Source organism: Anopheles nili, chromosome 3 (assembly GCF_943737925.1).
Source record: "Anopheles nili chromosome 3, idAnoNiliSN_F5_01, whole genome shotgun sequence".
In the NCBI taxonomy this organism is placed as follows: Eukaryota; Metazoa; Arthropoda; class Insecta; order Diptera; family Culicidae; genus Anopheles; species Anopheles nili.
This window is the reverse complement of record NC_071292.1, coordinates 31,905,449-32,046,844: the sequence shown is the minus strand read 5'-3', so window position 1 is coordinate 32,046,844 and position 141,396 is coordinate 31,905,449. Positions and strand designations below refer to the sequence as shown.

Below are 141,396 nucleotides of genomic sequence, written 5' to 3'. Positions count from 1 at the left end.
AAAAAAGAGGTGGTAACAGGTATAGCTGTTTCACATATGCTAGGGAAAAAAAAGATATTGATTGTAATTGAAGATTGATTCTGAACAATGTTATCGTCATTGATTAGCATAGAAAAAATAATATCTTAAAACAACATCGGCTTGAATGAAGTAAATCAAATAGGTTATTGTGTGACAATAGACAACTCGTTGCCAGGATGTTGAAATGAAATTTATTCGTACATTCGTTCCGCTTCTTGAGCACCATTTCGATATGTATGGTATATGAATAAATGGTAAAGTACAATAAAATGTCTAATAATCGCATTTTAACAGCCTCAATTTTCATCATCAATTACCAACTTTTTTTGTTGCATATTGAGCTGTGGTACAATCAATCTTTTATCTATTTCTGCATCTGCTACTGGATGACCCTCAGTACAAAGTTAACCAGGTGCAGTTGAATGCATTATAATAAAGCTCAACGCATGAGCAATATCGTTTAGTGTCTGCCGTACTGTTTGCCTATCGCATTACACTAACTAAAAAATCTCTTCGTGTGTTTAAACATAGTTTTCTTTGAACAATGCGAGTATTTCAGTACGAGTTACAACAATTGCATATTTATACAGACAAATAGTGTTAATCATTTTCCACTCTCTAGTGTTTATTGGCTGCTTCTTCAGGTGCTGCCCGTAACCTTTGGATTTCGTTTTCGCTGCTCAAAAGTAATGTGCATGCTTGACAATTGGAATCCCAAGAAGGACAACACCTATATGTTAAAATATTTACCGTACAAAAATTCAAAGCTGGTTCTATCTAAGCTGGAAACGTTGTCGTTTAATCTCAGTTTATTGAAAAACAGCGTTGATAGGTCTATGTTAAACTTCGTTATAATTAGCGGCTCATGTTTACGGCGCGTTCTGCTGCCAGCTAACGTACATTTAGTGGCATTACACGTGCAACAAACACGCCTCAATGAAATAGTGTTTGAAGTTGGCAACACCCATCTGGAGGATCTGTTCATATTTTACAGCAATCTAACGATGATTCCGCACGGTATAAGTCATCTAACAAAACTAAGAAAGGCAGTGATAATCGAATCACACCTGGAAACGGTCGATTTGAGCTTATTCGGTATGCTACAGCATTTGGAGTGGTTAGATCTAAGAAAAAACAGGATCAAACACCTCAGCCTAACATCACCGTCGGTATCCGATTTTCCACAATTAAAGCAAATCTTTTTCGTTAGCAACTACTTGAAAACCATCAACGGGGATTTTTTCAACAGGATGGCGTTGTTGGAAGTGTTGGATTTAGAGAAAAACATGATTGAACGTTTTCATGGGCCTTTGATTTCTTCCGCTATGATCTCAATCAATCTTGACAATAATCGTTTATCCAGCCTGGACTGTTGCGGTTGGAATTTAAGCTCAATTGCTGTCTTAGAAATACGAGGCAACATGTTGAAGCACCTGCCGAGCTGCATAGAAAAGGCAATGCCGAAGCTTAGCCAGTTACATATATCATCAAACGCATTGTCAGCGGACTCGCTGTGGAATAGAATTGCTGCCTTCAAGCATTTGTACCGCCTTTCAATCGACAACAACAATCTTTCGCACGTGGTTTTCGATAATATAACAGTTACGTTTCAAATGCTGAATATAGCAGGTAATATGATACGCCAGTTGAGCATCCCACATACAACAGGAGAGCTTACCATCAATGCGGAATGCAATCAAATCGAGCAGTTTGATCCTCAAAACCTGTCCAGGAACGTTAGTTCACTGGAAATGCGCTGCAATCCATTAGATTGTAGCTTCAGTAAAACGACGGTCAACGAGTCGATTGATGTAAAGTGTAGGAAAATGGAAGATAAATGCATTGCTTACGAAACATGTTCGAAAAATAAATCTACTCCTATTATTTTTTCTTACTTACTTTGCATTTGAATATACCTGATATGAAAGAAACATTTACGGTAGGAAACAATGGTTGACTATAAAATCAGGATTAAAGCTGATGAAGAAAAACTGTGAAATTTAGAAAAAGTAGCGTCCATAGCACGAGAATGATTCTGTTCATATCGAACTAACTTTAATTCGATCAGTCGTTATTGAGTTCTTGGTTTCAGTAGCAATAATGTCAAAAGCACCTATTTCAGATTGCGCTTTTCGATCGTTTGCTTGCAAAAGTATATACACTTGTTGGAAACCTACCCATTTCCGTTTTCTATTTTTTTTAATTATTTCATTAGCACCCAAAATCCATCCATTGCATATATTCTAAACACTCGTCGCTTATCTTTATAGATTTGAATTTTAAACTGTACAATTATAATACACATTTTTGTTCAATTTCGTCTTCCAAGTCTTGTATTTGTTTTTGTTTTCATTGTAACATTATTCCCCCTGAACATTGATAACAAACCTTGATGGCAAGCGTGAAACATGAAATAAAAACGAAATAAAATAGTTTCTCAAATGAAACATGGAGTAACAAGAAGGATTATTAAGATATGTTGTAAGTGAATAAGGGACAAGCTGAATATTTGAAGGATGTCTATTGGGTGACCTGGACGGTGAAAATTAGGTAAGTATATCACAAGGACAAAGGAGGAATCACATTCCCTGGAGTGGATAAAGACTGGTTAGCAGTTACTAGCGCCTGATAAGTAACTTAGTAGTAAAAAATAGTTAGGAGTGAATTACCCTCATTTTCATATTCTACGCTAATGAAGCTCATACTTCAGCACGGTGGTGAATAAATCTGTCCAATTTATAATTTTCACTTTACTCTCCTCTCTTACATGCCATTCAAACCTCGGTACCAAGAGTAAATTCAATGCTGCATTGCAGATCCAAGATTCACGACCAAACGGACGCCTTCAATTAAGGAGCGTTTACTACACCCACGGTCATATCCCATTCCCACAGCCACCACGGATCCACACAAACTCACGGATGTCCATCCGTAACAATTAGTGGAATTAAATTTCATCCCCCTCTTGAAGCCATCGTCGTAAGCGATACGACGCATCGGCTGCAGCACCTGATCCACGTAATCGACCGTACGGATTGGCCGCACACAACACAACCGAGATGACCGCAGCTCGTATTGAATTATAAATTTCAATCGCACCACCGATGGGAAACGCATCCGCGTGCTCCTTCGGGACGCAACGGAATCGCACGGAGCTGTGAAAATATCGCTCATTAACATTGCACATTGCGGCGACGGATCGATGCCGTTACAATGCATTGACTGCGCGCGGGCTTTAAGTTTCAGTAGCCCTCCCCAATTACGGATGTTGCAGGGGACTTTTACTGATTGATGGTATATGAGCCCCCTGGAAAAGAGGAATTTAAGAAGAGCAAACGAACATAAATTAGCTCCACTGTTGGAGTGGAAAATTTGCGACAAATTTCGGTGAAGATTTGTCACCCATTTTAAAGCATTCGACATTGCCCCACGTGGCGTTCTGTTGCGTTCTAACCAATCGAGAACATCTTGTCAAAACCCGGGTTTCCGGAAGGGGCGTCAACATCGGTACACGCTCAACAGGATAATCGATCGGGCCCCTTTAACCGGGGCCGCATTATATCGCATTAATTGAAGCCATTAATTACGCTCTCTGTCCGCCCGCTTGCCCTTTCCCGTGCTCGTGGCGGGTTTTCGGCACTCGAGTGAGCCTAATCGGAAACCGGGAACTACGATAATTATTTGAGGTTATGTGAGGCGCAATAATACTACAATTGTGACCACAACTGCAGCACCGGTTATGGGATTGATACTCGTGGTATTTGGAAAACCAGGGTTTTCCAGCGCGGCACTTCAATTAGGATTCGATTGCGAATCACGCAAATGTAATGGCGGTTGTCGTGTTCGAATGGGAACGTCACGGCGCGTCTGTCAGCTCGATGCTGAGATAAACACAAATGCGAGCAGATTGAGCAGTGACCTGACCGAATGGAGGGAGGGGTTGGTAGATCGCAACCAATTATCAGACCTTGTCAGGACATCGGTGGTCATCCAAGATGCATACGCGACTGCTGAAACCTCCATATTGTGAGCTGCCAAATGAACGTGTGTTAGTGTTTTTCGCAGTCCTAATCTTACTTCCATTTTCTTTTAGAGCACTTACGGTCATTTTGTGCGAGGGATTGCTATGGTAATTCCGCAATCTATAGATAAACCTGGCACCTTCAGTGTCTTATGAATAATGAACCAAACATGTCGCTAAAATGGGGTCAACTCCAACCATCCGGTGGTGGCTTCCGACGGCACGTACGGCTGCTTTCAACCTCCCCAAATAGCGCCATCGACCGAAGGCCCATCAAAGCTACGAAAGGAGCAACCAAAAAAAAATATGAGAGAAATCTCGACCACCGGTTTGAATATTCATGATGTGATTGCAACAATTATTACCATTTATTCGAAACGTGAAGAAAATTTCCGATGCTCTAGTTCGCCGCACGCCACACCACAAATGTGCCACATCCTGCATGCCGGTACCGCGAGGTCTTTCCTTCCATTCCACGGGCTTCCGCAGCATCACAAAAATCGATCCCCAAACCCATTAGGTGCTGGCGGAAAAGCGCTGGGCCAATCAACGACGGCTTTAAATTTGCCCCGACCCGAGTGTGGTGCCACATGATGGGCGACTGGTGGTCATTTTCGTTTATGGCACGGAACAAACAATCAATGGCCACCGGTTTCCGACCCCCGCGGGACGAATGAGGTGAGTGAATTAAAGTGAATGTTCTGCAAATTACGGTTTCGCCGGCGTACGCGCACTGATTACGATTCCGATCGGGTTCCGGTCGCACGTGCTCACCTGTGTGTGATGCTGTTCTGTGGGGGGAAAGCTGAAGGAAAACTCTCTCACGGGTGTAGCGGGGTGTGGAAAATCGACCTGCCGGGTCGAATGAAGACATATTCCAAACGAGAACGAGGATCCAGCATCACGCACGTGCACACGTTTGTTTGGTTGTTTACCTACGCTTCATTCGCTTTTTTGACATTTGACGTTTGTTTTTGTGCCTTTTGGTTTGGTGCCGGACCACGACATGGCCTACCTCGATTATCGCCCATCGTCAATATTGTTTGAACCGATTACGTCCGTTGGTCAGCTGTAATAAATTTATTACCCTCAAAAACGCACACTTTCCTCCCTCCAGGCCATCTCGCGCTATAATTGTATCAACCTATTTTAATAACGACCCGTGGGATGAAAAACAAACCACCTGGAAATGGAGCGAGGCCAGTGGGAATATCTTTCTCACAAAACCACACGCCCACTCACCACGGCCAGTCAATGCGAACGACGAGTGCTTTTCCATCGGCGGAAGGCAAATTCACCGCTGGTGTGCGCGAGCGCGAAACAAAATGCCATTTTAAGTGCTTATGACATCGTTGACTGTCGTCGTTAAATTCTTGATGTAGTTGACGATGACTCTCGCTGCTCGGTGGCTGTAAAGATGAGTTCCCTTAGTTCGCTGGCTCAACCCAACACCCACCGGGGCATGGTGACGTCATCCCGCCTTTCGAGGCAAGCAACACTTCACCAAGCACTAGTTGCACCTAGGTCCTCGGTCTCTGGGGAGATTTCTCGCATCTCCGCTTCACCATCGTCCTACGAAAAGGCCACCACTGCTCCGCGGGATGATTCTACCACGGACTGGGGAGCATTTATTGCATGCACTAGGCAACCCAAACACGACAGCACTGCAGCACTGCGAGGCTGCGAGAGCCACCCGTCAAGGAATAACACCGCACTTGACAGGCATCCTTCGGCCAGGCTCGAGTGTCTGCCTCGGGGTGGCAAAGATTGCCAGCCCGGCGCCGAGGCCGTGTAACGACACTTGATGTGTGACCGACGTGTCATATATCGTTAGAGGTTTTATTTTATCCACCCGTTCGAGCCGTGGCAGCTGAACCGTGCCGCCGTTGGGGACGATGTGTTAAGGCGTGTAAGTAACAGGTAGAGAGCGAGATACCGCCCTTAAGGGACCGCACCGGTGAAGGAGTGGTCCGAATTGTGTCATTCACATAATTAGGCCGGTCGTACGGTGTTTGCATAATACCGTGCTTGTAACGGGCAAGTCAAGGATGTTACATCGGGCTGACAGAAACATGATTGCTTCACAGAACCACGCGTGGAGAGCGTTACACCGTGGAAAAGAACAGCTAATAAGGAGCCACTGAAAGATGTCATCTTTTAGAAAAGAATATCATTTCTGCATAAACTACTGCTTGCAAGTTTTGTACCAAAATGTAAATGAATTCTATTACCTTAGTTAGACAGGGGTTTAAAATGTGTTATTCTGGGAAAATGAGATGAAATGTAATTTGTAAAATGTCTACTGCATTCTGTACGTTTCCACTGAAACTAATCTAATGGATAAAGATCGTTAGTAGATTGTCACTTATCCGATGGTCCAATGGTAATAACTCCATCGTTACTACATCGTTACAGCTTTACACTCACAAAATTCCATCCCATTCTGCATTACAAAAGTAAATAGTGCCGGACCAAAACGGTACCGATACACCGCTCTTAGCGTACGAGATTACTTAAGGACACATTTTCCTAATGAAATATAAATATCGAGCGACCCTCAGTTCGTTCGGTGAAATATCTCCCTCATCGAATCTCTCAGCCATGTGTGACTCGTCGAAGTAACGTCTAGCCAGTCCGTCTCCTTCGGTTCTATGTCGCTCATCGTCACCGACGTCCTTTTCTACCTGGGAAAAGGATCCTCCAAGGCACTACCTAGCTCACTGTTTGCGTGGACAAACATCGGTTCCGAACTTGCCTGCCAGCCGGGTGCAAGTTCTCCTTCGAACCCGATGACTTCCGAAAGCCAATTTGATTGGCACCATCAAGTGGCGCACAATTTAATTAATTAAAATATTCCTACCACGCGAGCGGTGATGGCACGCTCATACGCTCATCTCAAGGGTTCACCGGGATCAAGTGGCCTCGCAAACTTCATTCACCGAGGGCTCGAGAGATTTCATCGTCCGTCTTCTTGGGTGGTTACTTCGAAAGGTGCGATCTGTTTGGGCCCCAAAATGGGCCAACATAATTTAACTTTTCCGTGAAGGATCACACACTATCGGAACGGTAATGCCGAGGAAGCTGTTTGCTATAAGCATGCACAATGATAAATGGCTTTTCTCGGTAGCTTAGTTTCCGTGCCGAAATTCAATCCTGCTTTACGCTTACATTCGACCGAAATAATGCAGCCCATTATTAATCCATTATTATCCGACAACGGCTCTAAGTGCATGGGAACGGTGTCTCGCTCGTTTAACCTGATTATTTTATTTAACCCTCCAAAAACCTGGCCCATTTTGTCGCAGACTCACAGCGTGTGCTTCGCTTCGAAGCTCACATCAATTGTAGTGCAAACAAACGTTCGCTCAGCTCAAGATTCAAGCGTTCGTCACACTCGGAAAAAGCGGATTTAGTCAATCAGTCCGTACCGTTTCCGGTTTTAACCACGCCAGTAACGGCTGGTGGATTGATAAATGCACTCTATTCCTGCCAGTCCGAGCGTGAGACGGCAATAGGTATGTGGGAAAATTCAATTACCAACCCGGTGGTGGTCGGTGAGCGAGTTCCGAAGTGTAACGGCTATCCGACTCGGCATAAGGGCCACCGTATTATTCCACCTTTTGCAACGTGAAACGAAACAACAACGATCGGCTTATGGGGGCACGTGGGTGGTGGTCGAGTTAACCCCCAAATGGTGGAAATTAGAGTACACGGATGCTGAGGGAAAACAAACGAGAGCGGAAGCGAGCTGGCAGGATGTTTCATAATCGGTAGCGTGACGCGTGGAGACGCAAAGCTCGAATGGCAATCAATGATTTTCACACCCAACTCGGTGGTTGGCCATTGAAAATCATCCACCAGAAGCAATCGGAACGGCCGGTTGTGCCGGTGAGGGATTGCTTTCTCTGCAAATTAATTAAATCCCATAGCTGCTACCGTTGGTTAGTAGCATTGTTGCCACACCGAGCTTCCGAAGCGCTTCGGTGGAAATGGAAATGATTGATTTAACGCACCTAAATGATGGTAAATGTGGTATTTACTTAGTGTGCTTATTGCTTTATTCTCTCTCTATCGCCAACCAATTAATGTGTGCTATTGTGTTATCTCCCTTTGTCGATAGGTCAACATTTGCGACGATCAAAAAAACGATTTAACAAAACAGAACAAAAAAGCTTCGCGAACGGAATCAGCCACCTTTTAGTCGTAAAACCAGCTTTAGCAACCTTGGCATCGCTATGCTGCCGAATGGTAGCTAGGGAATTTTCCCTTAGCAACGCACCATCTGTCAGAGTGGAAAATCCATCCAAGTACACCTCGTCGATTAAACGGAATCCCTCTAACACGTTCGCGTATCCACGCGTACGATTAATACGTCTCCCTGTCGTTGCGTTGAACCAAATTTGTTTGCGCAACGAATGACCCATCGCAAACGCAATTAACACACGTGGTCCCCTTTCGACACGTCGCTGCAGAACGTCATCCATCAGCGATGCAAGTGCAACCGGAATGGCTCAGCAAGGAACAGCAACAGCAATAACGTAACACCCAGAAAAAAAAGACAACTAACCTCGTCCAGGCGCCATCCATATGCGTGTGAGCACAAACCCTCTCGCCATACTCAATTATTGAAGCTGTAATGAAATTCATGTGCCCTCGGTCATCGCATCGGCGGGATCGAACGCATTCGACTAGTGCGAACGGACAGCCGTGTTTTCCGCCACATTTTCCCGGCCCTGGGTCGAGGAACACGACCACATCCGCGCCATGGTGTGATTTTGCGAAACGAGACCACATTCGTTATTTCGCACACCACCACCGTGGAGCGTTGGTCGTGGATCCGGTCCACAGTGGTCCAGCGGTTAGACTCCGATGCCAGTGCCGGTGCTGAGCTTTTGACCGGGAAAAGCCAAAACTCAACCGACACACAATTAACACCCTCGTGCTGGTGCTCGTCCGGTGGCGTCTAGCCGATCGGTCGAGAGCATTTGTCGTTTGGTATCATTTTGTGGTTCTCTGGTGGATAAAATGTACCATCGTGTGCCATCGCCAGCGCTAAGCCACCAGCCTCGTGTGCCGTGCCGTGAAAAGCCGTGGTTGCATCGTTGCGTTGAAACCGGTCCTGCTGCGTATGGTGGGTGCTCCGTGTTGTGGTGATGTGGAAAAATTTCCGAATCCATTATTGCGCCAGCTCCGGGTTTCGGTGAGTGAAGTGATCTTGCCAGTTGCCTCGACCGAACCTAGTGGAACCAGCGAACGTACGGTGGGCAGCCAAATTGAAAGTGACCATCAGGCCACCGACCGGGACCGGGGTTCTGATGTGTATCCTGCTCGCGGTACGATGCGCCCTCGCCGACGGGACCGGTTGAAATATTTAAATATTAATGCAAATCAGCGGATGAGACGTTGCCCGACCACGACTAACCGTACGAACGATGGCGGGAAGTGATAGTCTCTGGCCACTGGCGATTGGTGGGAAGCATTCACCAAATCCAGCCTCTGACGCTGACGCTGACGTTTCACGTCCGTCCGACGGAAATAATAGGTGATGGTGATGCCGACCTTGGAGTGGCCAGGACTGCGGGTTGGATAAAACCGGCAAACCCACTTCCGAACAATAAGGGTCGATTCGCTGACGGCCAGTTAGCTGGGTTTTACGTTCTGCCCCCGAGGGAACACCTTCATCAAGTGTGCTCGAAAATCATATGCTCTCATGCTAATTAACTTTCAAACGAGCCGTACATAAAGAACGAACAAGCGGCAGTTTCGTGTATTCGGGAAAAATGGATTCAAATGGTGCTTAAAAAAAAGAGAGACCTACTCGATGGGGGTGGAATCAGAGCATTTGTCGTTGAGAGGAGTTGTTTTATGTTTGTACAGATCATCATCGTCGGTGAGGGTTATTATTTGCCCGCGTAGCTCAATGCTGGATTAATTATCGAATTGAGCGGCAATGGACGGATAGAATCAGCTGCTTTGTCTTGGAGGAGTTTTTCGCATAATGAATTGATAGCGGCATGGATAGGGTTAAACGTAAACAATTTTTATTTCATTTCAATGTGTTCTTGTTTTTTTTTTTCGATCACAACTTTCAATGATTTTTGAAATGCATGCACAATTGATAAATTAATAAATTAAAAATGTCTGACCGTCGGATGAGAAAAAATGAATCGAACGAAGCCAACACGAGTACCACTCTTGAAATTTACGGTGCACTGTTTTTATCTTAGGTATCTCTTTATCTGGACAGTCGATGAAATTCATATGCTACCAATACCTTATATTTATTTCGTTACAAAAGTGTAGCTCAGAAATACACCCAGATGTTTTAATGATAATTAATTTCCTGGTGGCTACGTAAAAAAACATCGTCAGATATCATTTGATTCCACTTTAACGATAACCGTTACAAGGGATGTTAATACTTTCGGTTCAAAATATTCGATTCGAATTATTCTGAAATAGCAGGACTTTTATATTTTGTATACAAAAACTTATATGAACATTTGTATATAAAATTGTTTTTTTATTAAACCACTAACACAGAATAACTTTTTGGTGAAATAATGAAATTATTTGACTAATTGTCGGGTATTGATTTGAAGAATAACAAAAAATCATAATACTATATTATTTTCTCTTTTCTTTATAAAAATAGTAAAAGAAAATTTATTTAACTGATCCTCGCATCCTTATTATATTCACATTCCGTAAAGTTTGATTTATACATTAATGTTACTGTTCCCGGAAGATTATCTTACTGAAAAAACACGCTGCTTTTTAGGAAGCTTAATCTTATGGAAAAAAATAAATGTGAATCTGCCGTAAGGTCAAGCCTGTTTTCAGTGACATTACCAAGCAAAAATCCCTTTGATATGCATAGTTACTCATATACGAAATAAATCTCTTATGCAACGAAAATCAAGCGTGATACTTTATGTACAATTTGTAATCCCATATCACGTTAACAATAAATACATCTGTAAAGCTGAATGAATTCCTCAACCCAGCCGAATTTCAACTCCAAAAACACACGCAAAAGTGAACATTCCCGAAGCGATGTACGGAATGAACCACCGGAAGCAACACTTTACGCGAAATTCTCTTATGACTCACATCGGCACTCCACGTGACTCACCGGCGAAAAGCAGCAACAACAAAAAATCCCCAGCATCCACCAAAACCCCACCGAGGGCGCATTCATTACCACTTTTGCGGCTTTCGGTCGATCCCACATGGGGCTTTCAACGTGGTTCGTCTTTGAGCCATCCCTTACGCACCACGACTGTCGTGGTGTGGGTGGTGTTTACCTTTAATCAATTGACTTGCCGATGAATAATTAGACATGAATAATTAATGACGGAACGGCAACAAACGGAAGCCGGAGCACTCGTTTCCTTCCGGCATGCCAACGCCACCACCGCCGGTATCCTTACAGCATCCTTACTGACGTGACGTATCCTGTTCCCTTCGAACGGCCCTGACGAGGCTCGACATCGTGTGGGAGCATTTATCAACGGTGCGCCGGAATGAGGGTAGAATGAGCTATGGAAAAAACGATGCAAACGGAGGAAAAATTAGTTCATCAACACCGTCCCTGGGAGCCGCATTTGTTTCCCCGAAGCAGGAGCAAAAAACACACCGTGCCATTGCGTGAACAAAAGCGTGAAAAGCTTCCTCTCTTTGCTCGGCATTTAATGAAACCAACTGGGGGAGAGGTTTTTATATTTGAACTATGCTCACCAAGCAAGCACACCAATCAATTCATTTCTAATTATTTACACTCGACGTTTGCACAGTGACTTCATACCCGGTGGTTTCGGAGTTAATCGCTTTTATTGTTTCGATATTTATTGCAATATCCAAATGACACAATACAAGCCTGTTTTTTTTGTTTAATTTTATTTCCACTCTCCACGTGTGACGTCGTTTCCATGGCAACGCGAACCCGTCAACGCACAGCGTAGCCATCGCAGCAGGGATTACGGGATTGAAGTAATCGAAACCTGCACCATTTTACAGCGCACAAAAAGGGGGTTGAAACGGACCCAATGCCGGTGCAATGGTGAACGATCCTGTCAATGGCACACGGGAACAAACCCTCGCCCTTCCAGGAAAAAGGCAATAAATGTCATGTCGGGACGCACGTTGACAAACTGCACCAGCGGAGCGTTGATTGAAATGTTCCGGCGTGGTATCCTGGCACGAGCGAAGCCATAGGAAAGCTGGCACAGTGGCTCACTATACACGTGGCTGGAAGAGTGGGTGTCAAAAATGTTACCGATGCGATATTGCTCAATTTCACTAGCTGAATGAGGGTTCTCAAAAAACGCATGAAGCTCTTGACAGGAATGGAAGGAAAAATTGACAAGGAAAAATAGAGAAGCTTTTGGAACACAAATTATAGTGCTTGTTGACATCGTTTGACTGAGCTTTTTTTTTTTGGTACAAAACAAATCATATAAAGTCGTTTCCATCGACGGAAGAACAAATTACACCAATTAGTTTCACGCACCGCTAGGACTAGTGTGCCGCCAAGCTAGAGCCTCGCCAAGACGAATAAAAGGCGACCAAGGAAAAAGGGCAAAGAAAAACGACCCACAAAAGAGGTCTTGCTGGTTTTGAACCCACCGTCAGACGTGCCGTTTTCCCTCACGACGCGATACGCCTATCGGTGTGTATCGTCATTAAACGGCACATAATCTCTCATCAGGAAGTCCCGGGCATGCGTGCCGGAAAAAAGGGGGTTCGTAACACGGGCAGGAAAAGAGCAAAACGCAAAACCCCTTTTTCGGCTCGAGTGGCTCATAAATTTAAACCCCCCCTCCTTTTTGGCGGGAAGCAAACTAACCTACGGCCCTACCTAGGGAGATCGTTTAAGCAGCGGAGGTTTTAAGCACTGCGCTGATTAGCATCTCGGAAGTAAGGCGGAAAAGGTACGCACAGGAACAAGCGTTCCACTCTCGCCCACTCGACAAAAAGAGAAGAAAAAAAAGCCGGAAGTGACTTATCAGTGGCGGGAAAACAATTAATCCCGATTGTCCACGGCCCTCCCGGGGGGCAATTATGTTGAGAGTTTATTTAAATAATCACCCCATCATGCTGCAGCCCTCGAGGCACAACAACCCGCGGCACAGTGCGCTTGTTTTCCTTATTAAAATGGCCCCATTATAATATCACCGAATCGCGTCCAATAACGGACGGCCAGCTGCCGACGGATGGCGCTGCTAATGAAGTGAATAAATACGGCCGCCGTTACAGAAGAGAGTGAGCTTTTCCCACAAGCGCCATCCCTCTAAAGGCCACCGGGATAGGTGAGCTATTTATAATCGAAACGCCGTGGCCCACCGTCACGATCGAGTGGAAACGATTCCTGGTGATGCCGCCTGTGGTTGGCCATCCGACGCCATGACCGCCGGCGTCTGTCGGGGGCCGGCAGAATGAGAAATTAATTTGCTGAACCGTTTACTTTGATCACTCGCCACACGCGTGCAGAAGCGAGGTGAACCTGCACGGGTGGAATAGTATTTTCATAATCATTTTGTGCCATTTTGCTCGTTGCTGCGTCAACGTTCGAGCGACAACCTTCTGAGCTTCCACCACCGACCACACCGATTGGCCCCGGCAGAAGCCCGAAACGAGGTTAAGATGTCGAAGATACGCCCGGTGAACAAAGTGGAACCCTTGCCATCCGGCTTTTCCGGTTCAGCTTCTACGCCACGCCGGCAACGGCGCTTTGATCTTTGTTCCGTCGCTTCGGTTGCAAAAGTCGATTGGCCGGTCGGTCAGGATGAGCTCATGGCTTGCTGCGACCAACAAGAGCAGGGCAAATCTTGACCCCAAGCAATTAGTGTCCCTTTTTCAATGATTTTAGATCATGGAAAATAATTACACCAACCCGTTCGGGGCAACAATCGAAGCGACGTACCGGCATAAACCTCCCGGTGGTCGTTTACTCCATCGAATGGCATGGCGAAAGCAAACTCGCTAAACTCCTCAACGGCAACTCATAAACAACTACACCGGGAGGTGACTTCATCTTAGTGGCGTCCTGTCACCAGACGCACTGCTGGGTGTGATGCAACTGTGGTAAGCGTTGGAGCTGAAAAGCCACAGTTGCACCACAATCAGTGTGACTTCTTACGTCAGCATGCCCCGGTGGCAATGTCGGGATCGCCAGAAGTCCTGCGGAGATGCGTCTTCGAGATGCTTCCCACGAGACGCCTGCATGTGTGTGAGTGTTTGGAGCATAACTTTTCATTCAGCGCCCCTGCAGACGCATAAATCACGCAACGCCTCGCAACCGGCGCATTTCTCGTGCCCGCCGAAGGGTATCGGACCGTTCGGCCGCCGTAGACAAGCATCCTTAAAAGCACTAATCACTGGAGCTCCGTACGATCGTCGTACGAAGTCGCACAGTCGCAAAACGGTCACATTGTGGTGGCGCTCGAAGGCGCCCTGCTGGTGTCATCCTCCCACGAGAATAGCCATTTCCGGGATGCCACCCGCAAAACCACCCCAAAACACGGGTACAAATGCAATCAAAGCACCCGTACCCAGAACCGAATGACCGATGCAATGAAATATGGGTTGCTTCCATTTACATGTTCAATTCATTAAAATTATTATCCCGCCCCCAAACGTGTCCCGCGGGGGGTGGGGGGGAGGACGTGTGCGAGGGCGTGCAGCGTCACAATGTTTATTTATTGGTTTCGTTGTGTTTTCCCGAACCCCGGAGTTTTCCCGCACCCTCGTCGGTCGGACTTCCGGAACACGTGTAGCACAGAAGAAAGCACATTGTTTCAGGCGCCCTCACGACACGATTCGATGCGATTTCCCGGTACGAGTTTTCCCTTTGGCCTTTTTCGATGGTGGGAGAACGATGGCGTTGCGACACCAACCGCCATTATTGTAACACTTTCCCACAGACCCCCGGTACGGTGTGGCAGATTGCGCCCCGGTCCCGGGTCCGTGGAAAGCCCACACACATGGGCCGGGAAAATGAGTTAAATGACTTTCCACGGCCAACCGGTTTTCACCGCTCTCTCTCTCTCTCGGTCGCATTATGAGTGCACCCGTGCAGGGATCGATCGAGGGTTGGCATTTGCAAAATTTCCCGTGCCATTGCCCCGAGGGTGACTTCCGGTGGGGGCCGACACCCATAAGCGGTTTCAATCATACACACCACGATTTGCTTGCGTGCTTTCGCCCGTGCTCGCCCTTTTGCAGGCTTCGGATGCAATTATTCCATTCAAATCTTATTACGAGTGAGTTGCGATTACCCGACGAACCACGGAAGTGCTTCTGCGTTCCGGAAAATATCGAACAACAGCAGCATTACGAGCACGATATGGCATTTGGTGAGACGCGATCGAATGCGGCCTCTCTTGATGTGGGAGTGAGAGTGGGCGCTTTTGAGGATGCAAATCATAATTTACGCTTAAGAACCCACCAGACATCCCCCAAACTTCCGGTGCGCATTCCACGCCGTCTGGCACGCGCCTCGACGCAATTCCCGGAATCGCACCGACGTGTGAAAAGTAATGTGTCATAAATTCATTTCAACGCCCGTCCAGCATTCTCGTTTCCCGGGAAAAGCGGTGCGCTCATCAACGCGATGAGCCTTCGGCTGTACGCTCAATTATCCAAACCGTTGGAAAGTCCGGAACCGTCCACCAGAATGGAACGGAAGCCTTCCCTGGACGTGAGCCATCCAAGCCGAAAGCCATCCACATTGTCGGGGTTTTGCTGGCACCCAGGGTGGGAATTGAAATAATTCATTTAAATGTAGATTTTCTTAATAGCTCACCCGGAAAGCGAGCCGAGAAGATGGGGCGTTTTTTTTTTTAAGAATGTCCGAGCCGAGGCAAACTAAAGCTGGGGTTTTTTTTCGTTGTGTGTGTGCCTCTAATGCGTGAAAACTGCGGAAAAACAGCGTCAAAACCCTGATGCGATCAAATGCAAAATGGAAAATATTAATTGCAAATTCAAGGAAATGATGCATTATGTTAATTGAGCGCACTCTCATTTGTTATGGGCGATAAATCTTTGGATGGACTGACAAAAAAACAAAACGGGAGTTTCCAGAACTATTCCCTCTGTTGCGCTACATTAAGTGGATGATAAAGTAATAAGGAAATCTCAACTGGGGGTATTAGCCTTTTCTCTAAAACTATTCTCATTCATTCGGTTCTTATCGACATATCCATATCCGTATGTTTATCATAAAATTTCCCACAAGAAACATATTCCGGTGGTCGTTTTTTACGGAACTAAAACAACCGGCTAGTTCCGTTTAATTCGGCTCACATATGCATCGTTAACGCACGCCTGGACGAGATGGAAGGGCATCCGGTTCGATGCGGACAAAAAACCCACCCATCCCACTTGGGACCAACCACTTATCGTCCTTCGCGTCGTGAGACCTTTCCGGTGGCGGCGAAACGTCCACCAACCGCACGGCCAAGGTAACGGGGCGAAAAAACATATACGACCAACCAACCAACCAACCAAGCAAAAAAACGGGGTGAAATCCTCCCTTGTGAGCCCAAAAACTCGACTCCAGTGTCCGTCACCGCATGGTGGCCACAGCGGCCGTCGACGCTTTGCAGCAGATAATTTAATTTATTACTTGGAATGCAGCTCATTCATTACTTCGGGCTCGGCAGGAACGTGCCCGCTTGGGGCGTTTTCATCCTTCCCGGTTCGTGTGCTCGAGTCGTTTCCTTTTTTTCTTCTTGCTTCATTCTCTTGGCTTTATTTTCGTCGACCGTTTCGTCCCGTACAACGCGAAAACACGGACCTCCCCGTCCGAGGGATGTTGGCTGCGAGTTATCAACGAGGAAAAGCGCTGTCCATCGCACGAAGCACGCTTCCCGGGTGCCCGGTAGCCGGTTTTCGGCCCATTTTCACCCAAGAACTCCGCACCATTTTATCTCGAGCATCCTTCGAGAAGCGAACGCGCACTACCATAAACACCACCCAGACGCCCTGGCCGGTTGTCGGGTGAGACCGTGAACTTTAAACTTGACCGTTTGTGCGATTATCAGCCGGTTTCGCTGGGGCCACCCCCGGGGGAGGATGGCAGTGAAACCATGAGCCCGGAGGATGGTAATTAATGGCGCCGCCTGTGCTCGGGCCAGGGCACCGAACAGCGTGGCTAATTTTTGCTTTGAAACAAGCTGCTGCTGCTTCACTTCACAGCCCGGCTGGGGGGGCTCACAATTTGCCACATCTCACGGGAGCAAATCGGTGGCGGCGACGATGGCGTGATTTTGGCCGAGACTCGTCTGGCGAGATTGGCCGTTTGCTGTTCTGTTCTCCTCTGTTTTTTTTTTTTTGCGCTTTGCTTTGCTTTCACCCACCCAAAGTGCTGGCAGCAACCCGTCAGCACCGCCGGCACTGATAAACTTTGTTGGGTAATTATTTTACACTGGCCGTGCTTTTCCGGTGGCGGTTGGCTTCGGCTGCAAAGTGCATTATTGTTCGGTTTTATTTTGTAGCTTCCCTTGCGCGTGTTTTTATCGTTCAGAAATGCGTTCAGCGGTAACGTTGTATCGAGCGGCACACAAATGCCACCGTGGGAAAGATAATTTCTGAACGACGCTCGTTCGCTTCCTGGGTGAAAAGCGCGGGAAAAGCGGCTCTTTTGACAGCCGTGAACATGGAAGCGGTGCGACCCCCGCAAAGACGGTGCGATTGCGATGATTAGCTGGCGAAGGCGATGAAAGCATCTTTTAGCACGATGGCACAGAGGGCATTTAGAATGTTACGAACACGAATGTGATCGATTTATTTGAGAAACCACTTTGTAAAAACCTAAGAGAGTGTACTTTTTGCAACGTAAAATTACGTCATTTTTTTTGCTTTTTAAAAGAAAGTCTTAACAAAGCAGGCCTTGAAAACGCAACGGTTGCTACGCCACTTGAGAAAAAGAACAAGGCAACGTTACTCTAAGAAACATGAAGTAGTAACTACTAAAGTCAATTTGTGGTGTATTACTTTTTTATTTCTGGTGTCTTGTGTTTCTTGTCTTAAACGCCGACTGGATAAGAAAAAGGCCGCCGGTACGCCGCGCTCTTTATTTTATACTCATATCTTATCACTAATACTAATTACTATTTATCTAATAGTACTAATACTAATTGCTATACTAATACTAATACTGCTATACTAATAATGCTAATACTAGAAATACTAATAATGCTACAAACTTGTTTACGCTTGAATCTAATGATAATAGAATTTAAAAGTGACCTTTGTTCAAAAATACATATTTAATAAAATTATCAACATTTCGTTCGAGTTATATGTACAAAGCTTCAATTTTTTCAAATTTGTCGCAATTTTAAAAGCTGTTTGACAACCTTTCCTTGCTTCAGGAAAGCGAATTCATACCCAAAAATACTTCAAAAATATGTCGCATGCTTTAAACCGTGCACAAGAATAGCTTAAAGTTCATTTCAGTAAACTGACATGTTTATGCCCAACCGTGAACTAGCATAACTTAGCATCTTCACGTTTTTCTTTTCCATCAGAACCACTAACAAACATTTTCACAGCAAAGAGCAAAAAGGTTTGTAAACTTTTAATAAAGACGAATGCGCCCAACTCAACACAAACTTGTGCGCCAAGCTGAGGATGGGTTCATACATCTCCCAAGCACACGTCTTATTATTGTTACGTTGCCCGACCATCGCCGATACGCCAAAGGGAAACCACTCGGCGCCATAAAATACCATCTATCAATAATCTTCACTGCAAATTGAATGCTTTATGCCGAAACCGCGCCCCTAAGCAGATTTTCACGAGCCACCAGGCGTCTCCATCGGCTCCATCGTGCTGGTCCGGTTCCGGTTTTCCGTCAGGAATCGGGCCCCCGTCCGTTTCGCTTGTTGTAAAAATAACTGAAATGCCTTCAACACGGTTCTTTGACCTTCACCCTCGAGGAGCACGCAAAAGATGCAAAAGTTTCCCCCGCCCCCGAGCAACCGGTGGATGAAAGAAGTGGCAAAACTGGCCCCAATGCTGGTGCCGCTGGACCGGGCAAGATAAAGCAGCCGCCCAACTGAGCGCTTCCGAAAAGCGAACCAAACCGACACAAGCACACTTCGAGCGAGCTGCACGAGTGAAGAAAAGCTCTTTTACGCAGCCTCCTCCCCGCATAACACGACCACGCCACCGAAACCGGCACTGTCATTGGTGCAAATGTGAATATATGTTAGCAATTTGCGTCGAAATATATCATCAAGTGTGGCATGCGCTATAAATCATTCTGGGAAAGCAAGTTTTGCAGCAACTCCCGTCGGTCCCGTGGTCGGTCGGGTGCTGTTTCATTTGTTTGTTTGATTTGCCATTTGCCGTTGTCAGCCTGCTCTAAAGTTACACTGCCTAAAAGGATGCAGCACGGGACGGAAAAAAAAGAAACATCTAGACAACTGTGAAGAATCGAGGAAAAGTTTGCAGCTGAAAATTTATAATCTTTTGTTGATGTGCCCATTGTGTTGGTTTCAAAACTAAAATATACATTGTAACAAGAATGTCGAAAGAGGCATACAATGAGTCATACGTTGTTTGGTAAATTTAAATAGAAATAAATTAAACGCACCATCACACTTATACCAATATTTAAATCAGCAACGGTCGTCTCTGGCACTGTAACGTGATGTAAAAATGCTCGAAACTTTGCTGTACAAAAATACAAACCGTAAACAAAACAAACTAAAAAAAACAGAAACAAACGACCCGCTCTGAATTAGCACTCAACTTTGGCCGGGTCGTGCCATAAATTATCGTGCAATTTTTGAGAACACCGTGTCACACATTCACCCGACGGTTGGTTCTGTCACGTTGGCTTTGTGGTGGTTGCCGCTCTCGAGGTTGCTGCGAGCGGAAAAAAAGCAACGTTGAATGGAGCGTTCGTTGTATGCGGTTTATTTTTTTTTCGCCTTGTTTTGTGTCTCCATTTTTTGTTACGGGTGCATTTTTTCACGTGTGTTTCTCGCTTCGCGTGGTCGCGTTTTCGCTACCAGCGTGTGGATGTGCTTAAGCGTGTGCTTTCCATTTTACCACCGTCGTTTTGTATTCGTTTTTTTTTTCGCCCACCACACTCTGCCAGCATCGTGGTTGAATTTTACACAGTTTGTCGAGCAAATAATTCAACCCATTTGACACACATAATTAGACCGAACCCACACACCAACGCCGCGTTGAGGAAGCCTCTTTTTTTGACAGCTGGCACTCGCTCGCGTTTCCAGCGCCTGCTTGGATCGGTAATATGTTCCGGTTCATTTGACGTATATGAAAGCGGGTTGGCAAAAGTTCGGCATCGAATGCGCCGAATGAATGAATGGCAGACCAATTAGTTTAACGAAAATGCAAAACGCACAAAAAAAAAAAACAAACCAAACAAACAAGCACACACCCACGCTCAGGAAGGCGGTTCGCGCGTCCTGATCGATTGCTGTTTGGGAAGCAGTTTTATGTCAACGGTGTAATTAATCACGTGGATCGGATCGGTCAAGTGATCGCCGGTGATGGGCATTTTCCATGGCGCTTGCTTTTGTGCTTATCAACTTTTAATTAATACCATCCCCCATCGCGGACGCGCCCAAAAACTGCAACGAAAAAACAAAACCCACAGCAGTGGTGGAGCAAACGAGAAGCAGCGACTACCGCCACTCGAGCTGGCCGCTTTCCACGACTTAAGGGTCGATAAATTGACCCCGCGTATTACACGGTGTCGCTTGAATAATGCACGCTAATCATGATACAATCACACCACCAATAATAAACTTGTCAAAATTGCACCAACCGCCAGGGGTGGCTGATAAACTGACAGCGACCACCGCGACGAAGAACAGCCGGATCGAGATAAGCGATCCTTTCGTCCACGGCACCAGTCTGTTTCCGTGTGCCCGACGCGGAGGTCATTATCGGACGGGCTCTTCACGCCTAACGAGCGTTTAGTGCTTCGTTGATTGCAATAATTAAACCTAATCTATCCACACGATCACACCCTACGCTAATGCGCTAATGGAAGGGTTGTGGTGGTGTGAAGGTTGTTTTTTTTTCGCTCCCTCATCCTTTTCGTGTCCTGCGGGTGCTGGTGTCCCACTACCACCCGAACAGGCATGATTGAAAATGAAGCGCCAGAATGCGAGGCATTCAAAGGCTCCCTATCCGCACCCACGCACGTGGAAATAAAATGTACGCATCGGAAAAGCTCGCGGTGAGCGAAGGACACCCGCGCCCCGATCCTGATGGAGCCAGTGCGGTGTGCGTAAATCAATCAATTAAACCATCAACGTGATAGGTTCACCGTCACCGTTCCAACTAGCCACCGTCGCGGTCGTGGCTTGATGGAAAACAGATCATTAACGGTGTGGATTTTCCCCATTCCCATTCGCTTGCCCACGGTGGTGACCCCGAATCTGAACGCTCACGGCTGCTCATTATCGCATTATCGCAACGCAAAATACCGCACGCAACCGCAATACGCAACCACGGGCTCAGGGCAAAGCGAGCGGCTCAGGGTTCAGGGAAAATGGCCCCGAAGGAAAGCGCACTATGCCACGGCAGCACCACAGCATAGATTTATGCGCTCGAACACGATTAATCCAGGACGCTTCCGTAGGTGGTCGCCGGTCATCCGGAATGCACTCCAACGGATCCACAGGATCCGCTGTAATAGCAGTCGTATGCGCGTTCTGTTTCACACTCACCTGGGCTGATTTACACCACCAACCCCCGGGGAGGGGCCATCATCCGTGTTTGGGTGCCGATTCTCACCCGCACACACACACACACCGATTGGCGTGATAAATAATCCTTCCTTCCTGCGTTTCCGATCGGAGCTCGGAGCACCATAGAAGCCGGTACACGAAACGATACGGGCCCCGAGGAATCAGCATTAGCAGCGATGAAGGGAGGTTTTGTGCTGAATGCAGTGGCCATAAGTATCGTGGTGTTGTTTGTTGCCCGCCGGTCTGGTCTGGTCAAGCCGCACAAGCCGAGTCGGAAACAGGATAGCGACGCTTTTGCTGACTTTAACGGTGTAATTTTGGTGCCGAGAATAGATTGTGAATTACGCATGTAAATCAAGCCGCTGCAACAAAGGTGGCAAAATTGGCGACAACGATACACGCACAAATGGCGTACAAATGGGTGGGATCCGATTCAGATTGACCATCCACGGGGGATTCCCTACGGGGCTAGTTAAATCGTTCATTTTGTTTGACGTTCCCGTTGGCCGAAAGGGGGTTTCGGAGTACATTATTAGGCTGCAATTATTTCTCTTGTGCTGAGTTTGGAATATATTGCATTGATGACTGTAATATAAACAACATAATGGTAACACTGAGCAAATGGTGTAAAAAAAATGAAATAAAATTGAAGCCTGTAACTGCTTATACTTTAATGAGAAACTGTAAAAATGTTCGCTACATCTATGGAGTGTTACCATTACATGATAGAGTCTTTCTATTTGGTATGGTTTTTCTATCGGACATTCTAATGATTGACTTTTAGCCTGCCAACCAATAGGGGAATAAATAACAAAGGAAATAAAATCCAGCGTTCCAATGAAAATAACAATCTAAACTGAATACTCCAATTCTGAAATCGTACACTGAATAATGAACACCAGTTTAATTTGAATTCAAAGAACCCTAGCAGGAAGCCTCATACATACAGCTATGGTTAAATATGGTTATGCGATGTGACGATATGAACAATTCATCCAATATGTTAGTTCGATTCGCAGCAGAAGCATTCATGAACTATTTTGAATAGGTTTTCAATAATTCCAATTATATATACCAACAAAGCGAACGATCTTTTTTATTGCTTTGATTGTGAAAGCTACTGGGCGCCTCCATCGAGTTCATTTAACACGCATGATATATATTCTGCTTCAAAAATAGCTTTTTAACGACACAAAAAAAACTCATGCAGACAATAAAGTCCCGTAGCCTCAACAGTAACACAAAATATACGGATGCTTCTATACTTTTTATTTCGAATCGAATCAAGCACCATTTTTGTGGGTGTGTGTGTTTGTGTGTGTGTGTGTCTTGCTCTCGTATAGCACAAAAAAAAATAAGGCTGTGGAACTAATTTCGCTCCTGGCAACAATGTTAGCTTGCCTTGTTTTCCTTTCATGCATTCGCAAAACTCAATTCAACAACAAGCAGACGTAAAACATGCAGCTGAACATTGGCATCATTACCACGGTTCCAGGCGTGGGCCGGTTGCCGTAAAATAAGCTGTCTCCAGCCTGCTTCTGACCGTGCCACATGCCGGCGAGTTCGACGTCCGGCTAGGTACCTTGTTCGCCGGCGATGTAATCAATTTATCTGGTGAACTGTAAATACCGCTCCACCGTACAATCACTCCAAACCCGGGAAACCCCGGGCTCGTTTCTTCACGATCGAAGACCAAACAAGTGCGCATCCCAGTGTGTGTCTGTGTCCGGTGGAGACAATTTTGGTCTGGGTTTTTTTATTTCACCACTAGACGAGCAATCGCACCGCTCCGGGAACCAACCGATCGATTTCGATTGTCAATCAAGACGTTCCACGGTGAAACCTGCGGCCAAAAAAGAGTGCATTCAGTTCTCTCCACCGATGGACATGCGCTGCAATTGAAGATATATTTTTATAAGCTCTATTTAATTTTCCTCGATCATAAAGCCGTACACTTGTGGGGTGTTTTTTTCTCCATCCTGTTTCTAAAAATATCCATAACATTCACCACCGGTCGCCAGCGCACGTTCGCTTTCTGGGCCAAGGTAAGGGCAACTGCTGAGGTTTAATATCAATTTCGAGATTGCAAACCACCGGCGAATGAAGCTTGCCGGAAAAGCACACTCACAAACGAAGCAAATTATTACAAAAAAACCAAAAGCATCGACTTTCAAGCTTTTTTCGTTCTTGACAGAATTTGTGAGTGTTTTTTTTTTTTTGCTTTCCCATTTATAAAATGGTATTTTCCGTCCTGCTTGGAAGGCTGGAGAAGCGTAACGAATCCTTCTTTGTCACCATGTACCATTATCGGTCGCACACTAAACGAACGTAATATTAATGATTAATTTGTGGCATCGCACGCACCCACGGGCTGCTACGATCGCACCGTAACGATGGCAACGCCGCAGCGAAGCCATGCTGCCATTGCATATGTGAAGCGCCCCCCAGGCAGACAATGCCGAAACAACGAAGCCCAAAAAGCCCAAACGTGCGGAGTTTTGATTGATTTGGTTGCCAACCCGCGCGACATTACCGACACCAAACACGTCCCCGGTGAAGCAAACCGCGACCGGTTGACATCGGTTGTGGTTGGGGTTCTGGCATACAACAAAAAAAACAGCACAAGAAAACGCCCTGCGATCGCATCTTGCGCATTCGGCGCACGGTTCACAACCGGAACTGGAGCCACCGAGGACGCTAATTTGATGACGTTTTGATTTTTTGCAGCTCTCATGACGTCGCTCTACCGCCATGTGTGCGAAGCCAGGACGATGCGGTTAACGGGGGCGTGTGGGGTGGACACACACAAACACACACACACACACACACACACACAAGTACACCAGAAAAAAACTCATCACACTAATGGGTTACTTGACGGTGGGTGGTGTACGGAAATTAATTCGAAACAATCAGCGAGCAGCCCGTGGATGGAAGCGGTGTACGATTTATGCCGCAATTGATTGGATGTGTTTTATGATCGATATTAACATATTTGTGTGGCATTTGATCGGGTTATTCACATTCTTGGCTCCAGTTGTGGGTTTGTTTCGTTTGCGAAAATTTATCGGCATCATTTTATCAAGTATAGAAAAATGCTATCCCTTAACTTTTCTACCAAATAACTTCTTTTTGCGACGTTCAAAAATATAGTCGGCAATTTTTAAAGGTTTTAAAAATATTATAGAAGTATATCGCTTCAGATCAACTACGATCAATAAATGCATTAAAATGTGTTTAATACACAATTGTTTTTTGTGACTAAGGAGATTCTCGACAGAAAATAATTAGTTTAAGTGCTACAATACCGGTTCAATACTATTTATAAATTGTTTCAATTAAATTTCACCATAAGAACCTTACAAACAGCAACTCGATTAAACTTCGAACATCATTATTATTATTTACTAGCTGATAAACCCGATTTCATTCGGGTCGACGTAGTTTGAGGAAAAATAAAGGGGCATTTTTACGTATGCTTGGGTAATTCAATTTTTGAAGTGCATTTTATTTTTTTCTTATTTAGTTGTATTCATTCTATAAACGTTATTCTCAACCGCGTACACCCGGGATAAGGTGCCCTTTCACGGTTCGGAGAAGGAAATGTCTTCCAACCAATGTGAATTGCAGTTTACTTTAAGTTTAGACTTAAGATAATAGTTATAAGCAATACGGCCTGGCCGTCATTAATGAATAAAAAAAAATAAACGTTATTCCTAGCTTCGTCTTTGAAGGTTTTCTATTTCAATCAATTCATCTCTCGCTGGTCCTCTAGGCATATCCCTTCCAATTGGTTGTACCTGGCTTTTTCAAAATATCGTTAACTGTTTTATAACAAATCTAGCCTTTTAACCATCTTAGCTATGAAGAAAAGGATTTTTTTCAAGAAAAGGATTTTTTTTATAAAATCCTTTCTTCTCTTGTTGTTTCACAACTTCCATTTAGCTTCATAATCTTTCGCTTTTTGCACGTCATCAAATTAGTAAAACATATTTTTTATGCCTTGTGTTTTCCTCTTTAATTCTTTCGGAAATACTTTTTTATACAGTATCATTTGTCTTGGATCCGTCACATAAATTTATTTACATAGCAATAAGGAAATGTAGCATGTTGTTCCATCCTGAGCATGTATGACGTTTAAAATCTTTCTACTTTTCTAACACTTATTCTTATTTTGTCACTGAAGCTACCTGGAAACAGTTTTCCATTTTCCTTTATATTTGATCTGTATTGCTGTTCTCTTTCAAAACTTCATTTCATGTTTGTAAGCATTACGCTCTGAAATCGATATTTAAATTTATTACACCAACCACATTTCCAACGCTACTCAACACAATTAAAAACTGAATCTTACTGAATAACGGCATAGCGCTATGTGTTGCAAAATATTGTACACTTTTAAATGTAAACATGCATGAGAAGAAAATGAGTTCACTTTCTAAGCTCAGTTTAGTGTCTAAATAAATTTTTGAAGAGAGAAAAGTTGCAGGAAACTGGACTGTTTGTTGACGACTTTACATTTCTGTTAATTTCTTTTATTCTGATAATGGAAATTCCTTTCCCGACCATAATGTAAAAGTCACTTGTAAAAAAGAATAAACAAAAAACCATTTTTATCATTGAGCGATATTTGAACATAACAATAAATTAGATTTCCATCCACCCATTTCCGCATAGCAGAATATAATATTTTATAACTTGTTGTATAGACTGTGTTAAGGCGTACATGAAAAGTTGTTGTTAAATTTGACGATATTTGTTACTTTGGGCATTTTTTTTTGTATGACAGCCCCCCTTTGTTCTTCATTGAAGAGGCTGAAATTTTGCCGGGGTTGATTTAAACTAATATAACATCTATGTACCAAATTTCAGCCAAATCGGGCGTCATTTATAATTTTAAGCGGATAATATTCATTTTTTATAGGGGGAGATTGTATGGGAGCCACCCTTTATTCCTCATTGAGATGGCTCAAATTTCGCGAGTATAACTGTTTAGTAATGCAACGTTTATGCTTCAAGTTTCAGCAAAATCGGGCTACGACTATAATTTTAAGCGAATAATAATCACTTTTTGGAAGGGGGGGTTGTATGGGAGCCCCCCTTTGTTCTTCATTGAGGAGGCTGAAATTTTGCCAGTATTCGTTTAAAGTAATGAAACATTGTACCAAATTTCAGCTTAATCGGGCATCATTTGTATTTTTAAATGAATATTCGCGAATTGGGGTTGTATGGGAGCCCCCCTTTTGGGGGCCCTAAAAAAAAAATCAAACGCCTAAATCCGAGACCATTATGCACCTATGTACCAAGTTTGGTGCAAATCGGTTCAGTGGAAACCCCATTGAAGCGCGCGCATAGGCGCATATATATATATATATATATATATATATATATATATATATATATATATATATATATATATATATATATATATATATATATATATATATATATATATATATATATATATATATATATATATATATATATATATATATATATATATATATATATATATATATATATATATATATATATATATATATATATATATATATATACAAACATTCATTTTTATTATTATTTATTTAGGAACGGCCAGACCGTATTAAGAAAAACTTCGAATACCAGTAACAAAACTCTGTCATTCGAATTTTTCACATGAGAAAAAATGTAATCAAATCATTCATATTTTTTTTTACATGGCACATGAGAAAAATTGCAATCATGAGAAATCGAAATCAATTGAATAATACCATTTGCTTCACCCCTCAACATAAAGCATTCCAACATAGGATATATTTCTATTCGATTTGATTCCAGAATTTCTCCTCCAATGCGCTAGCTGGCAAGTATTTCTTGTAAATGCCAACATTTCTTCCGTAGATTGCCACTCCCCAAAGGTTGATCCAATTTTCGTTTGTAAATCCGTGTTGCCAGTAGTTGCATTATCCTGGATAGCACCCGAAAAATAAACACTCCCCAAACTAATCCTCGGCTCCGGGCAAAACACAGACCAACCTGTCACGGATGCAAACAAATTTCCCAGCACCACGACGCTTCCATTAGCAACCGAAACCACCCAGTACCATATACCCAACAAGTGCCTCGAATCCTCCCCTGGCGAAAATGCGCCTCTCTCGCAGGTCGCGTTTGCTCGTGCAAGTGTAATCATGCTTCATGGAAGGAATAAATTAAGTTCTAAGCATCTTTCACGCGCCTTTTCTGCCGGAGAACATAAGATCCGCAACAACCGCTCATTGTTGGATGGTGATCATCAGCAACACCCATTGCAAGGCGTTCATATTTTGCTTTCTGGTTTCGTTTCACACCATGCCGACCACGAAGACGCGTGCTTTCGTCGCAATCCGCACGCGCGCACCACAACAGCAACTATAAAAACCTCACGACGAATTTGCAGTTCATTAAAAATGGTGTTTACCGAAGGTCCTGCGCGTCGCCGGGTGCTTACAAAATGGAGCCGCGAATCGTTCGCGCCACAGCCTCCGTGGTCTCTCTTCTTCAAAAGCTGACCCAAATTGTCTATCCTCTTTAATACCTCGATGCGTGGGTTGGAAGGAGGATTCGTGTTTGGCGCCCACAATAATGGGCGCCCCGAGTTGATGCAAATGAATGAAAATCGGACCGCAGATCTCGACCGATCCTTTCGACGCGTACTTTTCCACGACCAGACCATGCCGTGATGGCGCAAATGTTGCGGTTACCGTCGTCTACTGGAAAACATAATTCTCAACCCCTTGTCCGCCTCTCCCTCGCTCTGTCTCCTTCCACCAATCGAGGGTACTCTATTGCCACCCCCAAAGACCAGTTTTCCCTCGTGTCTGTTTTGAGGCGAACAGTTATCCTGCCGCCATGCGACCGCACGCGAGCACGGATATGTTGAGGTTTTTGGTGCTACCGACAGCACGCTAGTAGCCCCTTCACAGCATCGTATGCTAATGACGCTCCGTGTCTCGAGTTATGGTGATACTATCGTCCTTCTCAGCCTCCCCGAGTGTTGGGGGGAGGTCATTATTATCATCCCCCCAACCTAAGCCATCCGAAAGGGTGCGAAAAATCGCCACACCAAACCGACGCGTCCCGGATGTGGTCGATCGAGTCTTAGTGAAGGTGACCAACCGCATCTTCCCTGCTGGCCGGTGTGTGTGGGTGTGGGTGTGTGTGTGTATGCGGTTAATTCCTGCAGCGTGTCTCCGCTAATGGCGACCGATTATTTCGACCGCACGGTTGCCATTTTCCGGCATCGCGGTGTAGCGAGTCCCCCAAAAATCCCCGTTTCGTGGATCCCTTTTCCGGTTTACCGTACGGCCTGTTGCGGTTGTAGTGGTGAATATCTCCACCCACGCGATCTTTCGTCCCATCTTCTTCCATCCGCCTTCCTCTTGACCCCAGCGAATGGGTTCTTTAGATTCCTTTCTCGAAACTGGAGGTTGCTTCTCAGACGGTGAGGGTGGCAATTTGTTTCAACATTCCCGTGACTCCTGGGGAGTGTTCCCGAAACGTGAGTTGGTGGTACAACCCCGAGAAGCAATTTTCCAAACCCAGCATGCTCATGATAATGCCTGGCCGCAGTAATGAAGACATTAGTTGGAGATGTTTAGATGGTGAATGCCTTCTAAGCAAAACTCGGGGGAACCTAAGGCGCGGATGGATTTTGTTGGCGAAAATGGTGCAATGTTGTTGGACAATTCCACAAACAAATTGACTCTTCCGGAAATGGAACAAAAGCTTAATGTTTCTGAATAAAAGTTAAGCACAGGAATTTTAGTTATTAAAATTGTAGTACTTTCTATTGCGCTTTCCGTAGGCATTTGGAAAAAAAAACTATGCAAAAATCATGAAAGTGACCATTCTATTCCACTGAAGATAAGATCGACACGTTGTCAAGGTAACATGCAATGATCTCTTAATGGAAAAAATAATCAAAGCAACCGTTGTGCAGCACCTTAAGCCATGCAACAAGCCTAACACCATAATACAAATTTTCATTACGGCCTTACAAATGAATCCATGGTGTGTAAGTTTCAACCATTTCCGCAACGCTACATTGATATGGTGTCAATAATATCCTGCCCGTAGTACCAAAAGTAGTTCGCAGCTTAAACAACGTCATTTCCATATTGCCGTGACCCCCTTCACGTGCCATCTGAGCATCTTCTTTCACCGCCAAGCCCGTAGCGAGGTGTTATTTCCGTTCCGGTTCCGACCGGTGGCATCTCCAACCACTCGGAAGAAGGAACACCAGCATCGAGCACGTGTCGTCTTGCCACGAAAGGCGAGCGACGAACGAGATCATTTCCACTTACTGCCAACCGACCGACCAAGCCCTCAGGCCGCATTCCCCTAAAGGCTCGTTTCGGCCAGCACGCCAAAAAACACGCCAAGAAAACCCTTTACCACGGCCGTAGGGACACGTTTCGACCCGGGCACGTTCGCGACAATCGTGGCCCTCCCCGTGGAACTTTTATTATTATGAGCTAAACGGTAGAAATAAGAGGGAAATTACCTGCGGAAAATGAGTTCTGATTGAATTGCTGCTTTCGAGCATTCTCGTGCTCCGTGTCACGACCCGCCTCGATTCGGGCCGCAGGAAAGCTTTCCGGCCACAGGACGATCCGTGGTCGAGGTGTGTGCTATTTAAAGCACCCGATGTCCTTGTGATAGGGATGTGGGTGAGCGAGAAATCGGTGAGTTGACGAAAATTTCGCACTCCAGAAATCATTCCAGACGCACCGTGGAAAAGCTTCTGTGACGGCTGATGACGGGGAATGCCATAATGGGAAAGGATGATTGAAAATTATTTCCGCTTGTTTGTCCCCGCGTAGCGACACGACCACCGCCTCCAATAATTGCGGCAAAGATGAGTACATTATGCTTCCATTGTGCCGCGTTTGCTCGCTCGGTGTATAAAGGGGGATTTTCTGGGGTGTTTTTGTGTAGCGGAATTGTTTTTTGATGATAATCCTTCGCGAATCAAACCAAGAGCTACCGAAAGCAGGATTTTGTTGGTTATTTTTTGCGGAAGGAGTTCACGAGTGAAGTAAGCTAAATATCCCAAGCTCAAACTAAGGCCAAACCAATTGCAACAACTTGAACAAGAAAAGGATATCTTTTAAGCTTTGGGTTATGTTTTTATGCTCTCTCTTATCCTTATTTAGAAATATGATGAGTGTTTCGACAGTTGAAGAGACCATAAAAATTGAGTTCAAATAATGGACACAAATTTTTAGGCTTGCCTGTACGATTGTATAAATTAATAAATGATATGTAACAGAGAGATGCGTCTAACCATCGTAAAAAGTATATTCCATCCATCTAGCTTCGGAAAGGCATCATTTCCCATTATGGTGAACGCTCGCCCTCCAGCATAATCATCCCCATCGCGTCGTGTTGAATTCAGCTAATAAAAGTTAACAAGACCACACATTCGCGATGCATACAGGCACAATAAAATTCCGCAACCCACAAGCACGGTGGGTGTGAGGTGGGAAATGAGCCAAAAAAAGAAAGAAAAAAAATAGATCCGTTGGAATTAGGACGTAAAAGTGAATAAATCAATTCACGACTCCCACCAAACGACCGCCCACCTATACACCCACACACCGGAAGCGTGGTCGCCGGTGATGGGGACGCGTCGGGGCGTCGGAGGGCCAGCAGGAGAGGTCCTGCGTCATCTATACAACGCAAGGATTCGCGATCCGCAACGCGCATAGTTACATCCTTTTGCCGTTCGATTTGGTCGCAACGCAAGAGCAGGAAAGCGAACCATAAAAGCTGCTCCTGCAATGTGCACGAGTGGTTCGAGGCTCGAGTTTGAATTTGTCTGCTTTTTTGCGTCCGCCCTAGCCGTTCTACCAGCGGTGCACATGGAAAAGAAAAAGATAAAACACAGCTGCAACGCTTCTTCGGGAGAAATAAAAGCAGCAAAAAAAAAGCACGCTAGCAAGGGGAAAAATGTAGACTACAGGGAAACGGAAAAAAAATGGCGACTAGCAGTGCAGGTAACGGGGAGTAAAATCAATAGGAAGCTATAAATTAAATTAAACAGACAGACAGTCCGACAGCCAAGCAGGCGAACCGAACAGCGAATGGAAAACGTTCCACGAGAGGCGTAGCAGGCGTTGCCGGTGCATTTAATTCATTTTTCTATGTCGTATATTTGTTTATCTCCTTCCGTTTGTACTTTATACAAATAAAAGAAAATTCTTTTCTACCATCTTTTTTCTTCTTCTCTCTCTCTCTCTCTCTCTCTCTTTCTTTCATTTTATCACATTGGAGGAAGTTCTTTTCAATTACAATTTATCGTCACTCTTTTTTGAATGGAAGTTTTTTATTAATATTATTTATATGTTTAGTAAAAAAATATTGAATGAAAATTATTACGCCGTCAACCTGTGAACATTTTGTAAGGAATGGCCAAATGTGGGCTATTAATGCTTCGTGTCGTGTTTTCTTTCGTACCTCTCCGATATGACTCGTTAAGGAAGCAAACTCAACAATATTTTACTTGTTTCCGTTTTATTCCATTTGGCGCTCATAGAAAAAGCATCATTTTACACCAACCGCTAGATGTGACATCAATGAAGAACATTCTTCATACCGACCGTCGAAGGTATGATGATGAAAAATAATTATTAAAACCCCCTTTTACGCCAACAAAAGCAACGGTTCTATTCATTCTGTGAGAAAGAAATGCCGCTTCAACAGCAGTGGGTGTTCGTTTATTTTTTGCGACAGTTTTACAGTAAAAGAAAATCACAACTACAGTGCTTTTTAGTCAACATACTTGAAATCCCTTTCAGCCTTGTTTTATTGATAAATTCATTAAACAATATGATATGATGAGAATATTCGCCTTTAAAAACTCGCTTTCAACCATTTTTTCACTCAAAATGTACAACAAATGCCAGAACATAGAAACATAGAAATCGTTATTGTTTCTAACGTAAACTGATATTGTTCAGTTGACGTATTGTGCCACATTCATTGAAAATTCGTTGGACAATATCTCTTTGTGAAGATGTTATATTTTTAAAACAGCATTCGCTTCAGTAGTAACATAATCTTTATTAATAGAATGAATGTTTCTTTGGTAGTCTTGTTCAAAAGTGTCCTCTTCCAGCAGGCAAATGAATTTAGAATTTACTCGACTGCGATATGGTTGTCCTTAATTTGGCCCAAAATTTGGCACTCACAACCCGGCGAAATGAGCGTAATTTCAAAGATCGAAAACGATCCTTCTCCCTTACATTCGGTTCATCTTTCCACCACATTTCCACAAGTCGTCCAACCAACCCAGGGCAACTTTCAATGGCTTTTTCTGCAACGTTTCCTAGCTCGGGAAAGCCAAATCCCATGCCCAACGGTGTGCGCACATGCCACACGATGACACATTGCGCGCTGCCATTGAAAATTGAAAGAAATGAGAATTTAATGCTACGAGAAGCGAGCAAAACCCACCCACACTCCAAGCCGCCAGCTCACCACCGCTGTGCTATCCAATTTCGGTCCCATTCAGTCGCTTTTCTCGCTGCCAGGTGTACCATTCGGATTCATGGCATTTTCTCTTAGCCTGGCACCCGCCACCGGGGATAGGTTGCACGAGCCAAAACGAACGGCATACGCTTATAATCACATTTTTCTTCGATTCACTTGCCCCCATTGGTGCCGTGGGCGGATGTTGAAGCTATTCTACGCCCATTATCAGCACACACACACACATACACACAACGGTGCACCTCGATAGCTCGATTAACCGTGGAAACTAAAAAGTAAAACATGCCAGAAGTATCGCTGTTCTGTACACCTCCACCCGGACGATTTTCCTTTTTGTGCGCTGCTGCTGCATCGCATGCCGAATGAAGTGTCCTTTGCTTCATGGAAACGTTTGCAACCGTGGGAGTTTATTAAATTCCTAGGGAGTTTTGTTCTCCTCTGCGCTTTGGCCAATTACTGCACGAGGCGGATACGGAATCTGCTAAGCATCTTGTAGTCACGAGCCCAACAAAGCTTGAACAGAAAATTGAAATTGATTAAAATGCTAGCAACATTGGAACCATTCGCACAACATCAGCTCATTTTTCGGCACCCAACTATCCTGAGGTCTCTTTATTAGTGGTATCAGTATATGCAACAATTTGCATCTGCATTACGAATACAAAACTATAGTCCTAGACTGATTGCTCTCACAAAAAAAGGATAGTTGAATTTCGTGTAAAGTGCTTCGCAGTCGACGTTCACTTCCTTTGTATCGATGTTCTCTTCACGCACTTTCTGAACGCGTTTTGTATTGTTTGAAGCGCTTTCCAAATACCAGCTGCATTGTTTCGTTTTAAGTTAAAATAATTCCTTCTATGCTGTGTTTCTGAACTACTACATCAAGCGGTACCACGTTTCTAACGTCAAAGCTACCCGCGATCCACATCTACAGATTATTTGGTGTCAATGGAGATTGCGTGCTGGGGTGGCATTTTCGTGCAGTAAGTGTGTGCTAGGCGGATTGGAATACACGGTGAACAATTAGGTGCAGTGCCGAAGGGTGTATGAAAGTTCGTTCATTCTTTTTCTTCCGAGTGTCACACATCCTGTGGAACGTGTCCACTCTCTACCAGCCTCGGGATGGGAATGGGGAGGGAATGTGAAGAGGTGCACGGACAGTATGTGCTCATGGCACAAACACACAAAAACTCACACTGACTCACACAATTAGCTATGCTACGTAAACTACCCTCTTTTGCTACTCTATTCTCACAAACACTCGATCTCTCGGTCACCCGATCGCGTGCCTTTTCGTCCTAGATCTAAACAACAACAGCAACAACATCAACAACAAATCAAGACTAAAATATCACGGCTGATACTACACGGATCCACACACACGTGCGACTTGATACACGCGAATGATCGTTGTGCAGTTTGATGGGGATGCAGGACATCAGCTTGGTGCAATTAATGATTCTAACGCTCACATGTCAATTGCTTTTTGCTAGTCTTTAATGGTATCCGCCCCTTTGGGGCTTGTTGCGACTATAACCTACTGCTTTCACTACGTTCGTTTAGTAACTATCGACAGCTACGGAATTGCGGTGGTCGGTGCATTGTTAAGTGTTAGTAATGTGTACGATAATTGCTGCTAGCCTTTAGATGGTGTTACCGATGTGTGATCTCTTCCTGCTGGATCTGTTTTCCCTATCGATCTTATACGCTGATACCGTCGTTTCTATAGAAAAAAGGCACATGTTGGATATAGTTACGGTTTTGGAAAAGCGTTGGGGCGATTCCTTTAAAATCTTCCTTTCAGGCAACGGTAGAAACAAAATCGCTTCCTTGTTACCTTCCTCTATCCGTTTCGGCTCTCTTCGCTTACAGTTAAGACTACATTTTCTTTTTTTTTGTAAACATACCAAAAATGTACCCCTTTATAAGTGACCCTAGATTGGCAGGGGGATTTCCTTTGTTTGCATATTTAAAAAAATAGTTCTGTCTTTCGAATGCTTGCTATTCCGGCGGGCCGTCGTATATGTGCGGTTTTCGAATCTCGCTCATAAACATGAACGCAGTATTCAGTTTCACCGATTCCTGATGTGCGCTATCGTTTCCCTGATACGGTTGGATTTGTCTAGCATTAACAAGAATTGGGGGACGTGTGCTATCGTTGTTGAATTATTGAGACAAGTATTTTATGCTTTCTTTACTACATGTTTCTGCTGCGGCTTCAAACTAACTTGCTTAAAATCATCCAACCTTCCTTCTACGTTATCATTCCTTCTGTTTGAGGAATTTGAAATTGATTCGCTTGCTTCGTTGGCAGCACATCTTAGGTGATCTCTTTTCAACTGCATCTCAGCTGGTCCGGTTTGTAAAAGTTTTCCTGATTACATCCTCGATGTTCGTCATAAGATTCCAATTTGGTGGAACTATTTCAGCACAGAAAATTACTTTCTGCTCTTCTCTTCGATTGATTGTTGCGCGGCTGCTCTCCTCTGGGTTTACTGGTGTTGGCTCTTCGCGTTTTCGCGACTCGTCAAGATGTTGTAAGCGCAGCCTAACGCCCATGATATTTCATGCCCGTCGATTTTTTTGTACAACTAAAACGGCAAAATACTGTTGGGTCATTTGTTTCAAATCAAAACCTACCGGAACATACCTTCAGCGGTGTCTTGGCCTTTAACCCGTAGCCTTCTTCGAGCAGAGTCGAAATAAACACTAGATCAACGCACATAAACGGTTGATCTGCGTTTGCTTCGGCACACACCTCGCGGGATTTGCTGACAAAATCGCCGACTGTCGTTTCCCCACCCTGCATCGGATCTGGAATGAAGCGATATGACCAAATAAGCATCAATTTGACGGCACCAAAACATTCGCAGACTTACCAACAAGCCCCGTTTCGATGGCACGATCAAAGAAGTAGCTAAAGGCGGAAATTTCGTGCTGCTTCAGAGTAACCGGCTTCGGTTTAAGTGTCGGCATAAGCTTTTGCTTAACAACCGACGCGCACAGCTCGTAATCTACGACGGGGTTTTCAGCCGTGGCCTTCGGATTGTCCTTGCCGGTGATGTAGTACTGGCCCGTACCGTACCGGAACAGCTTGTCGTGTATGATCGGATTGACACACTCGCTCACCAGCTTCGTTTCGTTCTCGGCAGCCTTGTGCGTGAATACGGCATGCCGTACCGCGTGCAGTCCAGCACCGAGATAGCTATTGGTGAACACCTCGACGTACGAGTTGAACGTTGGGACGCGATGCATGAACCCCTTGTAAAGCGGGGTTTGCGATACATCCCTCGGTGCGAATGTCACCTGCGTGCTGCCGCCACCCAAATCAAGCGCAGCCACCGTGTTCCGGCCGTTCAGCTTACCCAGCAAGAAGTTCACCGTAAACCAGGAAAAGATACCCTCATCCGTGCCGTCCATTATCTCCACAGCTTTCTCGTTCACCAGGAAACCGGACGATTTGAACAGCTCGCGACACGCGACCAACAGTGCTTCTGCCTGATCCGGCTTCAGTAGCCGCAAGCCGGCAGTTGCCTTTAACACCAGTGGGGTTTGGGATCGCTTCTCTTTTGGCACGACGTTCCTAGCCTGATCCAACAGCTTGTCAATGCTAGCTGCTCCATCCGCGGGTCTTTCGGCGAACGCTGACAGTCCCGGTTTCGACTGTTGAAACAACTCATAGTCTAACACGAGCCGACCATCAAGGTAGCCATGGTGAAACTCGAACGCCAACACCCGGCTGCCGGTTGAACCGGCATCGATCACGACGGCATAGATTTTTTCATGGTAACCAAGCTTCCCGGCGATACCGTCGATGATCGGATGAAACGAATCGGTGTACGCACCGAGCAGGAATATAAGCATCGAGGCACATATAACGAGGCAGATGAACGAAAATCGTAGATTACTTCCAGTCGGCGATCCCTTCGACCCACTGGGGCCCTTTCGGCGCGATCCGGCAGGAGGTTGTGTGCGTTCCGATGAGTCTTGCTGTTGTAGCTGCAAAGGTTGTTGAAGCGAGAAAAAAAAACATTAGCCGTAACGTTCATTTGCGAACAAACACCATCGCGCAAAAAGGGCTAGAAGCTTGAGCGTAAACTTCTCCAATAAAACTTGCAACTCATGTAATTGACGAAGTTGCCTAATCATCGCGTTTGTCGCGTCATCATTGATATGGCGATCATAGCAGTGGCAAAGACAACGTCGCGTCTCAAATAATCACTCCAAATAGCTTCCTACTGGTGCCTGTGTAAATATTTGCAGACCATCCCTTACCAGTTCGTATTCGAAGCCCATCTTCTCGTGGCTGGTGATCGGACAGCAAAGTGGGGTTTATCTTATCTAAAATTCAACAAAAAATATAACCCCCTATTGTCCGCTTGCTGCATTGTTTTTCTTTGCATCCAGTAGACAACACCCAATCCGTCGAATGCATACAATTGACCACCGTCGAACGCGTCAGCCTGTTGCAGCATCCAACTGGTGTTGTTTCCGCTTCCCAGCAATGGCGATGTGGTGGAAAATTTACGTAAAACCACTCCACCACCCAATCGACCGCGGCAACACCATTGAGGTAATAAAAATGCGTCTACTTTCGCTGCCACTAGCCGGTTAAAACTGTCGAGCACTCGACCGCGAATGGATGTTTATTACAACCAAAAATAGGACGTTGAGGAAAAATGTTTCCCCGGAAAACTCTCTCAATACGCGTGCGAAGCTTACATTACGACTACTCAGCGTTTTGACGTTTCCTCACTATGTAACCGAGTTTTGAACCGAGCAATCGCAGTTCTTTCGAGAGCAAAAAAAAACCTGCACCACTGTCAAACGAGGATATGCACTCTTACCTTCCGGGTTCGCAAATTTTGATTCGCCGTCGGCATTTTGATTACAGTTTCTGGCCGGTAAAAGAGCTAAAACAACAAGACACAAACGGCAACGAGTTAAGGCAGCCCCCGCCTGAAGTGTACGACGAACCAAACGAAAACGAGACGACGGTTCTCTCTCGGCGCTAAGGGCTCTTGGAAAAACAGCCCGTTCGACAGTGTGTGCTACAGTTTTAGCCACCGACTGTCAACGGGGAAAAAATCGGCTATATTCTTATCGAGCCATTCAGCTAGCAAGAGTAGCAGCAACGTTAGAAGAGTAATATATAGAAACGCATTATATGTTTTTCATGACATTGAATCGAATATTTGCTCAGTTTGTAGGCAATTTATTGGTATTTAATGCGTACTTTTGAACATGTGCGAATGCTTTGGCTAACAGTAGCACTTTGACAACCAGATTTGAACGGTTTTGATTCGACAGGCACGCTCTCTGTTTACAGTACGGTAACGACAGTTCCACTACTTAGCCACTCCTCTAAGTTTTTGCATCGCTGCCAGCTGTCATCGCAGAAGGCATTAGAAAAAGGCACAAAAAGTTTCCACTTTGCTAGCGCATAGATGCAAAACCAATTTCCTCGAAAACGTTGAACGAGCCGCATCCCAAACTGTGAAAAAATCGCGCTCCAATCCGTACCGATCGAAGTGCAGCGAAACCGCATCCGATTGCCTCTTTCAAACAGCAAGTGCTGCAGCAGCAAAGTGCCCGTAAGAAGAAAAAGTGCGCCGGTTCTAGCGGTTTCTTAATCGCTTGGCACCAAATCCGTGAATCAAACGCGGCCCCGACGACGATTGGCGTTGCTTATCAACTTGAAGTAATCATTCATAAAAGCCGTCGCCCTACAGCCAGGCGGGTTCATTCCATCGTGCGTTCGGTAAACGGTTGTGCTTCAGCAAGACCACGTCCCCGGGGAAGCGACTGATTAGCGCCAGTGTCCGCGAGAAATCCGCCCAAATTTTTGTGCGTGTAATACGATTGTGTCCATCGTACGAGCATGGAAAATAGAACCGAGAACGGGCACGGAAATTCCGGGAAGGAAATCCGCGTCTGGTGCGACGGATGGTAAGTTAATTGGATTTGTTCGATTACCGCAACAACGACGAGTCTCCTGCTGACTGCTAGCTGATGCAATGGTTGCTGCGATTGGACGAAAAAAAAACGTTCGGAAAATCGTTTCCCACAACACACCGTTGTTTGGGGTTTCCCTGTGACCTTAGGACGAAGTGTACTTGAGGCTGACCGAGGGCCGTAGTCCAAAAATAGAATTATTTCTCATAAATCGCTGGTTGGCGCTAGGTGGTGTTAGTTGCACTTACGCTGGGTATCGGCTAATTTAGAAACGCCCTTTTTTTTGCTGGCCAACCATAATTCCCAAATAGAGTGCACTTTCGGTAGATTTATTTAAAGGAGAAAAAAAGCCCATCTGTTTGTAAAGTGACCTCATTCGTGCTGGTGTGTTTTTTTTCCTTCCCTTCACCTTGACACAAGGCGGTCTGCCTCCATTTGGCCAGATCGGTGTGCTCCGGTACTCTGTGTGTGTGTGTTTGTGTGTGTGCATGTGCTGTGTACCTTTCGCAACCGCGTCGAGAACTTCGTTGCAATGGGTTCAACACGGAACCGCAGTGTGCATTGATGCAATCACCGTACAAAGGCTCGAGAACCGGGGTCATTCAGTTAGCTCGTCACTGGCTGCTGCAGGTTGCTTGCACATTCCCATGGATATAGACCACTCAGTTCCGTTTTGTACACAACTTTGTTCTACAAATTAGCCCTCGAAAGCGGTGACTGGGCTGAGGTTTTCTTGCCAATCATTCCTCGCAGCATATCTCCGCCAGGAGCCAGGTTCTCTTTGTTCAGGAAAAGAAAATTTACCAACGGTCTTAATCAGTCACTGGTCGCTGCTTTAAATAACTCATACGCTACAACCAGTGCGCCAGTGCACGAAGAAAGCGGAAACTCGCCGCAATCAGCTACAGTTTCGAATCGGCAACGCGCCGCCGGTACGCCGAGTGGAAAAGCGTGCAGCAAACCGTTAAATTGGAGCAACCGTGTAACAACACACGTCGGTTATCAACAATGCATTGCGGCGGTTACTGGACTTTCGGACCCTGCACGACTTTGGAACGTCGTTTCCTGGGTTCGAATGAATATGGGCGAGTCCACAATCTAACGGGTTCGAATGTGAAGCCCTACACGGTTAGGTGAATGAACCTCTCTGCTCTAGCAAGCAGTTCGAGGGCTCGCAATCAAGCCAGTCAGCGGCAGTAACCCTTTGGGGCAACCACCGGCGCCAATCGAAAGCATGCGCATGAACAATTTCGGCATCGCGGGAACCTTCTGTCAACCGTGGACGCACGGTTGCTGGATTGAAGAGCAACGCAGACATCCAAACGGGATGCACTAATCAAAACATTACACGCGCGATCGTATGATTCACGCCATACGCCTATCAGCGTCGAGCTGCGCTCTCGCGTGGTAACGTCATCGACGAAATACGCGCGCGCGCACGTGTGTGCTCTAACGTCCGAGGGAAACGTGCGAAGTGCGCAAGACTCGGAGCGCGAACAATCATCGCGTAGGGAAGATGCGTTCATCCAAAAGCATCCATAGGCAAGCCACGAGCACGTGTACTGACAGATGAAGGAGCGAAAAAAAAGAGAAGAAAAAAATTCGCTCACCAACAACACCGCAATTGCATTTCTTGTATATGCGTATGCCCGCTTTTCTGCGTTTCGTCGTGCCGGCGAATAACGCGGGAATGGAAGGAATGCACGCGCGCACACCCTGGTAGAGAGGAAGGAAGCGAGGATAACAGGTTTTTTTTTCGGGCCCCTTGCGCGAGCCGCCATCACGTTGCGAGCGTGTCAGTGCCGCATGCAGTACTTTTTGCTCGCGTGCCCTTGATTTTCAGCATTCGCGCGTCTGTTTTAACAGATGACGCCAGACGAATGCGTTAGTTGCGAAAATCGTGAGAAGTAGCTGAAGGTAGCGGTTGGGAGCCGGAAAAGTCCGCCGATCTAAATCCACGCTACCTAGTAATACAGAGCATTACTAGGATAAAACCGGTTGCGGATACGCTAGGTCAAGGTCACCGTTTGTTTACGGACCTTGACTTCGCCCGCAGAAGCGTGTAACCTTCGTAAGCAAGGGTGGTTAAAGAACCAATCGTATTCGTGGAATAAACTAAGTCTGTCTCCATGTACCTGCAGCGTGGAAATGAAATCTTTTAATTTACACAAGATTCTTCCTTCGAGACATCGAAAAGCGCAGTACATTGACAACTAGCAGAACATTTGCTATCGTTCATCGAGCCCGTGGAACCGTAAATTACTTATAAATTAAACTTCCTCTCAGTTGATTGAACTAAATGACTGCAATCTCGCATTGAGAGCTTGCTTAGAAAAGATTTACAATTGCGTCGCCAATCAATACGCGCGGGACATCTAGACGACCGACAGAGGCTCTATAGCCTTCAATGTGTGTTGTAGAGACACGCGCTCCGGTCCCAGTGGTTACTGGTTTTTCATTGCGTCGCGTCGTAACGCTAATTAGAATCGAGCAGTATTGTAAGATAAGATAAACTGGTCCTAGCGGGGGATGTGGTTACTCATCACCCTTACACCTTACGCTATCTGTAGTACCGGTGATGTGCTAATGTTTACTTCCGGATGTTCTCCGATTGGTGTCTGATCGTTTACTCATCGCAGACAATCATACTATCGATAAGACGATAAGCAAAATGGTTGAGTGGAGGGAGAATGTTCAAATTAGGCTTGTTGTGTATCAAAACGAAATGTGGCATGCATTGGAACAATGGCATATATTATGTACCTTGACTAATATATCCATCCAATATCTATTCTTGAGCGAATTATATACGTTCGTTCTCTAATTGTGATTACAATCATTGTTTCTCCATCTGGTCAATGTTCTACAAAAGAAGGTTTGTGATATTTATTAAAAACAATTATTGTATGTTAGATGGGAATCTCTTATATTTATCTCTAACGTCACAAACGCAATTTAACTAAATGTAAACATATTGAGCTTAATAAAGGTTACTGTCCCAGAGTGATAAAACCGTTATCTTCCAGAGGCTATTCAATAACGTCCTAATTTAATAATTGCTATCGAAGGACAGAATGTCTCGTTCTGAACGTTGCGAACACATGGGCAAATTGACCTTGTCGCCGTTTATTTTACGTGAAAGTGATGGAATACGTGATCCGTGTTACATCGGTGTCATTTTTACAGCCTTTCCATTTCCCAAGCCCACCGTTTCGTGGCCATTACTTAATTTCTTTGACATTGTTCGTTAAGCCTGACACGTTTCAGACCATTTCTAGCCTCGACGGCTGGCAATTAGCAAATAACGTCTGCCTAACGACACTGCCTAGCCGATACGGTACCGTTCTTTTCAGCTATTTCTAGTCGCATGTGTCCCCAGGCCGTCATATTGGCGTTGGTGCTTGTTCTATTTTTCTGATTCTTTCGTTCCTGCAATACTTGACTGCGGTCTGCAAAATAGCATTACCACGTGTGTTTGTGAAGAAAGATTAAACGAACATATTGAACGAAAATACGACAATTGTCTGCATAATAATGGCTTTTTTATGTTATCTATGCAACAATATATACATTTTTATGACATATGTACAGTGGTATATATCTTATACGTAATATTCTAATGACTACATCTTTCTTTTACAGCTACGATATGGTCCACTTCGGTCATGCGAATTCTCTGCGTCAGGCGAAGGCCCTTGGTCAAAAACTAATAGTTGGAATACATAACGATGAAGACATAACGAAAAACAAAGGCCCACCAGTATTTACTCAGGAAGAACGGTATGCATTAACATTCCTTCCTTTGTTTGTTGTTTTTATTCAGCTAAAAAGCGTTGTAGTTTTGTGTTGAGCTGTTCGCTAGAGATTAATATAAGAGTCAACCGGTGTAAAGCAAATAACTATCAATTTTTTGTTAAACGAGGTAGTGTCCTTCCGTAGGATCATTCAAAATAAAATTATGATTTGATTCGGTTTTGACCTCCGAAACTGGACCACGCGACGGCGATTGCGACAATAAGGGCCTCTGTTAATGCTAGGGAGAGAGGGCCTAACTTTATCTAATCCGATTCGTTCGATTACGCAAGTGTCACGCCACTCGTCTTATCCCTCACACCGGGTCAGTGCCGTACGCCGATGACGTGCGCAATTCTTCATCCCCCTTTTCAAACCGCCAACGTTTATCAAGCTTTTCCAGGCAGTATGTTTTAAAAATAATAAATGTAAATGAGAGCGACAGAGCAAGCCAGCAAATCATTAAATGTCTTAGAGATTCTTTTTTTTTCGTACAGACGACCTTCTGACGTTACACCCCAAGGCTCCGATAATCATTTCAAGACAGTAGATTACACTTACGGAAGTTGCTATGAGTGAATTAACCAGCACAAACTTTGGATGAGCGTTGGGCAGTTATTTTGCTATTTGCTGCTATTGTTACCAACTGTCTTTTACATTAAGCTCACTTCTTGGCTCGAGTACAAATGGTACAAAATTAATGTTAGCTGAAATTGCCAAACTTGGCTTCTAAACGTGGCCCTCAAGGCGCTGATGTTGCTGAGCAATGGTGAGCGTCGTACGCGTCCTCACCGGCAATTCAGGTCGCGCATTGGTACTCGATTGCAGGAGTTCATTGAAAGGCCGTCATGAAAGCGAACTTTGGAACGCAATCGAACGACTATGGCTTGCCTGCTGGAGGCATTTCAGATCGCAAAAACTCCCTCTGGCATGCCGCAAACGTTGTACACTGAGATAGCGAGAGAACTGACGTGGACAGGCGGCATGAAGCGATTCTCGCGTACAATTTTATGTCCGTCAGGCTTTTTTTTTCTTTCCTCTCCCAGACAGGAATTTGCTTCAGAGAGCAGCAACTGGGGAGGTTGAGCAGGGCCATTTCTTATCAGGGGCAACACGGTAAAGTATCGCATAGTAGCTATGCTATCAAGAGTTGCCGCCTGTTCCGGAGTATTGTACCCGTTGATGCAAAAAAAAAGCAAAATTAAAACTACTCCAATGGAGTGCGCATTTCGCAGATTGTTTGTTGATTTAATTGTCTAATGTTCGATAAAAGATGCATGTGCATTTTAGGTGATCTATAATATTGAGCTTTATGTTCAATGACAAATGTTTATTATGCTCCAAAATTACTAACTTTCTTATTAAACTATAGGATCATGTATAATGTATACACAATAGTAAAAAAATTATATCTCCTGGGCGATATTATTTCAAAAATGCAATATGGATAGGTTTTTTTTCTGTTTCATTCAAATGCTGGGTGTGAAACATCTGTCTTTCTGAAATCATATTGAAACTAATTCGATAAGTTGTTAAACTCGCAGCAAAAAACACATACTATCTTTTTGGAGAACAGTGAAAATAATAACTATAGATTTGTATGTTCAATAGTCGTATTGGGTGTTTTATACTCCTACTAACAGTTATATACCTTTAATCGCCGTAGATACAAAATGGTTCGTGGTATAAAATGGGTTGATGAAGTCGTCGAGGATGCACCCTACGTGACAACACTGGAAACTCTGGATAAATATGACTGCGATTTTTGCGTGCATGGAGGTAAGTGTTTGGAAGAATATGCATGGTATTTGCTACGAAAAAAGGGTATTGGAAATCCGGCAGAGAACCAGATTGAACAATACAAATGAACCTGAACAAACGCATGCTGTTTTTTTCATAGAGGTCTGGGTAGGTTGCCGTAGCGATAGTTGCTCGGCTGACCTAACGTCGCTATCATCAACCCCAATCTTGGGTGGTGTGATGTTGTCGGACCAGCCTGTACGTTATCAGCTCGAGCACGCCGATAGACACAAAACACCGTTTCTAGCGGATCCGGGATCACATCCTTGCAAGACTGTCCGCTTTTTAAAAATCTGCGTAGAGTGCTCGATTGAACGTATCGATTTCAATTGATGAGCGCAAAATGACCCATGAGGGTAGTCACTTCCGAATGAGTCCAGTGCGAGCGTTCAAAATAGCACTGACCTTTAATCAGTAGAGGATTGTTTACTACGGGCTGTTCCACAATTATAACATGATGCTATTTTGACCGCATCAGTTGATTGATTGATTTGCAATAAGTGAACTCTGGACAACGAGGAATATCAATCGAGTATGGATTTTCTACGGTTGATGCATGATATTGGCACACAGTACTGACAAGTTTTTTTTCAATAGCAGTGACTCACTTTCATTGCTCTGTTGAAACAGTGCCTTTCATAAGTTAAAGCGCATTGGGTTATACAAAGCATGCTTGAGATGCTGAACAGAAATGTAACCGTGTGTTTCTTTGTTTGCAGATGATATCACCTTGACAGCTGATGGAGTGGATACCTACCATCTGGTAAAAAAAGCGCTACGATACAAGTATGTAACGAGCATTCCAATGCAGCTGTGCGCTATAGCACTACTAAACCCATGTTTTAAACACATTTTCACAGGGAAGTATCGAGGACGGCCGGCGTCTCTACGACGGATCTTGTCGGAAGAATGCTTCTTCTGACGAAAAACCATTTCAAGCAAGGTGATAAGGAATATGAGGTTGAGAAAGCTGGTAAATATTCATCTCCACATACTCGATCGAGAGCTTGTTTGTTTCGCTGCCGTGTGATCTTTATCCCTTTGCTGCTCTGTATCTTTAGTTAAAAGTATTTGCCGATCCGCTACACATTCTATTTGCATTTTATGTATCCGATGCAAGTCTCAGCTTACGGAGGCTTTCGGTTTTTGTCAACCTAACCATGGGCCTCTTTACTCGTTCTCCGTCGTGTGAGAGCCTATAGCATGGATTGTGCTTTACTTATTGATCAATCCTTGTTGGTTTTTCTTTTCTAACGTCTTCTACTTTGATTCGTTCGTTTCTTCATTTCATAATCATTAATATTTCCGTAAATAATGCCATTCTAACCGATCCTAACTCCCAAGCCTCACTTATGCATGTGCTTTATTTACCCTTCTGTTCTGTTTCTCCAAAATCCCACGTCTATCTCACTGCCTTGTAATGTAGAAGCTATCGATGAATTGCTGGAGAGGTATAATAAAGAAAAATTCGTAACCACAGGCTCGTCGCAGCTCGGCCAAGACCACACGGCCCGTAGCCCATGGACTGGCTGCTCTCAGTTCCTGCCGACGACCCAAAAAATCATACAATTCAGCGATGGCAAGGCACCGAAGCCGACGGACAAGATCGTGTACGTAGCCGGTGCATTCGATCTCTTCCACGTTGGGCATCTCGACTTTTTGGAAAAAGCCAAAGAACATGGCGACTACCTGATTGTGGGGCTACACACGGATCCAATAGTCAATCAGTACAAGGGAGGCAACTATCCAATCATGAACCTGCACGAACGAGTGCTCAGTGTGCTGGCCTGCAAGTATGTCAACGAGGTGGTTATCGGTGCGCCCTACTCGGTGACGGCCGATTTAATGGAACACTTCAACGTGGGACTGGTATGCCATGGGCAGACTCATATAGCGCTGGATGTCGGCAATATCGATCCATACGCGATTCCCAAACAGATGGGCAAGTTCGTGCTCATCGATTCAGGTAAGCGCCACTGGACTGCTGCTGGAAAAGCTCAATTCTGGATCTAATCATACTGCTTGATTTGTCAATTGTAGGAAACACCATTACAACGGAAGATATTGTAGAAAGAATCATCAGGCATCGGCTGGAGTTTGAGCAGCGCAACAAAAAGAAAGAGAAGAAGGAGATTGAGGTGTACGAGGCTATGCAGAAAGTTAAGCTTGCTCAAAAATCCGGTTGACCCGTAGATGGTGACGATGAATAGGGAGTATCTAGAGTTCAAATTTCAAGTCTACATTTATTTTAAACACCATCTCAGCGCGCCCTGTTCCGTGGGCGGCAATAAGCAGTTTGTATTGGTGACTTGTAGCGGAAAGTGATTTCCACAGTCGCCTTGGTTTTACCTATATTTAAACGCCGATAGTTAGGCATCATTCCTGTTAATTTGTTTGATTTTAGTTTAATGAGAAGATTGTACGAACGAGTCAGAGATGAGAAATGGCACACACACACACAGTTTTTGCCTCAAGCAGGCGCGTCAAAATACTTAACAGCCTCGGTTTGAGTCGTTTTATGTCAATTTTAATTCAGATTCCGTTTGTTATCGAACAAGATTTCTGTTAGCTATTTATCGTTTTTAACATGTATGTAAACACACGTCGTTTGTTTTATTTTCACTGTAGTAAACCTGTAATACACTGCATTGGCTATATGCGCTTTAGCACAAAGCACAAATAGCACAAAAACTAGTGTGAAGTGCGATGTGCCTAATGCCGGGGAATGGTGGAAAAGAATCTCAGTTTTCGCCACTAGCGGCGTCAATGTACAAGAAAAGTAAGCGTTTTAGTAGCAAAAACACGGGTTCGTTTTGTAGAAGATGTTTTCTTTTTAACTGAATTGATTGTGTAATGTCTTTTTCCTGTGTGTGGTGTAGTATGTGTGAAGTTTGTAGCGAGATATAAGTCAGTGCAATCAATTAGCAGGACCCACTGGCTCGTGCTGCAATCGTGCGAGGATAGTAAATTATTGGTTGATTAAAATGTTTTTGTGTGTGCACTGAAGCGAGTGCAGTAAAATAATAAAGCTAAACCCTTGGCCAAAGGTTTTATAGGGAACCGATAAGAGCTGCAACGACTATTTAATGGAAAAAAATACTTATCAAGCCAATTTTCCGCAATTGTCCTACCAATGAAATTTTCCTTGCAAATGCTGCATCGTGAGCGCAAAGTGGCGTAACACTTTTTGCGGATAGGATGTGAAATGCATTGGAAGGTATTTTGAAGTCGCTTTAAATAAATCAAAATCATATTATTGTATATACCGCTTCGTAAATAGGTTGCACGCATCAAGCGGCAAATGAGATCTCATGAATGAGATTGTTTTTTGGATGGTAGTGCTGTAAAAGGTGCGCCGAGAACTGAGACGAGACGATGGAGCTTGGATTTTTTGTTTATGTTAAATCCTTCAGCTTAAAACAAAACAGCAACTTAGCGCTCAGAAATAAAATCAAATTGAATTGTGCTATCCATACTTTTGAACACACTCCAGCGAAGCAAACCAAATATACCCACATTGTAACTGAAACTTAACCCAATAGTAATTACTAGCTGCGTGCTTCGTTATATCCGAAAAAGGTGCTTTTTTGCGATCAACGTATATTACGCAACCAGTAGATGCTCGGGAATTGTTGCTGATAAAAAAGTTACTAAAAAACATTCACCTCAATGCGTCAATCATGACATGCGTCGTACGGTAGTCAGCATGGTTAGGTGAAAAGAGAAAGAGAGTGTAAAAATGGGGTGGTATAATAAAATCATTACATGAGGCGTAATTTTGCTAGCTGTTCACGCTGACGAGCACGAAACCAACGCAAGCGGTACGGGCGAGTACTTGCAGTTTGCTTGCATTGCAAATTGTGCGGATGGACAATTTAGTGGATCATTACACTGTGGTGCCCGTCCGTGATTGCTATGGGGGTGAAAAAAAAACTGCATCCATCCAGCGATAAGGTATCCATTCTGTTCTCCGCTGCGCCACTGACGTTGTTTGTGGTGGTTGTTCTATTGGTTTTGTCCGTCCAAGTAGAATCCAATTTTCAACTTTCTCAATCATACTTTGCGATGGGAGATGTAAAATGTAGAGAGGGTCGGCGTTTGCTTATTTCTGGATATGGTATTGTTAAAATAGTTTTTCTACTGAAGCGCGCATTAAATACGGACGTATTAAATGATCGTTTGTCGAGTAGGTGGTTTCCGCGCTATCTGAGCATTTTTTTTAGATTCTGTTCTAAACAATCGATGTGGCAACTCATCCATCCATCGGACTCGGACACACTTCAGCCGGAATGGGTGTCACCGTGATCAATTATAACTGGAACGACCTTCAGCACCAACGCCACCGTCGATCAATATGGATCATCTAAAAACTCCCATACCTGCGGAGGGCATTTTATCTGCAATACACGATCTCACCCACCCGGGAGGAAACGCGAACGCGCTGAGCACATCGAATTACGCGAAAATGCGAATCTGCGGAAAATCTGCTGATGGGATCTCGCGGGCGCACACCCTTTACACACATGCGCGAGCGCGCTGTTTAGATGTCGTTCGAAATCATGTTGAATAGCTGCGACAACGGTGGCTGGGATCGCGCCATTATGATAATACGCCGGTCGAGTAAATGGGAGCCCTTTCTGCGAGCCCATTACGAAGCACGAGCTTCTCCTGTCGCTGCCCGCCGTTGGCTGTGACATCCTATAAGTTAACCCTTGAAGTGCTGTAGTGTGGCACGATCAAGCGAGAAGATATGGCCGGGTTTTTTCACGGAGCTGTGAATTATGTACCATCGCAATGCTGCATCGTTTTATCAGCCAGCTTTTCCGCAATTTCATATCGATAGAATGTTTTTAAAGCATACGTCATTTCGAAGGTTGAAGATGATGAGATCTTTTGCAGCAATTTAGAGCATCGTTTCGATCAGATCGAAAGCAAAGGTATTCACGCGCTAACATTTACGCATGTAAAACAACACAAGGTTCTTTGGGCCACCTGTGCGCGGAAGGGTTTGCGTGTCAACGAGCCGTTGAATTGATGCTGGAAAATGAGAGTGAAAATTCGCATCCCCCTCCCGGTGGGACTGGGGCGAGGCGCCGTTACGGTTGTCACGGGAACTGACCGTTCGTGGACGTGGGGCCACGCAAATGAGCACCCTCTGCGTGGGTCACCGAATAAAGCGCACGCGTTAGTTGGGTTGTGGGCTCGTGACAGAACGAACGTGCTCGAGGGGACTTAATATCGGACCAACTTTTAGTTCGTGGTGTGCGCGAGTACTCGATCGTCGTTTGCCGGAAAATCGCATGCAGAGCCGGAAAAATGCGTTACACCGACCAAATGAATGTGCTGCTGTGTTGTTCCGTGATGTTCACGTGGCTTAGTGATGGTAATTGACATGAAGAGATAATTCCACTTCCTTCCATCGAAGACCCGAGCGTATTAAGCTTTAGTACTTATTTCAATATTCGTTACTTTGTGAATCAGATTCCGTTTCAATTAGCCGCGCAGGACAACTAGATGGGCTCAAATATGTCAATCTAAGCCAAGCACACTGACGAGAGCTCAAACAAACGGAGAGTGTATTTTATTTACTCGTAATTGGTTGTGAAAAATACAAATTCCCATTGTAGTGCACCTGGAGGTTACTGATCGTTTAATTCAATTTTAATTCGATGCGAGCGAATTTGAACCTTTCTCGCGTTTTCATTCTTTCCATCTCTTTCAGTCGCTTTAGTATCGGTCTTTACGGTAATGGACAAAACAAGGACTTTTAGGCTGAAACAAATCCCCTACCTTCCCACTTTCAGCTCATTCCATCGTGGAAAGCGAAGCGCCAAGCAGCAAACCTGTCGCCCGATCACCAGATTCGCTCGCTTACGACGACGCAGCTACGTTCCGAGAATCACCTACGGTTGGAACTACGGCCGCCCTAAAGGAATCGAAGGCACTGTACCGCGTCAGCTGCCCGGGTCTGAGCGAATGCGTGCCGTTGGCCGAATGTCCGGAGCTGCTGCTCGAGATTTCCCGCCAGTGCTACCGGGGTGACTTTTCGCTCTCATGTGGCGTCAACGAGTACGAACCCCATGTCTGCTGTCCACGCGTAACGGCTCCGACCTTCAACGACCAGCGCCAAACGGCCGCTTGTGGGAAAAGCATCGTTCAGGGTGACTTTTACAACGGGCTCGGTGCGTTCCCGTTCGTGGCACGAATTGGGTTTAAAAGTACGTACCATGCGGCGGGAGACAACAAAACCCCACCACCAGAGGGCGCTGTATGGGGTGTTTTTTGTTCTAAAAAACCACCGCCTGACAGTCGTTAGCTTAATGACTGAAAAAAAGAACTTTCGTTGCTTCTTTCGCTTGCTTGCAGACACAAAAACGGGCACGTTCATCTATCCCTGTTCCGGGTCCATCATCGCACGCCAGATCGTCCTCACATCGGCTCACTGCGCCCTGGCCAAAGCCGACAGCCACCGTCTGTGAGTAAAGTGAAACCATTCCACCCATCGATGGAGACGCACGGTTACGGAGTAGTTGTAGCTGGGCATGAAAAAAAAAATGCACCATTTTTCACCATCTAGTGAGCACTGGCCTGGGTTGCTCGTGTCATCGTGACAGCTCGGGCTTTTTTTTTTGTTTGCCCCTCGTTCGATCGTACACACAATGGGATGGATGGTTTTGATTGCGGAAAAAAATGGCGCGTTTTGGCGGCCCAACCGTTCCGTATTGTTCACCGTGAAAGCAGTGGGGTTCTGCCTTTTTTTGTGGCTGGTTCCGTTTCCTTAATATCCATATCCCCGGTTCTGCTGCATGCATACGTTGGCCGCCCTTTTTGTGCAGCACTTTCTCCCGTGCGTAGGGGAAAAGTGTTTGCGCCGTTTTGCCCATTTGCAAACCAATGATGGTTATATCCTGTGCGGGCGAAACGCCACATTATGTGGGCGGAATGGTTATTTTGTATGGTTTTTTTTTGCAGCCATCTGCTTGTTTTGCGATGGTTGCATGAAATTAATGCATGGGATGGGAAAAACAAAACGAACTAATCAAAAAGTGGTTCGGTTGCATTTTTTCTTGTTTTTAAGTAGCATCATTTTGATGCATTTATAATTTTCATTTCCATCCGTGGACTGATGGTAGACAATTAATCAAACCATGGCAGGAATTTTCCAGACCACAATTCATTCCAGCAATGCCCTTTTAATAGCATTTAAAAGCCTCATTTTATTACCCTTTTGTTATCATTGCTGCATAATGTTCTAAACGTTTCCGTGACCTTACACTTGGCTCGTTTCGTTTAATGCATGCAGTTGTACTTCCCATTGCTTATTAACAAACCCTTGAAACCCAAAAGAAACGCCTGCATAAGAAAACAGCCACCGATCGTTCAGAACATTGAGATACATTTTCACCTGTTTTTCTCTTCGGTGCGTTTTTTTGTTGTTGACAAAGTATTAATGCCCCTTCAATCACTGCGCTAGAGCGTAACAGCTATTTTCTAGCTGCTTTACATAATACCCCACCCGCGTGGGCTCGCATTACCGCCGGTTGTCGTCAACGCCCGGCGTCGTTCAATGTCAATATTTCGGGAAATCCACCGTCCGATCCATCCATTACGGGCGGCCATTTCTTGCATAATGACATGTTGACGAGCGTACGACGAGCCTATCCATTAATCCGTGTGGCGGAAACAATTTTCCCCCAGCCCACAGTACACGCTGGTTTCCCATACCACCCGTCGATGCTGGTTCGATTCGACTCCCTTGCCCCTTTTTTTTTACTCAGTTCCTTTCGCTGACCTCCGGAGCCCAACAGCCCGGAGTTACAACCCGCGTTACGTTTCATTTGCAATTCAACCCACGCCACACAAAGCCGCTAATAATAAGAACCATGCTACGTGGGTTTTTCCACACTCCCACCCACAGGTCAGCCGTTCGTGTGGGGGATTACGATACACGCACCGATCCGGATTGCGGAAGTACCGGATTCTGTGCACCGGTCGCGATCAACCACGCCGTCAGCCAGATCATCGTCCATCCGGACTACATCGAGGGTCAGTACCACCATGACATTGCGCTGCTGATACTTCGCTCGCCCATCAACTACACGGGTAAGTTGGGGGAGGGGGGGGGAGGGGGAGTGTGGCCACGGTCGGTCTTTTTCATTACCACGCGTTCGTGGTTCGTGGGAAATTAATGCACACCCGGCATGTGCACTGACCGTGAAAATGGGCCGGTTTCGAACACTGCCGGACTGGCGGATCGTCGCAGTCACTCATAGCATCTCTCTCTCTCTCTCTCTCTCTCACTCTCATTTTCCAGTGGCCTCGCAACCGATATGTCTGCATGGCCGCAAGCAGGATCTAACCGTGGGCCGTCGGGTACAGATCATCGGTTGGGGTAAGCTCTCAACCGCTGGGTCTAAATCACCCGAACTCCAAAGTCTGGAGGTCCCGCTGACGTCCTGGGACAAGTGTGTCCGAGCGTACGCTTCCACCGGTGCACTGCAATCACCGCAATCGATCGATGGTGAGTGGATGTGTGCTGGTGGTGAGGGTCGAGATGCATGCCACGGATTTGGAGGTGCACCACTGATCATACGCGATCAGGGTCGGTATGCGCAGATTGGCATTATGTCGTTTGGGGCCGAGACTTGTGGGGCACTAAACATGCCCAGTGTGTACACCTCGATCGCACACTACGCGCCGTGGATTGAGGCAAACTCACCGAAGGCGTTCGTGTGATGGAAACGCCACGCATCGTACCTGTATATAGCTGGTTTTGGCCTGGGAATTCGCACACCGTTGCCTACAGGGCCAGGATTTTGTTTGTTACCGCTGTTTTGTTACGTTTATGTTCCTGCGTGAGGCTAGCCGGATTCACAATAAAGTAAGGAACCGTGTTTGAGTGTAGTCGCTTTGTTTTTGAGGCTTTGTTTCTCTTTCGGAGCTTTCTTGGGTCATGCTCTGGATAGCATATCACATATCCCCATGGTTTTAGCTGTAAAGGTGAGTAAAGTGGCTCTTACAAAAGTATGTTCGAAATGTGCAAATATCCCAGTCGGTCAAAAATGAGTTGCATTGCGTTCCGATTATTATTTACGTGCTTCGTTTTGGTTTCCAGTCAATTAGGAATGTTTTGTAACCACTTACAGGAGAAACAGCTGAATCGATAAAGTGCAACCGTTTATTGAACAGCTTTACAACTTAACACCTTTATTGCGGATGGTTTACGATAGCGACTGAATTAACTCCAACATTGTGTTAACTGTACAATTTCATTCAAACGCTTAATTATGCCGATATGATGGAAAAAAGCTGGTACACAATCGTAAGCGATTGCTTCAAAACCAATCCTCTCGACGATGTTTTCTCTTTGATTTCTTCCTTATCATAAGATAGTGACCTTTTTCCTCGCCAACAAGCCCTTGTAACGGTCTCTGCTACAGGTTAATGCATCACTTCCCTTGTTCGCGCCAAAAGAAAGTTAGCGATGCTAGCGTCATCTAGTGGCCAGTCCGTTAACTATTATTTAAATTATGCTGTTTTGTTGATCGAATCGGTGTACTAGAAAAGTTGCTTCTTTTTGATTGTTTATCATGTGCAATCAACTGAATAAAACTATCAATATGGTGTATTTAGAAAATGAGCACAATACGCGAAGGGCATCATTGAGGGTTGGTTCTATTTTAGATAGACAGCTAGAACATTTGTATGTAATATACTGTAACGGATTCGTTTGTTACGAAAAGCGTCTTCCTCTGCATGCTAAACATAGTGAAACTAATCACGCCAATTATTGTTTCCATACATTGACAAAAATAATTAAAAGAGTGCCTAGCAAATCGATTAACTTTAGGTACAGAAGCACATACAATAAGCACTTGAGTATGTGGATAATTTTTTACGGTGCTTCCACTTTGCAGCATGAAAGGGTTTCGTTTTTTGATATTCTAGTCACTTTGTTGCACGCCTATTTTGGCATAGTGAGAATTACAGTTAAAGCATTGAATTACAGTTGATATCGCGAGATTTGTTGGAATGTGTAACAGTACAAGCTGTAATATATTGAGCTGTAAGGCAAAGGTTTTATCGAACACAATGCATATCCACAAAAGTACTACGAAGGATCTTCTTTTTTTTTATTACCAACAATCTGTCTAAATTAGACAATTTGACGTACTCGTGTTGGATGTAAGTATCAACGATTACATTGCAAAGTGGTACAGAATCGCTTTTTAATAATCTAATACTTTATATAAGAGACTGCAAATGGCATGGTTATTTTCGTTCCACCGGCAATCTATCGCACCTAAGCTCATTAAGCAAATATTAAGCAACTTTAGCTAGACAGTGACCTAATTTTGTGATACATTACAGCTATGCAGTCAGTTTGGTGTGTATTATAACTGACTTAATAAAAAAACGATTGATCCACCTAACGCATGTTTGTTTAGCATAAATTTTCTGCTGCTTCAAATGCTGCCATCAATTGCAGCATTCCAATTCAAGTGTGTATATCCAGTGTGTTACATTTGCAACTGGAATCCCAGCGAAGAAGGTGCCTTTATGATGAACCACATACCATCAACAATCTGCCAGTTGAACGTAGAGAAGCTGAATGCCTCCTCGCTCGATGTCGGTCTGCTCTACGGCAGAAAAACGTCCGTGACTCGCATCAATATCGAAAGATCTGCGGTTCGCAGTGTGTTTTTGCCGTCATTTACACGTGTGATAAGCTTAACGCTGGAACGAACAAAACTCAGTAAAATAACATTCGAGCTGAATAATATCCACCTGGAGAGTCTGTCCATTACCAAGAGCAGATTGACGACCGTTCCGAGCACCATACGCCATTTGACGAAACTTAAGATTCTGACGATATCAGAATCACGTTTGCAAACCGTCGATTTAAGCTCCTTCGGGTTTTTTCAGCATCTGCAGACGATGCATCTCAACACCAATTTTATCAAGCATCTAACTGCACCATCGGGACAACAGTTTCCAAGTCTTACATCGTTTAACGCTCAACGCAACCACCTAAAATCCATTCATATGGGCATATTTAACAGCATGAAGCAATTGGAAAAGCTGGATTTACAACGCAACGAGCTCGAGAACGTCGAAGGACCTATCGTATCTTGCAAGTTAAAACAAATTCTGCTCTCCTTAAACCGTTTAACGGATGTAAATTGTTGTAGCTGGAATCGAAGCTCGTTAACACACTTCAATTTAGTATTCAACAGTTTAAAACGGTTACCGAGTTGCATTGAACATACCGTGCCGGGTTTAAGCCATCTATCATTGGACTCAAATGAGCTCACAGATGACGATTTTTGGAACAGAACAGCATTGATGAAGAGCCTCTCTTTTCTGTCAGTTCATAATAATAGTTTTTCGAATGTGGACTTGAGCAGCTTTATCGTCCCGTTTGGTTCGCTTAATTTGTATAGAAACAAGATACGCCACTTGAGCATTCCCTTTACGATGGGTGATCTTAGCATTAACGCTGGATGTAATTATATCGAGAAGCTTGATCCTGCAAGAATGTCGCCGAACATAAGCACAATACAAATGTACTGCAATCCAATCGATTGTAGCTATAAAAATACATCCTTGCGCGAGATAGTCGTGGTACATGCTAACGTGGAACGCAAAAAATGCGAAAAATCATGCAAATAGTACCAGTCAGTTGCTTTCGGGTTTGTTGTGCGGAATTATCTGTTACAATTACAACGCATTAACAACACATTAGATCTACTGCACAGCAAAGAACTGGTTTAAAAATAAACACATTCGCACTTGAGGCGTTTCGACTCTTACTCAATCATTGGACAATGGACCTGATATAGGGTTACAAATTATATTAAGGTTTCAAATTACGTGTTGCAAACACCAATAAAACGCCAGAAAATTAGCCCACAAAACTATGGATTGTTTATGGAGTACAACTTTTTGAGTAGTATACGATCACATTACGGAATGATATGAAATCGCTTTTTAATGGCCAAAAAATGTCCATAACACGCTTACTTTTGGAGACATTGAAATCGCAAATTTTGTGCAATTTGAAACTATTTAAGAGACTGCAACAAAACGCCATTTTGGTTCTAAAGAACGAATCATTCCTACCATAACTATGCGCTCGGTTTGGTGTGTAAATGTGCTACTGGCCGGGTGAAATAGATACAATTCTAACTGCTAACTTGCATTTCTGTCTAGTGTTCATTTTCTGCTCCTGCAGGTGTTGCCATCGATCGTGGGATTTCAGTTCAAGTGCTTGTACGCAGCGTGTTTCATTCACAACTGGAACCCAACCAAAGAGGGTACCTTTTTATTGCAGCACGTACCAGCAACAATCGGCATGTTGAAATTACTACAGTTACAGGTTTCCTCGATCGATGTTGGTCTGTTCTACAGCAAAACATCATTACTAACGTACATCAACATCGAAAGCTCTGCAGTTCGCAGTGTATTTTTGCCGTCATTTGCACGTGCACAAAGCTTAAGGTTTGAGCGAACAAAACTCAGCGAAATAACGTTTGAGGTGAATAATACCTCCCTGGAGAGCCTATTCATTATCAACAGCTTGTTAACGACCATTCCGAGCACCATTGGCCACCTGACGCAGCTTGGAATTCTCGTGATATCAGAATCGCGTTTGCAAATCGTCGATTTAAGCTCCTTCGGCACGCTGCAGCACTTGCATGTTTTACAGCTACACACTAACATGATCGAGCGTCTCGATCTAACTGAATCGTTGAGACAAAAGTTTCCAAGCCTGAAAACGCTTAACATTCAACACAATCAACTAAAAGCCATTAACATGGACGTATTTAACGGAATGAAGGAGTTGACCCGATTAGATTTACACAGCAACGAGCTCGAGATCGTCGAAGGATTACTTATGCTACCCAAATTGTCAGAAATTCACATATCTTTTAATCGTTTAGCGCATGTAGACTGTTGCGGCTGGAATCTAAGCTCGCTAATAGACTTAAATTTAGTGCACAACAGATTAAAACGGCTACCAACGTGCATTGAAGATGCAATGCCCGTTTTAAGTCATCTATCATTAGACTCAAATGAGCTCACAGAGGACGATTTTTGGAACAGAATAGCATCCATGAAAAGCCTAAGCTCTCTTTCAGCCGCTACCAATAATTTTTCGAATGTGAACTTAAGCGACTTTATCGTCCCGTTTGGTTCGCTCGATTTGCAGAGTAACAAGATACGCTACATGAGCATTCCCTTCACGATGGGTGATCTTAGGATTAACGCTGGATGTAATTACATAGAGGAAGTTGATCCTGCAGGAATGTCGCCGAACATAAGCACATTACAAATGTACTGCAATCCTACGGATTGTAGCTATCAAAAAACGTCATTGAACGAAACAATCGCCGTTACCTGTACCACAATGAAGACGGACCGAAGCATCTGCAGTAGATATTGCGCGAATTAGCAGTACGATGAGATTGCCCTCTTTTATAGTCGACTTGTGGTGTTAGACAGCAACTTTTATATGTTACTAAAACGGTACCAGTTCCAGTATACCGGAAAAAAACGTGGTGTGATAAGGATGCAGTTGTTCTCCATGCTGCACATATTACCATTTAACCACAGCGTTCTTTACAAACACATTCGTGTCTCTGATGAAAAATTAATAGATTGTTCATTGTTTGCTGTTAAACTAAGGTGCTAGGTTCAAGCTGCTCCCCGTAGATACACTGCACAAGCAAAATACTACATTTAAATGCTCTAACAGACGATGGCTTTTAGAACAAAATGCCGATGCTTAGAAGACTAACATATTCGAGACTTTCTAACAGCAGTCTATCGTATGTGAGCCTTGAAAATGCTCCAGTCCCATTAACTACGTCTAATAGTATTAAGATTTGCTAATAGTTTCAGCATTTGCGACTATCTATGTGATGAGTTAAATAAGCTAGACCTGGTGAACAAATAAATGGCACACTCAAACACTTTGAAGAAACTCAGTAATTGATATTGTGCTAGCTTTAACGAAGTAAGTTGCGTTGATGCCTTTAATACCAATTTAAATGTGTTAAACACTGATAGAACATTTACTCCATGGAAAGTATATGGTTTAGTAAAGATGCAATCATCTAACTATTTAGAAAATTAATGAAAGTGTCGGCTATTTTTCTAACGAAAGGATAATGGAGTGTAAATAGCGCTAAGCAAAGGTTCTCATGTGAAAAGCAAAGAGAAAAAAGGGATCACGGCTACATTATACAATCAAATTAAATCACTTTTTAATGGGCTAATTATTTTATGTGCACGTGTACCTTTACATAGTGCCTCGAGCTGTGAAATTGCACAAATGATACACTCTAGAAGTGAGGTAACAAAGGAACAATAAAATGCAATTTTCGATCAGTTCATAATCTATCCTTGCGTTTGCGGAATAGAACAGCTCACAAGTGTGTAGTTCTGAGCAACATATTGCAACCATGTTACGCTCAGTTTGGTGTGTGTTGTAAAACAAACAGTACTACGAGATTGGATACATTTCTAACGCGTGCTTTTTTAGTGCCCATTTTCTGCTCCTTCAGGTGTTTCGCTCAATCGTGGGATTTCAATTCAAGTGTGCATACACAATCTGTGCCATCCATAACTGGAATCCCAGCGAAGAAGGAACCTTTGTGCTGCAGCACGTACCAACAACGGCCAGCTCTGTGAAGCTTGTGAGCTTAAACGTATCTTCGTTCGACATTGGAATGTTACATGAAAAACTACCGTTCCCCATCGTGGTCAGCATTGAGAGGTGTGCAGTTCAGAGCATTTATTTGCCCTCATTTGTGCGCACTACTTCCTTGATGCTGGAGCGAACGCAAATCAGTGAAATAACATTCGAGCCGAATAACACCCATCTGGAGAGCCTGACCATCAGTGCGAGCTGGTTGACGAGTGTTCCGACCACCATAGGCCATCTGCAAGCGGTAACAATCGTGAAGATAACCGATTCACCTTTGGAAACCATCGATTTAAGTGTCTTTGGAACGCCGCCACGTCTAGAGCAGTTGCATTTAAATAGAAACAGGATCAAACGCCTCGAGCTAACGCATCGCCCGGGACACTATTTTCTAAACCTACGAGAGCTCAATTTCCAACAGAATGGGTTGCAATCTGTAAGCATAGATATGTTCAACAGCATGAAGTCATTGAACCGGTTGGATTTATCACGCAACATGTTGAAACACCTACAAGGTTCGTTCGTATCTGCCTCCTTGCAAAGTGTGAAATTTTCGCGCAACCATTTAGCGCACCTCAACTGCTGCAGGTGGAATTTAGCTTCGCTGACGAATTTCGAAATCGCGTTCAACAACCTGAAACAGTTACCGGCTTGCATGGGGGACGCGATGCCGAACCTTGGCTTTCTGTTATTAGCTTCAAACTGCTTGTTAGATGATGATGGCTTTTGGCCCAATATCACCCACATGAAACAGCTTCGTTCGCTCACGGTCACCAACAACAGTCTGTCGAGTGTGGTTCTAACGAACTTTACGGTTTCACTGAATTCACTGGAAATAACTAATAACAAGTTGCGCCATTTGTGCATACCACATGCAACGGGTGCGCTTGCTATCAACGCTGGATGCAATAATATCGAGCAGTTCGATCCACAAAGCATGTCTCCGAATGTAAGCTCCGTGCTAATGCACTGTAACCCGATCGATTGTAGCTATGGACGTGCATCAATCAATGAATCCGCTGTGGTAAAGTGTGTCAATATGACACAAACTAACTATTGCGCATCGTTTTGCAGAAATTGACACCAAAATGTAATTTTGTATTTTAGTTCAAGTTCTAATGCAATAGCTACACGTTACGCAGAATCTACCACACTGCTTTGTATGAAGCTTTGATCCAAAGATTGGTTGAGGATTGATTCGGATGAACGATATTTATGTACTTTTCCCTTTAAGCATCGTTCTTGCTGGTCTCTTAGTTCACCTTCTCTTAAACTTTTCCAATGATTTCTCTAAAAACTGAAAACGACACTGTTTAAATTTTCCTAGCATTTTATTTGTATTTCTATTAAAATAGAAAGATTTAATAAGCGAATAGAACATCTTCTAGTATACAAATCATTCTAGTAGTCATCAGGTATTATGAATTCATTCTGAATCCTGAGGTTTTGGAAAAATGCAATTGTTTATATTTATTGCTAGGACGGCCATCATTTTTAAAATATACTAATACCGATGACTGTAGTTTGGGATTGACTTCTATAACATCCTAGCTAAAGGTTTTACGATCCCTGTCAGGATGAGTTTGGCCAATTTTTTTCATTTTTCTGAGATATTACCAGTCTTTCAGATGTCAGGAAAAAAATGTCTTTGATGGCACCTCAATTGATTGATCGCAATTATTGCTTAACAGTTTGGAATTGCGTAGATACATGTGCGATTCTTTGTTACTATATCAGTGCTTTGGAAAATATAAAATCTTAAAAAAGTTAAAAACCTGGCATGTTTGAGTTTGAGGCCATCATTTTTAAAATATACTAATACCGGTGACTGTAGTCTAGGACTGATTTCTATAACATCCTAGCTAAAGGTGTTACGATCGCTGTCAGGATGAGTTTGGCCAATTTTTTTCCACTTTTCTGATATATTGCCAGTCTTTTCGTTTGAATTTACGAAGACCGTTGACAGCTGATATGCTTACACTAATCACGTCAGGAAAAAGAAAATGTCTTTGATGGCACCTCAATTGATTGATCGCAATTATTGCTTAACAGTTTGGCATTGCGTAGATACATGTGCGATTCTTTGTTACTATATCAGTGCTTTGGAAAATATAAAATCTTAAAAAAGTTAAAAAAAACCTGGCATGTTTGAGTTTACTATCTTTGGCTACCTCTTAAAACTTCTTCCTTACTCAATTAGCGCTTTACTCTCCACAAAACTTACGCAAGGAACTTTTGAAAAAAGGAACAAATTATGCTAACACAGTAAACAGTATCATGTTCGCTCATATGATTATTTGAATAGTCTTAAAATTATTCTTGCATTATTTTCGCTGTATTCTAAACGGATTAGACAAATATCTTTAAAATGCTCTTGGAACGCAAGAAATTGGCATGTATGAATAAAAGCGATATCAACAATCGATATTTGTTTTAAATTCGTCAGCACCAATGAAGCTGGTAAACGAGAGAGCTGATAATGTGAAGGGAAGAAGGGAATGTGTAAATTAGAAGATCGGAAAGAGCTTGTTGAATTACTCAGTTCAATTCCGGCACTAAACAGTTTCAAACAATGCAGCTTGAACAGCCGGCCATATGGCGAGACAACAAGTTAAATTCTTATAACCAACTGAATCTTATCTAAAATAATTTCCTTTTACTTAACTCGATCAGCGCTCGACCGCGAGCGGTTCCGGTTTCTCCGGGAGCAGGCCAAGACCGCCAAGCGGTTGTAGCGCCTGATAACTAACTAACTTAACTCGATCATCAAATGACCCACAACGAAGCAAAAAACCAGCTCTCCGAGTCCAAAAAGTATCTCAGGAAGTAAATGTGGAATGATGCTGTACACCATTGTCAATCGATATTGTTGGACATCCATTACACGCTTAAACGGCTTCGTTACTTTAGTTCATTGGGCCTGCTGCCGGATCTCACTTCAACGGACAGGTGACAAACCCGTCGTCCAGGTTAACCTGATTGCCGTCGTTGACGGCAAGCGGAACCCTATCGTCTGGCTTCGATTGGCGTTGTCGGCGACGGTACACTGCATATGCTGCGCCCCCTGCGACACCCGCTAAGAGCAAGATCACACCGAACGCGATCAACCCATTGCGCAGAGCCACTCTGCCTGCATCCGGTTGCACCACCGGAAGTGGTTCGAGAACACGCAATAACATCCACTCGGTAAACGGGCCCGGCCCAGCCAAGGAAATGGCTTTCGCGCGCACCATGTAATCACCCGGACCGAGGCGATGAACCGTGTACCGGAAGTTCCGGCGTTCGTGCTCGAGCCGCGTGAAACACTCACGGTACCATTTGGCGCTGGTTCCATTCAGGGATTCGATCTCGACACGATAAGCGACCGTGAGAGCGTTCACCTCGATCGGTTCGGGGAACTGCAGCATGATCCGATCAACGGCCGTTGCTTCGACAACGTTTGCCGCCTCGTCGGTGGTGTCATTGCCGTCGATGGTGGCTCGGGTAAGTTTACGAACGCTGTCACTCGTAGCGTTCGTCGGTCCCACGAGAAAACTCACGTTCAATCGATCGCCGAACGTTGAGGGATCTGTGCGATCCGTGTACAAACTGTACGAGCTGCAATAAAGGACATCACTCACGCCGCAAGCGAACAGCTGAAAGATGTACCGCGTGTAGGGCTTCAACCCGGTCACCGTGTACTCAAAGTTGTCCGTCTTAAACCCACTGTAGAAGATACGGTTGACAAACTCCACTTCTTCCTCGTCATCCTCCGCGGTGTACCGACGGAAGCGGTTCGCAGGTCCCGAACCGGCACCTTCATCGAACGATTTCAGCAGCTGAAGCATCGTCCTCTCGAACTCACCCGAAGACGGTGGTGTGGTCAATCGTTCCGACACCAACCGTTTCTTCCGTCCACCGATACGACCACCGTCCTCCATCGTGGTGTACTCGTTCAAAAACTCATCCGGCGCGGTCACCTCCTCGTTTTGCCCATCGTCTTCGTCCATTTCTTCTTCCTCCTCGAGCATTTCCAGCTCGCAGCAGGACTCCCTCGTGCAGGTGCCATCGAACTCGTCCGAAGCATCGCTCGAATGCGCCTGCGGTGTTTCGTGCGGATGAACGCAATAGTTCCGGCGGTCCAGCTCGGCTGGATCGTCCGGTTGTATGAACACGTCCACGTGGTACTGTGTGACCATCTCCTGCTCGGAGGCCAGTATCTGCCACGCCATCGTGATCGCGGTGTCGTTCTTCCGTGCCGTTCGCACACGCAGCGGAGGCGTCGGTCGGTCCATGGCCGTTTTAAAGTAGTACATCTCCGACAGTCCCACTATGTCGCTGGCGTGGTTGAAGGTTTCGTTGTAGTACGCCTTCACGTAGCACCCGTACCGGGTGAACGGCTTCAAGCGGGTCAAATTGTACGCGTACCAGCTGCCCTGCGTGACGATGTTCTCCAGTGACACGAAGCGTGACTTCCAGCCGAACTTGGAGCACGTGTCGCGATCCTCGTACGGCGATTTGTCCACCGTCGTGCGTATGAAGTAGATCTGGTATCCCTGCAACCGATGCTGCGTGCTGACCTTGTGCTTTGTCCAGTAAACCGTCGCATTGTGGCTCGACAACACCTCGACCCGGGCGGGAAAATGCTGCACGTGGCACGCCTGCATGTACCCGTTCGAGCCCCAATCGATCGTATCACTGGTGTTGTCATACTCCGCAATTCGCCGCAGCAGCTTGATGTGCGAGTTGCACAGCAGCTCGTTGTTGCGGAAGTACATCCCGCGTGACAGCAACCGCAGCGAGGTCTTGTGCTCAAAGTTCCACAACCGCTGCAGGTTGCTGTTTTCGTACACCATCAGCGAGAAGTTGGCGTCGTCGGCCGTGTACAGCCCGTGGATGATCTCCAGGCTGGCGAGGAACTCGAGCGACGAGATGTAGTTCGATCGGAACACCTTCAGCACACCCATGATCTCCTCGATGTCGCCCAGCCCGTTTCGCAGCTCTTCGAGCAGGTTCGGGTGATCTTCCTTCAGGCGGATGTGCAACGTGCCGTTGATGATGGTGCAGCCACGGATGCGATCCGCATCCGATAGATACATGATCTCCGTACCGTCGCACACCTTCGGACAGCGGTTGTGGCACGGGTAGCACTGAGGCGAGCTAAAATCGGCCAGCTGCAGATCAACATTCGTGCTACTGAAGCCTGGTGGGCATTCCAGCACGCACTCGTTCATGTACAACAATCCGTTGCGCCTGAGACATTCGTCCTTCGTGATGCAGCGTTTCGTGTGGCGAAATAGCAGCCTAAAAACAAACAAGCCATTGGAGGGAGCGTTGGTTGGACACCTTGTGTAACATATTTACTTATCAACGGTACATTCTTCCACACACAGTTTGCCTTCCTTCCAGCCACGGCAAACGAGACAATCGCTAGCCTTTGTTCCGGTGCATCCACCGATGCATTGGGTATGGCATTTTATCTTCCCTGAAAGAGAGAGAGAGAGAGAGAGAGAGAGAGAGAGAGAGAGAGCGTAATACATCGTTTGAAAGACGTGCAGCAAAAAAAGAGAGAATTAGTTACCATTAAAGTTGGTGCCTTTGTAAAACTTTTGGCAACTCTGGCTTCCCCAGCAGTACTTCGGCACACAGCCACGGCACACCTCCGACTTGTTGCAGACCGTCTTCGGTGGTTCGAAGGAGTTCAGATTTTTCGTCCCATTCCCGAGCCCGCTGATCGTGGCCCAATCGATCTGGGTAGTGTGCGATGGATGAGACAACAGTGAGGTTATGTAATTGACCCTCTGAGGGGGACGTTTCCTTCTTACCGTATCGAGATGGCACAGCAGTGGACAGTGCAGCGAATAGACGAAACCACGCTGAATCGCCACCAGATTCTTCAATCCAACCTACCGGTTCGCGACACACGCATGTGTGAGAGAATGAAAGAATGGAAAAAGGTGTGGAGGAGAAAGAAGGATACGAATACGCGAACCTACCTCGATCATGTTGCTCATGTAGTAAAATACCAACGCATAGTTTCCGATCAGCTGCTGGCCCCGGATGACCATTAGATTGGGGAAAAGATCGCGCAGTGAGACGAGATGTATCACGCGAAAAAAGAGCATATAACCGGTCACCTCTCTGCAGGGTGGAAAACAAATTGGGAAGAAAAATAGCACCATCAAATCCCCACCGTAAGGGGTGTGTAAATTTTCTTTTCGTTTTCTTCAATTTGATGCATCGCATTGATTCGGTGTACAACGTTGAGTTTATTAGTTATTGCGCTATATTTAGTTTTTTTTTCTCTGAAAGATGACCCTCACTTTAGCCTTTTATCCTGTGTTGTCCCCCACACTTATGCTTTGAAGTTTTGTTCTAACGGCGCGACCGGGGGAACACAACTCCTAATCGCATTCTATTTCCACAAAACAAACCCCCTTACAAAACGCCTCCACGAGAAAAGACCCAATACATGTACTTCTCCTTACGTTACATATGCTTCTTCTTAATGGTACTAATTTTTGTGTTCGCATTACATTCTCGATTGATTCGGCTAAACGTTTTTATATGGTGCATTGTACCGGGCAACTTTGTGCCTTGCTAACTATCTTGGAATATGGGGTTGTATGTATCACATTTATCACTTAAAACCGATAAACACAACTATAGTTACAGATAGGTTACATTGTATACTGAGTAGTCCTTACCGAGAGAAAACGAGAAAGAGAGAGAGAGAGTCAGATACGTTACAGATTCGCCCCCAGGGAAAGGGATATTTTGAACGCGATGAATGCAGATTCAGCTGGTAAAAACTACGTACTAAAAACTATGAAAAATCTCTCCACGTGTGGGAATTTCAAAGTTTGCCTTCGATACACTCTATATACACACACCTCGTCTTGTTTAATCTCCTAATCTGAACAAACAAAAACAACAAACTAGAAGAGCTAATTCGACAATTACTCGACGACCGTTGAGCCGCGTTTGTGGAGATTTTTTTTTTGTTTTGACATTGTCATGTGTTGTTTTCGTTTGCGAAACTACGCGCACGCGTGTTTTAATTGATTCCATTCCCCACCACCAGAGGGCGCTACGATCGAGCATCATTGATCAATGGTTGAAAAGGGCATAAGCCTGCCGAAGTGAATGAAAGTAATTACGGCGGTCGTATGCTGTACGCATACCTGGTGTGATTGTTACGCGATATGTTCATGATTTCTAACGCGTCAATTAAAAAAGGTTAACCCAGATTTGTCACGCGGTTGGTGATTCATTCTCGACGAAATGAAACAAAGAACTCGCGTGACGCCTAGATCGCCATTCTCTCCGATAATGGAAGTGTGTTACGCAAAGTCGGCACACCTCGTGGCGTTCTCCCTAAATCACCCCCGAAAAGAATTGGCCTACCTTAGGTTTTTGAACTTGTACTTCGCGAACTCGGAGCTGGGAACGTGTTCGATCAAAACCATCTGAAAGAAGCCACTTATCACGGTGCAGTTTTCGATCTGCCTCAACCGATCCAACCTGTTCCGAATGTCGACGTTCGTGCAGCGCGGATCGATGTCGTCATTTTCACCATAATTCAAGCCACTACCGTTGTTACCGACTACCGGCAGCAATCCGCCGGTATGTTCTGCCGTTACCGGTGGCGGCACTGGATCAGCACGCTTATCGATCAAATGATGTGGCGCCACTTTCAACTCTCCGTCGGCCGAATGCAGCCAAAACGCGGCAGTCACGAGCAACACCCAGCATGCACCCAGGCTCCGAAATCTGGCCATAGCGTATACGGAATGGATTTTTTTTTTTTGCTCTCCCCCAATGTCACTGAGCGGCACGTAAAAAAAGGGGTTGCGCTTTGGTTGACGACCGAAAAGAAACTGATTGTTGCAAACCGAGAAATGGCTAGAACACGCTCAACGAAGGGCTCACCGGGCGCAGCCAGCACAAGATGCGAATAAAGAGCACACACGTTCGATTTGGTGTGTATGTTAGTGCGTGTTTTTATTTTTGTGTTGTTTCTCTAAACCGTATAACCGCGGCACACTCTCAAGGTGCACCGTCCGTGCAGGGAACCTCGACCGAGTCGATCAACAATTATGTCTAATTGAATTATTAGCTCCTGACACTGCGGGACACGTACACGGCGAGGGCACGGGTTTGATTGTGCGTGCGTGTGTGCGCTCTCGCAACCCAAAAGGTACTGAACGATCGGAGAAGATCAAATGAAGCGGTTTTACCTCATCGATAAAAAAAATACCTCCACATACACACACACACACAAGTTGTCGTTTTAGTACGTGCGATAGGCTTGGACGCGATTTCCGATGCTCATTCAAATGAGAATAAGCTTTGAGCGTAAAGTTTGCAGGCGCTTGAGAAGAGAATACACTTCAGAGACGTCACCGTCCCGGCTGCAACGTGCGCTATCAATTGGAACAGTTTTTCACCTCCGGGGGAGAATTTCGATCGACACACGTCCTACCAGCAGCTTGTCGGGAAATACACTCGCAACCTCCTTACGAACCTTGGACGGAGCTAAGCTCTCAGCACATCCTCTTCTTTCGATCGTGCACCATATCTCATTCATCGATTATGTTACTTTCTGTGGTCAACCACACATGCGCGAGAAATTTACACCGCAAAACTAACGCCCGAAGGTTTGGCAACGACTTCAGATTTTCAGACTTGGCGCTCACGTCTCGCTATCTAGCTCCTAACTACGTCCGGTCTCTGGCTTCTGTCCGGTGACTGCGGCTTCTCGTCGACGCGAACAGCATTTGCTGGGAGAGTGGGTTTGTGTTTTTCAAAACCGTGGACCGCGCGACCGCGATATGTGACTGTGGAACGGCTGCGTCGACGAGGAGAACGGTCCGTACGGTCCCGAACGCACTGTAGTGTCCAAAAGGGCAAAAAGAAATTCATCAATCGGAATTGTGAGGAAGTTAGTCGGGTGTATGGGTGAAGTTCCCTTTGCTTTAGGTGTTGGGGGGAAAAATTGTCTCATTTGTTGCGACTAGCCCCGTGTGAAAACTTGAACCACTACGCGCGCTCTTACCAATCTAGCAGTTTTCCACCCTGGTCAAACGAGGCGGCCATCTAAAGCTTAAAATAGTGTGAAATTTCCATTTTCCGAGCGATCGCAATTCTACCTCTACAAACACACCTAAATAAACCTTCACCGAGAGCCACCTACAGGGAGTTTGTTATGCGCTGTTGTTACAAAGGTAAGCTAGCTTTCTGCTCGTTATCCTTCCGACGATCGCGGTTGATCGCGAAAGAGACAGGAAGCTCAAAGAAACGTTACATAATGCCTTAAATTGATAGCAAACTAAACTTTAGAGCAAAAACAAAATACCTTACCAACTACGGGGGCCACAAACCGGGAAATTGCTGGGAGCAAGAGAGAAAACACGAAAGAAAAGCCAACCGTGAGAAAACCGTCGAAGTGGAAGGACACATTTTTGCGTACGTGTTTTGAATGTGTCGCTTTCCCGATCTGTGACCACCCCCGATTCGCGTACGTCATTTACACCCGCGAAAGCCGCGAAAGATTCGTTCGTTATGTTACCGTTTTGATTGCGTTTCATGATTCTTTGGTTCTGCGCCGCATACGCGGCATTCCGAGACGTTTGAGTTGAGTTGCGTGAGGGTTTCGCGTTTCTAACTACGCACCTTATCACACCTATGTCATGTATCCTTTACTATTAGCCACTACACGCACACTAGGAGGAGGGTTTCTATGCTAGGAGAAGGACCAAACACCACCACAACAGTCAGCACAGCAGCCCCCCGGGCAGAATAAGGGGAGATGAGTTTTGTGGTAGCATCAAGGCGCGCGCGCCTTTTTGGTTTCATTCGTATCGTATCGTATCGTCTCGTGTTTTGTTTCGAGTTTCGAGCACCAGAGGGCGTGCTTTTGTCCTTGCGTCACCATCTGCAGTGGGTAAGTCTACGATGTTATCACGGTGGCGGCTGCCGTGCGTTAGCCTTTCGAGAGGAGCGGAGCTAGTTGCAGAAGCTTGCTGAATCGAAAATGATGATGATCTGCCGCAACAAGCAGCAAGCAGTGACGGTCCCCAAACAGACAAGGGTGTTTTTTTTTTGGCCGCTCCCCTTATCGTATTCACACACACATACACACGCACCCAGGGGACACATACGACTTCGCCACATACACACGCCACTTATGTGGATGGGGATTTTCATTTAAGACGGATATGCATGGATGTGTGTGCAGCAGGTGTATGAGCGAACCGTTGCCTTACCACCTGCTGTCTGTTTGTTTTACATCACTACAAAAGCGAAACGTTAGAAACAAAAAAAAGGAGAAGAAGAAAAAGAAAGAAGGACAGACTTCCGGTTAGTGGTTTGGTAGGGAAAAAGGGACCCACTACGGCACGCACAGCGAGTGATCTTTGCTTGTGTTTTGCGTAACGTTGGGATTAGTGTGAAGGGCGGCTTTGCAGTAGCTTTTCGCGAGCCTTTCTAAGTGAAATGATCGATTAATTTGATCGTAGCGTTGTTAGAAAAAAAGTTCACACCTTCGGTTTGGCTGTTGTTTCGATGGGATTTTGGTGAAATATTGGCATCAAATCGAGTATCTCATTCCATTGCAGGACAAATCAGCTTACTAACCCACCCACCCCTGTTTAAGCGCCGATGGATTCCATTTTCTCATGATCCCACTGGAGGTACGATCGTTAAATTAAGAGAAAAGTGAAATTATACTCAAAATGTCATCATTTAGTACGACCAAATGGGGCTCCTTTCCCTCATTTGCTCGGCCGTAGATTTCTAATTCCCGATATTGTTTGTGCAACTATATTGTGTGTTGACATAGTTTGGTGAAACATTTATTAAGACTTGTGTTCGTTTTTGGATCCATCTGTTCGTGGTTGCTGGTTTGATTAGATGCTATGTGTAACTTTGAAGATCATCTCATATATCCTTTCTTTTCCGACTGTTTTCTTTTGCGCTTTTTAGGATGACTTTTTCTCGCACGAAGATCTACATACATAGATAGTGTGAGTTAAGAAGAGTACTTTGCTCGTGCGCATAATAAATTTGATCATTTGCTCTCTTTTTCTCCCCGATAATAGAGGTACATATGTATGTCAGATAGAATCGCCACAAAGCTATGCTGCAGTCACCAGCACAGCAAACCAACATCAAGGACATTATGAATCCTTCCTCAAACTGCATCACATAATTAATCCTGTATATATATATCCGGCTAGCTTAGAAATACCTGTACGCTGAATCCTTTCTTACATTCAAATGTTTAACATTGCTTCGAAACACTGATATCCGGACACCGTCGATAGTAACATGCGGCATCATGAGCTCACAATTATTTGGGTTGCACTTCATTTCATTAAAGCATACACTCTCTCTTAAAAAATGTATTTGGAATATCTTGCCGGACTTGCCGAGAGCGATAGTAAACTGTATACATGGTACGACTTGCGCATACAACTTATTCGACTTCAACAAACGTATTTTTTATATCAATTTAGCACAGTTTACAGAGTATGTTGTTTAACAAATCGCTCTCGATTTCTTGATTCTCTTCATTGAAGATCATATCCTGCTTGTTTTTGACTTTGCAACATGTTTTATTTTTGTTTGGTTTTGATTTGTAGTATTGTTTTTACGTTAGCTGCCTGCTGAGGACTTCTTGCACTTCCTATTGTATGCTACCTATCGTCTTATGCGCTATGGAAAAGGTAGGATTCTGAATCAACAAAAGAAAACAGGCTCCCATGGAATATATTACGGTTAAATTGTAGAGATTCGAAAAACCAGACCATAGAAGTTTATGCACTTAGACTTTTTGTCCATACTCTTTACTACCTTACATACCTTGAAAGCAATAATAGCAACTTATCTATCTAAGAAAACTGCAAGCAGGAATTAGCAAATGCAGCTCCTGAAACATATTACTGACTCGATTCTTAGGTAGAACACGGTTACATTTTATATTCTAACCCATACTTAGTAAAGAATGATTTTTATGTTTCATCTTGTAAACCGAAACTGTATAAAATAAATTCAATACAAAATAAGCTCCCGTTCTATTCTATCAACGGCATATGTATGTATCAACCTAATTATATTTAGCCTTTATCACGATACGGAAACCTAATTGATATGAAATGTTGCTGTTATTTCAAACAAACAAAAAACAGCACTGATGCAACTCTCAAACAGGACTTGGATGCCTTATATGCAACGGGATGTGCAATAAATGCTGCCTCCTAACGACGGCAATATGTTGCTTTTTTTCTGTCATTGGTCATTTAAGCATCGCTTCAATTGGATGAGTATTTGCTCAGCTTGATATACGGATGAGCAGGTGTCTTTTTATAGAAATACCATCGCTCCAACATGTGCGCATGCAGCATTACTTTCAGCGCTTCGTGTAAATAGGTGAAGCAAAACCAAAAAAGCTGAGCCGCACACTAGCTACGATACACAGTTCGGATTCCTACAGTTATTCGACGATTCGCAAAATTCTCATGCTCTAAAGCCTGTTTCAACATCTTTGGTAAACGGGAAATGCAACAATCGATATCACCGCGCCATTTCGAAGGAATGCGCGGGTCTTTGAAAAGCCGTGTAAGGCCGTGGCGTGAACCGAAGAGCACAACGCTGATGCTATGCTGTTCGTAGGCAAAAAGGGTATTGTTGATGGGCATTCAATGGTAAGCGATATAAAATATGCATTTTCTCTGTCTCTTATCATCAGTCTTGGGATGGAAATTAGTTATTTTTTTTTGTTTTGTTTTGTTTTGGGCACAAAAGGTTCCAGAGAGTTTGTCTTGTTCCTGTGTTTTCAAATTCACGATTACGATAAATGCTATCATACACAATCCAGCTACTGTTGTGCAAAACGCCCTTGTCTACAGAGGTAAACCCATCTAAAGAAATGACCCTGTAAAAGTATCCACATTGGATGGTTTAAGTAGCAAATGTATATATGCTTGCTGTGTGTATATGTTTGTATATATGTATATATGAATAAAAGGACATGCGGTCGTTTCCCTTTCGAGGACTAACATCCAGTTACACGAGCGGAAACGAGCCATTATTTGTCATTGTGGAGAAGATGATATCAGCAGTCGATCGTCACACGGCAAGTGGCCGTTGATAATGTAGAGCACACGCTGCTTATATATATATGTTTCTGTAGCTCTCAGCTATCATTAGATTGCTGTGACTGCAACATCTAGGTAAACATCAAGGTGATCAGTTCAACAACAATAGACCATCAAATACGTTTAACGAGATTACTCATCATATATGTGCTTTTGATAGATTTATGTGTATATATATATGTAGACTACCTCCATTCGCGTAAAGGTGCACTCGAGTTAATAATCAAATTCGCTGTAAATGAAATTGGTCGAACATGTTTAGCCATAAACACGCAATCCATCATTCATTCCGCTGCCGAACGCGTGTTGCTACTGGTGCGACAGCCACTGTTTTCCATTTTCCATTCACCCAACACCCGGCCAAAGAAGTTCTAACCGTCTGAGCCCATTTATACATCGGTTGAAATCGTTCCCAGGCAATCTCGCTCAACAGATTCATCATCGTCAAGCAGTTCGGCCCCACCATGGGTTGGTTCTGGAAGGAATATTCATCGTTCAGCGTTTTGCACCGGACCATACACATATGCATGATGATCATGCAATGATCGAAGGAATGCGATCATTAACGATACTTGCGAACCCATGCAATCATGTTCGTGTGTAGGTACGAAAAAAAATCAAACCAAAATAAAAAAAAACAAGGAAGGTCGCGCGTTTCACACCGCAACAAAATGCAACGCATGCAAAAAGGATGTTGAGTAGGAAACGAAAAATCGCAACAGATGATGATCTCAACAAGACAACAACAATCATGCACAACCACGAACACACGCCACGTATGAGAACCAAACTCAGGAAAATAATGTATATTCAACACGGGAAAATGAACGACAGAGCCCCACCCCATTTTTCACTGTCTCGTGCATCGTTTTCCCCCAGGAGCACGACAAACAGGTACCTTAAATAATAATAATACGCATCCCCCGAAATGCCAGGGTCGTGCAACGTGATGAGATAAACGGTACGATTGCAAATAAACATCCCGATCGAAACATGCAAGCCAGGTAGGAGAAGATGGAGACACGGTATCTTAATAAAAAGGCGATCACTAAAGCTTCTCTCGTCTATAAGAGCGAGCTTAATGGAAATGAATTGTGAAAACCGAAAAGAAAACGATATTAACACTCGCTACGAAATTAATAGCACAAGAGGCGCGCTTCTACAGTAAACTACTTCATGAAACGTCTACGAATTAGCAAAGGTTTAGTGAGTCTACTCGAAAGTGTACGCCGCACCCGGCCAAAGGGAAATGTTTCACATCGCAACACTCACCGGACGCGGCGCTGCTGAGCACGGTTACGGAGCTGCTTTCCACGGACAGATCTATGCTCGGTGGAGGTAACGGTGGTGGTACCGAATCGACGAGCCCGACACCTCCGGATGTGACGGTTTCGTGCAATCGGGCCGGTATCGCTGGTGGCAGGTTGGCACCACCACCACCACCACTGCTACCTACGCCCACTGTTCCTGGGCCACTCGATGGCACCGGTGGACCGCCACCGCCGTTGCCACTGTACATCGGTGACATGGCGTTGACGGCTGGGGCCACGTAATTCGGTGCTATCGGCGAAATTCCGACCGCGGAGATGATCCGCGAGGATGAGCCAAAGTTTTGGTGTGGTGTTGGGTAGGGTGGTGGAATGGTTGCATTATTGCTAGCGATCCTTCGATGAGCCGTTTGAGCTGAAACAAAACAAAAATCTCAGTTATAAGATGCTTCACACGCAGGTGCAACAACAGTCGGAAAAAAACACGTACCATAGTTCGGTGGACTCCGGAAAGAGCTGCTCTCCGGCGGAAGTTCCATCGGTGGCGGTATTTGACTAGGAGCATCGACGGAACTCTCCAGTATCCTGCTGGCCAGCACGGTCGGTCGACCGTTCGGGTACATCGACATGGTGGTGCTGTAGTTTGGCGGAGTTGGCAACATCCCGGCCAGGTGAACGCCACCACCCGTACCACTCGGTGCACCCGTGAAACCTCCCACCGACGGTGGCGGATATTGCGGTGGTCCCATGACACCCGTCCCGGTCGGAACACCACCACTGGCAGGGATTGTACCTCCCGCGGCACCTCCGCGGGCATCCACGCAACAGTGTACGGGCGACTGCGAGGGACTGATGGAGATGCCTGTGGCACCGTGATGCAGATAGGAAGTGGCCGCCGCGTGTGCATGATGGAAGTGAGAGAGCGTACTGTGGTGTCCCGACAGCGGACCGTGACCGTGATGCTGGTGGTGATGATGGTGGATGTTGTTGAGCGGTGGCGGAAGAATCGATCCCGCCGAAGGATGTCTCGGTTGATGTGGGCGAGTTTTTGTTTGTTCCGACAACGACAGCAGCTTTTTGACGGCTTGTGGAGATGCGGCACCAAACTTGGGCGCTCCACTGTTGCCACTGCTGGCACTTCCGATCGAGAGACTGCTCATGCCCAACCCAAGAGCGCCCTTTTTGCCTTCACTCGTCGAACTCGTGCTTGACGTGGTGGAAAGCGTCGGAGAAGGATACCGTTTGCGGACTTGCACCGTGTTCGGTGTGGTGCCACCCTGTGCCTCGCACTCCAGCGACAACCGGTGCAGTTCGTCCTCGTCCGTGGTGACCTTCATGTTGTTCAGGTACGCCTTCACACGCCGCACCATCTGTGCTTCTTCGAACATTTTCTTCGGGTTCGGGGCGGCGGTTGACTTCTTGCGCCGTTTCACCGTCTGGCTGTGGACGAATGCGGCCGCCGCCGAGGATACCGTTGGTGGAGGTGCAGGGGCCGGTGGTGCAAGCATTAGATTTCCGCTTCCGGACGGCACGGACATCTGGTTGAGCGCGAGCATGGCCGAGCTGGGCGGTTGGCATTTGTACTCCAGCATCGTGAGGATGTCGTACGGGGAGTTGCACATGTGCAGCAGCGTCCGGATCTCCTTCGAAATCATGCGCAACTTCTCGAAGTTGATCAGGCTCTCGATTTTCGTATCGTTCCCGAGATGGATGAAGGTGAGGTCTTTCTTCACCACCGGGTAGAACGGAATGACGGGTTGCTGTGCGTTTAGCTCGGTCTGTATCAGCTGCCGGTACTTCGACATGTTGCGTGACGGATCCATCAGGTCTTGCAGGTCGTTGAACAGCTTCTGGTACTTCGACGGCAGTTTTTCCCACGTCTGCCGCAACCGGCTGACCGCCGCGTGGCCCAACCCGCTCACGATCGCGAACAGACTGTTGAAATTTTTGCACTCCTTGCAGTGCCGCGCGATCTTAATGAACTGCTTGATGATTTTGCATCGGCGCATCATGTTGTGCTCGCTGCACACCTCCGTCACCACCCAGAACATCTCGCGGTTGACCAGCTCGGCGAATCGCACCAACATCGGCTTTCCATATCGGCTCTTCAGGTTGAACAGATCGTCAATATACTCCGTCGACTCGATCTGCCGGAAGATGCTGAAGTCCTGCAGCGTCAACTGAATCGCCAGTTCGTTCGCATTTAGCTGTAGAAAATGCACGGCACTCTCGCGGATCAGCTCCGGCGCCACATCATCCGGTACGAGCGTCTCCGTGATGCCGTTTGTCTTGAGATAGTACCGCGAACTGAGTCCGATTCGTTCAGCCAGATTCTGCAGCTGATCAGGCAACCGGCGCTGCTTGATCATGCCACCCTCACCGACGCTCACCTCACACAGGGAAAAGTTCGAACTAGGATCGTGTATGCCGAATTCCTGCAACGCCAGCATCACCACCTCATGGGCGGTTGTTTCCTTGTGCACCAGCAGGTACTTGCACGTTTGGTCCGACTTGTACACCTTCAGAATGTGCTCGGGAAAGTCGCTCGCCCGTAGCTCCTCGTAGTACAGCGTGCCCGCCTTCGTCGGTATAATCGCCTCCGTCGATTGGGCTTTGGCCGGTGTGCTCGGATTCTCGCGCAGATCCGGATTGCTCTGGTAGGCCGATGTCGGTGGCGTTTCGTCCGAGTCGGCCGTCGTTATCGAGGACGTCGAGATGGAGGACGCTTGCGAGGAGAAGTTTACGCTAATGCCTGACGATCGATCGCTGCCACCCTCGTAACTGCTGCCGTTGTTGCTGTTACCATTGTTGGCGGTGCTGCTACTGGTGCTGCTGCTATTGGTGCCGCCACCACCACCGCTGCTGTTGTTATTATTGATGTTATCATCCTGGAAGACGCTATTCTTTGGCAGAAGGTTCATCTTGATCAGCGCCTTCTGGATGCGCTTTTTGCCACCGAGCGTCATGAAGCTACTGCCGCCCTTGTTGTTGTTCAGCTGCGACGACGAGGACGGTGTCGACACGCCGGAATCCTTCCGTCCGTACTCGATGTCTCGCACCGGGAGTGGCATGAGGAACTGAGGCGTCGGTAGCAGACCCGCTTTATCGACCAGATCGAGGGACTTTTGCGATTGCAGCAGATCCGCCCGCAAGCCTTTCTTCAAGTCGATCTTCAGCTTGCTCGAATCGCCGTCCGCATTCGACAGCATGCCCTTGAACGCCCACAGGTTGCTCTTGACCGTAATACTGAGATGTGTCGTTCCCATGAGAATTTCCAGCGCTCGTGGGCACGTCACATGTTCGAAGCTCTGCCCGTTTACCTCCAGTATCTGATCGCCACGCTTCAGGCCCGCATCGTAAGCTTTCGTTTTCGGTTCGACGCGCGTTATAAAGATGCCACCGGGACCGCCCGAGATCTGGAAGTTTAGGTCCTCGTCCCGAGAGCTGCGCGCAAGCGTAACATTTCGCTCGCGAGCGTTGTGCTGCGCGTACACGTGCAACAATCGCAGCTGTTCTAGCATGTTCTTCTTTTCGAGGGCTGCTTCGAATTTCTCAAGAAACTCCATCATCTGCGGGTCGGTGTCGAAGTCCGTGAAGTGATTGTTCACCCACAAAAGGACCACACGTGTGACGCGATCGCACAGCACACTGTCGCCAGTTCCAAGCATGCTGCTGCCCGACACGTGGTGCGTGATCGACGATCCGGAACTATCGGGAAGATCGTTCGAGACGCCACCGCTACCACCAGACTCATCGCCACTGTCGACGTTAAACCACTTGAGCAGCTGCTTGGAAATGTCTATCGGATTGCTGATGAACGTACGGCATGTGAGCAAAAAGTCCTCCACGTAGTTCGGGTCCGTCTGGGTTGTATCTTCGACCAGCTGATGCATTAACCGCTCCACCGTGCCACGGATAACGACGTATCCCTTGCGCGTACCATTCTCCCCGGTACTGTTGCGCAGCTCGGTCACCATCACCACGTGCCCATCTTCCTCGATCTTGCGTATGTTATCCTCGCCCTGGTGCTGTATCCGGTAGTAATCCGTCTGCGTGATACACACAAACTGACAATCATCGCACTTGGTCCTCATCACGCCGCGATGGTACAGTTTGTCCATCGTCGGCATGATACCGAAGCTGTCGCCATAGTGCAGATATTCCACCTCGCCCGTACCGTGCTCGATCTCAACGTGTCCGTTGATCAGCACACTCCAAGAGTCCAGCTCCTCGCCATCGTTCATTACGACAGTGCCGGCTTTTTCGACCACCGCAAACACCATCACCGCGCAGAGAGCCCTCCGAACCGCGAAAGTCATGTTGGTAAAAGCTTTCAGCTTTTGTGTGAACTCGAGCAGAATCTCGATATCCTCCACCGTCCGGTCGCTCGGGTCCTTCTCCAGGCATTCTCGCACTGTATCTCGAACACTTAAACTCTAAGGGGACATAAAATTAACGAAAAATTAGCCATCAATGCAACTGAAATACTAGTGTTTTTTTTTTGTTGCTCACATCTATGCTCTCGGCGATGTCTTCCTCGTCGGAATCGACCACGGACTCCACGAGACCGGACAGATCGACTTCGTCCGAGTCCAACGAAGAGCTCGTTACAGAGGTCATGGTGTCCGCCTGGCTGGTATCACTCGAATGAGATAATCGATTGCCTTTGTCATAAAGCTCTGGATATATGCTGGTGGTAAGCTGTGGTGAAGAGAAACAAATTCAAAATGTTAGATAAAAGATGCCAAATATTCATTTCCAATCTTATACTACATAAACTAATCATTGTTGAATGTATGGAAAATTGCAAAATAAAAATCGTCCCTATTGTTAACGACGCAATTAAATTGTATCCATCAAAAGGATACGGGCGAAATCTGTGTATGACAGCGCTTTTCGCCCTGCTCGCTAAACGTCACCGGGATCAGCGCGTGGTGAGAGAGCGCCAAAGTCGAGAAGCCAAAACAAAAGCTCTCACGCGCGCTCTCGAACGTGCGTAAGAGACAGACAAATGCCGCGAGAGCGCCAGTTAGAAAGAGAGCGGAAAACAGCGTTGTCCAAACATCTGTCAAAAATTTTCGATTTCTTCCGCATTGTAAACCGCGGTGTTCCAAGCAAGCAGCTCTCCCTTGCTATAGTTTTCCAATCGTTCTAGTGAAATTACTAGCACCAGCAACATTCCAAAAGCCACCAGATTTTAGTTTTCGATAGTGTCGATTTGTGGTAACAAAAAACGCAACGAATCATCCCTAACAACGACCACCAGTCTACGCAATATTGCGCAAACAACAGCATGGTGGCTTGAAACCCAACACTAGAACAAAACAGCAACAATTCCACCTATCCTGGGGTCCGGTGTATTGCTCATCCGTCGAACGGCTCTCGATCAACGTCAAAGCAGCTGCTGCTGCTGCTGCGCTTTGAGAACCTGCGGCATTGGAAAAAGCAACCATCCATCCGCCTCTGCGTGCAGTGCATGGTACACAATCGATAATTCGAACCCAGACTGCGTGTGTGTGCCAAAACTCAACAGCTGGTTGGCAGTGGGTGCGACATAACCGACACGGAGGAGTAAAAACCACAACCCATTTATCGTACCACGGTGGAGTTTGCTGGATAATTAACCCCAATCGTAGTAGCCATCTGCTTTCGAGCCTCGGGAGAGTAGAAAAAAAAACTTAGCACTCCCATTTAGAAAGGGTCCGTGGTCCGTGCAAACTATTACCAGTGCCTTGCAACGGAATCGTAGAGGCTCTCTGCGTGTTAAAATACGACATCAGGCGTGGGGTGCCTGTTGTTTTTCCTTTGCGTACTTGTTACCAGTACGTGGTGCAACAGAAAACCGTGGTTACGGGCAGGTGATTCGAGCCTAGCACGATCCCTATAGCGACGAAGAACATCCCCAGCAACCAACAACAAAGTGTTGAAAACCAAGGAAACGTGGTGTGTTGGACTTGTGGTTACCAAACTCCTCCGTCCGTCTCTGTGTTGTTGAGCCGCACACCACGTAACTAAACGCCAGTATTCTTTCGCCTACTACGCGGCTATAGCTGAACTACAACCACCAGTCTGCGTGTTTACTTAGAGAAGGGAGAAAACACACCGCAGAACTACGTGAAAAGCTGCTAAAACTTTTCCAGCATGGTAAGCAGGATTTGCAGAAGGGCTACAATCAAAGCATAACTGTTTGCTGATTTCACAGCGCACAGCAGCGTCTACATTCACTAATTCATAATTTTTACACCCTGTGGTTCCTCTAACAACACTGACTTCCATGTATGGTCCAGCCATGTTTGTTCAAGGACAGCGCTTCTCCTTTTCATCTCATTGAGAGGGGGAGAGGAATACACAGCCATGATTCGGAAAAACACTGATTAGATTACGTGCATCTTATATCTCGTTCTCTCCCGTTTCAGGCTTCCGGATCCGTATCCGTTTCCACAGGAACGAAGTCCACCAACAAAACCGGTATGTCCGGCACGGGTACGACCGGTGTCACGGCCGGGGGTGCCGGTGGGCGTAAAAAGTCCGGACCAAAGTTCGAGCTGTCGGACGAACAGCGGCAGGACATCAAGGAGGCGTTCGATTTGTTCGATTCCGAGGGCACTGGCATGATAGATACGAAGGAGCTAAAGGTTGCCATCCGGGCGCTCGGGTTCGAACCGAAAAAGGAAGAAATCAAAAAGATGATTGCCGAAATCGATAAGGACGGTTCGGGGAAGCTATCGTTCGAGGACTTTCTGCAACTGATGACGGTCAAGATGGCGGAAAAGGACTCGAAGGAGGAGATACTCAAGGCGTTCCGGTTGTTCGATGATGACGAAACAGGTACGATTTCGTTTAAAAATCTCAAGCGAGTTGCCAAGGAGCTGGGCGAGAACCTAACCGACGAGGAGCTACAGGAAATGATCGACGAAGCCGATCGAGATGGTGACGGTGAGGTGAATCAGGAAGAGTTTTTGCGAATCATGAAGAAAACTAGCCTCTATTAGAGCGCGAGCGGTAGTAGAATATAATATGTAGATTGTGCGAATTCTTGTATAAGTAGTGTTTTAAAACGGGTGGCAAAGGAGGAAGACGAAAGTATCGAGCAAATGGCCAAACAAAATTGAAAGCGAATTCACGTGCGAATTGTCGTCATGCTCGTTCGGGGTTCTCTGCCCTGTGACAATGTGCATGGATTTCTTTTTCTTTCTGATCGTATAACCGCTACAAGCATCATTGAAACATCGACGAATCAATGAACAACCTGATGTGTAAAAACGCAAAGAATCTTCCACCGTGATCTCCATATTTCCATGGTAGCATTTAAACGAAACCAAATCAGCAACCACGTACGCTCTAACATATGCAGTTTTACACTGGGCGATCGCAACAAACAGCTTCACTAATTTTGAGCCAATTGATGCAAACGAGTAGGGTTGGTAGATTTTTGAAACTAAAACTAAATCAAGCGTCCGCTTTTTGTTGGTACGCAAAAGCCCTCTCGAAGAGGATAATCATCAAGCAGTGTTTTCGAGCTAAGCGAAGGATTAATAGTTACTGATAAGAAACAGCGAACGCATTTTATGCTGCTTGATGACAAACATGTAAGCGCGATAATACGCTGACGAGGTGCATTTAGTACAGAAAATACGCGATAATAAGGCACTGGCGCACACATGCCCTGCACAAAAAGGGTTAGCTAGGAGAGCACATTAGCCTATAGACGCACGTTATGAGAGAAGTTCAAAACATTTTCGCTGAGTAGATTAACTATCCCACCTAACCGCGATTCTCACAGCATCCGTTGGTGGTCCTGCCATTATTTCGGGACGGTAGTTTCCGTAAAGCGACGTGTTACAAAACAAACAAAACAAACCGTTCGTTCACAACTTTTAGAAAAAGATGCACATTTACCAGCTTTGGTCTATGGAGTAGTAGGTGCACTGAAGCCACCGTGCCCTCTCTCGTCCGGGTGGTTTCATGTAAGATTTTAGACCCTGGCATTTGGGTTCCCCTGTTAAGGGTAAATCACTTAGTCTTATCACGGCGCTGGAACGCGACCACGAAGCCACGATGGATGGCTACTCTCGAGGTCAAAATCTCCTCCAGGCACTGTGCGGCGGCGGGGTTGCCCAATGAATTATGATGTTCCCATTAAAACGTATATAAAAACGGATTCTACAGCTTTTTACGATAAGACGCGCGCGCTCTGCTGCTGGTAGTGAGTTATGAAAATACATTTGACAGGCAACAAAAGACAAAAAATAATCGCATTGTTAGTCACGGTATTGGTGCGGGAGAGGATGCATTTCGAATGGAAACGCGAACCGGGAGCAAGGAGTGAGATCATGAGAGAATTTTAATGCGTTTGGCGTGGAATCACGTTCGAGGAATCTACGGTCGGAGCTACGATAAGGAAACGGGTGTAGGGGTTTGGTTTAGGAAACGGAACGCGCCTTCATTGCTGCTGCTACCCTAAGAATCTCCCACACACGATGGGTGGGGGCGGGGAGGAGAGCGAAAGAATGCGGGCAACCCACAACAAAAAGTATTTTAAAATATAAATATATATATTTTTCTTCCACAAGTATTAAACACACACCTCTCTCCCGTCGTTTCGGTTTCAACTTCCAGCTACTATTTGTATCCGAAACGGGCAACCGAACGGAGTGGCAAAGTACGCCCATCGGCCCGGAAAATTGTGGGCTTTTCAGGGAAACAGTAAAAAAAAGCTCTCCACCGAACCATCTGCAAAAAACCATCACAATTCGAATGCAGAATATGCAATATTTCAGTGACGTTTTGTGTGTGTTGTGCTTCTCCGGTGAGATAACCCAAACATCGTTAACAAAAAGCTCGCTCACTCTACGCATAGGTACGCTGTAATCGATCGAAAGCCGATAAGGTGGGTGGTTTGGCGTACCCTTATAAATCATGTATTAGAAAACCGCACCCGCGTTGCGTAAGACTGTGCGCGATTAAAATTGCACACCAAGTGGTGGGTGGGAAATTGATTCGGCAGCTTCGCAAATGAATAATGAATGGCCGTGTGGCCGTTGTTGTTGGTGCGTTAATCATGAAAGCGGAAGCGAACACAGTTTTCGCCCCAGGGCACAATAATTGGCATCGAAACCAACCGTTTCACCATGGGCTCCGTTTCTGTCGTCTCATCGTAACACGCTCAAGTACGGATGCTAAACCAGGCGTTGGAGTCCTTTTCTCACTTTTCCTTCACATACTCAGCAAGCTTGCTACCAAAACGCTTGATCGGGGCTGGGAAGTGCGCGCAAAAAAAAAATCCCCTAAATTGCTTATAAATAATTGCTTATAATAAAACCACTTACTTCGAACTCGTGGAACGAAACTCGAACGCGGTGGTTTAGCCAAAATGGTGACAGGAAAAAAGGAAAAACTCAGTCGCCCAACCACTCGAGACGCGCGCGCGCTACCGAAAAAGCGCACTTTTGCGGGACCACTTTCGAAGATAGCGCAGTTATTTATTCATCCCCATTCCCGGTTGGCTGCTGGCTGGAAGTGGTTTTTTTTTGTCTTTGGTCGGAAAAACCAAAAACCAGACAACCTCCCTCGGGCGTTTCAGAAGCCTCTCCTGACGAATGGGTGACGAAATTATGTTCGAGACCCGCCAGCAACCATTAACGAAACGCGTGCTCGCGTGCAAGGACCGAAACGGATTCCAGATTCCCGCTTGCTCAGGGAGGTCTCACACAGTGTGCTCCAAAAATGAAGCCAACCAGCAGCAGCTCGGATTCATTAGCACGAAACACTCGTCATAAGGGCCACCACCAAACGCTGCTGTGTGTGTGTGTGCGTGCGTGTCTAATCGCTAAGTGATAGCCGATCCCATTTTAACGCAACGGCGCGCACACACACACAATATAGGCATTAGGAAAAATTCTCCTCTTTCCTTTCTGGCCGTAAAGAGGAACCGAAAAGAAGCCATGCCTGCGTGCACTCAAAGTGGTGGTTCCGATAAACCAGACCACTTTTTGGGTGTCTCTTCTTTCCTTTTTTTTGGATTCCCTTCTTCCGGACAAAAACAAGGAAACATTGAAAACAAGGAGGCCATTAACTTCCGGCAAACACCATACGGTGGGGGGGTTTGGGTCGTCTATCTGCTTCGATTCATCAGCACACGCCACCAAGCGGAGTGTTCTCGTATCGCCAGAAGAAACCACGCGCTTATAGGAGCATTATTCTTTCCACGGATGGAGCCCAATTTGTGCAAAAATACCGGTGAACCCCGGGCACACGAGTTTCGTGTGGAGAAAATCGTGCGGAAAAAGCGGGGAAAATCACAACTAACGCGCGCGCTCTGCTAATTAGGGAAATCAAAAGGAAAAAAAAAAGATCCGCTACTTCCTAACGCTACTGCGAGTGGCTTCTTCCCGGCTCGATTATATTTCATCGCACACATCGCACTGGTCCGTGGCAAAAAGGCCGGAAAAACATCGCCGAGACCACCAAAATGGCCAACCAACGGCGTCTTACATTCAAGAGAGCCTGCTGCTGTCAAGTGAAAGTGTGTGCCCCCTCTGAAGAAGCTCCTCATCCGGCCAACAGCCGATAGATTCTCTTCCTTTCATTTGGCACCCCCCTCCCCCCATCCACATTTGGAAGATCTCCCCCGAGGGGTGAAAAAAATGGCTAACCACGACGGGATGCAGCCACAGCTCAATTGGGCACTTAATGTAATTGAAGTCATTCGGGGGGGGGTTTGTGCTGGGCTACTGTCGCCGTTCCAGGGCGTGACCCCGCAGGGGGAAGGGGATGATCTTTCCCTTTAGCCCACCGCAATTTTCCTGTTGACTCCCCGCGCCACCACCCTTGCCACCTCCCTTGCGGCGTCTTTTGTCCGCACGGTTTACAACAATGGCGACCCGTGGGCAAAGGAAGAACGCCTCGAAAGGGCTCCAAAAGACACAAAGAGCAGCGCGCGGGCTCACAACAGAGCAGCTCGTGTCACACCCACCACAATCATCATCATCATCATCATCATCGTGTGTCACCACCTTGTGTGTTGGGGGACAAATTGTGGCTGGCGTTATTTTTTTTTTTGCTGTTGGGGAACAATTTTTTTTCTTCTTCTGCTGTCTCTTCTCTCTCTTTAATTTGTACAATTCGTTGCCCTTTTGGCCAAACACGGGTGGCCTGCTGCTGATGGATCGTGCTGCTGATCGTCGCAGCAACAAGTGGAATGTAATTAGAAGGAGGTGGAGAGGAGTTAAAGGAACAAAAAAAAACTCGTGTAATTTTGGAAACACTCCGGGGGGGGGGGGGATTCGTCACGGTTTTTGGACACCGAGCGGGCGGAGAAGAGAATTATCCGACTCATATCCCTTTTGGCATATGTGACACAAACCCCCTGGCACGCAGGTGGCAAAAAGTGTGCTGAAAAAAATAACACACCCCCTCCTCCTTCCAGCTTGCGTGGGTGGTGGGTGCCCTTTTTTCTTTCGTAATTCAGCAAGAAAAAAGCGTTTCTCGTTAGCATGTACGGGTGTGGTGCTAAAAAAAAAAAGAACACATCATATTCCGTCGGGTTTTATGAGACCTTCGCTGTCGAACACGGGCGCGATCGTACACGAAAGGGAAAGGCTCATAAATTACGATGAAAGGATCGACCGGCAGAAAGTGTTTTAATGAATTTTAAAAGCTCCATAATATAACAACGGTAAATTGCATGATATTGCAAAGTAATGGAAGATGTGAACATACGGACAAGCAAAAAGGATATAGCATCATAAAAAAAAACATAATTAAAACGCGTCCCTCGTCCATCGGAATCCTGACCAGGGCCGGTGTTGGCAAATACCAGATGGTCATTTGTACATTTCTCCAGTGCAAACGGAACGGTGTTACAACGTTAAACGTACAACCTCCCCCTGACGGTAGATAAATAGCCATACATGAGCGTTTAAGGGAGACAAGCAAAAAAACGCGAGCGACAAATAAAACTTGTTCAACCCCCGTTCAACCTCTCTAGCAGGCGGTGCAGCAGGTCAATAGTTCCCCTAACGAGGCCGGCTTGTCCCACTGATCTACTTCCGGGTGGCGAGAGAAAAAAAAAATGACCGATAAAAGGTGCCAATCTGTCCGGGCACATCGGACCAATGGTCACCAAAGTGTCCTCGATGCCACCCGGTGGTGGGTGGTAGGAAGGTGGAAAAAAAAGGGAAAATTCACAAACCGGCAACATAACCGTGTGAGTCGACACTGACACATACATACGTGACCGATCTTCAACCGATCGTCAGCACACACACACACACACGGTTAGGGGGTGGGTTTGCTATTTGCGAAGCATTTCCGGTTTCGTCAAATGGAATTCCACCCTCCCTGGTGGGGTGCGCAGAGAACGCACGATGGTCATCAAATTATCGGCGTATTTTTCCTTCTTTTTTGTGCTTCCAATTCCAATTCAACGCGACAATCGTCGTTCACCCACCCTCGTCATCATTCAGCCCCCACTCACCCTTTTTTTTTTTGCTGACATAGTTGTTCACAATGCGACCATGTGGCACACTTCCGGAGAGATAGAGCGCGACAGAAAGAAAGAGATGCATGAAATTGATTCGATAAATTCTTAATCGAATCACGGGCGTGGAATTCCAATCCGACACGTGCAATCCACACACACACAGCGAAGAGAATGCTTTATTTATTTATTTATTTGTTTTCTTTAGCTTCTTCTTCGCCGAATCATCTCCGTCCTATGATCGCGTCCCTAAAGCGGCACGATCAGAAAGGGAGTGTTAGGCCGATCAGCTCAGTGTGGCGTGCTTTGCGTCTACAAACATTGCGTCTATTTTCTTATGTGCAACTGTAATGAAGGTTTAGCATTTTCTTTCGGCTTGGAAGCCTCCACAGCTTCCATCCGACCGTGCACAGCCCTTTGGCACAATGCATAATGTTTATTCATACCGGCGACGACGGGACGACGGCCGGCACGCGCCCAACATACGCTCCCCCCGCTTCGCAAGAAGGGAGCCTAACACGGTGGCGGGGGTAGGGGGAGGGGGGAAACACCCCAAGTATCCGCACCGAGACATTAGTGTGGTGTGGTGGAGAGCAAAAAAAAAACCAGGGCACCAGCAAAATAATACCAGCCTCTTGTCGTCGAAACGGACGTGCGGTTACAGTGTGGCACGTGACATTCGCAAAAGCGACAGCGCGATCGACTGTTTGGGTTTGGGAAGTGTTGCCGGAACGGAACGAAGCAACCGCCAGATGGAAATGGGTTGCTCTCAGGTTCCAGGTCTGCGATAACACACGTGCTCTCTGCCACACCCAAACGAAATGCCACAAAACTTGCCTCCAGCAGTGTTGTTTTAAAAGGTGCTCCCTTCTCCCTATCGCGGGGCGTTTCTTTGTGTGCCGAGTTTTTCTTTTTCCACCGACAGGGGCTGGGAGGGGGGGATTGATAATTAATCTTAAATGAGCAGAACCGATGGGCGAAAGCAAAGCACTCGGGAAAAGGGCAGCACCAGCGGCGGCAAAAGCGATCTCGCGGGACAACGATCGATTAACTGCTGTCGTTGAAGATTACGTCCCTGGGGAGGGTTGTTTTGGCGTGACTGTGAAATGGGGAACCATATAAGTTAATGCTCTCGTGTGGTCGTTAAAAAATATAAAACCCCCCATACCGGGGCGGGCTATCGAAAGGTAGCATTAAAGTGTTTCTGAAGGAGAGGAGCCACAAAATCACGCTCGTATGCAAACGGGCACGATGTGAAACGACGCAGCGATTTCATTTCGAACGCATTGGCTGCTTTTCCCAGCAGTACCACTTTGGTAAACCGTCGGCAAACCAATAAAACACCGAAAATGGATCTTCACTTTCACTCGCAGCATGAAAAGGCTGGCTCACCCGCACCTGGGCACCGCGTGAACAATGATTATGATGATGATGATGATGATGATGATGATGGTGATGATGATGATGATGCAACACAATCAATCATTGCTAACAGGGGGTGAGTGCGCGCTCATTTGCAAGCGGCTCCCGAAAATGACGATTGAGTGAGCGACAAAGACAGACAAAAAAAACGCCAAACACCACAAAGCACGCACACAGTGTGGCTCAAAACAAACGCAGAACCGTGCGTTTACAGTGTTGCGCAATGGTTCGTTCGAGCTTGTGGCAGCATAAATGAAGCCATGGGGCGTGTGCCAGTCAAACACACGCATCGGAGCATTATGCGTGAACCTCTGGTCTCCGTGTAACAGATGGGGAGAATTGTGCAGCATTTCGCAATGGCCGCGGAGGGACCTTCGGGGTTTGTTTTTTGTTTTTTTTTTTGCAAGGGCTTAGCCGTCTGCTTGATTACAGCAACTTTCCCAGGAGGCGGAGAGGTCACCATCGTGCGTTTTCCTCCCCAGGGGGCGAAATTCGACATCGTTAAACCCTAGTTAACTGCTAGCCCTTTTGCGCTTTCACGGGGACCCCGGCATTTTGCAGCTTCTCTCGCGCTAATGGCCCTCCCAGGCGCGTGTCACATGAAACCGAAATTGCAGCCTGTCACCAACCACGGCAACACACAAAAGGGCCGGCTAAGGGCTTGTTGTGCGTTTTGTCCTCGTTCACCGCAGGGAGGGAAAACAATCGGCTTCCGGACCACACACCACGACGACACACCCAAGGGTTGAGAGGCAAACGGCAAGGGTTAAGCTGGCCGGAAGCTGCGAAAAGTACAAACGCGGCAGGGATGCGCCCAACTCCGCTCGCGAAAGCTGGAAGTGAAATGCGACACAACAACAAATCGCCCTTTTTCTGCCAGCCTCCCTCTTCGATGACGTTCATTCGAAGGCTTTTCTCGTTGTTTTTGTTTTCTTTCCCGCCCCGTGGAAAGGACGCCGCATTGTTATTTCCGCAGCGGAAAACGCAACCCTAATGCCGGTTTGGAAAATGGGATCCTTGCGACCCAACACTGAGGGCGAATAGATAAGACGACAGAAACAGACGATCTGGTGGTGTGGGTGGCTCACAATACGTGGGTGGACACCCCACCGGTCCCTGCTGATGGCCTTTTCTCTTTTGTTAGAGATTAAAATGAGAAAAACGCTTCCCGGGAAAGCCCACGTGACCGTGGTGGTTGCTTCTTTTTTTGCTTTCTATCAAGGCCACCCTGCGTTGTTTGTGGGGTCTTTTATCACGGAACCGGCCATGGGTGACCTTGGGCACGATGTTCGAACAAAACCCGACATCATAAAAGGTACCTAAGCGAAACCAGGACCCAACCGAACGCCTGTAGCATTCTAATCATCCCTCAGAGATGAGAGTCAACCGCAACGCCAAGGGTGCCACATACGTTGGACTTAAACCGATGTGAGATTAGATCATCACCCAGCTGAGCTAAACCCTCAGCATTGTACCACCAATCAGCGGAACAACGCGGGTTTGGGGAACGATAATGGTCTACGCGTCCCATTTACGGGGTGCTTTTGAAATTTAAATTAGCCAAATACACACCGCAATCTCTCTCTCTCTCTCGCTCTGGGGAATCATCCAAAGGGGCGTCGAATGGGCCAATAAATCAAGCAATTCTCAGTCCTTCCGCGAGCTGGTCAATTTATGCTCCACCACCGAGGCTAAAACACGACAATTGCCATTCGCTGCAAGCTTCTGCTGCGTCGTCCTCCAGAAGAATCCAGGCCACCACACACGCCACCTGATGTCAATCGACGGTTGGCTGCTGCGGGCACAATCAAATCGTTTGTTAGTTTTGCAAAAAGGTCCCCGCCGCCGGCTTATTCGCGCTTTGATCCGAGATTAGCTGCACCAGCAGCTGGAATCAACGGACACAACAGGCAGCGCGATTCCGGCAGAAAGGGCTGATGGATGTGGATGATCTTCTTCTGCTTCAGCTTCATTTCGACGGGGTGCGCATTACCGAGCACGAGAGATAGCGAAATCATTTATCCGCCCAACCGTAACCGATTGCCAAAGCGAAACCTCCCTTCGGATGAGGGCTGCTTTTGCGTGTGGTGGCGTGTTGGTTTTTTTTTCCTTACTTTTTAACGGGCGCCATCACAACCGAGGGAATCGACGGGAGGAAAAAGGGACAGCACGCAATGGAGAGATGCGGTTCCTGAGCGTGGTTGTGGTTTGATGACGTCCATCGTCATGAGGCGGCGTTTTTCCAGTGTTGGAAGGGAAACCCTATCGCATTCGCTGACACGAGTGCAATATCGAAGTGCATCGTAACGAGATTATCATTATGCAGGCCCCAGAACCAGAAGGACATGGGCAAAGGAAGGCGCAGAAAGAGAGAAAAAGCAAACTGTCGATTTTATGTGGATTTTGGAGAGAAAGTGTGGCCGTTCCAGCCCGTCCGTTCGGCATCGGTAGGCTGGCTGTCGTCGATTGAAACATTAACCACCGGAGCGGTGCGGTTTGGTTCCACGGTTCGGTCACGGAATCGGTTTTGTTCGCGGTGTGATTGTCCCTTGAGACAGCCAGTCTTCTGCCTTTCCACAGTATCTGTCCCTCTAGCACCTTCTTGATCGAAGGTTTCTGATAGCTTCATCGGGAAGATCTCGACTATTTCGCTTATGGTGCTTTAATGAAACCACTGAGAAGCTTATAACTACTCGAAAGGTATTTTGGGAATACAGAAAACCGCAGCTCAGAGAGACTTTCCATCTTACAATTTTTGCTAATTTTGTGATATTACATGCGATTTGAATGGCGATCGGTCTCCTTGAAGATCCTGAGCCATAAGCGTGAACTTTACATTGGAGAAGTGGGCTTGCATTTTTGAAATAAATTTTAATTCAGTTCAATGCACCTAAAATGCATATTAATGCGTGATGTGAGTTGTTATGAGTTTTGAGAGCCCCAAAACTTTCTTCTTCTCCTTGAGCGAAGGGAATACGGACTACTAAAACGTTGGAACACGCGGGCTACTATACTGCAGGTAAGAGTGTACCATCTCTAATTACAACTTTCAGCTATAAAAGATATCCAGCCGCCTCTCTACTTTCGACACATAGCTTTGGAAGCCCATTTCCACACGCAGATCAATAAATGCCACAAAAAAAGGTAGTTTATCCGAACCGGCACAGTTTACTTAAACACTGGTGCGAGCTAGAGCAAGGATTTTACAATCAGAACTCTTTTGTTCTGACTTGAAAGAAGCCAACTCTACAATATAGACATCAAACAGGAATAAATGCATCACGCTTGACATTTCAAAATTGTGCAATGTTGGTAAATAGAGCAACTATCAATGAAATTAAAAGAGCCATTCAATTTGATCTTATTTGTTGTAAAAGAAAGTTAAAAAAAAAGCCCAAACTTGCCCCAAAAGCACTTTAATACATCAAAATCCAATCAAAAGTACTCCACATCAACTTCGACTTTTTGGGAACGAGCCCTAAATCGAGCCAACAGGATTCAACGAGGATCCCTTACTAGTCGTTGACCAAAACTGCATTCCTGCACTCGACCCCCTCCCACCATTCCCCCGGCAGGTGCAACGATGACCCTCCAAAGGATAACAATCGTACGGCTTCCTCCCACAGGGTCCCATCGGAATTCTCACTTACCGAACTGGTATGCTTCAGGCGGTGCATGTTCGCGTGTTTAGTGCCACCGGCGGTCGTGACGGATGCACCACCACCGGCCACATGGTTGTTGCAGCTACCAACCACACCCTGGCCGGTGTTGGTGTTGCTGCTGTTGCTGTTGAGACTCGCCAGCGCTACGCCGGAGGTGGCACCGGCCGGATGATGTCCCGAACTCAACGATGACACGCCCCGGGGTGGTGGTGCGGGTGCACCGGTCGTAATGGGGCCAGTGCCACCTTCACCCACTCCTACACCACCACCACCACCACCACCGACCCCGGTGGCGAGTCCTTCCCCAGCAAGGCCGGCCGTCGTCGTTGTCGTAGTAGTTGTCGACGTCGCCACCGTCGTGGAACTGTTGCCACCGAGGTGGTTCTGCTGGTCTCCTGCCAACCGACGCAAGAGCTGCTGATGATGGTGCGGCAGATGGTGGTGCTGATGGGGTGGTGGTAGGTGTTGGTGGTGAAGGAGCTGGCTACCGGCCGGGCCCTGTTCCGATGGACTAATTGGCAATTTTCTATCGGTCATTTATTACCTATTATTTTTAGAAAACACTCTCTCTCTCACACACGCACGCACACACTTCTTTTTTTGTTTCCTTTTCCCTTCGCAACGCGCCGGTGGTGCCAATTGCCTCCCACACACTTGTAACACTTTCTCCGGTTGGTTTTTCTCTCCACAACGGTTCCACTTCCTGCCACCGCCAGCAGTACGCACACGTCTCTCTCTCTCTCCTTCTGTTTCGTTAGTTTTCCCGCGGGCTCGTGGGGTGGTGGGTGAAACCGGTCGTAAAAATGGCCACACACACACACGCTCGTGCACACCCACACGCGGTGCTTCTTTCACATATGCTCGCCCGTGTGCGCCATTGTGGCAACCATCGCTTTTTTACATCTTAAAGGCGCAGCACTGTTGCTGGAGCTACTGCTTATGCTGCTGCTGCTGGGTGATGCCACGAGACCCAGGAAATTCCCGATGGTTCCCGTTGGTGGGTGAAAAGCGCAACCCATCACCACCACCTCGCTGGTGATGATGCATCGCCGCCGTGCACATGCACACGCACGTACGGCGCACGGATGAAATCGATCCGGCGCAACCGCACACACAACGACGAATGGCCGTGCGGAGTAGTTACCGATCCTCGTTTCGCACACCTTTGCTTCCGGTGCAACCCACCATCAACAACAGCAACAACAACACCTGATTGCACTTCCGCAGCGCGTGTGTTATCAATTTTCCAGCACCTCACTCTCACACACGACCATCACGACAAGCACTCTCTCGGTCCTTCGGTGTGTGTATGTGATTGGAAAACTTTATCTATCGATGGCAGCGATGGAGAGCATGCATGTTCGTTGCACTAACGCGGGGCACCTGTAAAGAGAAACGAAGAGTAAAATGAATCTGTGCACGGGAAAGACGGGCCCTTTGGCATCCCTTTGGGGCAACACAAGAGCGGGCTGGCGAGTTTATGATGGCAAAACCCTGTGGAAAGTCGCCACCTTTGGCTGAACAATCGATCGGCGGTTGTGAGAAACTAGAAGGGTGAAGGGGCGCGCAAATTCCTTCCCACTCCGGAATCCGGTCTTTTAAAGTTCCAACCGCGCGAAACCACAATGATATGTGCATTAAAAAGGGAACAGGTTTTCCGAAGGGACCTTCTACTCCTCCTGCTGCTCGAACACGATTTACTCCGCGGAATCGTTGGTGGCGTTCTATCTCGCTTTCTCGCACCTCTAAAACCCAATCATTAATATCACGTTCTTGCCCTTCTCTCTCTCTCTAACGGTGCTCGTTTACAACCGGGTACGTGAGGGACACTTGTTGCAACGCCACCACCACGGTTCGAAGGTCGGAATCGCCAATTTTCGTTCAACGGAATCGATGGAATCGATCGGTCCCTAGCGATCATTTGTGTGCGATCTTCCGTTTCGCCACACCCGTCACGCTTAACCAGAACTGTGGGCACGCTCGTCTCGAGTGTCGTCGAATTTTCCACTTCAATGCACCCGAGGGGCTTGAGTTTTCCGCGGCTTTTCCTGCCTTTCAAAGGCTCTCAGTGTGTGTGCGCGCGCGTGTGTGTATGTATCGGTTATAAAAATGAATATATTTCACCACAAGTGGTTCAAGAGTGTGCGGAAAACCCCGTCCACTTCCGGGTGGGCAAAAGGAATTTTCTACACTAGAATAGTCGTCTTTTTTTCGTCTCGAGCACGCGTTCATCTGGAAATGGAAAAAAAGAGCAGAAAAAAGCACCATTAGTTAGTAGGCCCACGACGAGGAATGCCACTCGAAAAATCTGGGCAATGTTTAATTTTTTTACACGTACAAAAAAAAACGTTGATGCGCAAACAAAACACACAGGATTGGGATAAAAACGGACACCTTGGGACACCGTGACCATGGAGTCCGGGAGTCAAAACGCCAACTCCCAGGGACTTCCTCAATTGTATCAGCTTCTCTCTCTCTCTCTCTCTCTCTCTCTCTCTCTCTCTTTGTATGAAAAGAAACGCACCCTCCAGAGCGAGGGCTAAATTGGAGCAAATGGATTTAAATTGCACCCCGGGCGTGCGGGCCTGGGAATTGACCACGCCAGAGGGATGCTTCACCCAGACCCCGATCGGGACCAACGGGCGGTAGGCGTACACATACATACTCACACACACGTACACGGGGTCCAATGCCACCCTCAGCCGGAGCATAAATTGCACGGATATTCCAAACTGCCAGCGGACGTGCCAATGTGTCAAAAAGATGGGTTTTCCCGTTTGAAAAGAGGCTGGGAAATTCCACTCCAGGGGCGGCTGATCCTTCCGTACCTGTTGCGTGTGTGATTCGACACTCACTCACAGCGTGTGTTCGTAAAGGCATAAATTTCCCACACTTCCCAAGGTCATCATAGTCGAGCTTATGGCAACGATTGTTACAACCCTTTTTCGTGCAGTAAAAGTGTCTCAACCGCGCCCATTCGATTCGGCGGGCCTAATTTTCCACATGCGATAAGGAAACGGGCATTTCAAACTCTTTCCACCATCGGGTGTGATTGATGTAAAATGGATCCTTGACGCATTCATTCGCAAAGGGCTCTAGATCGGTGGGCTCGGTGAAACGAACCGTTGCTAAGAGACGAACACACACCTCAGTAGCGCGGAAGAAAACAACGCACGTCATTGTGAAAAAGCGAGAGAAAGAGAGAGAGATGGAAATATGACGACGCGGGCATATGAAGAAACAAAAAGATAAACCCTCTCGCCCTAGCGTCTTGGGCACGCCGGAGAAAGTAGCCGGAACGATGTAATAACGCCACCGTGGCCTACGTCACCATCATCATCATCATCATCATCAGTAGCAGCATCATTCGCGTCATCGCGAACAACGGCAACAGTTGTCACTCCCTGGGGGTGAGTTTTTCCTCCCTCTCACGAGGGCTGCTGTTTACCCCACGCAAAACATCATACCTCATGGCTGCGTGTGTGTGTGTGTGCGAGCGTATGTGTGCTTCGTCGAATTTTCACCATCCATGCCACCTCCCACTCCTGGCCATTGGGTGGATGGAGCGCACGCGAACCCTGGAGGCAGGGCAAATTCCAATATCCCGTTGTAATGGGTTTTACTCTCCTCCTTTCTCCCTCTTTCGGCACAAACTCCACCCTCCATCAAACGGGACGAGTTTTGGCCGCTCTTGACCCCGATTCACACATTCATCCTGCCTCATGGATCAAACTGCCCTTCCTTGTGCGAGGGCACAAGGGAACCGCCGGTACACTAACTGACCGTTTTATGCCGTTTGTGACCGTTGTTCTCGGCGGGCGGACAAACAAGGTTACAAGCAGCAGAAGAGAGAGATAGAAAACAGAAAAAAAAACACAAAACCAATCCCGACCACAAGGGGAAGATAATCAGGAAGCAACCATTTTACGTTTAGCCAAGGAATTAACAAATCACCCTGCAAAATCCACCATCATCGTGGTTACGATTGTGGGGTGGGGGCTACCCTTTTTTTTGTTTGTTTATTTCACCCATTACCCGTAATATAGCGGAGTATTAATCGATCGCGAGTCGCACAACGCAAAGGGTTTTTTTTTGCGCGCGCACAAAAGCGTTTTTATTTTTGTACGCTTGTGGGGGAGGGGGAGAGGGGAGCGCGAGAGGAGGAAAGCGGAACCCCCCTGGGGTTGGGGGTGATTTGCGTCAGTGTGTTCCAGGAGGGGCTGATAAAGTACCCCGAGGGATTCCGGAGAAGGAGCATATTGCTCTGGTTGCTGACGAACCGTTGTTTGCAAAAAGGGAAAGAAAAGCGAAAGAGAGAATGCCCAAAAAAATGTTGGACAAAATTGGATTAAAAAGGAAACAAAATTAACAGACATTTTTGGATTTCATGCCGTTTGATAAATCTAATCATATTTAATTTGTTCATTTAACTGGCGCACTTGCTCACGTATTTATGTATTTTTCGTGTGTAATGCATCATTTTCTTCTATTTTATGTGTGTTTAAAAGCGTGAAGGTGTAACACACACACGGATGTGTTGTTTCATTAGCGCATTTTACGACACGACACACATTAGGCAAAACTGTTTTACGGAAGCGTTGACAAAAGTGACACCATTGTGCGAAATTATGATACCATAAACAAATCAAGCAAAGCAATGATTTAAATTTGTATTTAATTTACCAGTAACATCGTAACAAAGCAATAAAATTTAAACACAAAACAAATGGTGAGTCTAAAATAAATATCCATACAGCGTTTTTGTAATTTAAAAGAAAGGAAAACTGGTAGGGTACGACATATATGTCAATTTACGATAATTATAATAACCAGTCACCGTTTCCGTTTGTTTCTATGATTTACAAAATTGGGCTTTTGCTCATTACAATTTAATTTTACACAAAAACCTATTCATTCATTTTAAGTTTAGCTCACCAATTTGAATTAAACACACTGACCACACATTGTTTAATCTTTTCATGCGGGCATAAGATTCTTCCCAAGTGCCATCGGAAGTAAATCATGTTCTTTATCTGTGCAGCAACAGCATTTATAGTAAGATGTGACACCGTCCATGTGACAAACACCCGATGGAAGTGAAAAACGGAGGCTCGTCGATTAACAATCTCCTCCCAAAAAAACCCCGCCGAGAGACAAAGCCATGCACAATTTATCCCCGCCACCAAAACCGATCGATCATCAGCCCACAACAGAGGCGCGAGGCAGATCATCTCGCAGCAGGAACAAAATGCGTGAATGCAACTTTCGAAACAACCGACGACGAGAGCCTTTCCTCTCAAACAAACCGAAAGGCTTTTCATCCACCCACACCACAGGAGAAGGATGGGCGCTCTAAACCTGTTCGTTGGTTGGTTAGTTGATTGGTTGGCGCCTGTCGAGTGTTTCGAGAGCCGTCTCACACGCACGTATACGCACATCGCACACGCACATTCGACGCTGCCACCACCCACACTCGCGGTGATGAATTTCCATGCGAAACAATGGACCACGGAAATAGCAGCAGCAGCAGCAGGAGCGGTTTCGAACGAGAAAAAAAAATCGAACTCAAACTCCAGCGAACCCCGGAAGAGCCGTAGACAAAACCGTGTGTCTGTGTGCATATGGTGGTGGGTTTTTTGGGGGGGAGGAAGGAGTGATATATACATTCTCATCGAGGCCCATACGAGATGCGCCCTTCGCCCTTTGGGGGAGTGGGTGGGTGCCTTTTGTCGAAAAACGGTGAAAAATGTGTTCTGAAATTCATCAAACGCCGGACGAGAATGGTGATGGCTTTGGTTGGGAACGTGAGCCAGAAAAGCCACCCTCTCTGGGGGTGATTATAAATCTCGAAAATTCAAAAAAATTGTTTGGTAAATTTGTGAATTTATTTGATTTGCTGAATCGTCTGTTTTTGGTTGTTTTCGATGAAATTTTCTTACCCCACACTCGGGCACGGAAAACCAGCAGTTGGGGCTGCTCGAGGGAATGAATTTTCCTCCTCACCACGTAACCACAATATTTCGTTCTCGTGTTCTCTCTCTCTTTCTCTTTCGAGTTTTCGCTTCCCCTCCCGCGAAAAAACACCAAAAGGAGGCTCTTCTGTGTGCTGCTGGGGGGATAATTCTTCTCGCTTTTCTCGTCCAAACAAGACTTTGAATAAACAAAAAAAAAACGTGCGCATGCACAAACGCACGCACACACGTACATACACCGCGCACACAAAGGGGGCGCAAACTAAGCAACCATAGCATTCCCCAGCAACATTTCTTTCGCGCGATTCAAGTTCCGCGGCCAATCTCTCGCGGTAAGAAAAACCGCTGCTGCTGCTGCTGCTTTCCTCCCAAAAGAGGGGTTGCATTTGAGCCAAACACACACACAGAGACAGACACCAATCATCTTTCTCTCCTTTCACACCCGCCAAACGCCACGCTGTCCGCGTTCGCGCGCCCCTGACGTGTTTCTCCGGTTGGTTCCTTCTTCGCTGAAGGCTTTGCGTCCGTTTTGCTTCAACAGATTGGAGCCAGCCCGGGGGCCCATCATCAGCATTTTTCCACTCAATCATTTTGCCGTCGCTCGCCACCCTTTCCCGTCGGTTGGTGGTTTCTAAACTCATTTGCTTGGAGCTCGGGTTCGGGGGGGGGGGGGGGGTGGGAGCGATTCCGCAAAAACTACCGCTTGTTTTCACACCACCATCCAGCCTCTCTCTCTCTCTTTAACCCACCCTCGATCGAGGAGGTGTTCTTTTCTTTCGTTCGGCTTTAGATCAAGCAGAGCCGGTAGTCGTTATTGACAGGCCGGTGGCCACAAAACCCCTTTTAGAACGGGACATTGGGCTTCCTTCATCGGGGGGTCATACGTTTTTGACAATCGAAGCTGGCTTCAAAATTGACGGCGCTCAAAATCGCAGTAGGCGAGTGCGGGGAGATGCTTCATCTAAACAGGTTCCAACACACGCAAACGAGCGATTGCATTTGTGTGTCCCCACCCCACAGAGACAGACGGTTCGCTCCGTGATAAGGATCTTGTTATGACGTTTCAATGTACGCTTTGACGTTTCGGGGGACGACCGTGCTAATTCTGGCTCTGATAACGCGCAGGTATGTGAGCGGGAGACAAAGAAAAACGTCCATGAGAGGTTCACGAGACAACTACCGCCCATTCCCACCCAGACCGGAAGGAAGTACGAACCTCGGATTGTTTGTTTTACACCTCGTGCGTCGCGTCACTGGCCAGCCCACCCGCCTGCTCCATCCCGTGTGAAAACGTGCAAACAGCAATCGCGAAACAACAAATGCAATTACATCGCGCGCAGGGCCCACACAGACGCACAATGCACACCAACAACACTATGGTCCGCGCTTTTGCACTTTCTTCCGCGGTTGGGTAGAGGGCGCGCGTTTCGGTTTCACTATGCAAAAAAGTGCACCAGGTCTGCGGCTGGTCTGCGCTCATTTACGACATGCTGATTGGCCACAAGGGGGTGCGAGGACACCGGGTGAGACGGGGGCGGGTGTACTGTTGCTGGGGCTGGTGTTGAAACGCGGAAAACATGCTGCCCCGTCGTAATGCGATTATGTACCACCGATGCTGATATTATGCTGCTCGATAGCCGTTAATAGTGTGCGTTGGTCACCCCGCATGCTACGATGCGCGTCTCATGCACGCCACGCAGCTCCAACGCGAGGCAGATATTTTTTGGAGGAAATTAAACTTTCGACTGGCCGCGACTACAAGCGGGCGGTCGTACACCCGCGAGAGAGAGAGAGAGAAAGAGAAACGGGGAGGAAAGTAACTGGATTCTTGTTTTCTGCACCGCACACACACACACACATCAAACTATGCATACACACACACACACACACCTGTAAGCACAATGGGCTCTTTTTTTCGTTGCTGTTGCTGCTGTAACTGTCACACCACAATGCCTTTTCTCGCTAAACAACCACGCACCAGCAAGGTGGGCAAGGAAGAAGAAACACACCCAAAAGAGAAAGAAGCAGCGGGACACGGAAAAAGAAACGCGCACTCCCCGCCTTTGTGGTGACGAAAGCGCCTGGCTGGCACAGCCTGTGCGTATTATTTGCTGACTAATCGTGCGCGATGCGAAACGGATGCCAAAGGGCGATGTGGTGTTGTTGCTGGAGATTCACTTTGCTGGAGATTCACTTACGCGCTGGCAAAGCACTCTCGGACATGGGCGTTAGAATTTGCACTCGCGAAACGGGCGTTAGAGGCGATGCACTGGACGACATACACGCACACACACACACACTGTCGCCCAACAACGGGGTGTTGATGGGTCGCGAACAGAAAACGCACGGTGGACACGCCGCGTGGGCTTGCTTACGCGAATTGAAGGAAAAACGCACTCGCGATTCGTCGCGGCAGGAGAGCTTCGCTTTGCTGCTGACTCGTCACTTCTTCTTCGCTGTCGCCGTGAGCGTTGAGAGGTGGAATATAACTCCAAAACATTCAAACGACGTGTGAAACGGGTAGGGGTGTCCAACGCGCTTCTCTTGTCGCCATTTTGGCGTTGCGCTTGACAGTCGGGGGGAAATCTGTCACTGGTGAGCACACGTGTGAGCCAACCCGAGCAGCGTTTGTTTTGACAGTTATCGCGATCGTAACGCGAACCGTTAATGGAAATTGAATAAATGGCTAAGCTATCGTGAATGGATGTCCGTCGCGGAGGATTGTGCATTTAGCTGCACTTCACTTATGTTTGTGAAACATTTTCGCTCTGACGATGAACGATCTTATCGACAGAGCTAACAACAATTCATAGGTAATAGCAAAACAAGCATCAACATATTAACGTTAAAATATGTATGAAATCTGTTATGAACTGCAACGTAACATGAAATCATTAAATTTTCTATCTTATCCTAACCTTTTACAAACAATGTTTGTAGCAAATCTAAATAAAGTGATCTCTTTCGTTCATTTGTAGAAGCCATAGGTATTACATACTTTATTTAAGGAAAAACATATCACTTTGTTCATCTTCTGCATTCAAGCGGAAGGAATTTAACCGAAATGTAACAAAACAAAGTTGACTATCACATTATTATTTTTTTTAGGACGGTCAGGCCGTATTATGTAAAGCTGACTATCTAAAAAATAGAGTAATAGCTCCAGCATATATTTTAAGATTTTTTAATGAAATAGTTGTATGCTTGCCTTTCTTTTTGAAAAATTTAGTGTTATAAATATGGTATACAGGAAAATATATATTCGAAAAAGCTGAACTTTAGTTCGATATATCGCAACCTTTCATGATAGCCGCAAAATGTTCAAGGAATATTTAGTTTGTTTATTGAAACCGAATACAAACATGAAATAGAACATAAAATTATGTATCAGTAAACAGTAAAACTAATATAAAACGGCTTTCATTCGGTTTGAAATGTTTTGAAAAAGATACATATACGAAGGTAGAAGTAGAAACTACGATGACGTCATCTGGCGAATTTTCCCAAGACACAAACCCTTCAAACGGCGAAAAATAACGATTTGTTTGCTGCGTTACTATTTATTCCGTGGCAATTAAATTAGTTGTTTAAAACAACGCCCATTGCTACAGTGAAACCCTTTTACTGAGTTTTGTCAATAAAAAATACTGTGTGGCGTATAATTTTGTTGAGAAATACAACGCCTTTTCTCCTATTATTTCCTTAACCAAATTCATTCAAACACGGATAATCGATTTCATGTGCAAGAAAAGTATTGTACCGAGTGCAAAGAACGAATTTGAATTTATTAATGATTTACAAAAGCAATGAAATGTAACTACGAAAAATTCCAACGTTCTAAATATATCCATCAAAGACAATGTTTCGTGCCTTGCATAGATTGTATAAATTTTCATTGTACGGTAACGGCGAGAATGCCTTAAAATGGCTACACGATTATATAAGCATAGAAACACAGTGGCTAGGCCATTGATAATCAGCGCAATAAATTTTATTTTACCTAAAAAAACATGCATTATTACCCGCAAACAAACATTAAGAGTCTAGAGTACAGTCTACCATTGAACGCAATAGGAACACGGTTTTGTGTTATAGAGTACAATTTCAAGTGCTACAAGTTTGAGTTGAATTGTCATGAGAACAAATTGAGCGTTAACATCAAAGAACAACCGAGCAAATTATTCCTGTTTCGTGCTTTCTTGCGACGAACGCGCCTCGCGTTTCGCGTTGGCTTTGCGCTGTTTCGCAATCAGCACGCCAACACCGTACAGCACAATCCACAGTACGTAGCCGAAGTAGTAGACGGAGCTGTAGTAGTACCAAATCTTATCCACCGTCAGCAGCAGAAAGGCGATACCCAGGTACGAGAAGGCGAAAAACTTTGAGATCCAGCACAGCACGTTCAACACCGTGCGTCGCTGTCCGGTCGCATCCTTGATAAACAGCTTTACGTACAGATCCTCGATCGGTAGGTAAAACGGTGCACCGCATATGCAGAAGTAATAGCCCGCGTACACCCCGTGCCAGATGGCGGACACGGCCAACGTGACGAGGGTGCGATATTTCTTGCTCGGGAAGCGTTTGTACACGTACATCGCCATCCAGTACTGCACACACATGTTCCAGTACTTCATGGCTTCGCGGAACGTCCAGCAACGTTCCGTGTTGACGACGTCGATGTTACGCACCGTTTCGAAATCGTACTCCACAGTCGCCGCCGAATCTCCGACTAAGGCGCTGTAGTCCTCTTTGCTGGGACCGTGTCCTGGTTTGCTGCCACACAGGGTCGGATACGCGCCAACACCGGCCATTGTACAGACGCACTCACTCAGCAGGATGCCCGTGTAGATGCGCATGCGGAAGATGAAAAACGTTGGCCATACGTACATCAGCCGGTAGAGGAAAGAACGTTCCTCGTAAAATTCAACGCTCGTTGCATACTGGAAAATAAGAGAAGAGAGAAAGCGATAAAGAAGCGCGAAGTTAGCAACGGAACGATCGGATTAAACGGATTAGGCAAGAGGCTACAGAAGCGATAAGCACGTGAAAGGCTTCTTGATGTGATCTCATTACCTGCAAGGGCCAGATGTACGATACAAGCAGAAATAGGCCAGCGTAGAGTGGAATGACCTTTAGCTTTCCCACCGTCGCCCCGATACAGTCCGCTTTGCCACTGAAGGGAAGATGAACGGCATCTCGATACGTTTTGAACGTTATGTATGGGCCAGTTAAGATTCCTACGTAGTTGAAACTGTAATGGAAGATGTCCAGCATGTCCAGCTTCAGTAAAGCATGATCGACCTCACTCAACGTGGCCGGAGGAGACGGATCCGTCTGCTTGTCCCCTGCCACGGCAGACTTTTTCGCATCTTCTACAGCCTTTGCTTTGGTGGAAGCGTTGTTAACTTCGAACGCTAGTCCCACGAGCTTGAGGGTGAGAATCATTTGAATCATGTTCGTATGGCCTGGGGGCGATTCATAGCCCAGAAGCGACAGCGAGCGAAAGAAGAACAGATACCCGAACATGAAGCCGAAACAGGCGAGATGGCATACCCTGGAAGGAAACAGACCCGAAATGTGTTACGTAAAATATGTTTCGCTATGTAAGGGGCTTATCAGTGGAGCTTACTTTCGGCTAGCATAGATTATCAGGAGTGCACTCACGAGATAACAGAAGAGCATGTGCAGCATGTGGAACCCGCTAACGGACAGCACCACCAGCAGACCGAACCCGGTGCCGATGAGCTTCTTCTGTTCGGGATCGGTGAATTTCCGATAAAACTGCCCAAATCCGATACATGATCCCAGCAGCACCAAATAGATGATATCGTCCTTCATCGTGAGTGAGTATGCGCCACTATCTTAGCAGGTGCCCTTCAAGCAAGATTGTCTCCTTATGGGAAAGTTGACCACCTGTGCGACTTTGCACCCAAGCTGCCGTTCTAATCAGCAGACACGCGCCTCTACGGCGAATGCATGAGCTCGGGGCTTCTTTTGAACTGATCAAAAACTGTTATGGCGCTTCACTATCTTGAACTGCGCTGTACTGTTTACTGTTTCCGTGTTTGGATTGTTGTTGCCGTCAAATGCAATGTCAATTGTGTACGTCAAACGAAACGTGACATTACAAACGTCATAGTGTTTATACAGCCTCGTTGACAAAATACCTCCAATGCTCACACACCCGCGTACACACACACGCCGTTTGCCCAAAATAAAGAATCGTCGAGTACTTACGCAGGTGCTCCGTTAGAACCATTGGCCATCGGTGAAAAATTTTTCCTTCACGTGTGAGTTGTTAACCAACGCAACGTAGCAAATGGTGCAGAAGAAAGTACCGTCGGACGGGTGCGCCAGACACCGTTCGGTGTAAATCCGGTTCCTTATCTGCGACGGGTGGGCTGTGAAAGTGAAAATTTTCCCCCGACGGTCTCGCTCACTCCCTCCAGCGCCGAGGTGCGTGGACACAGCCACACCACACCGTCGAGATCGACGTAAAGTGAAAACGCGACGAAACGAAATATTTTCTATGAAAACGGTCCGTGCAGATTATTGTTCGAGTACGGGCGTGCATTTTGGCCCCACGGCAGCCTTGAACGACGCCGTCGAGGACGAGGGGCGCAGTGGTTGGCCCGTGCCCGCTCAATATGTTCCCGTGCACGGGGTTGCGAAACTAACGGAGCTGTGCCTAGCATTTGCGTTCGATCGATGTGTACGCGAAGAGCGAAAAATCGTCAGGTTTCGTAATGTTACTGTGCAGTGTGTTTCGTCTCTTCCGTAAGTGATGCGCATATTTGTTACGATGTTACCCACCAAGAAGCAACGGGCATTTGGAGTGCAAGAGCAGTTCTATTTCCTGAAAATAGGAAGCCAGCATACAACACAGTAGGCTGATTTAATGAGATGCTCCAGAGCATTTTATTCTCATCGAACCACGGTCACGGAACCACGGCAACCTAAACTAGTTTTGCCCAGTGCACAACACAACAACCCGCCGCCGTTGTCGAAATTATTCGTGTGCGATTGAGAAACATTCCCGGAACCACTCCACCGCCAGACGGATGTTGCAGTACGTGGTAAACGCAACAACAAAGGCCAAATCGCCATCACCAGCATAATCATCGTCATCATCATCGTCGTCGCCATCAGCACCGTTCGACGTCAAAGTGAAAGAAGAAAGAGACACGCGGTTTCCCTCCCCCCCCCCACTCCCCGCGGTCGCGTGCAGTTTCACTTTCCCTTTTTTTTAAAGACTTTTATTTTTTATTGACACACTGGGTTCGGGACGCGCGACGGTGGTTGCTGATTGCATGGCGAGGCACCACCGTGTGGTCTTGGCAGCAGCAAATAGCAACCACCGCCAGTAAATCGCTAGATTGATTTTTATGCTCAAGCGTATGTGCGATGCGTACACCCCTAATGGGTGTGTACGTGCGTGCGTGCGTGTGTGTCGCGTATCTTAAACTAGTTTTTCTGTAATCAATTTTTTGCAGTTGAAGAACATTCTGTGAATTCCATTTTTCCGTGAGTGTACGTGACCTTCAGGAATGCATTGTGTGGTAAAGAGAAGAAATAGAAAAATTCGATGCCCTTCGAGATCGTAATTCTAGCCTAAATTTTACGTGCAAGTGCAAGTACTGGACTCCCGCAACCCCCACACGAGTGCATCGAGGCGTGCATTTGTGTGTCGCGCGCCCCCGTGATTGTTTGTGTGGTGGGTGCGTTTTGCGCAAGATCGGGATCAAATGTCATGTGCCAAGTGTCAAATGTTTGTTGTAAACAATTGAGTGCGTGTGCATACGGTTGTGTTTGCGTAGAAGGGTGCAGCCGTGCGTAGGCCCTTGTTTTTTTTTTCTCTTCCTCGCGCACTCGTGACGAAACGACAATGGTGGATACAGCCTAGGTGTTAGAGCCTTTATTTTCCGCAGCCACAGATCCGTCAACGGGCTAGCTTTTCCAGGTGTACGTGAAGCGCACGTGGGAGCGCTAAAAGCCGCCCGCAACCATCACAACATCCAACGACGACGCTAAATTTGCAAAACACCCATTGCCCACAGCCGGTTCCGGTACATCCGGCTGCGCAAGGAACGGCCCTCCCAGAAACACTGCCCAAACGGCCAACATGGACGAAAAGAAACCGATTCCAACCCCAAACGGTGGTAATGCCACGGCAGCCGCCTCCGCCAACACCGATCAGGACGAGCACGAGAAGCGGGTCGGTTGTGCGCACTACAAACGACGGGCAAAATTTGTGGTAAGTCCACCGGGAAAGGGCTTTCGAGACCGGGTGATGCACACCGACCCGTCCACCCAATCCACCCTGTGGTCACGTCCGGTTGAGATGCGAACGACCCAAGGTTACCAACGGCAAACGAAGAAAGAGAGCGAAAGTAGCGATTCGCGGGGGCCCGTGGTTCGTTTACTTTCTTCTTTCCCGACCCTCGTTGGGGTCTTTTGCTTGCTTTCTCGCTCTCGCTCTCGTTCTCTTTCTCTCTCTGGTTCTCTTCTGTCGCATGGCCACGCGGGTTTTGGCCGCGATCTCATGCCAGACAAACCGCACGGTCTCCGGCCTGAAGTGTAGCGATTTTCTTTCCCTCTCTGTTTCGCTTGGCCCAACGAGCTTGGGCATTTTCTCATTACCCGGATAATAAGATGATAATTTATGATTTGAATGGAGCAAAAATCACTTTCACCCGGGATCCCGGCCCGCCTCGGACGGTAGCGGTTGGTTTGCACGACGGTGATGTGTGGCCCAACGTTTGTTTTTTTTATTCGCTCACCGTTGTTTCGCGGTTGCAGTTATGACTAATGTAATTTCTCTATGCTACTCTCCACGCGGCACCAACACACGTTTGCGGCATCCTCCCGAGGATCCGGAACTGGTCTCCTGATCGGATCGTGCATAATGCTATAATCGTATGGCCGTTTTTAATTCACGACGCTTCCTTTCGCCTTCTCGTTTTAGACACCGTGCTGCAACAAGTTTTACATGTGTCGATACTGCCACGACGAGAACGAGACACATTTCTTCAACCGGAAAACGGTGACGGAACTGATCTGCACAGAGTGTGACACCCGGCAGCGCGTGCAGGCCGAATGCGAAAAGTGTGGCGTACGGTTTGGAAGGGTAAGCCAACCGACCGGTTCAATCGCTTTCTGCGGTCAGGCCAGCTAGAAAAGGGGAACCCGAAGCATTACAATTGAGTTGAGCAGGCCATTAGTTGATTTGAGCTATAGGTAGTTTCGGAATTTATGAAGCAATTCGCGATCACGAAATTTCGGGGACTAGGGACGTTGCTAGATTAGGGTAATGCGAAATATATTCTATGTAGGTTATTCGTATATTATATAGTACGTACGTATATAGTACGCAGTATAGAGACCATGTAGATCATGCCAAATGCCTTCGTGATTAAGGCATTGATAATAACGATTGGTATAACAATGGAAATGGATATTGTAAATGTTAGGTAACCACATTCAAATCATTTTGGTATTTTTACACCCCTTTTTGTGCAAATAAGATTCATTTCCTGTGAGAATTAAACGTAGAATTTTGATATATTTTAGAAAAGTGAAGAATAATAATGCATAAATTGTCCAAATAGCTGCAGGAATTGTTTTTAGATGCAGTTTTACAGATGATCGTTCGATTGATATAACTTTATGCTATGCTAACCTGTATCTTTTGCAACGCAGTATACTTGCCTGGTATGCAACCTGTTTGACGACGAGGACCGTAATCAGTATCACTGTGATGGGTGCGGAATTTGCCGTGTGGGAGGACGCGGACGATTTTTTCATTGCGAAGTATGCAACATGTGTTTACCGCTGCAGCTAAAATACGACGGACACAGGGTAAGAGTTTACCGCGAAGGAGATCATTCCACATCAAATTCACTGTTTCCTTTCGTGTTTTCCTTACTTCTCTCCGTAGTGCGTGGAAAACGTGTCCCGGTCGAACTGCCCCGTGTGTCTGGATGATATTCACACCTCGCGCATCCCGTGTCACATTCCGGACTGTGGGCATTTACTACACAGGACGTGTTTCGAGGAGTTGGTGAGTTGTTCGCGATCGAAGCATTCAAAGATCAAGTTGATCTGATGGTACCGTTTGTTTGTTTTAGCTCTCGTCCGGCCATTACGCTTGCCCCACCTGCCAGACGTCCATGATGGACATGAACCAGCTGTGGGAGTATCTGGACACGGAGGTGGCCGCCACGCCCATGCCAAAGGAGTACGCGAACTATTTCGTCGATATCCTGTGCAAAGATTGCCACAAGGTAGGAGCTCCGCGATGGTGTTTGCGTAACAGAGCATTTAAGAAAAATTCTCGTCCCATTGTAGGAGTCGACGGTAAAGTTTCACGTGGTCGGACTGAAATGCACCCATTGCGGGGCATACAATACCTGCCGGACGAAGACGAAAAGCTTGAACGGTGGAGCACCCAACAGTAGCACCGGAAGCAGCAGTACTGGCAGTAGCGGTAGCGCAGCCAGTGGTGGAATGGCACAGCCAAACGCCTCCTCAACCAACCTTCCGTGGATGACGATGGGACCCCTCTCGATGCTGGAATCCGAAGACAGCGCCATTGACGATAGTGAAACTGGTGAGTGTCCGAATGGTGGTGGGGGGTGGGATATCCTGCAAAGGACCTGTCGCTAGATGCGAATGATGGAAAAAAGCTTCCCATTCCACAGAGGAAGCACCAACGGAAGCCATCGATCCGCTGTTGCAGCAACTGATAGGCTACGAGGATGGCGCCAGCACATCGACCGCATCATCATCGTCGTCCTCGAACTCCTCATCCGCATCGTCGTCGTCTTCCGCTCCGTCCTCCTCGACGATGGTAAACGCGTTGTCGGTCGGACCCGCTCAGTTACGGCTTCGGCGAATGACCAATGGCCCCAACGGTGGTACCAGAAACGGCAACCGAAGCGACGCATGCAGTTCATCATCCAGCTCGTCCGGTGGGGCTCGTCCAGCAGCCGGTCAAGCGAGTAGCAGCAGCGTGAACGGTGCAGCCTCGATCGCCACCAGCACCGGACGGGAGGCCGGAACCTCCTCTTCGTCCTCCTCCTCTTCCTCATCCTCGACGTCGGATACACGCGACGGAGATCGGCCCTCGTTCGATAATAGCAATAGCAACGGTGGCGGTTCCGCGCAAATCTGAGAGGGGCCGTGTGCATAGTCGGGCCCTTTTGCCGGGCCGCCGTCTGAATGTGATCGTTGTGGTTCCTTCCCAGTTCGAGGGGACGTATGTAAATGCGCTCTGCGCGTCTGCGCGTTCCAGGTGGTGATGCGAAGAGAGAATGGAGCATTAAAAGCATAACAGAAACACACACAGTACCAGCAAGCGAACCATCGTTGCAACCAACGTGACCTTCTCTTTTCTCGCTAAGCCTCACTGGTGCTTCACTTGCATTGCTCAGCGTCGGAACAGGCACGCGCATGCGGAAGCCATCATTTCCTTCCGGTTGGGACATTCCACCGGGTGACGTCCATTCCATTCGTTTATCTATGAGGAATGTTCTTGTGTTCATTTTCGTTTTTTTTGGCTCTGTTGTTTTCTGTCGCGTTTGTGCCGTTTCGATTGTTACGTCTTTGTTGTAGAATCTTTCGAGCCTCTCTGTCTCTCTTTCTCTCTCTCTCTCTCTCGCTCTCAGCATTACATACATCCTGTAAAATAGCTAACTAGGTAAACTGTAGCCCGGATGTTCCGAATAGGTTAATGTGCGAGTGATGCGCCTGGTTCCATCACACGTGTACCGTGTACGTCTATTCTGTGCTCCATCGCTGTATCGATGTAATGATGTAAGGGTAGTATTTAGTCATAGCGGTAGGTAGTAACTCTGTTGAGCACGTACGAAATGGCGACCCCGAGCGGTGAGGAGCGGAGACGCATATATGATCGTACTTCAATCCGCTAGAGCTGCCGTAGATCGCTTTCGTTTTGGAATGTACGAATTTTTGAACGCAAACACGGTAGTTCTGGCGTGTGCCGTATTCTTTGCTTTCTGCGTATTGGGTGGAGCACCCGCGCTAGTTAGCTATGAAAAGCAAATTCTCTGACGCTCTCCGTCTCCGTTCCGTACGTTTTTTGATAAATCAATTGTACATCTAATATTGCAGCATTTAGCACAATCTGTTCCACTCACCTCACTGTTTTATGTTGCTTCTGTTCTCTTTTGTTTTGTTTTGTTTTGTCGTTATGTTGTAACACCTACCTATTCGAGGCCCAGTTCTTTAAACATAATTTCAACTGCAGCTGTCGATGTTTTGGGCATTCAATCAATCAATCCCAGATAGCGTGGTTTGCTCTTGGGCGATTGGCCCTTAATATCGTTCCCTCCATCCTGGCGCCTAATGACGTGACATAAAGGCCTTCACGATCGATTCGTGATCTTTTCTTATGTACGCTTTCTCTTTATGTTTCTATCATCTTTCATCGTCAGCCTAAGTTACGTAGCAACCTTAGTGTATTTTGTGATAAATTGAAATAGTTTCGTATGTAGAACCGGTAGAGAGCACGCGGTAGCGTTGCAGCGTGTGTAACGAGATTGCTCGTGGGATATGTGTACACGATCTTTTGCGAGAAATCAGTCGCGAATCTGACATCTGGATATAGACATTAAATAGGAGAGAAACACGATAACAAAAATCGAATAGAGTTAAAAGCTGCATCAACAGACAGAATTGTCCATCTTTGGGGCGAATAATCGTCGCAATAGAAGTAATCGAGAACGACGAGTTCGGGGCGAAAACTACTGTATCCTCTGCGAAGCCGGACGACAGGTTTTTTCTGCTTCCTTTTCCACACCGTTCAAACTGAAATTTAGCAAGGTTTCAAGTAGTATACGCGTACATTGTTTTACTACCGTGCATGCTCTATAGCCTGTGTTGCGATTGTTCGTTGTTGGCTTTCGAGTTTTTGTTTGCAATTGCAAGAGAACAACACACACACAACATTAGATTGCCGCCGTTCTGAACTTTCTGAAATACCAATGCAGTTCTTTGTGCGAGTTTACGTTGCTCTTGCTGCAGTTCCGTTTGCAAATCTCGGCTCTTGTTTATGAGCGATAGTATATAACCAACCAGTACCAGTACCGGTAATTTGTAGTTAGCTGAACACGTACGTACGACCTTGGGAGAACTCGAATCTGGCGTACGCCATCTATTCTCATTTCTACGTAATCTCATCTGCTCAATGAGTTGGAAATTTTGCGGAATATACAGCAGGATACATACACCCAAGAAGCTAGACATTATAAAATGAAAAAAAAAAACGTAACGTGGAAAGCAAATTGCTTCAAAAGTGAAAATGGAATACAATATCATGAACTATTCGGTACGGGACATATAATTAGAAGACTATGTAACAGGCATTATTAATCATCGTTTCTATCAGTTCTGTTTTATAGCGAAGCGTAGTGAACGCATACCACACACTCCGTCAGCGATAATCACAACTTTAGCAATAACGAGAAAGACACACACAAAAAAACCAAATAAACAAAAAAAATATATGAAATGGAAGCAAAACAGGAAATGTATAGAACCGATTGCTGGGAGTTCATCAAGAAATTCAAGGGACTGAGGTAACAACAACAAAAAAAAAATACTGTTCTACCGAGACAGGCAAACAGGAATGAGATCTTTGCAACGAAACGAAACGTATCATACTCTGACGCATGGGCCAGTGCTTTCGGCCCCGTAGCCGTTGATGCACGGTCAATTTGGAATGAATGGTGGCAGACGGAGTATCTGAATCTGAAGAAGCAAAAATAAAAAAAAACTCACAATCGAACCGGTGGACGAAGAGGCGAGTAATCGCTGTAGCGGCACGGTAGAGAGGTTGAAATCCAGCAAAGAAAATGACAGTAGATTACTAACTACGTATACAATGTCTTAGGCAGCAGGAGAGGAAAGCAGAAGCGCCTCGTTAGGCACAATTTTGGTATGTCCGCGAGTCGGCCGCCGGGAAAATGGCGCAAAAATCTCCATTTTCAATTTCGTAATACACACACACACACACACAATAAACATTTCACTATCGTTTGAACTAATAGTAAACCTATCTATACCCCGCCGTTGGGGGCGTTGTCATCGTTGTTGTGTTGCGAGGTGCAAGAAGAAACCCGTTTTGTTTTTAAATTCGTTTTTGGGGGGAATTTTTGGGCATTACATACTGCCCTTTTTTCTTTATTTAATTTTACTTGTAATTGTACGCCTTGCCGCCATTAAGCGTTCGGGCGCTGCGGGCTTTATAAACTCCATTAATCCGAACGAACCCATCCGGCGCCGCCATAACCATTTGTACCTTAATCTTTCAGCGTTAACTATAGCGTAGCACATCGGTTCAATGTATAATGGAGGATGCGTTGATCCTATCCGGTAACCTATTCTCGACTATTTACGAACCCCGCGCCGATAATTGTTTCGTTCCGCGCTGGTTGGTTGGTTGGTTGGTTTTATAAAACGTTTCGCTGAAACCTGACAACAAACAAAACCCACATTTGCACCCCGTATGATAATTGTTGCAGATGGGCGTGCACGTACACGGCTGAGGCTGAGAACCGGAAACGAAAGGTCACACCGAAACACGCAACAGGAAACAACACGCATGGTCTCTAAAACACTCACACACACACACACGCGAAAACGAAGCTGCTGCCGGTTAAAGGAAGAAATCGAATGTGTTGCGAAACCGGAAAATGCTGCGGGCGTTTTACTTCCGGTACATTCCGAAATCGGATCGCTACACGTGGTCATAAAAACCGGCAAAGGAACGACTCGACGCAAGCAGAATACGAGGATTGGTTACGTTACACGCGTACGACACCGTCTAAGAAAATGGTGCCAACCTCCAAACAACCACGGAATCTTTACGTTTGGCTTGAAATCTTTGGCACTGTGGGTGTTGCTTGTATGAATGTATGTGTGTGTTCTTTTAATTAGTTTGGCATGTCGTGAAACTTTCACCACCCCCTTTTACCGCCTACGTTTAAAGCTCTCTCGTCGGTCGGCGCGGGTTGAGCGGTGAATGGTGGCCAATTTCCCGAGCGAATTGAACGGTTGAAACGGGTGTGTATCGTTTGCACAAGGCTCGCCCTGGGCCGAGAGCGGCTGTTTATCTAAAAGGGCGCCCTAAGGGTGGTGGTGGTGGTGGTGGGCAATTCTTTCTCGGAGTGGAGACTTTTCTCCCGCCCCCTCAAGGACACGCTCATTGAAACAGGCGCCCTTTTTGCGTTCGCTCTGTCCCCAACACTATCATGCACGGTGACGATCCGGTGATCCACCCGGAAAGGGTTCCATTGAGGCCCCGTTTCACCTCCCACACATACCCCTCCTCCGTCTTTTCCCACGGTACGAAGGGCGGAGAAGGTGGTTTATTGACGTTTGCTTTTCGCCGTGCAGGAGACAGGACACATTTACCGCCTCCCATCGTTTACTTCCGGTACCGTTGGGGGTCGAGTTTTCGCTCACCGGCCCCATTCGTCCCGCTACCACCGGGTGCCCCCGCATCCACCGATGGGCGACTACCACCGGCACCGAGGGCCGCCGTTGCCGATTGTCGCCGGTTGTTGCGATCGACCGCCTTGGCCGAGATCTGTTGGGAGCTGCGGACGACGGTCAGGTAGACGGGCCGGTAGAGCGGTGCCAGATCCCGGTGCTCGTTGTCGCTTACGTTGCAACCGTCGTACACCTCGCCGAGCAGGAATTCCGGCCCAATGTAGGTGCCACCCTCGACGTGATCGATGGCAACGTCTGGGAGGGAAAAGAGAGAGAGAGAGAGAGAGAGAGAGAGGAGATGGAAAATGGCGAAAAATACGTTAAAAAGGTAAGCCATTCGACGAAGAGTGAAGTAAAACGACCGAGTGGGGAAGGACAGATAAAAGGAAACGTAGCAAAAAACGCGTGGTTATGTGGCACCGCCAGAAGGCAAAATGGCCACACGTTGGGTCATTTTGGGTCGGGAGTGAAAGTTATGGACGGTTCTGGGATTTTCCTTCCACTCTCCGCCACGCGGCCATTTCGAATTGGACGATTGATTTTATCTGCCCCTGTCGGGTTGGGGAGAGTCCTTTGAAGCCCTCCCCCCCTTTTTAAAGTGACACTCCAGATGAGATGAGATGCGCCCGTTAAGCGGTAATAAAACCGGAAGTATCTGGCCTTTGCTGCTGCTGCCCGGAGCTTTCGATTCGGTGTGCTGCCGTACGTTGTGTTCTCCGGTTGACCCGGTGGCACGAATTCTGAAAAGAAAAGCTCGGCGGGGATTCGAAAATGTTTACGACCGTGGCCGGTTGGGGCGTGGATTTCCTTTTATTTTTTCCTCGCTTCCTTTCTCTTTTTTTAGCATCGTAGCGTACGTCATTCGATGCACGTTAGCTTCCTCGTGCGCTCAAGGAGAGGCTGACGCTTTGACGTAATCGTTTTTGGCCTCCTGCTGGGAGTCAGCGGCAGTTACTCAAGCAAAGTCTGTGAGTCTGGCATCATAAAGCGCAAGGAGTTGCGGCTAAAAGTTAATATTATCGTTTTTTTTTACGTTGGCTTTTACCAACAGCAGTGGTGTGTTTCGAGCCTTTAAAATCATGTTAGTTTTATGTGCTTGAAATTTTCAATAGTTTAATTTTCTTCAAATCCTTTCCACCCTTCACACTCAAACGCAATTTCCTTCTCGGGAACGTTTCATTTCACAAATTCGCGGAGATCAGGAGCTCTCAAAGGAGTGCTTAAGCGTTTAATGCAAGAGAGCCTTTTTCTCGGCACCACCGGCAAAAAAAAAGCAATAGAGCTTCTTCTCGGGGCTTACATAGATCTGGCAACCTTGCACTTGTAGCACTCATTTGCATGCACAATGTGCGGATTAACTGAGCAAAATATGCAAATACTAGCCGCGCAACGACCCTTCCCGTATGGATGCCATGCCTGCGAACGAACAAAAAATCAGCTCGGAACTCGTGTCCTCGCGAAATATTTCCGTAAAGTGGTGCGACGTTTTATTAGCCTGTCTTCCTGTTCCGTGCATTCCTGTCGCTAGCAGCGCTTCCGGTGCCAGCTTGCCATCGGATAATGAAACACCTTTATCAGTCCCCTTGCTTTCAGCGGCTTACCGTCACCGGATGTCGTTGGATTCCGCCTTGGCTTAGCCTCCGCGCAAAGCCTCAACCGACAACCGATGGAACAAAGCGTCACAAACAAAGGTCACAGGTCACGGTGTGGAGCCTGTGTGTTACATGGTTTTGTCACCGAGCAGGTGCACACACACACACATACACCTGCATACGGTGTTCCAAGTGCAGTGCAATTTTCATAGACAACCGATCGAACCGGTGAGGCCGATGAGGCGAAGGAACGACTCGGAAGGGACGGAAATGGAGGGTGAAGAAGAAGAAGGATAAAAACCGCTTCTCCCCGAAGGAAGAAACTGTCCCGTTCGATGCCAACTCACCGTATCCTATGTGCGGCTGCAGATTGCTGTTCGGTATTCGGAACGGCACCGTTCCGATCGTGATGGGGAAGTTAATTTGCAAATCGTCGCCCGATTTGTCGAACTCCAGGCAAGCCTGCGGAAGAAGATGCATGTTCAACAGTAAATACAAGAGCGTTAGAGCGAGATAGGTCGATGGCGGGTTTTCATGTGAAGGACGATAAATTATGCAACCGGTGGGGGGGAGGCTGGGTTGTTTGCTGGGTGAATTTACGCTTCATTACGATCTGTTTGCGAACGTTGCAGATGGGGCGGCGTTTTTCCATCCGGTCGCGTTTTCCCTTGGTTGAAGGTCGGTGGCCCGATTTAGCCAACAACGCTTTGCGCTAATCCTTTGTGCAACTAATTGATCCTTCGCGCGTAATCCGTGCACGAACGCGGGCTCGCGCTTTTTGCGGGCGTGCAAGGGGATTTATGCAAAGCGGTTTGCTAGCGGGCAGGCAGAGCATCGCTGGCGTGTGCGACAAAAAGTGAGGTTAAAATAAGATTCAACTTTGTGATTGGATGTGGATTACAAAATGAACTGTTGGTTGAAATAGTAGGCTATTTTTTTTGTAAACGTCAAACGATCCCATCACAAGTAAGCCTTGCAAAACTAGTCCAATGTATTTATTTGAACCGTTGAACCACACCCCCATTTAATCCCGTTTCTTGGTCAAGACCAGGAATTGAGACATCATGCCGTTCCTACTCGCCGTGAGACGCAAGCGGGTGTGTGCCAAAGCCATAATCCTGCCAGAACCAATTTGGGCTCGCATTCATACGCGCGACAAGGCTTTTCACGGCGGCCAGACAACCCTTGCCCGTACGCGTGAGTAATGAGGGGATGTTCACCCTTCCATATAGAGGGTGGCTGTTTGGAACCGCAAAAGCCCTGTCATGCCGTCGGTCAGATGCACCTGACGCCCCACCGGCGGCTCATTAGCGTCGAGAGGTTTCGGGTCGGCAATCATGGAGCTCAAGAAGCTCAACCCCAACCGGCCGGGGGGTTGAATAGATACCCGAGTCAGCCGCCACACTTACCACGAGTGTGTAGTAGATCTGTGCCAACCGGCAGACGCCCATCATGGTGGTCGGGACGGTGGGGATGCGCAGGTTGGCGCACGTGTCCTGGTGCTCGTTCGGTACCACCGTTTCGCCCTTGTACTCGAGCACCAGGTGTTGGACTTCCTTCGTGACGCCGAGTACGCCCCGTTCGACGAAGAACTCGCAGTACTGCAGCAGACGCACCTTCAGCTTGACCGGTTCTTCGCCCTGATTGTCGATGATCGATTTCAGCTTCAGCGTTTCACCGCAGCAGAATGCCGTCCGGTCTAGGGAGCAGCTGGAAAAGCAGGCGGGAAGAAAAAAAAAATAACACCGATACCGTTTACAACGCCGGGTGGAACGATTCCTCGCAAACAGGGCGGCCCTAATCCAGTCGAAATGGAGCGCGTTTTGAGGGGTTTTTCCGTGGTCCCATTACCGGCAAGTGTCGCTACACTGTGTTGGGAGTTGGGAAAGCTGCGTGTTGGTACGGGAAAGTTTTGCCCCGGTGGAATAATAATTAATCTGTTTTAATTAAACCATCAATATGGTTGCCGCGCGCTGTGATTGATTTTGGGGATCGAGCGAGCGATTAGGAAACAATTGAGCCACGGCAGCAGCTTTGCTGAATGGTGCTCGGTGAAATTAATTATTATTTCCCTCGGATTGAAACGATACCTACACCCGCGCATAATTCGTTTTGCTAACAGAGTTCATATTTCTACCGTGAGTTTTCCACAGTTCCATCGTTGAAAAAATCACCACTCAAAGTGTGATTACTTCCACTGAAAACTCAGCTCACGACACAGATACCGAGCTAAAAGAGGTCCCAAAAGCCCGTCCGTCGTCCTTTTTAGGCGATCAGCGAACAGCAAAACGAAGAGTTGTTCATTATTATTATGTCAAGTATGTGCGCGATTTTTCCACACTGCGGTTCACCCCGGAAAGGTGCCAAAATACATAAAACATTTGCAGCCCTCGCTTACCTGAGTGTTACGGGTCCTTTCGCGCAGCACAGGCAACACCGCACCTTCTTGTCCTGTCCCGAAACCGGTTTCTGTTGGCATGGTGGAGGAGTGAGTATATGAAGAAAAAAAAACCACCCCCGATGTCAGTGCGCGTGGGATTTCAGTTCGGGCGCGTTTAACCCCACGCTGGTCTACTCACCAGATATTGCTCGTCCATGCAGTCTATGTGGGGTCCGACGATGGTGAAGTACTTGATTCCTTGCGGTGGCGAGGCATATGGAATATCAATCGTAACCTGATCGCCCCATCCCCACAGGACGTTCCGGAGGAAAAGCACGTGCGGATGGAAAGCGTAAGCAGATGGACAGATCCCGACGGAAGAGTATATCATAAATGGGTGAACGAATATGCTGCTCCCGGGTTTCCGGCAGCATTGTGCGTTCCCGGTCGATGAAGGATGAACGTTTTTTTCTCTCTCTCTCTCCTGCCTAGTATCCCTCACACGAAGTACTCTAGAACACGCTACCGGATGCTGGCTCACACGAGCCACCGTGGTGACATTTTCCCTGGGAAATATCGCACTATTTCCCATCCTTTTTTTTGTCAGCGAGACGCGGGCGCTTATCTGGGTGAAGCCATTTGCGAAATCGAGGACGGAAAACCACCGAAAGGGGGGGGAAAAAACCCGGCCACGCGACTCAAACCCCGATGCCTGAGTTGATGAATATTTCATCAGCTTTAAGCTTTTCCGGAACGACCGGTAGAAAGGGGCCATGTTTGCTTGGGTCGTCGTGTCGCACACTCACACGGTGTGGGTGATTTAATTGATTAATGGAAAAAGGATTTCCTGGGGCGACTCCCCCCCCCCTCCCTCACCCCCATCGAACCCCCGGGAAAGGTTATTGACCGTTTAGGCCGACCATCGAGGAGATGATTTTCGATTCAACGCTCCCAACCTAATGGGTTTCCAATCAATCAAGTGCAACGTGGCCTACTGCCTCAGTGCACGGTGGCCACGTTCAAGGGCGTGTTCATAATTTATCAACCCCAACCGAGAACCAATTTGCATTCTGGTGGGGGTTCGTGGGTCTGAGAGTAGAAATTCGAAATATTGATGGGATGCTGGTATGGAGAAGGAAATAGTACTAGTGCTGCTTCTTGGAATTTCGGCAGTGTTTAGGTTGGATAGATATTACAATTTTCCTTTCAATGTTTTAAGTTTAATTGAATAAAAAATTATCTTGCTTCAGCTAAATTACCTGGCACTAAATAAAATATATTAGTTAAATAGAAAGTAGCAACTCCACAATTTGGCACCACAAAATTCAAAACTTTTATTGCATACCCCGTAAAGTAATTATTACTAAATGCGACAAGGTGCTTGTGTGGTGTTTTAATGAGTTTCAAACAGCAAATCCCGCCATCAGTGTATGGTAGGTGTGTTTGAATAAGTGGAAAACTTTTTCCCTCACCACGTTAGCCCGGCACTCTATCACGGGTTTCGATGATAGTAATTCCGGGAAAATATGCCAATCGAAGCTGATAAAAGTTCACCTTGAATTGGTTCTATTTTCCATTCAAGCAATAGTTTCGTTCACAGCAAGCTGAACGTTGCTCGTTTCCCGGCTCATCATAAACGAACCGAAACGACGCCATTTGTAACTTTCTCGTCGCAATCGAAGCGTGCTTTGGCGCTGCGGCGATGAGCAACAGAAGCGTTCTAAATGAGCTAATATAGCCCGATGCTGAGCGATCCCTGTGCGATTCCCCCATATCGACTCCAGCCTGCCAGCGGTTTCATATGCTTTTCGGAAAACCCCTACCACGAAACGCGCTCTCTCGCATGACTTATGGCGTCCCACAGGCCACTTGGATGTGGCTGGATTATTTTCGCAACAGCCCAACAGCCTGCCCGCGTGACGTTTCACGCTCGGCAAGCCACAGCGAGCGATGCTGGCGGGAAATAAACCATGGCACACTTTGTAAACCATCTCGGGAAAAACGGGAAAATAAACCAGACATATTCAATTCAGAAGCTCCACGTCGAGGGTAGCCCTTACAGGGAACCACGAGCGATGGGGGCTCTGGTGGGCCGGAAGCTGAATATTTTATGTGTCGGCTGGCGATATCACGACTTCCGAAAGCAACGCTCACCGAGCTCGAATCACGGTACGGCACTCCGGTTGGCCATTGACAGCCATCTGGCTCATCCTTCCCGAGTTTCGTTGGTTGACAACAGGGCTATGTTGCGGAAGGAGGATGAAGAGAAAAAAAATGAAATAAAAATAAAACAAAACCCCACCACGCGTTCCCAAGGAGGTGGAAAAGCGCCACGAATCGGAGATGGAAACCGGTTCAATTGTGTTCGCTCGGGAAACAACCGAAACCGGATGCCGGGGTTTGTTTCTTTTGCGTGGATTTTTGTTTTGCTCTTCCTTTTGTTGCTCACGACGAGCTGGCTGACAATGCTGCAACTGTTCAGTGATATTTTATTGGCTTCATTTCGTTTCGCCAAAAACACAGTACTCGAGGCGGGTTTTCATCCCCCACCGCTAGAGGGCGCACGCTAGGCAAACGAATATTGCGATACCGTGGCTTCGTGAGTGAGTTTTCATGTTAATTTACTCGGCGTTTTCACGTTTGCTCGTGCCATCCCGGCATATGCGCCGAAAGGATGTGCCAGTGCCGCTTCGCCCCCTTTGTGCCTCCATTTCCGGTGCAAATGGCCGTCGATTGTCCCCCGGGTTGCCTTATCAGCAGGGGCAGGGTTTTATCGCTGGTGAAATGAGTTTATCACCCGCCCGACCGGTGTCGGTAATGTGGGGTGAAATTATAGCCCACCCCCACCGGGCGGGAAATGTGTCCTCCTCTCCCGTCCCACACCCAGTTCCCGAGAGAGAACGATCCCTTGTCTTACCCGGCCGTTTCCGGCGTGGCTCACCTTAACGAAGTAACGGATGTAACAGGCACGTGACTCGAAGCTGCAAGGTAGGTTGGTTTCGGGGATGTTAAAACGAAACGGGAACTGGTGTTGGCCCCGCACCAGCACCGGTACGGTCACGTCCAGTCCTTCGCCGGCACGCTCGCCCCAGATGACGGCCCGCTCGTCTATGTAGACCTGGTCGTCCTTCACCTACATTCAGGACAGCCAGCCAGCCAGCCAACCAGCCAGTCAGCCAGCCAGTTCCGGTGACGGAGGGACGAAAACAAACAAGCAAAAAAAAAGGAACACACGAATTTCAGAAAAGCGACCTGAGACACAGGCGTTCCCAACCGAAGCGTCGGTGGAACGTGAAATTTGTTGCGCATTTAGGATGGAATGGGGAAGGAAGGATGTCCATTTCCGGTGGAATCGGTCACCGGCGAGCGATGGTTGTGGGATGTGGAGCTGGGAAAGTGGAAAGTCCGATGAATAGTGAGCGTGATGAACTCTCGAAACGGTCGCTCGGTACGATAACACGTCCGGTCATGGTGCCGTAAAGCGGGCGCCGCCCTTTTGGTTTGGGCGTCTTAGCGTCCTTTTGGCGATGAAGAGATGTAATTTTAATGCGATCGTGATGAAACCGAGCCAAAGGATGGTTGTGGGATAAAACGGATGGCTTTTAGCCGATGGGGCGTTGGTCGAAATGAAGCCAAAGCCACGGTTTTAAAACACAAGAACAATAATGTGTTTCTTCATTTAACTGTTTGTAAATTGCTGCAGCACGTAAGAGAAAATTAAAAATCACTAAAAGGCGGTTTTTGTTTCAATTTCAAGCATGAGAGGAAGCCGTTTAAAAAGCACGATAATCCCCTCCATTTATGACGCACTGCTCATATACGTAATAAAGTACTCTCCGCAGGTTTTACTACAGAAACTAGCCCTTCGGCGTGAGCTCGTACAACGTTTTATGCATAAGCCGTCCCACGTCCCACCCAGCCATATGCTCGACGGGCTTTTCCTATGGCTCCACCATCTGTCGAAGGCTCGCGATGGTTCCCGCCGCTTAGAATTGAATTACCGGCTGGTGGGAGCGTTGTGCGAGGCCATTGAAACGATGGCTGACGTGGCATAGTGCTTGTGACGTATAGACGAAAAGTAGAAAAAAAAAAACTGTGGCGCCTTTTTTATGCCATCTCTCGTGGGAGCGCCCTTGACGTATGCAAATAGAAGCGGAGATAGAAGCACTCTGCCGCCGGATTGGACTTTGATGACACACACACACGCACGAACACACGCACACAGAGCGGTCGTAATGACCGCGGTTCACACGCAACTAACAACAACGACAAAAAACCCGGGTCCCAAGGGCGAAAAGGATTAACCGATGAGTGGGCAACGGATAAAGTGCGGAGCTTTTGCAACCCCAAACCGGACCGGATGCTGGTAAAGGAAGCGAAGGCAACGACGAAAAAAGCACGAGACGAGAAAGCATTGAAACAAAAAAAAAAACAACGCGATCGCAGTAGCCTTTGGGCGTGCAGTTTCCCAGCCCAACTGGCACCAGCGTGGTTGAATGAAACGGAAACAAGCATGAGCGAGAGAGAGCGAGATGGAAATAGGCGGGAAAACGGCCAAATCATCCCGTGATGGTGACTTTTATCGCTCCGCGATGGTTATGGTGGGGTCGTTTGGTTTTGTTTCGCTGGTTTTCACGCTCCAAATGGACGGCGATGTGAATTTGAATGATGTGCATAAACAGTTCATCAAGGTCGGAAGCGCGTCCGGAAGCGAACAACAAGCAAACGGCAGTCAGAATACATTCATTGGGACGCGTTGAGTTGGGTTTTTGCTGTGTAGATTTTTTTTTCGTTTGGTCGAGATTGTTGAAAAATAAACCGCGAAAAATGTTGATAGTTATCGTGGAAAGTTTTTAGGGGGTAGAAAAAATAAAAGCTGCAGCCCTTCGTCATGGGTGGAAAATGTTAATGGTCGATTTGCATAAAAGTTTTCTAACCAAATTACACCTCGGGGTCATTATTCATCTTCATTCCTTTAAAGGAACTGTTGTGATAAATGGAAGGCAAAAATTGGCAACTAAAGAAGGAATAAACCTTTACAAACATTGACTCATGGGGGGAGCAAACATTGTTGCCTCTGAAAAACGGCTGAAGGAATCATGTGTGTAATATCGATAAATTCTGCGGGCAACACCACAGCCAATGCTCGGATAGCGCATCTCGTCGGTCCCGACAGGATAATGGTGCCCGTGCCAACGCTTCACAAATGACGAATCCTTTCGAGCTCGGTGGCACCGAGTGGTGCATGGAATTAAACCGCGAATCCACCCTCTTGTGACAACCCAGAAAAGGACCTTCCACGAGTGGGGTCACAAAGTTAGCGGGTTTAAATGTGTGTGTGTGTGCACGTAGGTGGAAGGTGTGCAAAGATGCTAGTTTCATGATCCAGACACACACACAGACACAGCCAGACAAGCAGAAAACAAAGGGTAAGGGCCGGGGACGATGGCAAGGATACCCACAGTGTTTAGGACGTAATTACCGTTCTTTTGTCTCCGGACACGAACACCTTCCACTCGACGTGCGCTTTGCCCCTCAGCAGCAGACGGATCGCTGTAAAAGAAGAGAAAAAGAATGGATTGTGAGTACGGGTGAAAGAGAGAGAAAAAAACCACCCAAGCAAGCTAGAATACCTTCCCCTGATAAAGGGACAACCGACCAGGACCGGTGGCTAGCGCGGGTCGGTTAGAAACCTGGTGCCGTAATGCAAAGACGTCCGGTTACCTCTTTCGACGGTTGATGTGATGTAAGACAGGGCGCGTGGTTTGGCGGTAAATGGACAAGAAGCTAACCGACCGTTGCCATCGGTGGCCGAGGAATGATCTCCGCGCGTTTTCCCTAAGGTTGTTTGGCGAATGACGAAAGTTTGCGAGCAAATATGTGCGCGCCCTGAGGGCGCTTGCGGCGCATCCTAATGTATATTTTTGTTATAACTCTGGCTCCGATGTTTTACTGAGCTTCGTAGATGCAAAACAGTGGTGAGCTTTTGGACGATTTTTGGATTTGGTTGAACAAAACCGAGGGGTATTGTTTACGAAACGTTTGAGGAATAATTTATTTAGCTTGCTGACGTGAGAGAAATTGATTTATTGCTCATCTTTTCCAAAACAAAGATACTAACTAGCTCCTTCATTGGGGTTACAGGACGAAAATCAAACAGGTCCGTTGCCAAAGTCGTATTTAAATGTGCTCTAACGGTACTATGATTGATGTTCGTTGTAATACACCTTGTTGAGTGTTAAACAGCGTGTAGCGTTTATGTGACCGTTCCTGTGCTAGCGGCATTCAGTTCCAACAATCGCGTCCAAACCGAGCTTGGAATACCGAAGAGGAATGAAACTACCCATGCCGAGAGCATACTGACCCCGTATGGAATTACGAGACCAGCCTAGAAGCGATCTTTGAGCCGGTCAACACACCATCCGAGAACTGGGCAACCGGTTCGGGTTCAACGGGAACCAAGATGTAGCGAACCGTACGACATGCCCGTTGGCGGGATTTCTGTCATTTCTGTGAGCCAACAAAAGGCTCCACCAGGTCCAGGGTTCCGATGAAGGGCAGCAACGTGTATCGTGTTGCTGTTACTAAACCGGAAGAAAAGCTCTCCACCCTCTCTCGTGGGTGGTGTGTGAGCGCGAGCGATAACCTGGTAAGCGGACGGTGTTTGTGTGCGCTTCGTACACGCGCGCAGATTATGTCGCAAAGCTAACAATGATCGAGTTTTTGTCACCAAACGTGCTAAAGCAAGCTCGAAACGGTGTCCACCGACGTTCCTGGGAGCTTGCTGGGAGATGTAAATTTGCCCGTTTGCCAAATTAGAAGGGGCTAAGATAGGACAACCTTTTTGGTCCCTTTGTGGGTGGATTTTCATCTGGTGGGGGCAAAATTGCTTCTGCTAAGCGCGGGTGGGTTGATGCAAAACTTTCGGAACTGGTTCGTTTCGGGGAAATGGAAAGGCACTAACTGAGAGAGAGAGAGAGAGAGAGTGAGGGAGGGAGTTTTGGCAAACAAACCGTGTGTTAAATTAAATTTCGAACAGAAATAAGACTCACTATTAGAGTGGGATTTTCCGTGCAAAGAGAGGTGTTTTTTTTGTCGTACGTTTTTGGTGATGCAAACGCAGCGCAACCTTCCGTGTCATTGCAATACTTGTTACCGTGTAAAAAGCAGGCGTTGGGAAGCAATTTCTACCACCTCAGTGTTACTCAGGCAACTCACAACCTGGCTAACACACCTCCTTTTCTACGTGTGTGTATTTAGCTCGGTTAAGCTTTTTACCAAGCGCCAGATTTACAACCCATCCTCGAGAGCTTGCCTTCTTTATGTCCAGCTGCTTGGCGGTAACTCACCCAAAGACATGTCCCGGCACTTAGTGCATACTTACACTTCAGTTTGAAATTTTCCGTAGTGTGCATTATTACGCGCCCGGAGAGCACTTCGCCGGCGTAGTAGTGCTCCTTGTCGAGTCGGATATCGAGCTCTTTGATGTAGTCCATGGTGTGGCACCGGTGGCAGGATACGAACGGACGTCGATTCAAGCGCCGCTCGGAACGGCTGGCGAGTACAACCTTGCGTCGTGTGCCGAAGGGCCGGTGATGGATTTTGTTGCGATTTGATTCTTCCCAAGCCGGGCGAGCTTTAGCTGACGTTGCTGCTCGAAGTTAAGCTACATCGGATGGATAGCTGTAGTGGAAAAAAAAAGACAAAGAAAGGAGTAGCGCAACATACAATGAAACTGCGAGCATTGATTAGAAAAGGATGAACGATCTAATGGACGAGTTCCAGCGAATGGAACCAATTAATGATGCATTTCTGGTGCATTGGACTGAGGGTAAATGAATAATCAATATCGTTTCAAATTAGATTCATTAGCATAATAGAATGTAGAATCAAATCTGGGAAGGTTTTCAGGGGGGAATATTTCATCTTGGATGGGTAAAAAAAGGAGAATTTAAAAACGAAAGTTCAACGATGGAGGCGCCTGGTCTTTCATGTTTTTCTGACAAAATTTTCTAAGCACAAATAGGACGAGAGATTTTTTACTTATTCAATACATTTTATCTACATGGTAATTTAAACTTTATTACCATTGACGAATTTGAAAATAGAAGCATAAATATAGTTCCCCTTGCGGTAAGAATAATCGGTTTCTTCAACCATAATTAGAATTTCCCATGTTCGCCACAACACAAAGGCGCTCGTGCTTAAAACGCACAAAACAAATACTAAACCACACCCTTTCATCTCGGGTCGGCACGCGGTATTAGGAATAATTGAGGCGAAAATTGAAGAAATATAATTTCATAAGTCAGCATTCGTGCGCTGCGGGCGAAATAACCCGAAAAAAAGTAAAATAATAAAAGCAGCAACAACGACAAAAAAAAACACATCAATTATCCGGCTCACGGTGGCGAAAGGTAACGTTGCGGGATTGTTAAACCCGGCTGCACAAAGAAGGCCCGAAAGTCTCCAACCGAGAAAGTAATTTTTCTGTGGAAATAACGAAATAAAAACTCTTCCGCAGAAATGAAAATACCAACCTTAAAAAGCAAAATTGGGCTTTACCCAAGCAAAAGCGCCGGAGAGGGCACATTTCCAAAAGGGTGGGTGGTTTTGTTATTCTTTCCTTCTTTTGAGGGTGGATTGTGTCTCAAGCTTCAAGCAGGGCATTGAAATTCGGTGCCCGTAATTTCGGTGCAACTTTCACGTTGGTGATGGGGTGAGAATATCGCATTTTCGTGAGGAAAAACGTGAGGCTGACCTTCACCGAAGGTCTAGGAACGGATTGGAAAGTGAAGTGAAGTACGATCCCTAAAACATGATCTACAAATACCGCCCGCGAACATGTTGATTCAAACGTATCAATTTATGATGAATCATAAAGTGCTGACTATTGGAGCGATCCATTTGAAGAAAGCTACCCAAGCCACCGAAACGCAAGCGCAGTGAAAATGTCGCTGAGATACGACCGAAAGTTCATTAATGGCGAACGGGTGCCCGTGTTTCGAGTGTAGATCAAAGTTCCCCAGTTTCTTTATTTCGGCCCCGAAGGAGCGAGGGCGCGTATTTCATGCGCCGCCGGGGAAAAGTTCTGGGTGAAATTATTTATTTTCCCGCTTCATGTTTGACCGGAACAACCCGTGACCGTGGTACGTGCTGCGTGGACGTGCGTGGAAGCGCGAAAACCAAGCGCCGAACGTGAATTTGCTGCCATCGTGAGCAAACATACCTTGCGGGAAAGTTCGAGCAATCGCAACCGTTCGAGGATCACCACGGTGGCGAGGGATTTTCCATTTCCTGTCGGGTTTTGGGCGAGAGAAAGGGAAAAGGATCTTCCGTGCGGTACGTGCGTTGAGAGCGAAGAAAAGCTTAAAAGCTGTTAATAACTCTCAGGTATAAAAATAGAGCGGCCACTTTTTGCACCGGCGGGTTTTGCACCCGTTCGGATCGATAAATGCGATTCCGTGGAAATAAGCATCACTGCTGTTGATGGAAAATAAACCGACACGTTTGATAATCAGCTGAAATTGATTGCTTTAAAAGGATAAAGTCATCTCGAATAATATCACCCTCAAAGAGATTGCGCTTAATTGGAGCGCGTCTATTTCGACGTTTCGACGACAACATCCCCCCGTAACGTTTTTAATGCGGTGCACGACGAGTTTCCATGAAAAAGAAAACCACCGCCTTCCAATGAATACGCAATCAATGACATTTTTATTCGCACAAACACACTCGCCTACGTCCAAGGAAACAAACTGCGGATATCATTTCTAGCCATCCCTTCCGCGAAAAGGCGCCATTTTCGTTTACGGTGTATTTATGGCGGAAGCGTACCACGAACTAATTCAAATTAAGGCCGGCGATCCCCCAAACGAGCCAGCGCATTTCCTGCGCCAGCCGAAACAATCGCACAAAAATCGGACCGCGTGGCGAATTGGTCGTATTTGAGCTGGCGCAGACGACCACGACCACGCACAGCCCATCAAAACCCCAAAAACAAAACAAACACCGCAGCTCATCCGCAAATGAGCTTATAGTGGCAGGGAAATCCACAAAAACCCCTCGGATACCCTTGCCCTGCGTTCCGGGAAAATACGGCCCCCCCGAAAAATCAGATTGAAAAAGTTTACGTCCTCCGCAAAACCCGGGCATCCTCGTCGTCGTCGTCCCGTTGGGTCCTGGAATCATGCCATAGATTTCCACCCACCCGAACCAAGCGTTTTTGGGGGCGCGCTTTTCCGTAAATGGAAGGCGCAAAAATCGCCTGACAGTTTTGTTTGCTTTTTCCGTCCATCGCGCCCGTGCATACACGGTGACGTTATTTGGGTAAATTTTTCTCCTCATTTTATTGTCCTCAACTCTGCGTCGGGTGAGGACGTTTCATTCGATGCACCCCAACAACAGCAGCAGTATTGGCAACGACACCGTCGCCCTTTTTCCGAGTGGGCCATCCCTGGTTTTGGTTTATGGCCTCTGGATTATTCTCTATCTCTTTGGCGTCGTATTTGTCCTTGTTTTTTTCCCGGTGCCGGCGAATGACGGCGTAATGATTAAATTAGATTTTGGCCCTTTCCAACGAGCTACGCACTCCGGGCGAGTGTCGTAGCCAATTTTTCCTGCCACCCGGATGCTAGGCACGCAGGCGAGATGCTGAGATTAATAAAGTTTGGCGCCTCTTGGCGGCGAGGCGAAGTTTCGTTGCATCGAGTGAAACGCGCCTGATCCGACGAGACACCCGACGAGCGGAAAAGTGAGTTAATATGCAAACTTTGCTTAAAATTTAATTGCACGTGCAAGGCTCCGGTTGTCGGCGAGCGAAACTAGCTGCGGTTCCATGACAACCAAGTTTTTGGGGGCTTGCTTTGTTGAGTGGGCTGCTTTGTTAGCGTTGAGGTTGGCTCAAATTAGAGCTGGTAAAACCCATCTCATCCACCGATGCACCTTAGCCGTGAAGCACATTTTCCTCACTAGCTGGCGGAAGTTCCGGTTCTGTGGGCGGCATTTTTCGCACCGGAAACGCGAACCGACGGTGATGATGGTGGGCAGCATTCCAACAGAATATTATTCCTACCGAACGGTGACGTTGGCGAGGTTGCTTGCAGAGCTTAGTGGTAGAATGGGATGAAGGAAAACCTTGGGCAACGGATTTTTGGATCGAGAACGTCCAAGGGCTGCACCTTCGATGGGAAAATCAGGTACCCAAACAGGAAATTGATGAACATTTTTAATATTAAGACAAAAAACGGATGAAAATAAACTACAACATGCCGCTAATAATTGCAAACGCTTTCCGGGTAACAACGAGGCCATACTTCGCTTTAATTTAAATAATCATTAGAACGCGAGGTGGTTTATTAAAACGCTCAGTCATTCAACTCGTGGCCTGGTGCAAAGTAATCACATTTCATTCCCGATGCCCGAATGAATGACGATTCCAACGGCAACGAGCTACTTAGGGTTTCTCACCGACTTCCCTTTTATTGACCACAAATGCACAACAGCAACAACGAAACATGGCAAAGTAAAAATTCCACCAATAAACATGTCCACGAGGTTGATTTGTGTCACTGGAAAACACTCGTGACCTTCCGAGCGGCCATTCCTGTATTCCGGGTGGGGTTTAATCGTCATCATAATCGATTTCCGGTTCCGGTGAAACCGCACCGTATCCCGTTACTGGCCACCGCATCCAGCCGCTTATGAATATTGATTAATGGGAAAGTTTTCCCATCGAGCCGCACATAGTTTCGCGATAGCTCGATTCCACTATCGGAAGCACCGGATCGCTGATAATGCAAGGTGCACGTGGATGGGAGTGCGGGTGCATTGGTGCAGTTGCACTTACTGGTTTTTCCTCGCGCTGATGTCATGTAAATGGGGTAGTGTCTCGGTTGAAGGTCACCGGTGAATGGGCTGGGCATTCTCGCGAATCACAACCACGCTAGCAGCGGGAGTTTAGAGCTTTTGTGGGGCCATTTGTTTCACAAAATCTTTCCCAACAAAAGCAAGAAGATAATGTTGAAATATAATACATTTACGGTGCTGCTTGTGGGAATAATTAGTACCGTAGTAGAAACAGCATCTTGAGCTACCATAGCTTATTTTTTTTCGCATTTTCCCTCTTTTATTGCTGCTTTTTAATTTCTCATTAACCCTGCGTACGATACCTGTGCTTACGAGAGCTCATCAAATAAATGTCAAAACCCTTCTCAATCCGCAGCACAACGTTTCGCTGCACAAAACCAGCAAACCATTGTCACTTCAAAAGGGCGCGTGTTTTAAAGCTTCATGACCTCCATGGCTCCGCCGACTTTCGATCGGAAAACCTCTGCCCAGCCGGAGCCACGTTACCCGTTTGAAATGCGAAGGGCAGGCAGGCTCGTCAGCTAACCGATATTGCAATATGAGAGGGCCCAAGCGCGCGCCCTTTTTTGCATAGGATTACCGAGTCCAAGCATCGGGCCGGGCCAATCGCTCAGCTTGAAAACGCCTCCTTGACGGCTCTCCTAAGGGCAGGGGCTGGAAAATGCGCTTCCCAGCCGCTTCACGCTGAAGTGGGCTCGTTTGGTGGCTTGATGGAATCTCGACCGAGATTTCACTCCCCGAGATGAGCCGAGATGATGAGATTATTATCGGTTTTATCGCCTGCGCAAACGTGCTCGTGAAGGGCTGATGTGGTAGGACGGGCTTTTCTGGGTTGGCACTCGGAAAACTGCCCCCTTAGCACCAGTATTAATCCAGTGACGACGGAACACCATTTCAGCAGCAGCAGCAGCAGTAGCATCAAAGTAGCCTGGTAATTTATTCGGTGAGTGTATGAGTGAGCCCATTCGCGCGATCTTTTACAGGGTGGGTGGCAGCGAATTAAAGTTCAATCCGATTAACATTGTAATGAGTTGTGTTTGGGTTTGAGGTGAGTGAGAGAAAAACAAAACCCATCTCAGCTCGGTTTGCAAAACCCAACCAAGGGTAAACATGCTGTCGCAATTATACCACAGCTTTTTGTTGTTGTGTTATTTTTTTTTTTGCTAGAATCCATCGATTAACACACCATGGTCAAAAGCACTTTATTTTTCGCCACCCATCCGCCCTAATCGTACACTAATGAGGACGCAAATATTCGCTCGAACGCTTTTGGCTCGTGGTTTTTGCCGCTCCAGCATAACCCTCGTCGAGGATTTAATTCGCGAATTTCCACACCGTTCTCTCGTTCGCATCCAATCAAACCTCGAGCGAGGAGACGTCCGGAATTTCATCGATCAAATGGCCACTGCGGGGCGAGTTTGTTCGACGAAACGAAATCAAAAACAGCTTCCACAACTCAATTAGGGTTCGGTTCGTTCGGGAGTTCTTTGCATCCCGCGCGAAAAGCAGTTAAATCTTAAGCAAATATCCAGCGCCTCCCGGTCGCGATTCTTTTGAACATCTTTGCCGATTACACAGCCGAGTTGAAAGGGGGCAACAAAAAAAACCCAATCAGGCGGAAGTGTGAAGCGAAAGCGAAACGCCGGCGTGTGCCAGCGCGATCAAACGGAAAGTCACTGAGCCAGTTGAGAAAGCGAAAGAAGAAAAAAAAACCGTAGCGCTTCAAACGTGCTGGAGAAGATTAAAGGATGTGCGGAGCTGTGTGAGGACGAGCTGTTTTTCCTGTGGCGATGGAGACGAAATCCGAGAACTGTGAGGCTCACGCGAAAATGCTTCAAACCACCCGGGAAAACGCACCAGGCTTGCCTTCGTTAGCCAGCAGCGAAACAATACAGCAAGAACACCGGAATCGAGCCCGACGTCGGTGCGGCCAGCTCGAAGCCAGTAAAGTGGAAATCGCAATAACCGTATCAATTTCGGGACGACCCATTTCCTTCGGCCGCACTCGAGCGTCACGCCCGGGGACCTGGATTTCCCAGTGGGTGGAAGGCGAGCCGTAATTGATCAAAACGAGTGTGATCACGTACCCGGGGTTGAAAAGGCCGCAATTTCCCACGCGGTCTGGGTGCGTTTTGTCGCTGCGAGTTGCATTCACCCTCACGGAATCGATCACTTGATCTCTTCATTGTGTGTGGATGTGGGTGTGTGTGTGTGTGAAGATGAATTGAAAATTATTTCCCCCCTCGCAACGATGGCGAAAGTGTGCTGCGCGATGGTTAATGTGGCGCCTGACAACCGAAAGGAAACGCGCTTACGTTTTGAATTGTATTCCAGGAATGGGAAACGAACGTGAGCACCTTTTGGAAACGACCGATAAAGCCCTCTTTAAGGGTTGGCGCTTTGGAAGCCCAACGCTCACGGATGCTTGATTGAGTAATACAATCAGTAAACTGGTAAATTGGTACATTAAAAGCGGCTTCGGGACGTTTCGGGAATCAAACGCTGGTACGCAAGGGTGGCTGGAAAAAAAAGAACGTGAGCCCAATACCTAACCACGATCACGTCATGGATTATGGAGTAAAAGAAAGAAAAAAACGCACACACACCCGCAGAAGTCGTCTGCCGACCGCGCTCAGATGTCAAATCAGGGGCTGGTTCACGACGCCGACCTGGCTCGAGACAAGGATCGACATCGCATCCTGGCGCACGGGAGCCTTGAAATGGGTCCCAACGAAATCCACCCAAGCATCACAGATTGGGATGAGCCGACACACGTATCTTTCGTGCATATTTTCTGCTTTTTTTTTTTGTTTTTCTCGTTCATGTGGTTTTTTTTTGCTTCTCGTCGATGAGGATCCTCCGTCGTCCGTCGTTAATTGAATTTCTAATCAGGTGATTTATTGTTTTGTTTACTAATGCGTACATGACCCCGCTCGGTGCTGCGTCGAGTCATCAAGGACGAGAAAGCGAGAGTGAGCGAGACCGAAACGTTCGAATTTATGCTTCCATGCTTGGGTCGGAATGGCTCGAGGAGGCTTTTTTTACTTCTTTTCATCTTCTACTTCTTTTATCAACTTGCCCTTTTTTGGTGCGATTTGTCCCGACTCGTTCGGTGGGAAGTGCGAAAAGAAAAGGAGCTAACGCGGAGTGCCAGAAAACTACGGCAGGCAGGCAGTAATATTTTTTTTTTTGGTCACTGGCACCCGCTATGGGAGCCACTTCCTTCCTATTGGTTTTTACTTTCGCCACGTTAAGGGACGCTTCCGCCCAGCCACCCCCGATAAGGTTTTATTGCCAAGCGATAGCGTCCTTCGGGGGACGAGGCGTTTCTCGGCGTGCTTTTCGCACCATCTTTCGGGCGGTTCTTGATGAACCGAACGCGAAGCCGAAATGGAAAAAGGGGCACATTTTTTTCGGGTAGAGTTTTCTTTTTTCTTTTTGGCATCACCGTAGTCCTGAGAGCTCGATCGATGGACCTGGCGAAGAGAAATGACGCTCGTTACTTCACGTGGCGATGCGAAACGAAAGTTCCCACCACGGTTGCTGACGTCCTGTTGCTTGGTTTTTGCATTGTTGTGTTATATATATATTTTTTTTCGCTCTTGCACAGCATCCCAGGGACACGGTTTTTGCGCCCACCATGTGCTATGCGAGCTGGATAAATTGTGCCAATGCGTGCTGAAGTAGAAGACGGCATTGGAATGAAAAAAAAAAACTAACGATGGATTAAGAATCTCCATCGGCGCGCCCGGAAAGATGACGCGGAAATGTACGCGTTCCATCTTTACTTCGTTTCGTCGATCCCGGAGCCAGCCAGCCAGCCAGCCAGCCAGAACGGGCACGAGTGGATTTCCCCTGTGTGCTGGTGCGATTTTCCGGTGTCTTTGGGACGGATTTTTGGAGCCTTTTTGCATTGGCGCCTTTTTTGCAAGACGGTACATTTTATTTCCCACCTTTTTTTGTTTGTCTTCGCTTTGCGCACTCGCCCCAAACCAAAACGAGCCCAGGCAACGAGTTTCTGCGCCATTGGCCGCCCATTTTCTTTCATCCGGGAAAAAGCCCACCCCGAGAGTGTGGTGATCCCGGCGTGAGAACGATTTTCCTTTCCTTTCCCGATCGTCACGGTGGCCACGAGAGGGGTCTGGTTTCGCGTCGATCGATTTGCGCCGTGTGATTGCGCCCATTATTTGTAATTTATTTTCACCGGCGCGCGGGTTTATTACCCACTTTTCGGTGGGCTTTTGACGGTGCGCTCGGGCGAGTCGGGGATCCGGAGAAAAAAAAAACGTACAGTTGCCCAAGGACCGAAAGGCCGCTCTATATCGGGTCGATCGCGGCTCGAACGACTCCGAAATTCCATATATGCATACACGAGCGCACGTCACCCCACGGGCACGTTCACCTAACTGAGCCGACGTGAGGCAATCACCGGGTGCGGCCAGGAAAAGCTCCATCGGCAAGGCGTAAGACGCTACGAGCTGCCTGACGGTGGCACAAATCGTTCCCGCCTTCGATCACGTACCGTCGTTTATTGGCGTCTGTCGGTTTATGGTTGCGAGCCACCCCCAAGGTGGAAAGGGTGGCAAACCGTTCCATATTTAATGCATTTTACTGCGATTGCCCTTTCGCTGGGTGTGGTGGACTCGTGCTCTCCTTAAAGCAAGGAACAAACCACCGTGGCACCGTTGGCTCACTTGCCCAACTATCCGGCTGAGTGGGGTGTTTCATTAGTGCGTATTTTGGGGGCGAAAACCCCTGTTGGTTGGGGGTGTTAAAACGTGCGCCCGTGTGTGTGTTTACTTTGATGCATTAAAAAGCACATCAATTTGGATGAAGGAAAGAGAGCCAGAACGGGATAGGCAGAGTGTATCGCTGAGGCAAAATGTAAAGTGCGTTGAAAGCTTTTGTGGCCTCACTAGAAGCGTTATGAAACATCCTTGGGAGGTGGGAGGTTGTTGTTTTTTTGTGTGTGCAATAACATATAAATGCAATGCATACGTGATGCTTGATTGAAATGAAATCCTCACACCTTTTACACCATCTGCACGTGCGATGCACTTAGCAACGAATGCACCCGGGAATGGTGTGTTGCATCGTGTGCCACACGTCACCGAATGCAATCATATATGATCGCTTTCCTGATGCGTGTGCGTGTGTGTGTGTGGAATTTCCGTGCCTTACTCCCGTCGTGCGAATGCACATGAAAGCTCAAACCTTGCCGTCGTGGTGGCTTGCATTGCAATTGCAACTTGATGCATCCTTGCAACTGCTTCCGTTGTGCGCGTTTTGCCCCCCGACAACAGTTAATCAGAAAATTCCATTCCTCGGCACCGGCTCCGTCAAACCGCCGAACGGGAAAGGCCGCCGAGAACTCGTCGCAGGAATCAAATTGAATTTTTCGCTTCCTCTCCAACCCAAGCGGCCACACATGTCGGCTTGCATCGGTTGCGAAATAAATGCCCCCACGGTACGGACAAAAGGAAATAGTTGGGTTGGGCGCGCGTTTTGCAAAATGCGTCCTTTGCGGGACGAATGCTCGCCGAAGGGCTCTCAGTTAAGCTGGGTTAAATTGTGTATTAAAACACAGAGCACACGAACCAAATTGGTTTTCTCGATTGCTGGGTTTCGCTCGGTTCGCGGTTGCCCATGGGTTTCGCTCGGTTCGCCGCGACGATGTTCGCAGCAACAAGCGCGCACAAATAAATTGCCGTCGATGTGATGCTCGTGGCGTGATTCGTCCTTTTTCCCGCCAACAACGATGCCAGCGTTGAGACAATCACTGGACCACCGAGGGTCGCGTGTGCGTTTGACGGGAGGTGGAAGCCAAATTCGTCCCTAACAAGCATTCGTATCGAAATTTGAACGAAATTGCGACGCCCAACTCTCCCCCTTTTTGTGGGGGTGGCAAGGGCAGCCAAAGAGAGAAAAAGAGAGACAAAAATATATATCCGCGAAACGGATGCGAAAACATAAATTCACAACCGATTCAACCGCGTGGCATCCCGAGGTTGACATGGTAATGGATGCCGCGCGCGAAAAAACATCCTCCAGGACGAAGGACACCCGCCGTCGCCGGTTTTCCCGATCCCATTTTCTTCTTTAGCCTTTTACTTCTCCTTCTTCTTCTTCTTTTTGTCTTGTTCGCCTCGCGACGAGGACGTCCCGCATGGTAACAATATGATTCACATGCGAATGATTGGATTGAACGCCCGGCATCTTGCTGTCCTCGGGAATGATGGTCCACCCGATTTGATTCGGGGTGGTAATATGTGGGGAAGTGGCCCGAAGAGCGGCATTTTCCCCGTAAACTAACTTTATGATGAGGCGCTTTCAATCTGGCCCCCCTCTTTCCTGACCCGGTGCCCCACTTTATGCCGTGGTGGGCGTATGGTGATACGGGAAATATAAATTCGACAACTTTTTAGCATCCCTCCACGCCACCCACCGGGATGGGCCTCTGAGATGTAGGAGAGGGCGAGAGAGGCATTTGAGAAAAACGGGGTGCACGCCGCTCGAATCTGGAACCGAGACGGGATTCGTCCTTATGGGACGAGCACACACGTGCGAAATCGTGGCGCCGTTCGGGAAGCTGCTGGCGGTGATGGAGAGGAGCAAGAAAATGATATTTTACACGGCCTGGCGGCAGCTCGAAGTGCCACCAGCGAAGGGAGAAGACAGCGGAGGAAAACCGAAAGAAGCGCGTGTGGGAGGCACAATCCGGCCGAGCTTAAAGCTGTTTGGCGCGATCGGTGCCATGGGGAGTTTTCCGTGCCCACGACGTCATCGAAGGGAATCGTCCTCGCGGCGTCTAAACCGTGTCGGTTCGGAATTATGTAAATTGCCCCAGTGGCCAAGTGGTAAAAAGGGACGAAGGGAGACCGAGAACGAGCGGGACACATTCGTTTCGCCATTCGGCTGACAATGAGCCTGAGTGACGTGTGAACGGAAATGGACTGCTCGGGAGTGAGAGGGATGGGGGGGGGGGGGGGGGTGAAAATAGGCCAAAAACAAACATAGGAAAACAGGCTGGAAAAAGCTTCGCATTCAGGAGCAGCATGGGAAATCGAATTCGCAAATCTGCTCGGCGCTTAGGGGAGGTTTATCTTTCGGCAAATTTTTAATTAACGACCCTGCGCGAATCGGTGCTCGAGCGTAACGAACGATGCCATAAAATGGCACAAAAGTGGGGTTTGTAAAAAAAAACGAAAAACAAAAATATAATAATGCGTGCTGTCATAAAATTCTTCATCATTAGCGCTTTGGCCGCTGGTGGAATGGGAAAATTTTTCAACATTTTACCAACAAAACGCCCAACGTACCCACGTACCTTCTTAAGCGGCTGATGAGCGATGCTGCGGTGGTGATAAAATCCATAAAACACCCCAAACAAACACCTGCGCTGCGTCGCCCCTAAGCTGGATAATCAATGGCCTCCCCGGGGGAACGAACGAGAGCCAGCGAGAGCGAGTATCCTTCAGGGCATCCGGCACACCCTCGCCGACTGGGACGACACCGCGACAATTAAGCGCCAATTAACGATTCCACCACGAGGTGGCTCGGAAATGTGGCACCCCCGCGGTGGACCATGTTCCGTGTCGGTGAAGCGTAACTGGCCCAAGCGAGAGAGCCAAAATTATGACACAAACCTGCCGAGAAGGCACGCGACCTACCGCGTGTGTTGGCGATTTTGGCGCGCAGAACCGTCCGTCGCCGAACACGACGGCAAAGTAACACTGTTTGGCACTACGTTGTGGGAGCGAAAAGGTTTTTTTTCTTCTGCTGCTGCTGCTTTACCGTTCACGTGTTACTTTGCGGGAAACGAATATCCGCCGCGGTGTACGAGAAAATGCAAACTGACAGGCGAGCCCGTGTACCGTGGCCCAATGGGTCTTGAGAGTCGTAGTAGGCTCGGCACGAGAGTGAGCTTCGTGTTCGCTTCGGGTCAGCAATGCTAGCGTTCGTTAGCATGCCCGATGGAACAACACCATCATGACGCCGTTGAAAATGGGGCAAATTATTAAAAAAAACTAACGAAAAGCACAAAAAAAATCATGTATCAAAAAATGTATTTTTACATGCTATTTAAAACGAAAAAACACCAAAAGTCGTCACGAGATGAAATCCACCAGGCGCCTCCATTGTGTAACGGTCGCCGCCATTTCGTCCCATACTGTAAGTCGGGTTTTACGAACGCACACGCGTTCCCATAGCAATCTCACCAACACACCTTAACATGCCAACGTCACGATTTTGATGACGTTTTGCCTGATGCCCCCAACGTTGGGGGCGCGCGCGTTTACTAGAGCGTTTGTGTGCGTGTGTGTGTACGAGTACACAGTCCTTTTTTTTGCGTTGCGCCTTTCTTTTCCACCGCGCGGGAAACGGAGTACTATTTGGCGGTAACTTTGTTTGGGTGGCTAAGAACCCGTCCGTCGACGTTGCTGTTGCCTTTATTCTCGCCTGCTCTGACTGGCGCGCACTTTTCAGCCGTCGGTTCTTTTCGAATGGAATGCCAAACGACCATTCAAGCGGTCGGTGCAGAAAGGACTCGTTCGGCGACAGTCGCTTGTCGGAATGGAGTCGTGAATGGGCGCATTCTGGTGGCCACTTTGGGGTTGGGCGAGATTCGACTTCGGGCATATTGTTGCGTTCCGTCATGAGTCCTCGCTATACCGGGTTTCTTTTGCCACGCACAGGGTGCTGTTAATAAAAAGAAAAACGCCCAGAAAAAATATGCCCACTAATCCAATCAAGTTTAATGTACAGTTTACGACCGACCCGTGCTAAAGCGCCGGAGATTCTTTTAGGTGCCTTTCATCTTGGCAGCATGCACGCAGCGCGAAATTATTAAACCATAAATTTAACTTCAATTTTTACTCCCGCTATTTGCGGTTATATTTTCAAAACAGCTTACTCGGTGGTGCTTTTCCCCCACAACCTGACAGCTGGGAAGGGATCAGTTGTTATTAATGCACGACTTGGTGGGCTTCATTAGTGCCGGATAATTGAAATCGATCTGCGAAGGAAGGTTTAATTGAGACTTTTCCATCTCACCCTTCGGCCGCTCGGCTACAATGTTTACTGTTCGTTCGTTCGAAAGGCTCGCACAAAATTGGGTCATTAGTACAGGCGGGTGTTTTTGCAAGCGGGAAACAACAGACACGACGCATCAAATGGTGTGGGCCGGGGGGGATGGCACTTGCGAGAAAGCATAAAAAAACGTGTATTAAATGGGGAAAGTTGAGCTGTGCTTTAATTATTCGGTTGGAATGTGTACAAGTTTAGCGTACAAAAAAAGAGGGAAGAGAAATCTTCCGGTGGAGACGCCTGGTCCTTTGTCGACCCTACTCACGCTGTGAAAGGTTTGGATTAAAGCAATTTTCCCGCGATGTAAATTGAATGTTTAAAGTTTATTCTGCTTGTCGATGGTGAAGAATGGAAAAGAAACCCCTTTTTTTTGAGTAATAAATTTATGCCACCGCTAGTTAATTTTTGGATAACGGCTTAGTAATACGCTGTACGGAGAAGCATTATCGAAAGGATTTAATTGTGATACTTCGTCATTTTTATGGTTTCTTTTTGTTCTTAATAAAAACACGATAGGCTTGTAAGGACTTTCGGAAACAATTCGTTCGCCACGCGCTTTTCAGTAAATGCCACAAAATTAACTACCTAGCATGTATTCATTCGCTTGCCTAATTAATTTGTATTGATTGAATTACTGAACGCGCAATTGGCAGCCAGTGTAAGCAGATGTAAAACGGTGTGAGGATGAAACAATTAATCAAATTAACATGTGCTTCCTGATGGACGGTTTGACAATCGAATCATACAGCCTCTATGTGAAACTGTTGATTGAACTCTTTTGCGGACCGGTTCAATGGTCATTTTATACGTGGACTGGAACAGGAAAAGAACTGTTGTACATTCGATCAAATGACAGCATTTAAAAGGCATTTCTAACGGTTCGTCTGTCGCTTTTGTGGCAGAATTGTTTAAAATAATTCGTGTCGCCGTGGTTCGAGTATTCTTTGTTAAAGCAACCCTGATCGGTGTTACATTGAAACGTTTCCAGCTCCAAACATCCAAATCGGGAATTTAATCGTAACCCTACTGCTGGTTATGTATGGATGCTTAAAGTACTTCTAGTAGTTGTGAAAAAGATTAACAAGCTCCTATGGAAAGACATCAGTGCATCAGGATCAATTGAACAGGAGACCGACAATAATTTCTTCGGCTAACCAAGCCTGATAGAACTGTACGAACAATCCCGAAAAACAATCTCTTATAGTGAATGATCTGGCTATGTTGTATCGAAGGCGCTGAACGGTTTAAAGGTTTCCTAGTCATCGCTGTGTTCTTGATAATGGACTTCTTTTGGGGTGCAATTCAAGAGCTACACTCGATGAAAGCTATCAGCACGTTCAGTTAACTATAGCTCAAAGAGAGTGTATGTACAACGAAAATGGACACATAGTGCTTATTGTGCTTCCCTGAGTAAATATCAAACACATTAACGTCCTCTACGAGTTACATACGTTGAAGCGTGTTGTTTACAAATAATTTTAGTGGTGCATTTCGTGTTAACTTTCCCATTTACTCATTCATACATTATCAAGCACTACATGTTTTACTTCCTATCTAAACATAGTGACAACAACGAGTGTATGTGACACCATTTTGGTGTGATAGATATGATTTTATTGATGGGTTGAATAATGTATCACAGTCATGCAAGCGGACCAGCTGTATATAAGCTCTCTTCCTACATCGTAATCCATCCTTTCCGAACGAATTGATAGTTTCGTGTGGTTTGTAATCGCTCGACAAATCGTGTCACTAATGATCAGCGATAAAGTCGTCAACTACTTGCTGCTTCTGAGCTCGATACTTGCTTCCGCGTCTGGTTATCTAACCATCATCTACGACAGGAAGCGAAATGAGCCACGCGTGTCGACGTTGTTGGTTATCTACAGCATGCTGCTGGCGGTGATATGCACCATCACGTACCAGAGCACCCAGTTCTTGATGAGTGATCCTCGCTATCGCCACGGTTTTAAGGCATCCAGCGTTAACATGGCGATCGGTGCGATCCAGGGCCAGGTGGTACTGCATACGTTGCAATCCTCCGCGATCCGGCGTTATCAGAAGCGTTTTCAAATCTCCGAACTGATGCGAGAGGTGTATCAGCTGCAGAAAGAGCTCTTCTCAGCACCGGAGTTTGATCTGCGTTGGATGAAACTGCGCATCCTGCGTAAGCTCGCCATCAGCCAAGTGATCGTGGTGGGTAGTTTTCTGATGGCAGTCTTCCAGCTTATCGAATCGGGCGATGATGACGTACGCTATGAGTTGTTGCGGTTGTGCGTCTTCTATTACCCGAAAGTGACCGTCATCTGCTCGGTTTCGGTGTACTACGCCGTGATGATGTTTGTGAAGAATTTGCATTACGCGCTGAACGAACGGCTGAAGCATCTGCTACGGGAACACTCCGATGGTCCGGGCATTGGAACGCGAGGATACGCACGCACACAGCACTCGGTTTACATTCGCACCAAGCTAAGCTATCTGGCCGATGCACGGTACCGCATTGCCGAGTGTACTGGTAAAATGCACAAGCTTTACCAGCAAATGATGCTTTCCTGCAACTTCCTGTGCATGACGTTCATCGTTTCTCAGGTATAAGTTTCTCTCTCTCTCTGAAGGACACCCTTCCATTAGGTGATGCTGTAATCAAATGTGTTTTGTTCTTTTTACTCCTTGCACTTCCATACAACCGGAAAGCTGTACCACTTTTTCGAGATACTTTACCTGCACTATCGGACGCAGAGCGGTCTGTCGCTAGCTGGACTGAGCCACGAAGCACTGTCCTGTTTGATTTGCTTTTTTGAGGTGTACTCCATCGCCGAAGCTTGCGAATCTGTTCGTGGACAGGTAGGTTGGATTTGTTTTTCATCCAAAGCTGTACTTGAAACCACACCGATGTATTTTCGTCACCATATTTTAAGTATCTTTTAGAAATCTATCTGATATACGCTGATTTCCTGTTTTTTTGCAGTCTCTCAAAACGCAGAAACTTCTGCTTCGGTTCAATCTTACCCCGTTGGACCACAAGCTGAAGCAAACAGTAACAAGCGCCATCGAATACTTTGGCTTTTATACAAGGTTATATTTATACATTTACTTTCCAGATCGAAGTATTTGCACTTCAGACGCTGCATCAACCCGTAGAGTTCACCGCGTCTGATATGTTCACAATGGATTACACGATTCTATTTTCGGTAGGTTTCGGAGAGATTGCTATTGCCTTATTAAACACATCTTTTTCTGTAATCATGCCGTCCGATTTATTGGATTGCAGATAGTTGCCTCCGTTACAAATTATCTCATCATTCTGATCCAGTTTGAGATGGCCGTCGAGAAATAAGCAGCGTGAGCGATCGTAGAATCTTTTATTTGGAGTCATTTAGTCCATCGAGAGCATACAATTTCGTCATCGCATAAGTTCACGGCAGACAACGAAGAAAAGTTAAAAGCTTAAAGCACAG

At 46.7% G+C, this 141,396-nt stretch overlaps 11 protein-coding genes across 14 annotated transcripts; 6 read left to right on the top strand and 5 right to left on the bottom strand.

Annotated features, from left to right (window-relative positions):
* Window positions 1–33,889: 33,889 nt before the first annotated feature.
* Window positions 33,890–38,251, bottom strand: LOC128727374 (ectonucleoside triphosphate diphosphohydrolase 5). The gene is made up of 4 exons (XM_053821285.1): window positions 38,145–38,251; window positions 36,177–37,296; window positions 35,948–36,111; window positions 33,890–35,888 (listed from the first exon to the last, which is right to left on the bottom strand). Exons 1-4 carry the CDS (start codon window positions 38,178–38,180, stop codon window positions 35,790–35,792), a joined length of 1,419 nt encoding a protein of 472 aa, XP_053677260.1. The 5' UTR covers window positions 38,181–38,251; the 3' UTR covers window positions 33,890–35,789.
* An 883-nt stretch (window positions 38,252–39,134) lies between these two features.
* LOC128727653 (ethanolamine-phosphate cytidylyltransferase) lies at window positions 39,135–48,354 on the top strand. 4 transcript variants are annotated; one of them, XM_053821589.1, is made up of 7 exons: window positions 39,135–39,246; window positions 42,895–43,032; window positions 44,711–44,823; window positions 45,564–45,630; window positions 45,705–45,817; window positions 46,346–46,810; window positions 46,885–48,354. In XM_053821589.1, the coding sequence occupies exons 1-7, from the start codon at window positions 39,179–39,181 to the stop codon at window positions 47,028–47,030; spliced, it is 1,110 nt and encodes a 369-aa protein (XP_053677564.1). In that variant the 5' UTR covers window positions 39,135–39,178; the 3' UTR covers window positions 47,031–48,354. The 4 variants fall into 4 exon arrangements, with proteins under 4 accessions (XP_053677564.1, XP_053677563.1, XP_053677561.1 ...); XM_053821588.1 differs by having other exon boundaries at window positions 46,325–46,810; XM_053821586.1 differs by having other exon boundaries at window positions 46,271–46,810.
* A 229-nt stretch (window positions 48,355–48,583) lies between these two features.
* Window positions 48,584–53,580, top strand: LOC128724090 (phenoloxidase-activating factor 1-like). Its single transcript, XM_053817853.1, has 6 exons — window positions 48,584–48,591; window positions 50,567–50,589; window positions 50,649–51,062; window positions 51,211–51,319; window positions 52,763–52,947; window positions 53,159–53,580. The coding sequence occupies exons 1-6, from the start codon at window positions 48,584–48,586 to the stop codon at window positions 53,578–53,580; spliced, it is 1,161 nt and encodes a 386-aa protein (XP_053673828.1).
* A 1,734-nt stretch (window positions 53,581–55,314) lies between these two features.
* On the top strand, window positions 55,315–60,568 carry LOC128724088 (uncharacterized). The gene is made up of 4 exons (XM_053817852.1): window positions 55,315–56,022; window positions 57,080–57,667; window positions 59,415–60,503; window positions 60,545–60,568. Exons 1-4 carry the CDS (start codon window positions 55,315–55,317, stop codon window positions 60,566–60,568), a joined length of 2,409 nt encoding a protein of 802 aa, XP_053673827.1.
* Window positions 60,569–62,487: 1,919 nt separating this feature from the next.
* Window positions 62,488–67,314, bottom strand: LOC128724087 (insulin-like peptide receptor). The gene is made up of 7 exons (XM_053817851.1): window positions 66,941–67,314; window positions 65,530–65,674; window positions 65,359–65,439; window positions 65,115–65,283; window positions 64,898–65,018; window positions 63,090–64,837; window positions 62,488–63,032 (listed from the first exon to the last, which is right to left on the bottom strand). Exons 1-7 carry the CDS (start codon window positions 67,312–67,314, stop codon window positions 62,488–62,490), a joined length of 3,183 nt encoding a protein of 1,060 aa, XP_053673826.1.
* Window positions 67,315–73,082: 5,768 nt separating this feature from the next.
* LOC128724086 (rap guanine nucleotide exchange factor 2-like) lies at window positions 73,083–92,450 on the bottom strand. Its single transcript, XM_053817850.1, has 5 exons — window positions 91,515–92,450; window positions 78,474–78,662; window positions 74,452–78,397; window positions 73,966–74,376; window positions 73,083–73,168 (listed from the first exon to the last, which is right to left on the bottom strand). Exons 1-5 carry the CDS (start codon window positions 92,061–92,063, stop codon window positions 73,083–73,085), a joined length of 5,181 nt encoding a protein of 1,726 aa, XP_053673825.1. The 5' UTR covers window positions 92,064–92,450.
* Window positions 78,845–82,525, top strand: LOC128727563 (uncharacterized). The gene is made up of 2 exons (XM_053821490.1): window positions 78,845–78,895; window positions 80,378–82,525. The coding sequence occupies exons 1-2, from the start codon at window positions 78,845–78,847 to the stop codon at window positions 80,951–80,953; spliced, it is 627 nt and encodes a 208-aa protein (XP_053677465.1). The 3' UTR covers window positions 80,954–82,525.
* A 9,076-nt stretch (window positions 92,451–101,526) lies between the features above and the next one.
* LOC128723474 (lysophospholipid acyltransferase 7) lies at window positions 101,527–103,399 on the bottom strand. The gene is made up of 3 exons (XM_053817219.1): window positions 103,128–103,399; window positions 102,572–103,052; window positions 101,527–102,438 (listed from the first exon to the last, which is right to left on the bottom strand). The coding sequence occupies exons 1-3, from the start codon at window positions 103,334–103,336 to the stop codon at window positions 101,677–101,679; spliced, it is 1,452 nt and encodes a 483-aa protein (XP_053673194.1). The 5' UTR covers window positions 103,337–103,399; the 3' UTR covers window positions 101,527–101,676.
* Window positions 103,400–105,620: 2,221 nt separating this feature from the next.
* On the top strand, window positions 105,621–108,671 carry LOC128723475 (RING finger and CHY zinc finger domain-containing protein 1). The gene is made up of 7 exons (XM_053817221.1): window positions 105,621–105,752; window positions 106,464–106,625; window positions 107,198–107,356; window positions 107,436–107,558; window positions 107,626–107,781; window positions 107,846–108,113; window positions 108,184–108,671. Exons 1-7 carry the CDS (start codon window positions 105,621–105,623, stop codon window positions 108,669–108,671), a joined length of 1,488 nt encoding a protein of 495 aa, XP_053673196.1.
* Window positions 108,672–112,946: 4,275 nt separating this feature from the next.
* LOC128724085 (arrestin domain-containing protein 3-like) lies at window positions 112,947–124,479 on the bottom strand. Its single transcript, XM_053817849.1, has 8 exons — window positions 124,368–124,479; window positions 122,466–122,536; window positions 119,925–120,116; window positions 117,183–117,278; window positions 117,002–117,072; window positions 116,013–116,313; window positions 114,951–115,065; window positions 112,947–113,266 (listed from the first exon to the last, which is right to left on the bottom strand). Exons 1-8 carry the CDS (start codon window positions 124,477–124,479, stop codon window positions 112,947–112,949), a joined length of 1,278 nt encoding a protein of 425 aa, XP_053673824.1.
* Window positions 124,480–139,693: 15,214 nt separating this feature from the next.
* On the top strand, window positions 139,694–141,275 carry LOC128727094 (uncharacterized). The gene is given in 5 exon segments (XM_053820963.1): window positions 139,694–140,527; window positions 140,633–140,832; window positions 140,867–140,975; window positions 141,040–141,129; window positions 141,210–141,275. Coding segments are annotated over 5 exon segments (1,299 nt in total).
* Window positions 141,276–141,396: the final 121 nt, after the last annotated feature.

What these genes read in the sequence shown, in the direction of transcription:
- LOC128727374 (XM_053821285.1), bottom strand. Translation starts at nt 38,180, where the DNA reads ATGCCGACGGCGAATCAAAATTTGCGAACCCGGAAG. An exon ending in AAAATTTGCGAACCCGGAAG is followed by an intron (nt 37,297 to 38,144) that starts GTAAGAGTGCAT and finishes CAACCTTTGCAG; the next exon opens with CTACAACAGCAAGACTCATC. An exon ending in CATCGAAACGGGGCTTGTTG is followed by an intron (nt 36,112 to 36,176) that starts GTAAGTCTGCGA and finishes GCTTCATTCCAG; the next exon opens with ATCCGATGCAGGGTGGGGAA.
- LOC128727653 (XM_053821586.1), top strand. Translation starts at nt 39,179, where the DNA reads ATGGAAAATAGAACCGAGAACGGGCACGGAAATTCCGGGAAGGAAATC. An exon ending in ATATGAGGTTGAGAAAGCTG is followed by an intron (nt 45,818 to 46,270) that starts GTAAATATTCAT and finishes CTTGTAATGTAG; the next exon opens with AAGCTATCGATGAATTGCTG. An exon ending in GTTCGTGCTCATCGATTCAG is followed by an intron (nt 46,811 to 46,884) that starts GTAAGCGCCACT and finishes TGTCAATTGTAG; the next exon opens with GAAACACCATTACAACGGAA.
- LOC128724090 (XM_053817853.1), top strand. An exon ending in GGCACGAATTGGGTTTAAAA is followed by an intron (nt 51,063 to 51,210) that starts GTACGTACCATG and finishes GCTTGCTTGCAG; the next exon opens with ACACAAAAACGGGCACGTTC. An exon ending in CTCGCCCATCAACTACACGG is followed by an intron (nt 52,948 to 53,158) that starts GTAAGTTGGGGG and finishes CTCATTTTCCAG; the next exon opens with TGGCCTCGCAACCGATATGT.
- LOC128724088 (XM_053817852.1), top strand. Translation starts at nt 55,315, where the DNA reads ATGCTGCCATCAATTGCAGCATTCCAATTCAAGTGTGTATATCCAGTG. An exon ending in CCTTAAACCGTTTAACGGAT is followed by an intron (nt 56,023 to 57,079) that starts GTAAATTGTTGT and finishes CTGCTCCTGCAG; the next exon opens with GTGTTGCCATCGATCGTGGG. An exon ending in CACAAAGCATGTCTCCGAAT is followed by an intron (nt 60,504 to 60,544) that starts GTAAGCTCCGTG and finishes GATCGATTGTAG; the next exon opens with CTATGGACGTGCATCAATCA.
- LOC128724087 (XM_053817851.1), bottom strand. Translation starts at nt 67,314, where the DNA reads ATGGCCAGATTTCGGAGCCTGGGTGCATGCTGGGTGTTGCTCGTGACT. An exon ending in TACAAGTTCAAAAACCTAAG is followed by an intron (nt 65,675 to 66,940) that starts GTAGGCCAATTC and finishes TCCACCCTGCAG; the next exon opens with AGAGGTGACCGGTTATATGC. An exon ending in GAAGAATGTACCGTTGATAA is followed by an intron (nt 64,838 to 64,897) that starts GTAAATATGTTA and finishes GTTTGTTTTTAG; the next exon opens with GCTGCTATTTCGCCACACGA.
- LOC128727563 (XM_053821490.1), top strand. Translation starts at nt 78,845, where the DNA reads ATGACAGCGCTTTTCGCCCTGCTCGCTAAACGTCACCGGGATCAGCGC. An exon ending in GTCACCGGGATCAGCGCGTG is followed by an intron (nt 78,896 to 80,377) that starts GTGAGAGAGCGC and finishes CTCCCGTTTCAG; the next exon opens with GCTTCCGGATCCGTATCCGT.
- LOC128724086 (XM_053817850.1), bottom strand. Translation starts at nt 92,063, where the DNA reads ATGACCGATAGAAAATTGCCAATTAGTCCATCGGAACAGGGCCCGGCC. An exon ending in GCCTGAAGCATACCAGTTCG is followed by an intron (nt 78,663 to 91,514) that starts GTAAGTGAGAAT and finishes TCTTCACCACAG; the next exon opens with CTTACCACCAGCATATATCC. An exon ending in CCGGAGTCCACCGAACTATG is followed by an intron (nt 74,377 to 74,451) that starts GTACGTGTTTTT and finishes GTTTTGTTTCAG; the next exon opens with CTCAAACGGCTCATCGAAGG.
- LOC128723474 (XM_053817219.1), bottom strand. Translation starts at nt 103,336, where the DNA reads ATGAAGGACGATATCATCTATTTGGTGCTGCTGGGATCATGTATCGGA. An exon ending in ATAATCTATGCTAGCCGAAA is followed by an intron (nt 103,053 to 103,127) that starts GTAAGCTCCACT and finishes GTTTCCTTCCAG; the next exon opens with GGTATGCCATCTCGCCTGTT. An exon ending in CGTACATCTGGCCCTTGCAG is followed by an intron (nt 102,439 to 102,571) that starts GTAATGAGATCA and finishes CTTATTTTCCAG; the next exon opens with TATGCAACGAGCGTTGAATT.
- LOC128723475 (XM_053817221.1), top strand. Translation starts at nt 105,621, where the DNA reads ATGGACGAAAAGAAACCGATTCCAACCCCAAACGGTGGTAATGCCACG. An exon ending in TAAAATACGACGGACACAGG is followed by an intron (nt 107,357 to 107,435) that starts GTAAGAGTTTAC and finishes TTCTCTCCGTAG; the next exon opens with TGCGTGGAAAACGTGTCCCG. An exon ending in CGATAGTGAAACTGGTGAGT is followed by an intron (nt 108,114 to 108,183) that starts GTCCGAATGGTG and finishes GATGGAAAAAAG; the next exon opens with CTTCCCATTCCACAGAGGAA.
- LOC128724085 (XM_053817849.1), bottom strand. Translation starts at nt 124,479, where the DNA reads ATGGACTACATCAAAGAGCTCGATATCCGACTCGACAAGGAGCACTAC. An exon ending in GCATGGACGAGCAATATCTG is followed by an intron (nt 117,073 to 117,182) that starts GTGAGTAGACCA and finishes CCATGCCAACAG; the next exon opens with AAACCGGTTTCGGGACAGGA. An exon ending in AGATCTACTACACACTCGTG is followed by an intron (nt 115,066 to 116,012) that starts GTAAGTGTGGCG and finishes CTTCTTCCGCAG; the next exon opens with GCTTGCCTGGAGTTCGACAA.